This window comes from Gopherus evgoodei, chromosome 8 (genome assembly GCF_007399415.2).
Source record: "Gopherus evgoodei ecotype Sinaloan lineage chromosome 8, rGopEvg1_v1.p, whole genome shotgun sequence".
NCBI classification, from domain to species: domain Eukaryota; kingdom Metazoa; phylum Chordata; order Testudines; family Testudinidae; genus Gopherus; species Gopherus evgoodei.
The window spans coordinates 550,784-676,397 of record NC_044329.1 but is presented as its reverse complement, the minus strand read 5'-3'; the positions used below and the strand labels follow the sequence as shown (position 1 = coordinate 676,397).

Genomic DNA, 125,614 nt, shown 5'->3' with positions numbered 1-125,614 from the left:
GGGGGCTACTCAAGTGATGAGAACCTGGAGAGACTGGATCCCTCTAAGGTACGGCACTGACAGAGCCCCTCCCTGCAGCGTCCGAGCCCCTCACAGCCAGTACCACATGGCTTCCCCGACGCCCCGGGCAGCAGGGCTGGGCTCTCGTCCCCGTCCCGTCGCTCCCCTGACACCCCGGGCAGCAGGGCTGGGCCCTCGTCCCCGTCCCGTCACTCCCCCGACACCCCGGGCAGCAGGGCTGGGCCCTCGTCCCCATCCCGTCACTCCCCTGACACCCCGGGCAGCAGGGCTGGGCCCTCGTCCCCGTCCCGTCACTCCCCCGACACCCCGGGCAGCAGGGATGGGCCCTCGTCCCCGTCCTGTCGCTCCCGTGACGCCCCGGGCAGCAGGGATGGGCCCTCGTCCCCGTCCTGTCGCTCCCCCGACGCCCCAGGCAGCAGGGCTGGGCCCTCGTCCCCATCCCGTCACTCCCCCGACACCCTGGGCAGCACGGCTGGGCCCTCGTCCCCATCCCGTCACTCCCCCGACACCCCAGGCAGCAGGGCTGGGCCCTCGTCCCCGTCCCGTCGCTCCCCTGACACCCCAGGCAGCAGGGCTGGGCCCTCGTCCCCGTCCTGTCGCTCCCGTGACGCCCCAGGCAGCAGGGCTGGGCCCTCGTCCCCGTCCCGTCACTCCCCCGACACCCCGGGCAGCAGGGATGGGCCCTCGTCCCCGTCCCGTCCCTCCCCTGACACCCCGGGCAGCAGGGCTGGGCCCTCGTCCCCGTCCTGTCGCTCCCCCGACGCCCCAGGCAGCAGGGCTGGGCCCTCGTCCCCGTCCCGTCACTCCCCCGACACCCTGGGCAGCACGGCTGGGCCCTCGTCCCCATCCCGTCACTCCCCCGACACCCCGGGCAGCAGGGCTGGGCCCTCGTCCCCATCCCGTCACTCCCCCGACACCCTGGGCAGCACGGCTGGGCCCTCGTCCCCATCCCGTCACTCCCCCGACACCCCAGGCAGCAGGGCTGGGCCTTCGTCCCCGTCCTGTCGCTCCTGTGACGCCCCGGGCAGCAGGGCTGGGCCCTCGTCCCCGTCCCGTCCCTCCCCTGACGCCCCGGGCAGCACGGCTGGGCCCTCGTCCCCATCCCGTCACTCCCCCGACACCCCAGGCAGCAGGGCTGGGCCCTCGTCCCCATCCCGTCGCTCCCCCGACGCCCCGGGCAGCAGGGCTGGGCCCTCGTCCCCATCCCGTCGCTCCCCCAACGCCCCGGGCAGCAGGGCTGGGCCCTCGTCCCCGTCCCGTCGCTCCCGTGACGCCCCGGGCAGTAGGGCTGGGCCCTCGTCCCCGTCCCGTCCCTCCCCCGACGCCCCGGGCAGCAGGGCTGGGCCCTCGTCCCCGTCCCGTCACTCCCCCGACGCCCCGGGCAGCAGGGCTGGGCCCTCGTCCCCGTCCCGTCCCTCCCCCGACGCCCCGGGCAGCAGGGCTGGGCCCTCGACCCCATCCCGTCACTCCCCTGACGCCCCGGGCAGCAGGGCTGGGCCCTCGTCCCCGTCCCGTCGCTCCCCTGACGCCCTGGGCAGCAGGGCAGGGGCCGCGTCCCCATCCTGTCGCTCCCGTGACGCCCCGGGCAGCAGGGCTGGGCCCTCATCCCCATCCCGTCGCTCCCCCAACACCCTGGGCAGCACGGCTGGGCCCTCGTCCCCGTACTGTCGCTCCCTCAATGCCCTGGGCAGCACGGCTGGGCCCTCGTCCCCGTCCCATCGCTCCCCCGACGCCCCGGGCAGCAGGGCTGGGCCCTCGTCACCGTCCCATCGCGTCCCATCCTGTTGCTCCCCAGACGCCCTGGGCAGCAGGGCCGGGCCCTCATCCCCATCCTGTCACTCCCCCGATGTCCCAGGCAGCAGGGCTGGGCCCTCGTCCCCATCCCGTTACTCCCCCGACGCCCTGGGCAGCAGGGCTGGGCCCTCATCCCCGTCCTGTCCCGTCCCATCCTGTCGCTCCCCAGATGCCCCGGGCAGCAGGACCGGGCCCTCGTCCCCATCCTGTCACTCCCCCGATGTCCCAGGCAGCAGGGCTGGGCCCTCGTCCTCATCCCGTTACTCCCCCGATGCCCCGGGCAGCAGGGCTGGGCCCTTGTCCCCGTCCCATCTCGTCGCTCTCCCGACGCCCCGGGCAGCAGGGCTGGGCCCTCGTCCCCATCCCATCGCTCCCCCGACGCCCTGGGCAGCAGGGCCGGGCCCTCATCCCCGTCCCATCCCGTTTCTCCCCCAACATCCCGGGCAGCAGGGCTGGGCCCTCATCCCCATCCCGTCGCTCCCCCAATGCCCCGGGCAGCAGGGCTGGGCCCTTGTCCCCGTCCCATCCCGTTTCTCCCCCAACACCCCGGGCAGCAGGGCTGGGCCCTCGTCCTCATCCCGTTACTCCCCCGATGCTCCGGGCAGCAGGGCTGGGCCCTCGTCCCCGTCCCGTCCCATTGCTCCCCCGACGCCCCGGGTAGCAGGGCCGGGCCCTTGTCCCCGTCCCATCCCGTCGCTCCCCCGACGCCCCGGGCAGCAGGGCTGGGCCCTCGTCCCCATCCCGTCCCGTTGCTCCCCCGACGCCCCGGGTAGCAGGGCCGGGCCCTTGTCCCCGTCCCATCCCGTCGCTCCCCCGACGCCCCGGGCAGCAGGCCTGGGCCCTCGTCCCCATCCCGTCCCGTTGCTCCCCTGACGCCCCGGGTAGCAGGGCCGGGCCCTTTTCCCCGTCCCATCCCGTCGCTCCCCCGACGCCCCGGGCAGCAGGGCTGGGCCCTCGTCCCCATCCCATCGCTCCCCCGACGCCCTGGGCAGCAGGGCCGGGCCCTCGTCCCCGTCCCATCCCGTTTCTCCCCCAACACCCCGGGTAGCAGGGATGGGCCCTCGTCCCCGTCCCGTTGGTCTCGCGATGCCCCGGGCAGCAGGGCCGGGTCCTCGTCCCCGTCCCATCGCTCCCCCGACACCCTGGGCAGCACGGCTGGGCCCTCGTCCCCGTACCGTCACTCCCCTGACGTCCTGGGCAGCAGGGCTGGGCTCTCGTCCCCATCCCTTCACTCCCCCGAAGCCCTGGGCAGCAGGGCTGGGCCCTCATCCCCATCCTGTCACTCCCCCGATGTCCCAGGCAGCAGGGCTGGGCCCTCGTCCCCATCCCGTTACTCCCCCGACGCCCTGGGCAGCAGGGCTGGGCCCTCGTCCCCGTCCTGTCCCGTCCCATCCTGTCGCTCCCCAGATGCCCTGGGCAGCAGGACCGGGCCCTCGTCCCCATCCTGTCACTCCCCCGATGTCCCAGGCAGCAGGGCTGGGCTCTCGTCCTCATCCCGTTACTCCCCCGATGCCCCGGGTAGCAGGGCTGGGCCCTCGTCCCCGTCCCGTCCCGTTGCTCCCCCGACGCCCCGGGTAGCAGGGCCGGGCCCTTGTCCCCGTCCCATCCCGTCGCTCCCCCGACGCCCCGGGCAGCAGGGCTGGGCCCTCGTCCCCATCCCATCGCTCCCCCGACGCCCTGGGCAGCAGGGCCGGGCCCTCATCCCCGTCCCATCCCGTTTCTCCCCCAACACCCCGGGCAGCAGGGCTGGGCCCTCATCCCCATCCCGTCGCTCCCCCAATGCCCCGGGCAGCAGGGCTGGGCCCTCGTCCCCGTCCCATCCCGTTTCTCTCCCAACACCCCGGGCAGCAGGGCTGGGCCCTCGTCCCCACCCCGTTACTCCCCCGATGCCCCGGGCAGCAGGGCTGGGCCCTCGTCCCCGTCCCGTCCCGTTGCTCCCCCGACGCCCCGGGTAGCAGGGCCGGGCCCTTGTCCCCGTCCCATCCCGTCGCTCCCCCGACGCCCCGGGCAGCAGGGCTGGGCCCTCGTCCCCATCCCGTCCCGTTGCTCCCCCGACGCCCCGGGTAGCAGGGCCGGGCCCTTGTCCCCGTCCCATCCCGTCGCTCCCCCGACGCCCCGGGCAGCAGGGCTGGGCCCTCGTCCCCGTCCCGTTGGTCTCGCGATGCCCCGGGCAGCAGGGATGGGCCCTCGTCCCCGTCCCGTTGGTCTCGCGATGCCCCGGGCAGCAGGGCCGGGTCCTCATCCCCGTCCCATGGCTCCCCCAATGCCCCGGGTAGCAGGGATGGGCCCTCGTCCCCGTCCCGTTGGTCTCGCGATGCCCCGGGCAGCAGGGCTGGGCCCTCGTCCCCATCCCGTTGCTCCCCCGACGCCGGGTAGCAGGGATGGGCCCTCGTCCCCGTCCCGTTGGTCTCGCGATGCCCCGGGCAGCACGGCCGGGTCCTCGTCCCCGTCCCATGGCTCCCCCGACGCCCCGGGCAGCAGGGCCGGGCTCTCAGGACCATAACCTCCTGGCTTCTCTCACAGGCTGCTGACCAGCTCAGTCTGGGCCCAGGATGGACAGCTGGTCCAGAGGCTCCTCCACTTCACTGGGACCATCACCACACTCTGCTGTGTAGCACCTGTGCTCACTGATTGGATCACCGGTGGTGCGGCTCCGCCCACTGTGACAAGTGGGGGATTTTTTCAATGGTTTGCATGAACATAGTGTGTGCCTCAGTTTCCCTGTTCTGTGCATTAACAAAGTGGGGGATGGGCTTTGTTGTTGCAGAGGACCAGGTGTGACCTCGCCTACCAGCCAGGACCCCAGACAACGGCCTGGAGATTGGGTGCCCAGTGGGAGGACAATGGGCTGAGGAGGGAGCAGTTGGGGCCAGCTAGTGGGAACAAAGGAGGGCAGAAGGAGGGCCCAGGTGACCTGTTTGCCTGGGACGGAAGACAAAGGACGGAGGAGGGGCTGGTGGGGAAGGTGATATAGGATGATCGTCTGGAAGGAGGGGGCTGCTGCTGGACTGGGGACAAAAGGCAGCCTGAGCCACCCGGGGTGTGGGACAGGCCCAGATGGATGGTGCTGAGACTGGCCAGGCCCAGGGTCCCTGAGAATGGCCTGCGCTGGGTTCAGACGTTCAAAAACCTCCTGTTTTATCCTGGCTGAGAGTCACTTCAGGCTGGAGATTGGGGGCGGGGGCATTATTCCCTCTGGGTGTGGAGGCCCCGGGGGCCCAGAGCAAGGGGACTCCCTGTGGGGGCCCACAGCAGAGCCAGGCATGCTAGAGACTCAGAGAGGTGCAGGCCTGGGAGCAGGGCCGGCGCTACCATTTAGGCAGCCTAGGCAATCGCCTAGGGTGCCAGAATAATTGGTGGGCACCGTTTTGCCGGAGGGGGCGGCAGGCGGCTCCGGTGGACCCTCCACAGGCACCACTGCAGCAGCTCCACCGGAGCCGCGGGACCAGGGTGCGGGGCGGCGAAATTGCCGTGCACCTAGGGCGCTCAAACTGCTAGCGCCGGTCCTTCCTGGGAGGTAGAAGAGAGAGCGGACCCCCGAGAAGGGCTGTCGCTCTGAAGGGATTTCCTCCCAAGGGCCCTATGGAGCTGAGTGCTTGAGCCCTGGGAGGCCGTGAAAGCCCGCGCTCAGGGACAGCAGGGAGGCGGAATCATAGCAGTGGGTGAGCCTGTCCTTGAAGGTCATTCCTGCCCTGGCTGGACCTGGCACCACCTCAGCCCAAGTCCCAGTTTGTCATTCCAGTAAAGTTGCAGGCTCCCTGAATTGCACTGAGACGGGGGGCAGGGGAGAGGGGGCAATCACCTGGGCGGGCCGCAGGGCTCCTTGGCGCTCAAGGGGTGGTACCGGCAGCGGCGAAGGTAGCCGGGCGGGCATGTGGAATTCCTGGCCAGGTCGGAAAAGCGCAGCTGGCAGCTTGCTGGGCACCAGCCAGCGCAGGCGCAGCACCACCCAAATGTCAGGCAGACGCGTCCACATGGGCTGGGGTCCATTGACTGTTCTGCCCTGGGGCCCGGAACTGCTGTCGGACAGCCTTAGGGGGATGCCATATCTGCCCCTCCTGAGGGCTGTTCTAGGGACTTGTGACTGCCAGGGACAGGCATACCGCTGTGCTGCCTGGCTGGTTTTATCTGGCCCCCAGGGAGAGCACTGAAACCTTTTCTGCTCTGGCCAGCAAAATATCGAGGGCTGTTCCTACTCCCACGCAGCACTTCTGACCCTATGGCTCCATCCTGGATTGGCAGGCTGCTCTATGCCCCCCCTTTCTGCAGTCTGGCACAGCCGCTTTACTATGCCAGGTCTGGTGCCCCCACGTTTTGCAAGGACAAGCCCTGCAGCGGCGCTGCTCCGAGGCATGGCCCCTGGTGACCCAGTGATGAGTCTGGATGAGTTCACATCTTGGAACAAACTTGACCCCTTTGGGATTGATGCAGCCAGCAGGGCTTGGAAGTGCTGGAAGAACTGGGAGTTGCGCCCTGTAGGGGAAGAGGGAACGCCCACATCGGAATGAGCTGCAGCTTCAGCCCCAGGGAGCAGGTGACTGGTAATGGGTCAATGCTGGGGATGTGGGATGTACCAGAGGGGGCAGGACTCCCACTGATCCATCTCCCTGTGCTGCTGGGGCCTCTGCCTCGGCCTGCACTTGGGCCCAGGAGCCACAGCAAGCGGGGTGGGTTTGTAGGGAGGCTGAGGCTGGAGCTGGCTTTTCCCAGTTACTCACGTTGGGAAAAGTTCTGCCACACCATTTCTCAGTAAAGGGTAACACCCCACCCCACCCCTGTCCTTGCTGCTACAGGAGCCAGACCTTTTCCCTTGCCTGCCATCAGGGCTGCTGCTTGGAGCTGGTCATTGCTCTCCCTCCCCAGCCTCACCTGAACTCTCTGCTACCCCCCCCCCACCACTGACTCTTCCCGTGACACTGGGCTCCTGCTTCCACAACTCAGTGCCTCCAGCATGGTGCAGCCTCCTCCATCCTCCAGCCCCCACTGCCTTCCAGGGCTCTGGCACCTCAGCCCTGTACCCAGTGCACCTGCTCCCTGCTGGCATGGGTCCTGCCTGGGGGCTGCTGCTCTCACCTCTGTCCCATAGGGCATAGCAGATGGGCTTGGATGACTGGCCTGGAAGGCTGGTCTGGGGGAGCCAACGCCCCTTGATGCTGGGGGGAGTTCACCTGTCATGTGTCTGGGCTGGCTCCTCCCCTCAAGTGGGACACAGTGGTATCACCACGGGGGCTCTGAGCCCCACGACCCTGCAAGGATGGGAAAGGGGCTTTGCTTCCCCTGTGGCTTAGGGCTGGGCCCGTGGTAGGGGCTGTGTGGCGAACTGGGAATGTTCTTAACATTTGCTCTGAATACGGTGTTGGTGCCTCAGTGTCCCCTATGCAGTTCTTAAGTATCTAGGTGGTGGAATAAGGGTGTGTGATTGCTACAGAGCAAAGGGCTAGTGCCCCTAAATGCCTGACACTCTGTCTCCTGGCAACTGATGGCCTGGGCCCCCCTCTGCAAAGGTGCCAGCTGAAGGTGTTGGAGACAAAGAGATCAGGTGACCTCCTGGCCCGGGAAAGGAGCTGAGCAGAGAGGAGGGGCTGGAGGGGATTTTGAGAGTCTGGAGCTGGCTGGGGATGAGGAGTGAAGTGCAGACGTGGGGGTCTGGCTCACTGCCCCCCAGAATGGACCCGGCCGAGGGGTCCCGTTCTCTGTACCTACAAGCTCTGTTTTAGACCCTGTTCCTGTCATCGACTAAACCTCTGTGTTACTGGCTGGCTAAGAGTCACATCTGACTGCAAAGTGGGGGTGCAGGACCCTCTGGCTTCCCCAGGACCCCGCGCGGGCGGACTCGCTGTGGGAAGTGCACGGAGGGGCAGAGGATGCTGAATGCTCCAAGGAGAGACCCAGGAGGTGAAGCTGTGGGAGCTTCTTGCCCTGAACAAGTCTGCTCCAAGGGAGAGGAGGCTCCCCAGAGTCCTGACTGGCTTGGTGGGGAGCAGTCCCAGAGCATTGCCCGGTGACTCCGTGACAGGCTGGGCGACAGCTGGCTGTGGGATTTACCTAGGGAGGTATTTAATGCTGGGGGTAAATGGAGGAACTATAGCTAATTCTGGAGCTTTAATCCTCTTGCCCGTGAAGGCGAAGGGACATGTGTCAGGCATGCAACTGCGGGCCGGGACCTGGCCCTTAGCCCAGAGGAGCTCCCACCACCCTGCACCCTACGGAGGATGTAGAGTCTCCCAGACCATGGGTGAAGTACAGAAGGTAAGTGGGGCCAGCTCCCAGCTCGATCCCTGTGGGGCCGCTTCACAGGATGGGGGTGTTCAGTGTGACTATCCCAGCACTGGGACCTGGGAACCCCAAACCCTCCCCCCTGAGATGGCAGAGCCAGGGCCTGACACTCCCAAGAGTGGAACCTGTCAGTGTGCATGGGGTGGGGTGCACTGGAAGGCTGCACCAATTTAATCTCTCAAGCGAAGCAGCAGCTGGAGGGCAGGGCCTAGGCAAAAGGGGACAGAGCCTGGCTCATAGTCAGCAAGGGGGGGCAGTGCTGGGATCAGCAAAGTGGTGGGAGGCCAGGAACTGGGATGGCCCTGGGGGGCCAGGATGGAGTCAAAATGCACCATGGGGCCAGAGGCTGAGAGCTGGGATGGGGCCAGGTGGCTGGGGACCTGAATCAGGTTGGGAATGGGGCCTGGCTTGAAATGCGGATGAACCAAGGGGTGGGGGCAGCAGCAGCCCTTGGCCTGGTCCCATGAGGTTCTGGGGCCAGCCCCAATTCTCTCCATAATGCCCTACAAGCCTCCTCTCCTCCGTTACTGCCACGCTTCTGCGCCAGCTATGGCCTGGCTCCAGAGCTTCCCTCTTAGCACAACACGGCTGCGGTGTTACTCGTGAGCCCCTCTCACGGGCTGCCCTGTCGCTGAGGGCAGCTTGAGAAAGGTGCATTACAGCTGAACAGTAAGGGACAGTACCTCTCCCCCTTGCAGTTCTGCATTCCCACCACGTCCGGGATTGACAGTGGTGCACTGTCTCTGAAGTGCGGTATCACTCGGTTAAGTGTCCAGGTCGCGGACTGGTTTTCTAATTACGTGACCTGAATGTGTAACAACTTGGTCACCTGCTTGTCAGTTAGTGTCGCCGACTGGCTGTAGTGGTTTGGAATCTGCACTCACCATCTGTAGAGTTTGCTCCATTGATGGTGCTTTCCAAGGAACAAACGGTAGATGTTGATGGTTTCTGTTGAACTCTCCCCAGTCGGTCTGGATCACCCGTGATCTGGGCGATTAATTCTTTTCCTATACAAGAGCTGGAGTTGTCAATTTGTTTTCCTCCATCAAGTTTGCCAAGAATGTGGTCTCCAGGTGCACTGCTAGACCCGGCAGTTCTCTCAGTGATGTCTCTTGGAAAGCTGCCCATAAGCTCTTTAGCTTTTTGATCCAGTTGGGCTGCTCTCTCCATGTCTGGCCATGCTGGAGATTGTTCCAACCTGTTGCTCTGAGTTGTCTTCCCATCAGGAGCTGTGTGGGCCTATCTCCCGGAGCTGCTGTTGGTGTTGATCTGTATCTCGGAAGAGCAAGGAATGGATCTTCCTCCTGCAGGATTTTCTTGGCTGCCTGTCCAGCTCTCTCAGCCTCTCCATTTGCTTGGGAGTAATGTGGGCTGCTAGTAATAAGATCAAAGTCATATTTCCTACAGAATGACTCAAATTCTGCTGCCGTGAGACGGGGTCTGTCATCCATCACTAGCTGTTCTGGAATACGGAAATGAGCAAAAGTGCACTTCAGTTTCTTGATAACACTGCAACATGTTATGTCTTTCAAGTACATTATTTCTGTATACCTGGAGAAACTGTCCATGACAATAAGATAATGCTGTCCTTTGGCATAAATCTGCAGCTAGTCTCTTCCAAGATCTGTCTGGCAGGCGTGTTGTGTTGGTCTTTTAGTTCCGCAGTGTTCACATGCCAATACTCTATCTTTATCTCCTTGCTGATGCCCGGCGCCCACACTAGCTGGATGGCCCATTCATGGTGTTTGGTGTTTAGTTAGTTCTTGATGTCCTTCCTAGGTGAGGTTTAGGATTTCTTCTCTCATTTCGCAGGAATTACAATGCAGTTACTTTTATTCATGAGTCTATTTGACTCGTTTTAACTGTCCATGTACCACAAAGTAGTGTTTTGTCATTTCCTTGGTGTCCTTTAGATACTTGGGCCAGTTGGCCCTAATGGAACATAGAACTGCCTGAAGTTGCATGTCTGCTGAGGTTGCTTTTTTGTAGCAGATGTAGCCTCTTTTCTGATGCTGGTCTATATGTGGGCACAGCATCCACATATGCCTTTACAGGATCTGTGAGCTCGGGGAGTTCAGCGCAATGCTGGCTCTGTCACAGAGTGTCTGCTACTCACCGATTTTTCCCAGGATCATATTCAGCAATTGGGTTACATCGTATTCACCTTAGCAAGAGACGCTGGCATCTCAGCAGTGCTTGAACCAGGTGTTTTCCATTGATGAGGGTGAGAAAGAGTTCACTCACCACTGCGGCGCCTCCTGCTGGCTGTCCTGGGGATTAGCTCTGCTAGCCGGTGCATGCTCTTCTGGTGGTATCTCGTGACTGTCACTTCTGCTTCAGGACTCACATCGCTCCCAGGAGCATGGCATCCTCTTCATGACACAGCCCTCTGGCCATGTCACGCTCTGTTCTCCCTCCTTCCGGGGGAACTGCAGTCTGCTGAAGTCAAGCCAGTTTCCTCAGTGGCTATTGCAGCCAATCGTCTGGACACTTCCTCAGTGGCAATCCGCAATGGGGGGGGGTGCAGTGGGAGAGGGGCGGGACTCAGGGACCTCAGCCCAGGGACTCTCTAGATGGCAGCCACTTGCTGCATCCCCTCCAACCTCTCAGTACCTTTCCCTGGGCCATTTCCCCACTGCCCCCAGCACCCTCTTTGCCCTTCCCTCAGGGCATCAGTCTGCAAATTCCCGCAGCCAACCCAGAGCCACCTTTAGCTCCCCCACCCCCTCACTGCTAGTAGAACTGCTCTGTCCAGGGTGCTGGTGCTCCTTCCTCTGCTAGGAGCCTGGCCTGACCTTCTCTCTGCAAGCTCGGGTAGCTACCAAAGCTGCTCTGACCTGCAGCTCTTCTTATATGGGCCTGCCAGGCCCTGACTGGCTGCTCCTTACAGCTCCTCTCTAATTGGCTGCCTTTTGCGTAGACTCCGTAGGGCTCTATTAACCCCTTATGGGCCAGCGTGGGGCAGTCGCCCCATCACAGAGGGTTTCGAGTGGTTTATGGTCTGTTGTCAGTGTAAGTGAATCCAGTCCACACAGATCTCTGTACTGTTCTCACATGCCCCGAAGCTTGCCAGGCACTCCTTTTCCATTTGTGCAGATCATTTTTCCACCTCTGTGACTGTGCAAGAGCAAAATGCAGCTGGCTTCTACTCAGAGCCACGTTGTTGCAACAATTCACCACCTAGTCCAGAGCTGCTTGTGTCTCCACTGACCCCCACTGTGGGTTTATTCACATAGAACTTGAGAGGTAGAGCTACTGGGGTCATTTATTTTACCTTTTTTAAGACAATTTCTTGATTTGGCCCCATAATCAGGACTTCAATAGTTTATTCAGTGGTTTTGTCACTGCAGAAAGGTCGTGTGGGTACCAGCCAAGGTAATTCACCATCACCAGTAGGCGTCTCAGTTCTGGTACATTCAATTCTCAAATTACTTTTCTTTCTCAGGTCTAGGACTGATTCCATCTTTGTTTATTGTCTCAGTTTGGGGTAGGCAGAAAACAAACTTCTCCTTGTTTAACTTTAGTCCAGACTAAATGATTAACCTTGGGACCTCGTTGAGAGTTTTGGTGTGTTCTTCCCCATATATCAGAATATTGTCCATACAAATGACAACTCCATTTGTGTTCGTTAACAGTTCTGCCATCTTTCTTTGGAAAATTTCAGGCACACTGGTAATCCCAAAGTAATCTTTGAAAGTCTATCAAAGAGTGTGATAAATGTAGTCAGTTTAACACTTTCTTTGGCTACCAGAATTTGCCAGAGTCTTCTTGAGGCATCCAGCTTGGAGAATCCTGTACTTCCTTTCACTTTGGGGAGGAAGTCAGCCAGTCCTGGGAAGACATATTTTTTTCTCTTACAATGGCTTCTCTGAGTCTTAAGATCCACACAGATTCATATTTTCCTATTTTTCCTTATAGCTGGTACCATTGGGGCACACTGTGCTGTTGGCTAGGAGATTTTTCTCGGTTATGCCAATCTATTTAATTCTGTTTAACTCAGTTTCCACTCTATAAAGTGGATAGGAATCTTGCGAGGGGTATGTATGCTCTATGGTGCAGCATGTGTTTTAGGATTATCTGTACTGGATCTCCTTTCGAAAGTCCAATATCATGAAATATTCCGAGTTCTTCCACCTTCCTCACTAGGCCCACTACTGCCATGCTGTGGATAAGGAGGCTGTTGGTCTGTGGCCCTTTCATCACATACACGCTGAGTGCTCAGCTTATCTCTTTGAAAACTGTTTCTGTGGTGAACTGGCCCACGCAGCTCAGAGTACGTCCAGGGCTAGTTAGAGTGGGTTGGGTGACTTCAGCTCTGGGAGGGGTTGAAGGTGATTGGAAATCACGTCTGAGATTGCTGATGTCAGCTCTTCAGTCAATTTTCAAGTCCAATTGTAATGCCATAAATATTCAGTTTCACTCTCCAGGCAGGTTCTGTGGCATCACATGTGATAGATCCCAGAAATGATGGCTCTTGGTTGTCGGTTGTATCAGTCAACTCCCTGACTGCACCTCCAGCATGTCTTCTGAACCAGCTCAAATCCACCCAGCCAGGGATTCTGCAGCACCCCAAGCATGCCTGGGGGGCTTCGGGATCCAGCCCCGGCCACTCAGGGTCCCCTTGTCCTTGCAGGGGCTGCTCGCTGACATCCAAAAGCTCAAGGGCTCCATGGAGCAGGAACTGTGGATCGTGCTGCTGGGGCTGGACAATGCCTGAAAAACCACGCTGCTGAGGTGCCTGGCATCGGAGGAGGTCAGCACCATCACCCCCTCGCAGCTAGGTGCAGAACCCCAGACCTAGTGCATAGTGGGTGAGGTGGGCTCTCCTCCCCTGACTGGACTTACAGCCTGGTTTGCTTCCCTTTGCAGGGGTTTCACATAAAAAGTGTGCACTCACATGGCTTCAGGATGATGTCTGGGACATCGGTGGGCAGCGTGCCATCCACCCCTACTGGAAGAAGTACCTGGGCAACACAGACATGCTGGTGAGCATGAGGCCCAGCCCCCAGGTGGGCACGGACGATCCAAGGGGCCCCATTCACAAGGAAGTGTTGGAAGCTGGACCAGCTGGGGTCTAATACTGGGGTTCCACAGCATGAGCTTTTGTCCCACCCTCAAAGGGAAAACTGGTGGGTGCCCACCCAGGGGTGCCTGGGGGGCAGGGTGCCTATAAAGGTGGGACATGCAGGGTGCCATGGGGAGCAAGAAGTGAATGGGTGACTTTCCCTTTTGTTCCGGTGGCAGATTTACATCATTGACAGTGCTGACAAGAAACGCTTTGAGGAGACCGGGCAGGTGCGATGCGGGCTCCCTGAAAATACACTGACTTGTGGGCCGATTGCGCTTGACATTATGTGTGCTGGGACAGGGCTCAGATGTGCCTGCTTCTGGGGGTCTTCGGGGCTAAGACTTGGCTGTGCTGCTGGAGCAGCTACTTTGCCCCGTATAACAGTATCTACTGGCCATTTAAGACTTTTCGGGGGAGGGGGGATATCTATGGGATGCAGAGTGCAGAGAGAACCAGGGTTGTTAACTACTCAGTTCTGAGAGTAAGCTGGGCTGGAACCCCAGCCCCTGCTGAACCTGCCCCGTCCCCCGCGGAGGGATTGGTGAGAAATGTACTTCCCCAGCAGCTGGTTGGATCCTGAGCTGAAGGAAGGCACAGCAGGGAGCAAAGGGGTTCGTGGTGAGGAATGTTTCCTCCCCAGCTTGTGAGCCCCATGACACTGATGGGACCTGAGGCCCAGAGCAGAACACACCTGAGGTCATAGAGTCCAGGGCGGAGCCAGGAGATTAACTCACATCCCAAGCCATAGTCAGAGGCTGCGGTCAAGGCTACCCACCGGTTATACATGCTGGGCTTTCCCTTTGGCAGGGGACTGATGCCAGGAAGGGCTGTGCCAATTCCAGACAGCCTCAGGGAGGGTGAAACTCCCTGCCCTTTGTGGTTTGTTCTCTGACCCCCTGCTGGATTGGCAGTACCCCAGGGATCCTTGCAGAGAAGTGCCAGCTCAGTGACACTTGGTGAGGGATATCCCCACAACCCATCATCCAGATTCCACTCACATGACAAGGCGGGTGCAAGATCCTGGAACGAGGCCCTGGCAGCGGAGCCCTGCAGCTGTCTGCGCTCAGGGCCTACTGCTCGCTCTGTCTTTCATCAGGAGCTGTCGGAGCTGATCGAGGATGAGAGTCTCACCGGTGTCCCTTTGCTGGTGTTTGCCAACAAGCAGGATCTAGCAAGTGCAGCACCAGCTGCAGAGATCGCAGAGGGACTGAACCTACCTACATACCGGGACCGCCAATGGCAAATCCAGGCCTGCTCAGCCCTGTCTGGGGAAGGAGTCCAGGTATGGGGGTGAGACCCAGAGGGGCAGAGGTTGGAGAGGTCAGTGAAGAAGCCCAGGGGCCAGTGATCTGGCAAAGAGACCCCCACAAGGAATCAAACCAGGGGATGCTGGAAGGGGCCAGTGCTCATACCAGTCTCTTGTTTATAATAGGATGGGATGAACTGGATTTGCAGCCAGATCACAATCTGGAAGAAGTGACTGAATTGAGCTGCAGTTCGCACAGCCACACTGTGATGGAGTAGGGGCTGTCTGCACGGGGGATGGGAGAGCAAGGAAGGACTTTAGGGGATGGACAATACCTGAGTAGGGCCGGTGCAACCATTTAGGCGAACTAGGCGGTTGCCTAGGGTGCCGAGATTTGGGGGCACCAAAAAGCGCCCCCCAATTTTTTTTTAAATGGTTGACTGGCCGCTGCTGCCGATGGCAGCCGGCAGCCCAGCGGGTCCCCCGGGTCAGCGCACCGCCGCGGCAGCCGGCAGACCAGGGGGTCCCCTGGGGTCAGCGCGCCTCCGCGGCAGCTGGCATCCTAGGGGCCCCCGGGTCAGGGCGCCGCCGTGGCAGCCCGCAGCCCAGGGGGTCCCCCGGGTCAGGGTGCCGCCGCAGCAGCCGGGAGTCCAGGGAGGTCCCCCTGGTCAGGGTGCCGCCGCGGCAGCCGGCAGCCCAGGGAGTCCCCTGGGTCAGGGCGCCGCTGCGACTACCCAAAGGTTCAGGCTGCCAGCTGCGCCCTGACCCAGGGGAATCCCTGGGCTGCTAGCAGAGGCTCAGAAATCAGAATCCCTCTCCCTCCCAGAGCAGGGGCTCCAGCCTATGCAATTTTTCTCATTGGGGGGGGGCGCTGGCGGCTGGGCAGAGCTGCGCAGCTCTGCTTAGCATATGTGGTAGGAGCCCTGCGATGGTGCGACACAAGAGCTTCTGGAGGAAAGCGGGGGCTGCCCCCTGGCTCAGCCTCCACATCAGCCCCAGCAAGGGGCAGAAGAAGAAAAGAGCCTCAGTGGTGGTCTGGTGGAGCGGAGGAAGAAAGAAGACTCTGACGCTCATGTGCTGGGCAAGGTAAGCAAGTGCTTCCCCACAGCTCGGCCTCAGGCTCCTGGGCTCCTGCCCCCTTGGTCCTTGGCTGGTCCCTGCTCCTGCTCCCCTTGAATGTGGGCTGCTCCAGAGAACAGCAGCCTGCAGAGCTGAGCTGCCCCAGTGCCCCCAGGCACCCCCCTTGACCCCATCCCCACCACAGCCCTGACCCCCAGCTCCGAGTTCAGCCCCTCTGAGCTGGACACCACCCTGACCCCATCTCCCCACATCCCTGAGCCCAGCCCCTGTGAACTGGGCACCCCTGAACCCAGAGCCCAGCTCCCCACCCAGCCCTGGGGAACAACAGCACCACCCCCAGGCAGCGACAGCCCATTGGTACCGACCATCACAATCACCCATCATCTGCCCATTATGTAATTGCAAATGTATACAGACCATTACAGCTTTTAATGTTTTTAAATAATGTATTTAGTGTATTTTCAAATTATTACAAGTTAATTTTTGAATGTATTTCACTAGTTATTTTTTACATTTCCTAATACATGTTACTATAGTATTGCAAATGTTTTATGGAAGGGGCCCCTAATTTTGCTTTGCCCAAGGCCCCCTGAGTCCTCTGGGTGGCCCTGTCTGAGTTTTAAGCCCTGCTGCTGTTTTGCCTGCAACAGGCAGGCCTAAGCCTGTGAGTGACCCCCATAGCAGCTGCCTGAAGAAGTGCTTGGGGGAATCATGCAGAAGGAGCGTGATATTTGTTTGAGTTCTCTCCTCATGGAGGCTGTGCCCCACTTGGTGCAGGACAGCAGTCTCAGCAGGACTCTAGGCCCAGCACCTTGCCTCAGTTTGTGGACTTGTACTGCACCCATCGCCGGGCTCAGTCTGGCACCGTTACCCCTCACCAGTGCCCAAGAAGCAGTCAAAAAAGTTGGATGGACTGGTTAGGTTAGTTGTCGTGCTGTTGCTTGGCCAGTGTAGAGACCACTGAATGCATAATATTCCTCTGTGATGTTCTGTCCTGAGCACAATTGGTATGTTATGAGGCAGTGCCTGTGAGGGACAGGTGTCTGTTTATGTCATCCAGCCATCATGTCTTAGGTCTTCTGGGGGGGGGAGCTTTTCCATCCTGCTTTCATTGGATCAAAGTCAAAGATTATTTTCACAGGGAAGTTAGTAGGCATTTAGAGCAGATGAACATACCACCACAGAGAGCACTTGGCAACCATTTGAGTGTGTGTGACCTATTTAGTTAGAAAATGGAATTTTTCATTCAAATTGAGTTTGTACCATTTGATGTTTTTAATCATTTGGAGGTGCATGGCTAGTTAGGCAGAATGGGTTCCGCAGCACTCCCAGTCAGATTTTGATATGAAGGAAGGACGTATACGTGACTAAAAAAGGTGTATTTCTGATTACAATCAACATTGCTTAATTTTAAGGGAAAGTCATCTTGGTCTCTTAATCAATATTTAAGTCAAACAGTTGATGAAATTCAAATAGTTAATTATAGTAAGTGACATGCATTCTCTATCCTTTGCTTTTAATAGTGAACAAGAAAAAGGACTGATAGGAATAAAATTTCATTTTTTTTCGTTTACAGTTGATGCAGCCTCATGGCAGATAAAAAAAAAAAGGCCTGGGGCACAATTTTGTGACCGTGTATTGTGTATAATGTATGTGATTTTTTGGTGGGGGTGGGGGGCGCAAGATGGAAGTTTCACCTAGGGCACAAAATATCCTTGCACCGGCCCTGTACCTGAGCCTGTAACCTGAGCTAGGCAAGGGGGGTGGGAGGTCAACACTTTTGCCCAGGAAGCTGGACAAAGGAAGGGGCCAGCTGGAGGGGGTTAGTTTCAGTTTCGGTTTTGGGGCTGTGTGGGTGGAATTCAGGGTATCCTAAGCTGGGATCCAAGCACCCTGAAACCCCAGAAGGACTCAATTGAGGGGTCCTGGCTGTGCCAACAAGCTCTGCTGTAACCTGTGTTCCTGTTGTCCAATAAACCTTCTGTTTTACTGGCTGGCTGAGAGTCTCTGAGAGTCCCAGGAAGAGGGGTGCCGGACCAGACTCCTCCACGCTCCGTGACACACACTCACCAGCTCCCAGAGATTCCCAGCAGTAGGCCGGGGCCCTCCTTGGACCCCCAGCCCCAGGCTGCTGAGCTCAGAGGGCCTTTCCTGGCCAAGCTCTCATTGCTCATCAGCTTCTCTGGAATTCCTCACCCTCCTGGGTTTCATTTAGTCTCTGGTGTAACTGCAGTTCCTGAATTGTGGAGGGAGGGCAGCAGCAAGGGCTCCAGTGGAGCCAGGGCACTGGCAAGCCTCTAGACCAGTGCTTTTCAAAGTTTGGCTCGCGACCCAGCACTGGGTTGCTCTGGTCAGCACTGCTGACTGTGGCGTTGAAAATCCCGTCGGCGGCGCTGTCCAGCTAAGGCAGGCTAGTGCCTACCTGTTCCGACACTGCCCTGCGCCCTGGAAGCTGCCAGCAGCAGGTCTGGCTTCTAGGCAGGGGGGCCACGGGGCTCCACATGCTGCCCCCACCCTGAACACCAGCTCTGTACTCCCATTGGCCAGATCCCAGCCATGGGAGCTGGGGTGGGCAGTGCCTGCACGTGACAGCCACGCGGAACTGTTTGCACGCGTCCGCCTAGGAGCCGGATCTGCTGCTGGCCACTTCAGGTGCAGCACAGTATGCGGCACCAGGACAGCTGGGAAGTCTGCCTCCACACCCCTGCTGTGCCACTGACTGGAAGCCGCTGGAGGTAAGTCCGTGCTCCAACCCTATGCTCCAATCCCCTGTGCAGCCCTGAGCCCTCCCAACCCAGAACCCCCTCCTGCACCCCAAATCCCTCAGCCCCAGCCCCAGCCCAGAACCCTGACCCCCTCCTGGACCCCAACCCCCTGCCCCAGCCCTGATTCCCGCAAACCCAGAGCCCCTCCTGCACCCCAAACTCCTCATCCCTGGCCCTATCCCAAAGCCTGCACCCCCAACCCAAAGACCTGACTGCCTCCTGCACCCCAACCCTTGGCCCCAGCCCTGAGCCCCTCCCACATCCTAAATCCCTCATCCCCAGTTCCGTTGGGTCATGGGCATCAACAATTTTCTTCAACTGGGTCTCCAGAAAAAAAAGTTTGAAAAACACTGCTCTAGACCAGCAGTTCTCAAATTGTGGGTCAGGACTCCAAAGCGGGTCGCGACCCTGTTTTCATGGGGTCGCCATGTAGATAAATCTCTGTATTAGGCATCTTCACATAACTTTCATATGAATTTGTATTATGCTTCTTCGTATAGCCCTGTATTAAGCTATGTTCATACAACTTTGTATCAAGTCCTTTGATATAGGAACTTTGTATCAGATCGCCATGTAGAAAAACTTATAGAAAACTTTGTGTTGAGCCTTGGTATAATGTTATAGCCCCTAAGGATAGTTAAAGTAGAAGAAAAATGTCTTTTTGCTAGTAGAATAAGATCTTCCCCTCCACTCCCTTAATCAATTGCCCTGTTGAATGAACGAGGTGTGAATGAGCAAGGTGTGGAAGACAGCACCTCCAGACAGTTGCAACCCTTGGAGAGGGGCTGGAAGCCAGACCCAAGCACAATAAAATCCGTCAAGTGGGCTAGTTAAAGAAGAGCTGACATACTGACGGCCTTGGGGATTAGAAGCAAGCACCTTCTTTTGAAAACACCCTCTTTGCAGCATTGGGACAACACCCAGAAGAAAGCAGGACAAAGGACCAATGGACACAGACACAGATTTTGAATCTGGTACAGATTTGCATGAGAGGGAAGCGGCTATAAATGTGAGGTGTCTTGCAGAGGGAGCATCAATCCAGATCGTCAGAAGCCCGGCTCCAACTGTCCCCTATCTAACTCACCTGGCCAGTGCAGTTAGAGGGAGCAACTAGTTGGTAACAACAACAAGACAGAGTGTGCTTGTGTGAGTGCATGAGTGTAATATTTATCATATGCATATGATACAGTGTTAATTAATACACGTACTACTAATAAATGTGGCGCTTGCCTTATTCCCCCTGAAAAGATTCTGTACAGAACTTTAAGTACAACAGCCAGGGCTGGCATTAGGCTTGCTGGGGCCAAAGCCCAAGCCTCACCGCCTGAGGCCAAAGTTGAAGCCCATGGGTTTCAGGCTTTAGCTTCATCCCTGGGTGAGGGCTCATGTTACAGGCCCCCTGCCCAGGGTTGATGTCCTTTGGCTTTGGCCCCCCCACCTAGGGCAGTGGGGCTTGGGTGGGCTGAAGCTTCAGTCCCCGCTCTGGGGGTCATGTAGTAATTTTTGTTGTCAGAAGGGGGTTGCAGTGCAATGAAGTTTTGAGAACCCCTGATCTAGACCTGAAGTCCAGACAGGCTTTCAGTGGTGTGCTGTGCAATTGTTAGGAAGGCTGCAATTTTACGTATGCATGCACAGTGCAACCTTACACATATGGTGCATGCAAAGTCACACAGGGCAGAGGATGTAATTTTGTAGAACAAGATGTCATCTTCCATGCATTTCTGGGGGGCAGCCGCGGCCGGAATCATCCCATGGGCACAGACAGTCGGGAAGTCAGAGTCAGCACATAGTCGGCTACATTCCTTATCTGTACCCCTGCAGCACCCCTGCAAGCCAATCCCCTAAGTATCTGAGTTGCAACTTAATGCTGCCTGAGAGTAGTTATTGCAAAACGGGCAATTTCAGAGCAGCCCAAGAAGCTGTGCTTCATCCTGAAACTGAGCAGTCACATGCTGTACTCACTGGGCCTGCATATTGACCCTACCCCCATGTGCATTGTACATGGAGTCCAGTGGTGAGTGTGTTACACGTTTCCCACTGTAGCAGAGAATGTTAGTCTGATACGTTCCCCAGCCCGACTCTTTAGCTCAAGTTGCAGAGATGTGTACGTTCAGCTCTGGAGGTTGTTGCTTCACTCCACAGGGTGAGACGAGCCCGTAGCTAGCATGCACAGAGTGCCCCGACACTGCCAGCCCAGCAGTGGCTGCTGTAGGAATCGCATAACCACCCAATTGATACTTGACACCACGCAAGGCACTGCATTTAGCCGTATGGAGTGGAAATCCATCAACCTCATGAAGAAACTTCCACAAATACAGACAGATATCATCTTCCTTTCCAAATGCAAACGGATGGACATCATATCAAATGGACTGAAGGTGAAAAATCCACTGTTATCTACATACTACACAGACCACAGTGAGAGATTATGCTATACTCTATCAAAGAAACTGAGGAACCATCTGATCAGCATCCTATACAGCAAACAGGAAAACATCAAAAAAGAGCTCTCCAACCTGGAGACTCTCATTAATAACCCAACTTCCATACAAACGGACTTCACTAAAATAAGACAGGAGATCTACATTACTCACTTCACCTCTCTACAAAGGAAAAAGGACTGTAAGCTGTCTAAACTCCTACCTGCCTCATGGGGCCACAGCCGTGGTACTCCCAACCCACCCAGCAATATCGTCAATCTATCCAACTACACACTCAGCCCAGAAGAAAAGTCAGTCCTATCTCGGGGACTCTCTTTCTGCCCTGCCACCCCCACCACCATGATACAGTTCTGTGGTGATCTGGAAGCCTACTTCCGCCATCTCCGACTCAAAGAATACTTTCAGGACAACACTGAACAGCGCACTGATACACAGGTACCCTCCCACCAACAGCACAAGAAGAACTCCACATGGACTCCTCCTGAGGGTCGAAATGACAGTCTGGACCTCTACATTGAATGCTTCCGCCGACGTGCACAGGCAGAAACTGTGGAAAAACAACATTGCTTGCCTCATAACCTAAGTCATGTAGAACGCAATGCCATCCACAGCCTCAGAAACCACCCTGACATTATCATCAAAGAGGCTGATAAAGGAGGTGCTGTTGTCATCATGAACAGGTCTGACTACCAAAAGGAGGCTGCCAGACAACTCTCCAACACCAAATTCTACAGGCCACTTCCCTCAGATCCCCCTGAGGAATACAGTAAGAAACTGCAACATCTACTCAGGACACTCCCTACACTAACACCGGAACAAATCAACATACCCTTAGAGCCCCGACCAGGGTTATTCTATCTACTACCCAAGATCCACAAACCCGGAAATCCTGGACACCCCATCATCTCGGGCATTGGCACTCTCACTGAAGGACTGTCTGGATATGTGGACTCTCTACTCAGACCCTATGCCACCAGCACTCCCAGCTATCTCCGTGACACCACTGATTTCCTGAGGAAACTACAATGCATTGGTGACCTTCCAGAAAACACTATCTTAGTCACCATGGATGTAGAGGCTCTCTACACGAACATCCCACACACAGATGGAATACAAGCTGTCAGGAACAGTATCCCTGATGATGCTACAGCACAACTGGCTGCTGAGCTCTGTGCCTTTATCCTCACACACAACTATTTCAAATTTTATGACAATATATATCTCCAGATCAGTGGCACAGCTATGGGCACCCGCATGGCCCCACAATATGCCAATATTTTTATGGCCGAGCTGGAACAACGCTTCCTCAGCTCTTGTCCACTCACATCCCTTCTCTACCTACGGTACATTGATGACATCTTTATCATCTGGACCCATGGGAAGGAGTCTCTGGAAAAATTCCACCATGATTTCAACAGCTTCCACCCCACCATCAACCTCAGCCTGGACCAATCTACATGGGAGGTCCATTTCCTAGATGCCACGGTGCAAATAAATGATGGTCATATTACTACCACCCTATACCGAAAACCTACCGACCGCTATGCCTACCTTCATGCCTCCAGCTTCCATCCCGGGCACATCACACGATCCATTGTCTACAGCCAAGCACTGAGGTACAACCGCATCTGGTCTAACCCCTCAAAGAGAGACCAACATCTACAAAATCTCCACCAAGCATTCTGAAAACTACAATACCCGCATGAGGAAATAAGGAAACAGATCAACAGAGCCAGACTTGTACCCAGAAGCCTCCTACTGCAAGACAAACTCAAGAAAGAAACCAACAGGACTCCATTGGCCATCACATACAATCCCCAGCTAAAACCTCTCCAACGCATCATCAGGGACCTATAACACATCCTGGACAATGATCCCACACTTTCACAGACCTTGGGTGGCAGGCCAGTCCTCGCCCACAGGCAACCTGCCAACCTGAAACATATTCTCACCAGTAACTGCACACCGCACCATAGTAACTCTAGCTCAGGAACCAATCCATGCAACAAACCTCGATGCCAACTCTGACCACATATCTACACCAGCGACACCATCACAGGACCTAACCAGATCAGCCACACCATCACTGGTTCATTCACCTGCACCTCCACCAATGTAATATACGCCATCATATGCCAGCAATGCCCCTCTGCTTTGTACATCGGCCAAACTGGACAGTCGCTACGGAAAAGGATAAACGGACACAAATCAGATATCAGGAATAGCAATATACAAAAACCTGTAGGAGAACACTTCAACCTCCCTGGCCACACTATAGCAGACCTTAAGGTGGCCATCCTACAGCAAAAAAACTTCTGGACCAGACTTCAAAGAGAAACTGCTGAGCTTTAGTTCATCTGCAAATTTGACACCATCAGCTCAGGATTAAACAAAGACTGTGAATGGCTTGCCAACTACAGAACCAGTTTCTCCTCCCTTGGTTTTCACACTTCAGCTGCTAGAACAGGGCCTCATCCTCCCTGATTGAACTACCTCATTATCTCTAGCTTGCCTGCATATATATACCTGCCCCTGGAAATTTCCACTACATGCATCTGACGAAGTGGGTATTCACCCACGAAAGCTCATGCTCCAAAACGTCTGTTAGTCTATAAGGTGCCACAGGACTCTTTGCTGCTTTTACATAACTGTAGTAAGTGAAGGCCCAGTATGAGGCCTGAGGCCTGAACTAAAGTAATGGTCAAGACTTTGCTAACATAAAGCAGAGTGAAGCTGTGAGCCAGAGGCAGGCCCTGCTCACAGAAGCTGGCAAGGAAAGGGCTGATGCTGCAAGAAGATACGTACCTAAAACGTCCTGAACACTAGAGATCAGAACATTCACATACTTGCACATTCCACACAGATAACAAGGAACAGGCTGACCCATCCCAATGACAGAGGCAAAAGGGTAATATGATGGATAGAGTTGTTTTGATCGAACCAACATGTACAAGGTGAGAGGCAGCACCTTACTACATAGAGGGGTTGTACCGTGCAACGTAGAAGGGTTGTACCTCAATACGTCAGGAGTGATGTGTAACTTGTTTGTACCTGTGTATAAAAATGTTTCCCGGGGCGATGTCTTTGTCCGGCCTAGGGGGCAGTGGAAAGTCCCGCCACTAACTGAGCCGAGTCCATTGCCAAGAGGCACTTTCTCGTAGTATGCCCTGAGTTAGGCTTAGAAACCTACAGGGAACTGCAATTGTGTCCGAGCGCAATAAACCTGGCCGACATGCCTTCGTACCTTACTAGACTCTGTGGTCATTGGGGGTTCTCTTCGGGTCTGCTGTGTCAGCTATCTGTGCAGAGCTGGGGCAGCACACAGAGGGAACACACGCACGCAGCCGAGTGATACCAACAAGGAGAGAGCAGAGCAAAGCACCACACCAGTAGCCTCTAACAACACACCTCTGACAACAATAACCACCTGAGACACACACAGGGATGCTGAGGCACCCAAATCTGCGCCCAGCTGTGACACTCGCCCGGGCCTAATGGGGGCTGGAGTAACGCCACTTTGAGCAACCCTGTTTTGCAACTAGCTGCAGTTTCTGCTGCATAAGGAAACCATCTGTGCTCCTGCTCAGGAATTGCTGCCGCCTGGTCCATGAGATTGCAGATCGGGAGGGATGGAGGTTGCGGTAGAAAACACTCCTGATCTGCTTCCTCCACTGGTCCATGGGGTTGCAAATCGGGAGGGATGGAGGGAGCAGGATCTGTTTCTGTCGTTACACCGGCGGACGGGGTCCCCTGGCCCCACCCCGGGCCGAGCAGCGCCGCAGCCTGTCTCTGGGCAGGGACGTCGGGCAGAAAGGCAGCACCGGGACAGGCCCCAGCGGCCCGGCCAGGCTCTGTCCAGTCAGGCTGGCTGGGCCCCGGCTGAGTCACTGGTGCGCGGCCACTCGCCCGCCGCCAGCCTGCGGGGGAGGGGCGGGGTCGTAGCCACGCGGCTTGGGGTTCCCGTGGGCGGCGCGATGCCAACGGCGGGCTGCGGGAGCCGACGCGAAAGAGAAGCGCTGAAACTACAAGTCCCGGCATGCTGCGCTCCGACAGGCCTGGCCCAAGTGCATGCCGGGAGTCGTAGTCCCCCGGGCTAGTGCATGCTGGGAGAAGCTATTCACGCCCCACCGTCCCATGCGCATGGGAGCAGTGTGAGCCCGTTAGCCCCGCCTCTCGGCTGCCATGGATACGGAGAATGACGTGTAGCTCTCTCACTAGCTGCTCTGCGTGGGGGCGGGGTCTCCTCCGGAAGCCCCGCCAGGCCGGGCTTCAATTGGAAGGCTGGCGGGTTCCGGTTCCGGTTCCGGCCGGAAGCAGTGGGAGAAGGATGGCGGCGGGTCCGGGAGGAGGCGGCTGCGCGCGCCGCGGGCGGTGGGGCCGGGGCTGCCCCGTGCGTGGGCTCCTGTCCGGAGCGCTGCTCCTGCTGGCGTCCGGGCTGCGGCGCGGGGCCGCCGAGCTCACCGACGGGAACAACGAGCACCTGAAGCGGGAGCACTCGCTGACCAAACCCTACCAGGGTGAGGGGCCGGGGACACCCCTCAGGCACGGGCCCCGCCCCGCCCCTCCCCCTCCGGGAGTGGGGCGGAGACAGGAGACTCGCTGGCCCCGCCTTCCCACTGGGTCGTCCCCCCCCCCCGCCTTTCCCAGCATGGTCGTTCTCCGCACCTCCTAGAGCCTATGCAGCCCTTCCCGCGCCGCTTAGCTCGTGATCTCAGCTGTACCCTTCTCTCTGCTCTAGGGGTTGGCTCCAGTTCAATGCCCCTCTGGGACTTCCAGGGGAGCACGATGCTCACCAGCCAGTATGTCCGCCTGACTCCCGATGAGCGCAGCAAAGAGGGCTCCATCTGGAACCGTGTGGTGAGTGCAGCCTGGAGGTGGCGGGGATGCTCAGGAGCTGGAGTTCCAAGCCCTGGTTCTGAAGCCCTGAAGGAGGGTAAATGCTGTGGCTTCCGTGGGGACTATAGCTGTTGTCCCTGAGAAGAAAGAGTGAGTGTGCTGTGGCTAAGAAGTTGTGTCTGAGGGAGTCCCCATGGGTGGGGAGGTGTCCACTGAATGCTGTCCATGGTACTGAGTGTCACTCCCTCTCTCTCAGCCCTGTTTCCTCAAAGACTGGGAGCTCCATGTCCACTTCAAGATCCATGGAGCAGGGAAGAAGAACCTGCATGGGGATGGCTTTGCCCTGTGGTACACCCGGGAGCGCCTCATGTCAGGTACATAGTAGGTGTCAAAGTTAGACTCAGGACTCACAGTTTGTCAGACCACTCTGTTTTATTAGCACAGCGCTCTGCTAATAACATCCAGATAATGTGAGCATCATGCAAGACACAAACTATCTTATTTATACAGATAAAAGAGCGGGAATTAGACAAAGGGACAAAGAAAGCAAAACAGTAAAATTCACCTGGGGCACAGCATGCATATCCTATTTCCTTACTAACTCTTATCGATCTAAGGCTAATACTTCACCAATTGCCCTTAAACGGTGCAGTTGTTCTATGTTAATGTCTGTATTCCTGACACCTGGATTGCAGCATTCCAACAATTTTGCTTAAAGGTACAGACAGCATTTCTTTAATCTTTTCTATTTTCACAATATAATTCATTCTACTTTCACATAGGGGATGGTGCATGCACTCATAGAAGGTGAGATCTCCCTCCCACTGTGGGGGCAAGGTGGGGATAAGTTCTTGTCATCATGGCTTCTATATTTCATCCTTTCAGTAACTGCCAGCAGCAGCTCAGGAGGGGGAAATGTAACTAGTGCCCCCATAGCACTGGGGTACCCCCTTTCGAGTCTGCTTCTAGGGAGCAGGAGTGGGGGTTGCCAGTCCACTTTGCTGAGTATCTCTATCCAAAGTCAGAGAGACAAAGTGGGTGAGGCAATATCTTGTATTGGACCAATTTAGAGAGACCAGCTTTCAGGCTACACACAGTCCTTCAGGTCTGGGAAACTAACTCCAAAGTGTGTGTGGCAATTCTCCTCCATTTGCTATCTGTGGCGGGCTAGGGCTCTGAGCCCTGAGCGTGCCTCACTTCATGACTTGCCCTGACAGACGCTGGGCTGGTTTGTCCCTGTTGTATAACATGTGACTCTCACAGCTTCTTCTTGGTATCGAAGTCTCACTAGTCTCTAGAACCTAAACTCTCCATTAGCGCTTTCCCCTAGAGAAGTTACTTGTAACAATGAATTAAAGACTACTTATTCATGTTGCTTGGGTAGAAGCGGCTTGAAAGGTGTGTGATTTTTTTTGGGGGGAAGCATTTCATAAAACCCCACTGGCTGATTTGATAGCAGCCTTAGTCTGTTCATTAAAAGCGTAGCCAGATGTTTGACTATACTTGCTGATTGTGCTTAAAAATGTTCAAGAGCTCAAATAACAAACTTAACCAAATTTATTGTCTAAAGACAAAACATTATAGTACGAAAAGTAGACATTTCCCTCCTTTTGGGAAGCAGTTCTTGTCTTGCAGCATGTTCACCTTACACGGAATGTGTGCTTCAGTGATACACCCCCAAAACCATTTCTACTTATAGAACAGCTGCTGACAAGTTACAAAGCATTTTTCTATGACACCTACGATCCAACCCACCAATTTGTACCAGTTCCTGAACTACTTGTTCTGTGCCTTTATTTTATCTTTGTTTTGGATATTAACATTCCAGCTATTGATCCGTGAAGTTAGCTCTCCAGTTTGTACCAGGGCAGAATATTAATGGATTTTGCCTTTGACAGTGTTCCTGTCCACTTAGGCCAAATGCTGAGTTGTCCTGTTCAAAGTTATTGTGCGATATACCAGTGAACAAGGGTGAACAGCACTGTGGGGAAAAACAGGGCTTTGGAGCTTTGCTCCTGCTCCACTCCCGCTCCAGGCAAAAACCTACTGCTCCATGCTCCAGCTCTGTGCTCCACTCCAAAGCCCTGGGGAAAAACAATACAAGTCAGTTAGCATAAATAGCCAAGACTTATACATACAATATTCATACCATTCACTTCATACATAATGAGGTGGCATCAGTAATGTGTATAACACACACGTTGGCTAACAATGGGATGAGACATTCACCAGAGACTGGCCACTGCAATGCAGAGTTGGAGGATCCTCAGTGCTCTTTCTCCTCCATCTCATGTTGAGTTGGATAAGTGAATCTGCCTTGCGTATTATGGGGGGTAGATGTGATTTGAAGTTCTTTTTAGTCCCGTTGTCAGAGCACTATTAACCCTGTGCTGCTTTGCTTTTCTAGGCCCTGTCTTTGGCAGCAAGGATAACTTCCATGGCTTGGCCATTTTCCTGGACACATACCCCAATGATGAAGCAACAGAGGTAAGTGGTGACAAGAGGCCTGGGGAGGCCTCAGGCTCCTGGCAGCATGGACTGGGCTCATTGTGACTAGCACCAAGGAGCTGTCTTTTCTTGCTATGTGGTCTTGGCATATCACTTGTTGTGTGGGCAAGGGCCTGGGGCTAGCCTGACTGTACTGAGGGGGGCAGTGGAAGGGAGAGGAAGAGATGTATGTAGTAGGAAAAGGGGGGGGGTTAGGACATGTTGAGTCAGCTTGAAAGAACCTATTTTCTGTGTGTCTGATTCCTGCTGACCTAGGGGAGAGATGCAAGGAAGAAACATGACCTTCGTGCCACTTACTAATTATATAAAGGAAAAACTTAAAATTGCAGAGCAAAGAAAATATGCCCTGAGAGTTCCCTCGCTTCATCCAGGTCTCTCAGGGAGCTTTCAGCTCTTATGACAATGATTTACTAAATGTCTGTTGCTAGATCATAGATTAATCTTGCCAGATTAGTCTTGCACTTGGTTGCAAATACATGATAGAAATGGAGATGAGAAGGAAAACTTCAGTCTAATCATTTCTGTATTAACTCTTAAACCCACAGCTCAGCTTGGCAGAAATACATCCAAAATGTGCTCACCAGGGGGTGTATTTTTGTTATTGATTCTCTTCGTTTCTCCCATGTATGTGCAAGTCTTGTTACATCTTCTGACTGCCATGGTAACTTTCATCTAACAAGAGCCACTGGCTCAGTCTTCTCTGTCTCATCAAACACAAGCTGCTTGTCTTCACTTTCAAGGCCCTTTGTGGCCTCTCCCCACTACCTGTCATCTGTCACTCACTATTAATCTTTGGATGCTTGCATCTGATTGATTTCATGATGCCAGCTTCCACTGCTTGTTTGTCTATATTTTCAAATGAACACCTTTGTGCTTTCTCCCATGCTGCCCGTCATACTTGGGAGGAGCTCTCCCTGAGCATCTGCAAAGCTACTTCAGCAGTCTCCTGAAGGCTCTCCTTTGCTGTCATGACTGCAGAAAAAAACTGACAATGATTAAGCCACTGGTGTGCAGAGACTGCTGCCTTTCATGCCAACCAGTATTGTCTTATTGTTTGCATGTACTTTCACATCTGTCTATGTCCGTCTGGTGTCTCTTGTTTTATACTTGTAAGCTCTTTGGAACGGTGCTTGTACAATGCCTAGCACAATGTGATCCTGGTTTCCTAGGTGCTACTGGAATACAAATAATAATAAAAATAATTGAGATCTGAGGCAGCCCATCCTGTGTCGAAGGGGTCAGAAGCATGTCAAGGGGGAAGAAAATGCTAGCAGGAAGGTTTATTTCTCACTATAAAGCTGATGGAGCTGGCCATTGCCTGCCCATCCTGAGTGAGCATAGGCAGAGAGAACTGCATGACTGGCTCTTGCTTGGAGCCTTCCTAATTCCATGCTCATCTGATAGTTTTGTGCGCTCCAACTGAGATGCATTTCCCAAGTGTGGCCTAAGGACTGGATAGCAGGGTCTCTCTACATCTGTTTCCCTCAACAAAACACATCCTGAGGTCAACCTAGAAAAGAACCTTTGACTTATTTGCTGCTCTTCTTCATCGGGTCCCTTTAGGCAAAGCCATAGCTTCAGGGCCACGGGGGATGGTAGGTCTGTGCCCCGGTAAGGTGTCTAGATGCACGAGTCCTGCCAGGTAGAGGCTCAGGTTTGTGGGACATATCTGTCCCTCATGCAGAATGCAGATCTCTCCCGGTCTGTAGAAGGCTCGGAATAATGGTCTCCTTCTCTGCCCCTCCAGCGGGTGTTTCCGTACATTTCTGCCATGGTGAACAACGGCTCCCTGGCCTATGATCACAGTAAGGATGGGCGCTGGACAGAGCTAGCGGGCTGCACAGCTGATCTTCGAAATCAGAACCATGACACTTTCCTGGCAGTTCGTTACTCCAGGGGCCGGCTGACGGTGAGGTGGATTTGGGAGATGGCACTGAGCTTCATGCCTGTTGCAGGCTCTCTGAGCCATGCGGTTGAGTTTGGCTGCACTGCCAAGACCAAGATCAAGGGGTGATGTGCTGACAAAGAGTTGTCCTCCCAACACCTGGATCAGCCAACCTGCCCTCTTGCCACCGTGGCTCTAGAGAGAGGGCTGGGCTGGGCAGAACTCTGTGCCAGTGGTGCCAGAACAGAGGGGGCCAGGGCCCTTCCACTTTTTCAAAGTGGAATTTTGCTGGGGCAGACCCCCTCCTTTCTCCCCTGAGGCTCCCCGCACCACCAGGCTGGCTTGGAGTTCCCCCGGGGAGCCAGTTGTGGGAGCCATGCTCGTGGACCCTTCATCTGCCTGCATGGGAAGGGGAGGGCTGACTGCAGCCCCTGGGCTCTCGGCCCAGTGGAGATAGATTGTCCACGACTCTGTGCTGGCTCCCCACTGCTGCCTGTGTGGCTCTCCCCAACCTGGCTGTGCGGGGAGGGGCAGGCCTCAGAGCCACAGCCCACTAAAGGTGGGAGCTGCAGCATGGCCCCTCCGCCTGCCCTGGGGGACAGGAACAGAGGCCGGGGGCCGCTGGTGGCGGATACCTCACACCACAGGCAAGTGGAGGGTCTGTGCCGTGGCTCCCCACAACTGCCTGCGCTGCTCTTATTGTGGCTGGGCTGCAGCTCCAAGACCTGGCCAGAGCTGGGTTGGGGAGAGCCACATGGGCTGCTGTGGGGAGCCAATACAGACCCTCCATCTTTGCCTGCCCTAGGCCGGATGTGGAGCCTGGACACGAGCAGGGGGGCTGCTTTTGGCCTTGGGTGGGGTGGACTCCTGGCCCCACTCCTGCTTCCAGCTTGGCTGGGGGTGGAGGCCTCTGGCACCCCCACTTTTGAGAAGGCTCTGATGCCCTTGCTTCTGTGCCCTGAAATGACATTGCCTTTTCCTGGCAGGTGATGACCGATGTGGAGGACAAGAATGAGTGGAAGAACTGCATTGATGTTGCAGGAGTCCGACTGCCCACTGGCTACTTCTTTGGGGCTTCTGCTGGCACAGGGGACCTGTCTGGTGAGAGCTCCTTTTGAACTGGAGGGGCTGGGGCATGGTGCTGTGGGTGGAGTGGTGTTCCAGTGCTGCCTTTCAGTGGGCTAAGCACTTGGAATTCTTAACCATGCAGGAGAGGAGACAGGCAGCCTGGAAAAGAGAGCAAGCTTTTTGGCTGGGCAGCTGGGGAAAGCCTCCTACATGGAAGCCAGGTTTCTGAGTCAGGGAGGGTGGGCCTGAGGGAGACTAGGGCATGGAAGAGCACAAGAGGAGTCTTTTCATGGGCCTTTGAGGACATGCAGCTTGGAAAGGGCTGTGCTATTGTCTAATAGTTGATTCTTGTTTCCTAGACAATCATGACATCATCTCAATGAAGCTATTTCAGCTGATGGTAGAGCATCCACCAGAGGAAGAGAGCATTGACTGGACAAAGATTGAGCCCAGTGTCAGCCTCCTTAAGTCACCAAAAGGTGAATCTTCTGGGCTCTGGGGACCCATGATAGAGGGTTCCTGTGTCATTCCTTCAGGCCTGCTGAGTGCTCACCTCCCAGTAGGGTGGTGGCCTGGCAAGGACCTAAATAGACCAATGCTGGACCCTCAGCCACATGCATCATGAGATCCAACACTGCATAGCATCTCTGGTGGGAGGGTATTTCTCACATGCAGCCTGAGGTTGTATGGGGATTTTGCTACCCCACCCTGAGCAATGGAATCTCCCTGCTTGCTCTTAACACAATAACATGTGACATTGACTTGTCCAAAAGCCACTCTCTTGGGAAGGGGATTTGGCAGGTCAGCATTAGCCCATTTGTTAACCATGTGAGATCCCAAGCTCAAGGTGGAATAGGAGACGTGTGTAAATCTCTGCTCTAAGCCTCGTTTTTTCCTGCCTACAGACAACGTGGATGACCCGACAGGAAATTTCCGAAGTGGGCCCCTGACTGGCTGGAAGGTGTTCCTGCTGCTGCTCTGTGCCCTGCTGGGCATCATCGTGTGTGCTGTGGTGGGGGCTGTGGTCTTCCAGAGACGGCAGGAGAGGAACAAGCGTTTTTACTAGTGGAGACACTGGCCTGGCCCCAAATGTGATTTTTTTTCTATGGGAGATTGTACAAAACTTTGGTTTCTAAAAAGCTGTTTTTGGAGAAATAACAGGAGTATTTTGGTATCTTGTTTCTGCCTTGGTTCCTCCTGGGTAGCTGTCTCAAAGCAGCAGGAAGTGGTGAGCAAGCACTGTACCGGCTCTCCTGGGGGATCCAGCACTGGCTCCAGCTCGGGGTGCGGGGGTGGGGTTCTCTCTTCCCCTCCCCCGTGGAGGGGGGCGCAGCAGCTCCCCCGCCCCGCGGCTCCTGCCGTGCTGGCCCGGTGCCGACCCCCAGACAGACCCGGCGGGGGGCGGAATGAAGGTCTGTTGCGGGCCGGGCTCGCGCAGGGATTCTTCAAGGGCTCGCGCCGCCCGTCTGCCTCTGCGAGCGGGGCTGCCGGGAGGTGTAGTCCCGTCCTGTGAGCTGCGCGCGGCCTTATGTGGCGTTTGGTGGCACGAGGCGCTGGGTGCGCAGGGGCTGCCGGGAGTTGTAGTCCCGTCCTGTGAACTGCGCGCGCCCTTGTATGGTGTTTGGTGGCACGAGGCGCTGGGTGCGCAGGGGCTGCCGGGAGTTGTAGTCCCGTCCTGTGAGCTGCGCGCGCCCTTGTATGGTGTTTGGTGGCACGAGGCGCTGGGTGCGCAGGGGCTGCCGGGAGTTATCCTGTCCCCTGCGGCTGCGCGCAGCCTTACGTGGCGTTCGGCGGGCAAGATGGCGGCCCGCAGCGGGCTCTTGGGCTTGGTCCTGCTGCTGCTCGTTGGTGCCGTGTCCCGCAGCTTCGGCCTCTACTTCCACCTGGGCGAGACCGAGCGCCGCTGCTTCATTGAGGAGATCCCGGACGAGACCATGGTGATAGGTGCGGGGGGACAGGAAGGGGATAGGAGGAAGGTCTGTGGCTCGGGGCGGGGGTAGGTGGGCATGGTGCTGGGGGCTGTTATGGGTTTGACCAGAATGGGTCTGATCGTGTTGCCCTTCCCTGCAGGGAATTACCGTACCCAGCTATACGATAAGCAGCAGGAGGATTATATGCCTGCCACACCTGGGCTTGGCATGTTCGTGGAGGTGAAGGACCCTGATGATAAGGTATCTGGGTTGGAAGGAGAAGATACTGGCACATCTTTTAGCCCGGGGGCAGCACAGGTGCTCTGGTTCCCCAACCTGAATCCACCCTCATACCCATCCCATTGAGGCCCGAAAGCTACAGTAGCAGAGTAATGGGGACTGAGCAGCCCAGAGTCGGTGCCCATGGTGAGGGGCACCCCTTCAGCATCTGCTTGCAGTTCCACTGAGTTGTCTTACCTGGGCTCTAACATTGCTTGCTCTGTTTCATAGGACTGGAAGGGACCTTGAGAGGTCGTCTAGTCCAGTCCCCTGCACTCCTGGCAGGACTAAATATTATCTAGAGTCTAGACCATCCCTGACAGGTGTTTGGAGATTTTTTAAGAGCAGGTTAGACAATGATGGAGATTCCCCAACCTCCCTAGGCAGGTGTCGCACACAGACCATTAAGGCTTTGTCAGTGTAGCGTGTTGACTTGTGAGACACCAAATTTCACTGCTGTGAAATCACCATAGATACTGGTGGGTCTGCCATGGAACAGGCTGTCTGTGGCATGTGGGCAAGCTCTAGGTTTAGGTGCATCTGCCTGATTTTTCTATTGCTGCCTGATTCTGCGTGGTTCTTAGCAACATGATGTTGAATCTAGTTCTATAGATTCCAGTTTGAACTATGAAATTAGAAAAATGTCTTGTTTTTAACTGCTTCTCTGCAGAGTCACCTACTTTAATCAGTGCAGTGGCTGCTGACCCCTGTGGTACATGGTGCCCACTCACTTCCAGTCATAAGAACAGCCATACTGGGTCAGACTAAAGGTCCATCTAGCTCAGTATCCTGTCTGCCAACAGTGGCCAATGCCGGGTGCTTCAGAGGGAATGACTAGAACAGGGAATCAGCAAGTGATTCATCCCGTTACCCGTTCCCAGCTTCTGGCAAACAGAGTCTAGGGACACCCTCCCTTCCCAGTCTAGTTAAACTCCATGATCTAAGACCCTAGACTTATTGATGGTCTGGTCCTGAACTTAGAGCTCCATCTAGGCCCAACCTTCCTTCTCTGGCAGTTCCCATTCCCTCCTCCCCAGTGCATTTGGTTGGAGCCCTGCTTGTTTTGAAATTGCTAATGAACAGATTCTAAGGTTCAGCAGAATGGACTTTCAGGAGAGCAACTAACTGAAATGCTGATCTGGCCCTATGTTCTTGGCCCAATGTAGTGCTTTAACTGTCGCCTAGGCAGATAGCACAAGGGATTTGAAGAGGGTCTCTAGCCCCTGTAAATCTGCCTTGCTACCTAGATCTCACCACTAAACAGTTTGCTTTGGGCAGACAGACCTTTAGTACCAAATGTTCTGCCAGAAGGCTTGTTGCCCCCTGCTGTCAGATTCATGGATGTACTGTATTCAAATTCTGGATTGGCTGTTTTCTGGAGCTTGCCATTACTGCCCTGTCCTTCTCTTCCAGGTCATCTTGTCAAGGCAGTATGGCTCTGAGGGCAGATTCACCTTCACCTCGCACACTCCTGGAGAGCATCAGATCTGCCTGCATTCTAACTCCACCAAATTCTCCCTCTTTGCAGGGGGTATGCTGGTAAGGGGGGCTCATGCGGGACAGAGAGGGGAGGGATGGCCCCTCCATGTAGCATTGTGATGAGGCAGAACACCTTATTGTGTTCTCTTGTCTTGCTGCAGAGGGTGCATCTGGATATCCAGGTTGGGGAACATGCCAATGACTATGCTGAGATTGCTGCCAAGGACAAGCTGAGTGAGCTGCAGCTCCGGGTGCGGCAGCTCATTGAGCAGGTGGAGCAAATCCAGAAGGAGCAGAACTACCAGCGGGTGAGGAACCTGAAGCATCCTGGCCAGTGCTGCACTCTACGCTGGAGATGCAGCAGGGGCTGTGTTCATGGTTTGGGAAGGAGGTTCCTGGGAGGGAGACCTACCCAGTTGGCCAGTGACTACTAGAGAGTTCTGAGGGCCATGGGAAGCCACTGGGGCCTGGGAGGATCAGTCTGTATTTGCTTCTCTGACCTGTTGTTTCCTTGCTGCAGTGGCGAGAGGAGCGGTTCCGCCAGACCAGTGAGAGCACCAACCAGCGGGTTCTCTGGTGGTCCATTGTCCAGACCCTTATTCTTGTTGCCATTGGCATATGGCAGATGAGGCACCTCAAGAGTTTCTTTGAAGCCAAGAAACTGGTATAAAGAGGGCACACAGCATGAGCAAACAGCCCTCTCTTAACAGAAGCAACTCCATGAGTTTCAGCAGCCTGTTCTGGTCATACCTACCTTCTCTCAACCCTCCAGCTGCCTCCACCACTTCCCTCCCTCCCAGTCTGGGTGGGATTTCCTTGTATTGGTTTGTTACAGTGTTTCAGTCAGTCACATTCAGTCTGTGGTGCTTCCATGGCCCCATCAGTGTACTATCGGAGTGCCTCACAGTCTTTGATACATTTATCCTTAGCACCCCTGGAAGGCAGGCAGGGCTATTCTTGTCATGTTACAGATGGGAACTGAGCCCCAGAGACTAAGTGACTTGGCTTAGGTTCTGCACAACATCTGTGGCAGAGCAGGAACTTGAATCCAAGTCTCAGACTAGCACCCTAACCACTAGCCCATCTTCCCTGGTAATAAGGGGTAGAGTGTTATCCTGCATGGATTCCTCTGAGGTACACTGACCTTTCCCAGGGACTCTCGGCCTTTCTTCCTCTGAGTTGTGTTTGAACTCTCTGGCAGTGTGGGTGGCGTCTCTGTGCCTGTGGTTTCCCTCCTTTCCCAAGGCTCACTCCCTACAATGAGCTGGGCTCCCCTTTCCAAGAAGGCTGGAATCCTCATCCCTTCAACTAGAACCACATGTATTTTCTTCATGCCAAGAAGCTGGTATAAAGGGAGAAGGAAGCTTGAGCAAACAGCTTCCTTGTACACAGAACCTTCAGCCAGGTGCTGAAATCTGCATGACTGTGTCCTGAACCAGCTGCTCTATGCTGCCATTGGATCACCTGAGAGAGGACAGAACTGATTGTGATGGCGCAGGGGCCTCTGCACTGCCCCACCACCCTGAGGCTCCTGGTCTGTCCCAGCATTGCGTGTGTATTAATCTGTGTAAAATGCATAATGTGAAGGGACTGCACAGGGGTTGGAACTAGCTGCCTTGGGGCTGAAGCAACAGCATTGTGTATCTGCCATGGGTATTTCCAAGGTGCTGATCACTGTGGAATAGGAGTACTGGGGGATTAGAACCCCACAAGTTTCTATGCAGGGATGGCTGCATATTTTAGTGTAGCATTTGTTTTCCTAGTATGTTAACAAGGATCTGAGCACAAGGCAAAGCTGACCCATCTTCCCACTTCAGCAGTCATTCCTTTCCTAGATGGTATAATAGCGTGCCTCTGCTGCTCCTAGGGGCACGCTGAGGGGTCACACTCTGCTTCCTGTTCCACAGTGCTGCAGCCACCTTTCCCCTTCCACTGGGCTGCAGGGCATCCTTGGCCCCAGCGTGGTGCATGTGCCACAGTGAAGTAGATTGGTTGATGCATCCTTTCCCTGTACAGGGGGAAGGCATAGCAGCTGTTGAGGCACTTGGTTACTAACTTTTGGCTACTTTGTCCTGTGTCGAGGATTCCTAATAAAGAGTGCTCTGAGGATGGGCTGGTGTGTCCCCCCAGATTCTTGCTTTCTGAGCCTGCTCAGTGGAAAAGGGACTGCAGCTCGGATGAAAACCCTTTGCGGGAGAGGGAAGTCTCTCCCCATGGGCCGGGCAAGCTATGTCGTGCATGTGGTGGTGGTTGGTGCCCCGTGCCCTGGAGGGTGAGGTAGCAGTGACTTGGGGGTAGGGCGGGCAGCCGCTTGTGTCCTGTGCCCCTCCTCATGAGAGCGCGGGGGCTGCCCTGCACGACCGCAGCTGTTGGGGGATGCTCGGTCCGGCACCGCTTACGTGGCGTTAAGCCGCTTATGGCGGCAGGTGCCACCTCCCCGACTACCTGGGCTGAGAACGGGGGAAGCGGCTGGTGGCCGCCCGGACCGGCTCGCAGGAGCCCTTCGCCCCGGAACCCCGGTGTAGGCGGAACGGCGGGTCCGGGCCGCGTTTCCGGGGGGATCCCGCTCGGCGCCGGACCGGGTCTGAGCCAGCGTGTCCGGGCAGCCCCTGGTCCGGGGGGAGGGAGCCGCCCCCGGCGCCGCCTGGGAGCATGTTCCCGTCTCGGAGGAAGCCGGCGGTGTATGTCCGGGAGGAAGCCGGGTGAGAGCGGGACGGGGCGGGCTCCGAGGGGGTCGGAACAGGGAGGGAGTCGGAGGTAGGGAAAGGAGACGGGGCGGGGGTCGGGGCAGGCGCCGAGGGGTAGGGGGTGTCTGTGGGGCGGGGCAGGCGCCGAGGGGTAGGGGGTGTCTGTGGGGCGGGGCAGGCGCCATGGGGCAGGACGGGGGTCTGGGGGGCAGGCGCCATGGGGCAGGGGGGTGTCTGTGGGACGGGGGGGCGGGGCAGGCGCCATGGGGCAGGACGGGGGTCTGGGCGGGGCAGGGATGTGGTCTGTGGGGGGGGTCGGGGCAGGCGCTGGGGCAGGGGGTTGTCTGTGGGACGTGGGGGCGGGGCAGGCGCCGAGGGGCAGGTGCTGGCGGCAGGGAGGGGCCTGGGGAAGGATTGGGGGGTCGGGAGTGGTGTGGGGGGAGTAGACGGGGTCTTTGGGTGGAGGAACAGGACGAGGCCGGCTCTGCGGGGCAGGGAGGGACTGTGTGGGGAGCCAGCCGGGGGCAGCGCACTCTGGGCCCTGACTCCTCACCCTGCCCCAGGTCCCGCCGGCTGCTGGCACTCCTGCCACGGAAATGCTCAGTTTTCCGGCTCTTCTTCACGGCGCTGCTTCTGGGCTTTGCCTCACTGCTGTGGCTGCAGCTCAGCTGCTCAGGTGATGTGGCCCGTGAGGGGCGCGGGGCAGTGGCCCCCAACCCCCTGAAGCCTTGCCCCCCAGAGTCCCGGGCCTCATGGGCTGAGGACCCATCATGGGGCCCCCACCGCCTGGCGCTGCTGATCCCCTTCCGGGAACGCTTCGAGGAGCTGTTGGCTTTCGTGCCCCACATGCATCGCTTCCTCAGCAGGAAGAGGATCCGCCACCACATCTTTGTGCTCAACCAGGTGGATCATTACAGGTATGGTCCTTTGCCACCAGCAGAGCTAAGCTTTGCTCTCCTTCTCTCTTGGGATGTGGGAGTTTGACCTTCAGGGCTTAGTCAGGTCCATTTCTTTTCTCTTTGCTGGGCTGAGCATGTGGGGACTAGGGAAAGCTGGGGTGAGCGGCTGGAATTTCAGACACTCTGAGCCTGGAGGTGTTGTGTTGGGCCAAGTTTTGTAGACGGTGAGGGGCTACGAGGGTCTCTGTGGAAGAGTCTGTAGAAAGGTAAAGGGCTATTTTCCTTCTCCAGTCTCCTTTCCCAGGGCTGGACGTGAGCAGGAGAGGAAAATTTAACTGTAGGCCACTAGACTTTCTTCCCGACTATGAACTCTGTGAGGCTGGAGCTCTGAGAGCCAGGGGAAAGCTGCAAGACACAATATTTGCTAGTGTCCTCAGAACAGCCTTAATGCTCCCCCGTATGTCCACCCATCTGGGTAACCTCTTCCAAGAGCCCACTTTACCAGTCTTTAGCCCCTCCCTGCTGCCCACACCATGTTTGCTTTGCCTGGCCTCCAGGTGGCCCTCCCAACATGCCAGCCACACCTGTGCTTTGTCTCTTACATGTCATCTCCTTGCCGAACATCTGTCCAGCCTCCAGCCCACTTTCCCAAAGGGCTTCCCTTAGAACAGGCACTGTCAATGTTAGTTGCTTTAGCCCCTTACTAGCCACAATGCCCGGGTGCCACTGTTCCCCCTGCATGGGTGTGGTTTCAGGGTTGAGTTGCAGCACCTGGGGCCTGAGATCCCAGCTGTGAAGCTAGGAGAGACTGCTGGTGCATAGAGTGGGCTGGGTAATGATATGATGGTGACTAAGCCTGTCTAGAGGACAACTGAGCCTCCTGCTGCTGATGTGTCTACGGGAAGCCTGACGCTTCTGGTGCTGGGACAAGATTTTCCTGGTGTCTTGAGCAGGTTTAACAGAGCGTCTCTGATCAACGTCGGCTTCCTGGAGAGCGGCAATGACACCGATTACATTGCCATGCACGACGTTGACCTCCTGCCCCGCAACGAGGAGCTGGACTATGGCTTCCCAGAGGCAGGGCCCTTCCATGTGGCATCCCCAGAGCTGCACCCGCTGTACCACTACAAAACCTATGTGGGTGGCATCCTCCTGCTCACCAAGCAGCACTACGAGATGGTAAGTCCCGGCACAGAGTGGGGTAAGGTCCTTGTCTGTTTAGGGGAGGATTCCTTGTTCGTGAGTCACTTTTCTCCACTCTGGAAATGTGAAAGGGGTGACACAATGGGGAGGGAATAGGGACTCATGGGCTGAGCTGGTTGGGGTCTGGCTGTAGTTCCCTGTGCTCTGGCCTTGTGCCCCAGGGTCTGGCCGTGGCTCTCCCCCATGGGACTGCTCTCCATCTGCCTGGCTGCAGAGGTTATGCTGGGTGTGTGCATCAGGCAGATGCTGCAGGAGGGAGACATCACAAGCTTCTACCCCTGTGACACCCTCTCATTTCAGTGCAATGGGATGTCCAACCGCTTCTGGGGCTGGGGGCGAGAGGATGATGAGTTCTATCGCCGGATCAAAGGAGCTGGCCTCCAGGTAGGGATGCTCTTCAGGCTCCTGGCCAGAGAAAACACCGTCCCCAAGCATGGCCACCAGGATCTTTGTCAGTGCCTGGGAGAGGACAGCCTAGCTCCCTGCTGGCCCCTCTGCCTAGCCTCCCAAAGGTCCTACTGGGCCCAGGGGAGGGGGTTATGGGGTGCAGGAAGCTTTGGGCCTGGGCTCCTGGCTTAGGGCAGGGACTCCAGTGACTAATGCACGCTCCGCTTTTCCCCTAGCTTTTCCGCCCCTCGGGAATAAAGACTGGATACAAGACCTTCCAGCACCTGCACGACCCAGCCTGGAGGAAGCGAGACCAGAAGCGCATTGCTACCCAGAAGCAGGTGTGAGCTGCTCCCTTGGGGCAGGGCAGGGGCCCTGCTGCCCTCTGCACTGAAGGGGAGGGGAGAAGGGGCTCCCAGGGAAATGGTGTCTCTCTGTGACCGGCAGGTGGCTACATGGGTCTGAGCCAGCCCAGCCTGTTGTTCTAGCCCTGTCCCTGCTGGCTCTGCCCTCTCCCCTGCTCCGATCCCATCTCGGCTAGCTCTAAACACTGTCCTTTCTGCTGTGTGGGAACGGAATGCCGTGTTGTCTTTCTCAGGAGCAGTTCAAGGTGGATCGGGACGGGGGCCTAAACAACGTGAGGTATCGGATTGAGTCCCGGACGGCGCTGAGTGTGGCTGGAGCTCCCTGCACTGTCCTCAATATCCTGCTGGACTGTGATGCCAGCAAGACCCCCTGGTGCACATTCAGCTGAGGAGCCTGCCCTAGGCCCCAGTCATGCTTGCCATGCTGAGATGCCCAGGGACTGCAGCGGGGCCATTCGGAGCAGGGCAGGTTCACTGTGGCAGCTAAGCGCGAGGCTGGAGCATGGAGGCGACAGGCTGGAAGAGGGCTGAGGAGCCAGCCCAGCTCCTCAGTCGGTGCAGCTGGATGGGCAGAACTGAGACCAAGATGCTGTGGCCTCAGCACAGATGCTGCCATTACCGCAGGAAGGCCGCTCCCTCCTTGCGCTGGCCATGGCAGAACTGCCTCCGTGCTCGAAGGAGACAGTAAAGACCCATCAGGACCATGTAATGTCAATGCACCGAGCCACGCCCTGCTTTCCATGCCAGTGCCCATATGCCAGCCTCGGTCAGGCACTATTCCTGCTTCTCGCTCCCTTGCTGTCCTACTGCTCTGTGATTCCAAGAGGAAGCAGGGATGGAAGCCAGGCTGTGAGTGTCTGCCAGTGCCCCAGCTCCCTGGCAGACCCACTGGAACTGCAGCAGTCAGGGCAGGAGGCTCACAAGAGAGGTTTGGTTGATGCAGTGGAGCCATGGGGCCCAGAACTCTATTAACACGAGCTGGGATTTCAGCAGAGGATGGGACGTATTGGCTACAATACTGCCCAGAACTTCCCATTCCCCTTCATGTGGCTTCTAGGTCTCGCTGCCCACTCCTGCTTTCTGTGGAGTAAGGTCATGTTTCTGTTGAACCCCAGCTAGTGAGCATGTCACTGCTCACCGGCTGCATCCCTCCAGAGCACCAGCAGTGCCAGTGCCACTTCCCACAGTACACAACATACCCCAGCCTTCTCCATGGGGCTTGAGTGAGTATCTGGTGCCTTGGCCTCTGGTGTCCCCTTCTCTGCTGGCCCTGCCCTCTCCCAGCTCTAGTTAGGAAATCCTGTACGATGTGTTTCCCTGGAATGTAATGGCTGCTAATTCACTGCAGTGGTAGCATTAAAGCCAGGGGAGCCATAGATGGTGTCTGTGCAAGAATCCAGCCCACGGCTCCTCCCCAGCATCCAGAGATGGAGCTTCCTGTACTGCAGGGGACAGGGTTCTGAGACTGCCTACCCCAGGGAACAGCACAGGCCTGTGAATGTTTCTGGTTAGAGAAGGACCAGAGGGGTGTCTGTCTGTGTGTAATTAACCACAGGAACAACTTCCCCAGGGCCCTGGGGGACTCTCCACCACTGACGGTTTTAAAATCCCAACTGTGTCTGCTCCAAGAATAGTTTGGGGCAGGTCTCTGGTCTGTGCTATAAAGGAGCTCGGACTAGACGATCACTAAGGTCCCACCCGACCTTGGAATCTCTGAACTGAGCTTCCTTCATGGACCGAGAGGCTGCCAGCCCCTGCAGCTGCGGCCAACAGCAGCTGCTCTGTACACTGGGCCATGGTAGTCCAAGGACCTGCTGCCCTATAACTGCTCAGCTTACGCACTGGCGCAGGCCCTTGGTAGAGCCAGGACTGTGGGGTTCTGCTCCTGCAGCCTCGAGGCTCAGTGCTGTAGAAGGTGGCTTCTTCTACTGAGTCTAAACCTCCCCCCAGCCTGTTCTCGTTGTGCGACGGTGAGGAAGCAAATCCAGGCCTTCCAGTCCGCGTTAGGGTTTCACCGCCTTCTGGAGCCCTCAGTGTCCTGCTGGGTGCATCACAGGATGCTGAATAGAACAGCAACCTTGCAGCTGGAGGTCCCAGACCTGCTGTAGGGCCTGCCCACTCTCCTGCCAGGCTCTGCTTTGGTGGAGAAGTCCACTCGGCTCAGGGCCTGATATCAGCTCTTAGAGAAAGGCCATGTTCTGCTCAGAGTGGGGGCTGGGACTACAAGGCTCAGCTCATGGGCCAAGCTCCCACAGGCTGCACTGGCCCCTGGTAATACTCCCTAAAGCAGGGACCTGCTACCCTCCTGCAATCCCCTGCAGGAGCATGAGGGTGAGAGCAGAGCAGCCCCAGGGAACAGGATGGCCCTGTTGCTTCATGGCAAATTCAAAAGGTTTTTTCTGCACATCTGAACTGGCACCAGGGGTAATTGCTGTGGCTGGGGGTGGGGAGAGATCATGGGGCGAAGTGCTTAGCTCCACCCTAAGGAAGGAGTAACGATCATGGGGCCGGTGACGGTGGGGTGATGGGGCAAGCCTGTCTGGGTAGGACAGAGGGGAAAGCTCTGGCTGCAGGGGGCAGTTAAGGGCTCGGAGGGTAGCCTCTAGCTCTGGCTGGGCAGAAAGCCTCCAAGTTCCTCTGCTGCACCTGCCTGGGCCCGTGCCATCAGGGCTGGGGGGACTGACTGACTAGAGCTCTGGGTGGGGGTATCATGCACTATGGAATCACCAGTCCTGCCAGCACCTCCTGCTCCAAATGGTATTAATCTGTAAAGCTCCCAGGAGGGGGAACGGAGAGAAGCCACAGCACCTGGGTCAGGGCTTGAGTCTCAGTCCAAAGCATCTCAAGCAGATATGGCAGCCTCTGAGCAACTTTAGCTGGCGTCTCCAGGTGCAGCTGTGCCCAGAGGTGGTGCCCGGCGGCTTAATGCTGGTAGGGTGGGAAAGGCTCGTCCTGAAGGTGTACAGGGTTTGTGATCTCTGTGGGGGGATGCCACCCTCCTGTGTCCTGTGTAGGGGTAGGCTACTGGCCTGAGGTGTCTCGGGGGAGTCCTCCAATGACTCTGCATTACCCTCCTTCAGCAGCTGAGATTTCTTCTTGGGGTGCTGCTGCAGGGCAACCCACTGGTCAGGCTGGCTTGGGGAGGAAGCTGGGTACTTGGCTGTGACTGAGGGGGCCTCATAGGCTACCTCATTGGAGAGGTAGGTCCTTAGCCACAGCTCAGTGCACGGGGAGGGAGCCATCACAGCAGGAGCTGCTGGAGAGGAGAGAAACCAGGGGTTACATCATGCATGTCTGGGAGGAGAGAGGGGAAGGAGACTCGAGCTGGTCACTGCATTTTGGAGCTGCATGTGCAGCAGCACTGGACAGAGGGAAGGAAAAGCCTGCAATAGGGCTGTGACCGTACCTGGAATGCTGTGCGCCTTTCCCTCTGTATCATTATACTGCGCCCATCACCGAGGTATCTGGGTACCATGTTACCAAAGACACCCATGACTAAAGGCAGCGCCAAGAAGAGCAGTAACTGAGTCTGGGGTGCTGGAGAGACCAATTCACAGAGCTGGATGCCCATCTTGGCACAGCAAGGGGGGAGGGATGCAGGATAAATCTACACACCTCACAAGGGGGTGAACCCCTTGGGAGAAGGATTAGTTACGTGGGTGCCTGGAGCTGAGACAAGGAACAAAGGGTTGGAAATGAGCAAAGGAAAAGCTGCCAGCAGTCCATGAATGCAGCCATGAAGGTGCGACAGAAAGAGTAGGAACTCATTGCATGGACGGATTCCTGGACAGGTGTGAACATGCCCTGGATGGGTGCTCAGCATGAGCCTCTAGGCAGTACCAGACGGGACTTACTATGGCTTTACCCTGCGGTCTGAGGATCCCAGGAGCAAGTCATCTGTGGAGCCAAGTCCTAGGCTGCCTGACCCCACCACCGTCCAGCTCATTCCTCCAGCCGTCAGGCTCTCCCAAAGCACTCGGGCAGAAGGCAGGGAGCACAGGCAGCATGGGGCAGGAGTCTGGCCTAGAGGCTCCCATCAGCCATGCAGTTCCCAAGGCCAAATTTAATCTCTGGGTGCCAAGGGGGCTGGTGAAAAAATCAGGCAAAGACCGCAAATTCTGACCCTCTGCTGTTGGTTTTGGGACCTGTGCAGAATTAACTAATATCTTTGGTGTCAAGTATCAGAGGGTAGCCGTGTTAGTCTGGATCTGTAAAAGCAGCAAAGAATCCTGTGGCACCTTATAGACTAACAGACGTTTTGGAGCATGAGCTTTCGTGGGTGAATACCCACTTCCTCAGATGCATCTGAGGAAGTGGGTATTCACCCACGAAAGCTCATGCTCCAAAACGTCTGTTAGTCTATAAGGTGCCACAGGATTCTTTGCTGCTTTTAATATCTTTGGGCTGTTCGCAGAGGGCAGGTGTCCACTGACCCCCTTGTTCCCAGGGGCTGAACCCCTCTGTCTTGGTGTGGGGGCAAGTTGTTTGGCAGAAGGGAAGCTCCTAGTGCTGGCTGTGCTACATGTGTTGGGAGGACGGAGGTCTGCAGGCCTCTCATCAGCCCATCCTGGGATCCCCCAAGGAGCTGAGGGATCAAAGCTGGTACTAGTGAAAAGGCCCTGCCTGGCAGAGCTAAAGGTCCATCCTGAGGGCTGCTCCCACAGCTGCTACATCCAGGGAAGGGAGTGTAAGCCGGTTGTGTTGGGGCTCGTCCCCCTCAGGCGCGGCGGGGAGCCAGGCCGCCTCCTTACGCACTGCAGTCCGGGTCGGCTTAGCCCCTCGGCAGGTATTGAGCGGGGTATAAGGTCTGTAAACAGGGTAGAGCCCCGGCCCTCTAGCCGGGGTCGGGGCTCTCAAAGTCAATAAGCCCCGGCCCTTGGACAGGGCGGGCAGCAATAGTTCAGGCTCAGGCCTCCAGCGGGGCTGAGCAAACACAGTATCAGCCCAGGCCCTTGGCTCGGGTGGGGCACCAAACACAAGTCTAATTCGCTCTGGCCCTTTGGGTCAGGGCAGAGCAGTGGCAATAGGCGGGAAGAGGGGGAGTCTGCCACCCGGTTACGGGTGGCAGGGGGAACGCAGGCCCTCCCACTCCACTGCGTTCCAGCCCGGGGCCCTAGCAGCGGTCAAGACCCGCTGCGGTCAGTGGGGATCCTGGCCGCAACACACTGACATGGGTTCAGGCTCTTCCGGAGCCAAACCAGGGTCGGCTACCCCCGGGCTATTTCCAACCTCCCCCTCTCTGGGTACCTGGTTCTTGCCGGCGTCGTCTGGGGGGTCCCAGACCATGGGTTCCTCTGGGTACCGGTCGTGGGGAAGCTCAGGCCACTCCTCGGGGTATCGGGCACACGGCAGGTCAGGCCGACGTTCCTCCGAGTACCGGGTCTGAGGCAAGTCCAGCCAGCGCTCCTCCGGGTAGCGGGCGCGGGGCGGGTCTGGCCGGCGCTCCTCCGGGTAGCGGGCGCGGGGCGGGTCCGGGCGGCGCTCCTCCGGGTAGCGGGCGCGGGGCGGGTCCGGGCGGCGCTCCTCCGGGTAGCGGGCGCGGGGCGGGTCCGGCCGGCGCTCCTCCGGGTAGCGGGCGCGGGGCGGGTCCGGCCGGCGCTCCTCCGGGTAGCGGGCGCGGGGCGGGTCCGGGCGGCGCTCCTCCGGGTAGCGGGCGCGGGGCGGGTCCGGCCGGCGCTCCCCCGGGTAGCGGGCGGGGGGCGGGTCCGGCCGGCGCTCCTCCGGGTAGGGGGCGCGGGGCGGGTCCGGGAGGCGCTCCTCCGGGTAGCGGGCGCGGGGCGGGTCCGGGCGGCGCTCCTCCGGGTAGCGGGCGCGAGGCGGGTCAGGTCGGCGCTCCTCCGGGTAGCGGGCGCGAGGCGGGTCCGGCCGGCGCTCCTCCGGGTAGCGGGCGCGGGGCGGGTCCGGCCGGCGCTCCTCCGGGTAGCGGGCGCGGGGCGGGTCCGGCCGGCGCTCCTCCGGGTAGCGGGCGCGGGGCGGGTCCGGGCGGCGCTCCTCCGGGTAGCGGGCGCGGGGCGGGTCCGGCCGGCGCTCCCCCGGGTAGCGGGCGGGGGGCGGGTCCGGCCGGCGCTCCTCCGGGTAGGGGGCGCGGGGCGGGTCCGGGAGGCGCTCCTCCGGGTAGCGGGCGCGGGGCGGGTCCGGGCGGCGCTCCTCCGGGTAGCGGGCGCGAGGCGGGTCAGGTCGGCGCTCCTCCGGGTAGCGGGCGCGAGGCGGGTCCGGCCGGCGCTCCTCCGGGTAGCGGGCGGGGGGCAGGTCCGGGCGGCGCTCCCCCGGGTAGCGGGCGCGGGGCGGGTCCGGCCGGTGCTCCTCCGGGTAGTGGGCGCGGGGCGGGTCCGGCCCGGCGGGAGCCCGGGCACCAGCGTCTGTCCTCTCCGGCAGCTGCCTCCAACTGAGCGCTGGGGCCAGGCTTTTATACTTCCTGTCCCACCCCTTGACTTCCGGGGGACAGGGACAGGCCGTGCTGACTCCGCCCACTGAGGCGCCTGCTCTGGCTCATCCCCCTCAGGTGCGGCGGGGAGCCAGGGCGCCTCCTTACAGGGAGGTTCTTTGCGGGTCTCCCCATCGCCAGATCAGACAGACACTGGCTCGGGAAGACCATGAGAGACCCAAATCCCTGTTTCAGGGCTTATTGAACCGACAGTGAGGGTGAGAGACCACATCCACCAGGACCAGACTGAGCCCCTGTCCCTTCCCTGCCCCCATGGAGCTACTCACCTGCAGTTGCATGTGCGGAGCCCCCAGCGCTGCCCCTGGCCATCAGTGCCAATGGATCCGGTTCAATGGGCATGCTGGAGGAGGAGGAGAAGTCCTCATTGTTGCTCTGTCCAGAGGGAACAAATAGGGTCAGCACAGCAGACTCCGATGCTGCAAGCTTTGCCTCCCTAGGCCTGTTCCTTGAGGAATGCTCTCAGCACTGTTGTACCCCTGGGGCCACACGAGCCTAAGCTGTGGCCACCATGCCCTTGTCCAACGGCTGTGTGCAGTCCTGGCAGGCTGGGCCTCTCTCACCTCCTGGCTCCATCATTTCAATGCCCACTTCAAATCGTGCTGCTAAATTGCTTTCTCTGAGAAGCTCATGGGGCAGCCAGGGTCACCCTTGGGAGCCCTGTGGCATCCAGGATTGCAAGGAGATGTGCCCTTAGTTGAGCGGGAGGCAGGGAGTTCTGTTCTTCTCCACAGCCACTGACCAGACTCCACAGGTCAAAGTCTCCAGGGACACGTTCCAGGACAAAATGCCTATTGCTGCTGTCCCCCAGGCTGAGATCCTGCCCCCGACACTGAGGTGAGCAGTTTAACACTCCAAGGAGCCCACCTGCTACCTCCAGGGTAAGCGACATGCTGCTAACAACTGCCACGCTCAGAGGCCCAAGATAGGGGGAGTGAAACGCCTGGCTGGCCAGGGAGACGCCACATACCGTACACAAGGAAGGTGATTGCGCCTTGGGATAAACCTTGTTCCTTCGGCCCTTCATGCTGCTGCGGAGTTTAGTGAAGAGGGACTGTGGTCCTTGGATGCTGAATGCTGGCTCACTGCCAGGAGACAGGATCTGCATGAACTGGAGGTCGAGCTGCAGCTGCCCTCGCACCTTGTCAGGTCTGCCATGCCTGGATTGCAGCCTGAACCATCTGCGCCAGACAACACCATGAACCATGCAGGAAGCTGCTCAAGCCTTCACTGCTCTATTTGTCCTGAATTCACAGGGCTCAGCCCACTAAGGCCTGGGGCTGGAGGTAAAGGGAGCTAAAGGTTGTGCTGAGTCCTGCTCTTAGAAGTTATATCTTGTGGCTACACCTCACTGCCCCAGGGAAAAGCCCCCCGGCCCTGGCCACACAGGCTCCCCTGCCCAGGGGGCTCTTTACTTCTGAGCCAGCATGGAATCCTCCCTTTTCAGAAATAGGGCCGGGAAAGCCCATCCTGTGTGGTGCAGTGGCTCTGCTCTCACCCACTCCCAGTTCTGGTCTCTAGCTCTCTGAGCCACCTTCTTCTGCCCTCTCCTTTCCCACCAGCCTTTCTCTCTTCCCCTGGTCACAGGCTTTCTGTACCCAAGCTGAGACAGTGCTTTCTAGGAGTCTTTTGTCAGGTAGTTGGAAAGGCCCACACTCACTGCACACCTGACCAGGTGCATTTATGGGGGCCTTCGACGTCCTCTGGATCAGTCCTTGGACCCTGCCAGAGAGGGGATTCCAACCCCCTCATTCCACTGTATGTTGGCACAAGAGAGCCCAACCCCACAAGGTAAAGCTCCCCATAGTGCTGCTCTGTGCTCTGGGGCACAAGGTCATGAGAAGCCCTGCTGCACCCCACACAGACCCCAGGAGAAAGGGCAAGAGGAAGAGGTGACCATGACTGAGTCCCAGTAATGTGTCTGGCTCATAGGTCAACCACAGAAGGGCAGGAGGTAAATGTTTCCCCAGGACACCTCCATCCCCTGGCCCCAGGTCTCAGACCCGTGGACGAGGGAGAAGGGGGCAGCTGCAACACTCACTCATTCCTTCTCCTTGCCTTGTCGCAGAACAGCTGTGCCAGGGGAAGGCAGAGCCGGCCCAGGAATTGGTCGGGGCGATGGAGAGAGTGGTGCATGGCAGTGAGGACGAGACAGTGCTCCTTTGCATCATCCAGCCTGCTGGGCAGCTGAAGTGTGCACGCCTCCCTCCACTTGGGGGTCAGGCTGTGGGGCACCACTGATGTCATGTATTTCTGCTTTTGCAGCTGGATGACCACGTAGGGGCTGCTGGAGCCAGCACCCCCTTTGGCCCGCAGTGACCGGGCACTCAGGACGGCCACACGGAGGTGAGTCGGCTGCCACTCCTCTAACTCGGCCACCCTGCAAGACAAGAGCCCATGTCAGTCCCCGGTGGCCCCTCTCCCACCATGGGCCAAGACTTCCCATGAGCCAGCAGGGATGTGGGGGGACTGCCTCCACGGCCTCTGCCCATGGCCCCAACGCAGACAAACTTGAGACTGGTGTCAGGAGGTGGGGGAGGGCAAGACCTTGGTGCGGGATGGGGGGGGCAGAGTGGGGCTAGTAGAGGGGGTGGGCCAAGCTGCCCTGGAAGGGTGGGGGGGCTATTCACTGAGGGGGAGAGGCAGGTTGCTTGGAGGAGAGGAGGTGGGGGGGATTATTCAATGAGGGGTGAGGCAGCCCGGGGGAGGGCCAAGCTTCCCTGGAGGGGTGGGGGGGCTAGTCACTCAGGGGGAGAGGCAGGTTGCTTGGAGGTGGGGGGGCTAGTCACAAAGGGGGAGGCGGAGGGGCAGGTTGCTTGGAGGAGAGGAGGTGTGGGGTGGGGGGGCTAGTCACTCAGGGGGAGAGGCAGGTTGCTTGGAGGTGGGGGGGCTAGTCACAAAGGGGGAGGGGGAGGGGCAGGTTGCTTGGAGGAGGGGTGGGGGGGCTAGTCACTGAGGGAGGGGCAGATTGACCTGGAGGGGGCAGGGCGGCCCGGGGGGAGGGGCAAGCTGCCCTGAAGGAGGGTACAGGGGGCGGGGCTAGTCCAGGAGGGGGTGGGGCTCTTTACTCTGGGCGGGGGCTCCGGGCTCCGGGCTCCGCCTCCATGGGGGTCCCTGGCCCGCCCACGTCGCACCGACACGCCCCATGCGAACGTCACAGAGCGGCGGGAGGCGGGGTCTACACGGGCCGGAGAATCAGGGGCCAGAGCCTTCCAGGAGGCGGGGCCATTAGCCCCGCCCACGGACCGCTGAGACTGTGCGAGGCCTGCCCAGGGGGCGGGGCCGAGATCCGGGGGCGGGGCGATGGCCTAGGCATGGGCCGCAGGGAACAGCCCTTGCCCGGGAAGAGACAGCGGGTCTCTCCTGCTGCCTGTCAGTTCCCATCCCCGGCTCGGCCCCTCCCAGCTGTAAATAGCCCCTGGCCGGACTCTGTCTGCGGGGAGGGCACAGGGAGGTGGGCAGCCGATGTCTGATGCCGGGTCTGGTGGGCAGAGCTTCCTGAGTGTGGGGCAGCCTGTGGGGCCAGCGGCGGCTCTAGGCAGCAGCACGCCAAGCATGTGCCTGGGGCGGCAAGCCATGGGGGGCGCTCTGCCGGTCGCTGCAAGGGCAGCAGTCAGGCTGCCTTCGACGGCGTGCTTGTGGAGGGTCTGCTGGTCCTGCGGCTTCAGCAGACCTCCCGCAGGCATGCCGCTGAATCTGCAGGACCGAGGACCTCCTGCAGGCAAGCCGCCAAATCCGTGGGACCAGTGACCTCCCACAGGCAAGCTGCCAAAGGCAGCCTGCCTGCCATGCTTGGGACGGTAAAATACCTTGAGCTGCCCCTGCTTGGGGTCCCCAGTACAAGGTGGGGCAGACGGTTTAGCATAAGTAGCTAACACACGTTTCAAGGGATCATTCAAGGTGAAGTGGCCTGTTAACAGTCTCTAGTCAGCTGAGGGGTTGTTAACGGGTCGCAGGTTGTTGTAATAAGCCATAAATCCAGTGTCTCTGTTCAGTCTGTGAGTTATAGTGTCTATAGGGTGACCAGATGTCCCAATTTTATAGGGACAGTCCCGATTTTTGGGACTTTTTCTTATATAGGCTCCTATTAGCCCCCACCCCCTGTCCCGATTTTTCACACTTGCTGTCTGATCACCCTAAGGGTCTAGCAAATTTCCCAGTTTAAGCTCCCAGGCTTGTCTTTTGAAGTGTTGTGCAGGTTTCCTTAGAGGACAAGGACTGAGAGGTCAGACGTGGAGTGATCTCTTTGTGAGAAGTGTTCAGCCACAGGTGATGGGGTGTTTGTGATTTATCATTTTCCTGTGTGAGATACACAGACAGCTCAGTGGTTGTCTAGTTGCACTGTCATAGTTGCTATTAGGGCATGTAGGGCACTGGCTGAGATATACCACGTGTTGTGAAAGGCATGTGTAGGACCTCTGGATCTTGAGTTGGGGGTGTTGCTCATCCTACCAGTACAGATATGTCTGCTGGTTTTGCATCTGTTGCCTGGAAGGGTTTGGTGCTATGTTGGGGTGTCCTGATCTGTTGGCAGCTTGTTTCTGACGATGAGCTTGGGAAGTTGTTTGAAGGCCAGAAAAGGGGTTTGGGGAAAGGTTTCTTATGCGATGGGGTCCCCACTGAGTATGGGATGTAGTTGTTTGATACCTCATGTGGGTTGGTAGGTGACAACTCAGGGTATGCAGTTGGAGGTGGTTTTAGTTCTGTATTGAAGCAGGTTCTCTCAGGCAGGGCTTTGGAGCGGAGCCTGGAGCTGGAGCATGGAGCAGCTCTGGAGCAGTGGAGCTGCAGGTTTTTGCCTGGAGCTGGAGCGGAGCCGGAGCACAGCTCCAAAGCCCTGACTTTCAGGATATTTGGGAGGCTCGTTCCATGGGGCGAGGCAGAATCCTCTGCTGATTGGAACTGTACCATTAGGAGCTCTTATGCCTCATCCCAGCCCTGGACAGAAGAAGGAAGGGATGGACTGAACCAGGGGCAGGGAGACAGGCCAAAACCACTCCTCATTGCCTGGGGAAAACTCCTGTTTTGACTACAGGAGGGCAGGGGTCAGTTTGCAGCATTCCTTAGTAAATCAGTGACTATTGCACTAGCTCAGGTTTCCCCCAGGGGGAGCTGAGGTGACAGAGAAATACACTGTAAGAGCTTCAGGGACCAGCCAGGTGAAGTCCTGGCAGCTAAGAGATGGGCTGACTGTGGAGTTCTACTGCATATTCTGGGCTGTCCTCAGCCTGGCCCTTGCCACCATCTGGGCTGAGTCCTTAAGGAGCAGGGTGCCGCCCATCGTGCCTGCCATCCATGCTCACCCTGCTGCCGAAAAAGGGGAAACTCTGAGCTATTGAACAGGCACCCAGTTTCGCTCCTCAGCATGACTACAAGGTCGTAGTGAAAGCCATCTCACTGATCCACCCCAGCCACTCTTACACTATCCCAAGACAGACCGTCTTCAATAACCTCCAAGAGAAGAGACCTAAAGGACCTGTAGCAACAGGGTCCCAAGTACAACTAGCTCCTTCTGCCTGGGTCCCCAAAACCTGCTGAGGCAGTGGGGCTGATTGCATTACCACTTGCTCCAGAATGTACCCATACATCCTGGCCCGGCAAGCGGAGGGATACCAAGTGGGTATATGACTAATGCCTGTTCTGTTCACACATGGGGCTCTAGACTGTGCTGCCAGGGGTATTTAACCTACTGTGAGATTTTACTATTATTGATCCTACAACACTCCAAACTGGGGCTGCTTGTCACATAACAAGGCAGATCCATGTCCCTGGGGATCACAATTGAAATAGACAACCCACTGATGAAGGCAGGGAGGGGAAGAGATGGCCTTTGGGCCAGAAGATGCATTGGACAGACTGCCCTGCTTTTCAAACTGCTGTGCTACTGAGGTGTCTGCACATGGTGTAATCAGGATGGAGGTGTGGGAGTGCGTGTGTTTGTGAGCACTACCTAGTGCAGCTTGAAATTGTGTAAAGGCTCTTGTGCAAACTGGGTCTCTCAACATGTTATGGCATCAACCCCAGAAAACTATAGTCACACAGAGAGCCAAGACACAGGGGGAAGGAAAGATGCATTTGCTGAGGAGATTTTAAAAGAGATGGGGAGTTGCTGAGGGAAATTGTGTGTGCACACAGTTGCAAATGAGTTTGTGTTAAGAGGCTTACAGGCCATTTCAGGGCTGCAGAATCAGTAGGGTGTAAGAACGCTTTGGCCAGACCTCCTTCCACCCCAGATCCATCCCTCCCTCCTCTGGCTCTTCCAGCCCCAGATGCTTCCTGCACTGGGGAAGGGGGCATGTTGTGGAGCTTGGTGGCAGGGCAGCTCAGAGCCTATGGGACTAGGGTATTCCTCAGGGAAGCTCAGGCCTTTGTTTTGCCCCTTGCAGGCAATGCTGATGTGCCCCTCCCTGGTGCCTAATTGAGCAACCCCAACCATTTAAAAACTGAGTCAGGCCCCAGTAAATCAGGCTCTTGGCTTCACAGTGGTGAGCTGCTCAGAACCAGTAGCCATAGTCTCTACCTGGAGGCGGGCGTGTGTCACATAGCGCGTGTAATTACTGAGTTAGAAGGTGCCGGTGCTTTGCTTGGGTCCCTGTTTTGGAATGAGCTCAGCTGGTGCTTGCTGCACCCATCATCACACCTCAGAATCCCGACTCCCTGAGCTGGTGACAGCTGGGGAGGGGACACAAAGGAACAAAACCAGGCCCCAGCTGGGAGTGAGCAGGTCTGATTCAGAGGCATTGATTGTGTCACATTTCATGACTAAAGCAGGCAGGTGTGGCAAGGAGAGAGCTCATCCCTGCGCTGTGCTCTGTGTAACTGACAATGGGAGCAGCAGAGGCTCCCTGGGATTCCCTTTGAACACCTCAGCTGCCTTCCCCTGTGAGCTGGTGAAACCCAGTGAGTCAGGCTGGCTGCACGCTGAAGACTGATTAGCAAAAAGCCCTTGTGCTGCCCCACTCCCACCCCCATCCAGCACAATCAGGGCTCTGCATGCAGCCTCCTCTCAGGCAAGGCCAGATTCTAAAATTACTGCTGCTGATTAAAGGGCTGTCACTGATCTCGCCCACATATTCTCAGCAATCAAGACTTCCATGGAGAAGTGAGAGAGGTGCCACTTAGTCTGATGTTGACAACATGGTCTTTATAAAGGGCGCAAAGGGGCTGGAGGGAGCCCCTGCAGTTCCATTACCACAAGACCCTATCATTGCTGCTCAGTAATGTGTGAACAGGAATGCTAGGTGTGCTTCCAGGCTCTGAACTGTGCATGGCTGGAAATTCTAGATGCTTCATACAATTAGATGTTTCATCCCTGGCCAGTTCTGTTTCCTGTCATCAACTTCAATGTGTTTCACAATGCAAATCCCGATGATACATGTCCAGTGCCGAGCCCCAGGGCTGTGGAGCAGACAAGTCCTGGCAGCACTGAACTCCTCACATACACCTTCTGCGGAGAGCCAGGGCCTGTCACCATGCTCCACCAGGGCCAACCATACATGCAAGTATCTTGCAGCAAGGTGAGCCAGGCTCTCCCCACTGATGACTGAAGCAGATCAGTTTCCTGCTTGTGAGGTCCCTTCTCCTTTTAAGCTGCAGATTTTCTCCTTTAGGGAGTGGGCTGTGAGGCCAAGCAGCATTTCACCTTGGAACGGACTGTGACCTTCAGGGACACAGGCTCCCTCCTGCTATGGCTGTAATAAAGGACACAGATGTGCAAGGACACGCACTGCCCACGAGTGGATGTAGTGACACTGCCCCCATAACAGCTGGAGGCATGATTTGAAGCAGCCTGCAGTGCATGAGTCCCTGCCTAGCTCTGCCTGTAGCCTGGCAACCTTCTATGGGGACAGAGCTTGTTAATGGCATAAATTCCAGCACCTAGAGGGGATGGGAGCAGCTCTGTCTAACTCAGGGGTCGGCAACCTTTCAGAAGTGGAGTGCCAGGTCTTCATTTATTCACTCTAATTTAAGGTTTCGCGTGCCAGTAATACATTTTAATGTTTTTAGAAGGTCTCTTTCTATAAGTCTATAATATATAACTAAACTATTGTTGTATGTAAAGTAAATAAGATTTTTAAAATGTTTAAGAAGCTTCATTTAAAATTAAACTAAAATGCAGAGCCCTCTGGACCGGTGGCCAGGCCCCGGGCAGTGAGAGTGCCACTGAAAATCAGTTCGCCTGCCGCCTTCAGCACCTGTGCCGTAGGTTGCCTACCCCTGCTTTAACTCCTCCAGTAATAGTTCTTGCCCTCTACCCATCTCTAGCACCTGCCGGCCAAGGGCTCCAAGCACATTGGGAATGTCTATTCGTAAAGCTTCATAATCCCGCCCTGGAGGGAAGGACTGTTATCACCTTTGTGCCAGAGCCCAGCGTTCTGGTGCTGGGTGTGAGCAAGGGGCTGGCAGAGAGGCCAAGGGGGCACCAAGAATGAATACTTGGTTTGCTCCCTAATGTCTAGGGAGGGGCTCATAGCATGGAGCAGGTGTGGATGCCAGGAGTATCCTTTGGGCTGCATCTGCTCCCAGTCAAGTCCACCCTGACCCAGCACCTTGGTGCCAGCAGCAGCAGCGCTGCCCAGGGTTCGTGTATTTCTAGCTGCCTTGGATGTGCTGGAGCAGCTGGAAGGAGGGAGTTCGGTGGGTGCTCTGGGGCAGGCAGCTCGCTGCAGAGCCTGGCAAGGGCGGGTTAGGCAGGCGAGGGTTTCCCTCAGCCCAGGGTCTCCAGTTACAAGTGAAGGGCACTGCAAGGTGGGTCTGAGCCGGGCTCTGTGGATCGGAGCCTCCACGTGCCTCCCCGGAGGTGCCTGCAGGCAGAGGCGGTGCTAACGGGGGTGTGTGCTAACCAGGAATATTCCCCCCCCCCAATAGGGGCTCCAAACAACCGCTTAATCTGCTCCCGCCTGCAAGGCTACCGGGCTGTAGGAGACAGCGGCTACTTCCCTGCGGGGGCGTCCAGCTGCCGGCCCCGCCCCCCTGTCAAACCGCAGCGGCCCCATGGGCTCGCGGGGTGGGGCTGGCAACGCGGGGCCCCGCCTCCGGGCCGCGATCCAGGCCGGGCTTTGGGTTCCCAGAGCGGCCGCGCTGTCTAAGCCGGGTTTTGCCGCTGTCCCGGCCGCGCCGCAGCAGCCGCGTGGAGCCCGCGCCGCGAGCATGGTGAGTCCCGGGGCTGCCCGCGGGGCACGTGTCCGCTAAGCCTCGGGCCCAGCCCCCCTGCTACGGGCCCCGCATCCGGCTTGGGGCTGGCCCGGCCCGGCAGGAGACTGGCTTTGTTCGGGGTGTGCTGAACCCCGCAGCGCATGAGCGGGGTTGGCCCGGCTTGGCCCGGCCCGGCAGGAGACTGGCTTTGTTCGGGGTGTGCTGAACCCCGCAGCGCATGAGCGGGGTTGGCCCGGCCCGGCCCGGCCAGGCAGGAGACTGGCTTTGTTCGGGGTGTGCTGAACCCCGCAGCGCATGAGCGGGGTTGGCCCGGCTTGGCTCGGCTCGGCCCGGCAGGAGACTGGCTTTGTTCGGGGTGTGCTGAACCCCGCAGCGCATGAGCGGGGCTGGCCCGGCTTGGCTCGGCCCGGCAGGAGACTGGCTTTGTTCGGGGTGTGCTGAACCCCGCAGCGCATGAGCGGGGTTGGCCCGGCTTGGCTCGGCTCGGCCCGGCAGGAGACTGGCTTTGTTCGGGGTGTGCTGAACCCCGCAGCTCATGAGCGGGGTTGGCCAGGCCCGTCTCGGCCCGGCCAGGCAGGAGACTGGCTTTGTTCGGGGTGTGCTGAACCCCGCAGCGCATGAGCGGGGCTGGCCCGGCTTGGCTCGGCCCGGCCCGGCAGGAGCCTGGCTTTGTTCGGGATGTGCTGAACCCCGCAGCGCATGAGCGGGGCTGGCCCGGCTTGGCTCGGCCCGGCCCGGCAGGAGACTGGTTTTGTTCGGGATGTGCTGAACCCCGCAGCGCATGAGCGGGGCTGGCCCGGCTTGGCTCGGCCCGGCCCGGCAGGAGCCTGGCTTTGTTCGGGATGTGCTGAACCCCGCAGCGCATGAGCGGGGCTGGCCCGGCTTGGCTCGGCCCGGCCCGGCAGGAGACTGGTTTTGTTCGGGCCGAGCAGGGTGGGAGCGCGGAGCCCTTGCGGGGGCCCGTGCCCTTGTCTGTCGGTAGCGAGGCCCCGCTGCGGAGCGGCTCGAAGGCCGGGGAGGCGCTGGGCTTCTCGGGGCTGAGCTGGTTCGGCCGCGCGTTACGGGGCGTCAGAGCGAGGTCGGGGGCGGTGCTGCCCTGGCCCGCTCCCAGTGGGGCGGACTGGGCCGGACTGGAGAAAGGCCGTTTCTAGTGCCCGTGACTCCAGCTGGGCAGCGCCCACCTCCCGACCCAGCGCTGGTGGGGGAGACCCATCGCCGGCTGTTGGCTTGAGATCTGATCAGAATTAACCGTGGTCCCAGGTGCCCCCACTGGCTCCGAGTTGTGCATGCCAGAGCCCTGCCCCGTGAATGCCCCCACTCGGCTGCCAGGGCTGCTCTAGTCACCTCAGGTTATCTGTGGCCTCAGCACTGGGAGAGCTGAGAGGTCAAGACTTAGATTTTTAAAACAGGTTCGTTCCTCTCTGGCCAGATGAACGATCCTCCACGTGGGGAGAAAAGAACAACTGCCCAGGGGAGACAGGTGAACTGACTGTCCCAGGTGCTGTCAGACAACAGGAATGTTTCCTTCTCCTCCAACTCCTGCTCTGAGCTGTTACCGCAATAGAACATGAACAGTGCTCAGACAGGAGGGTGGGTGGGTCTGGAGCGAAAGGTGACCCCCCCTTCAGCAAGGATGTGTCTGGTTTTCAGCATGGATTGCTTTCAGGGAAATACCTGCCTGGTCTGTGGTGCGGGAGGACCAGGGAGGAACACCAGCCCTTTCTGCCCTGCTCTGACCTCAGCTCCTCAGCTTCTTTGCATGGGCCCCTGACATGGGATGCTCAGGGTTTGTGGGGTTGGGCAGTGAGGGCGAGCTGACTTGGGCTCTAGGCTTATTCAGCATGTGTTGGGGTTTGCTAGATTTTACACTTGAAGTTACCTCACCTGTCCGTGCAGGTGTGTTCCTCGTGCTGAGCACTGCTGGTCATTTTAGAACTAAGGTGATCCGCGGTCCCCATCAGCCCAGTGTTGTCTCCTGTCACCGTTGTGAAGTGGCGTGTCTGTGGAACTTGGGTTACAGAATCTGCTAGTGGGGCTCTGTTGCACATGGTGTCTGGCAGCAAGCCCTTGGCAAGGGGAGGGGATGCAGAGTAGTGGCGGGAGTTGTCCTTGGGACTTGTGCTATGAGTATGGGTGGCTGAATACTTTGTCCGGAGCGTGAACCATTCCTAGGCTGTGCTGTGCTTTGGGACTCTGTGTGGGATAGCAGCTGGGGTACTCAGACCCCAGCTGTCTAGCAGAGGTGCTCAGGTGGTGTTCCCAAGCCATGATCTTCACCTGCCCTGCGGATTTCACAACCCACAAGATCTGGCACAAGAGGCCAGGAAACACCTGCCATTTTCATAGTCTGGCGCTTCTGCCTCCGCTTGCCACAGGCATATTGTGGCTGCCCATGGAGGTGCCCATCCTCATTTAGGGGTTGGTGATGTTTGGGGGTTCCTGGTTCTTCCCGTTGGAATAAGAAGGGATGGGCAGCCCCATGCTGAGCCTCCTGTCACTGCTCGACACCTGGGGGTGGTAAATAGCAGGTGGCTCTTGGGGCAGGGAGGTGGAGCAGCAATTGTCTAGTGCAGGGGGTTCTCAAACTTCACTGCACTGAGACCCCCTTCCAACAACAAAAGTTACCACATGACCCCAGAAGAGGGGATTGAACCCTGAGCCTGCCTGAACTCCACTGCTGCTGGTGGGAAGCCAAAGCAGAAGCCCAAGGGCTCCAGTCTTAGGCTGGGGGCCTGTAATCTGAGTCTTGCCATCCTGGGTGGTGGGGCTTTGGCTTTGGTCCAGGGCCCCAGTAAGTCTAAGCCACCCCTGGTGACCCCATTGGTCTAGTGTTTCCAGCCCGTGCTGAGATTCTTGTCAGGTTTTGGAGAATAACCCCTAGCCTCCCTGCCTGGGACAGACTCCTTGGGGCTGCTGGATTCTTGCTCTTCATTGTGCCTCAAGGACATGGTGAGGAAGCCTGGCAAAGCCAGTCTCTAGGAGCCAACAAAGCCCATCTCCCTGGGGTCTTCAGGACTCAGGGAGTTGGGCCATTTCCTTCCAGGTTGCTGGCATGAGTGCAGCCCAGACTGCAGGCTTGGTGGCCTGTGTGAAGTGCTAGGGAAGGGGCGTCAGGTAGTCCCCTAAGCCCTGAAAGCTGAATCTGATTTTCAAAAACTCCATCTTAAGTGTGGGTTGCAGAGCCTGCCCCTGTGGGTACAGCCACTGCTTGAACGCTGCTCTGGGCTCTTCGCTGGCCAGCTCTAAATCCCAGGCTACGTTGTACTGGCAGCATCTTCCCAGCTCGAACGTTCCCTGTGCAGATGCCACTGGGCTGAAGGGTTCCAGCTGTGTGGCCATGGGATGGGGCTGCTTTCCCATCCTGCCTCACCACCTCCCACCCCACTCCCATGCTGCTCCAGGGCAGCTTGTGTCATCACATGGCTGGTCCCCATTTGTCCCTGCCCCCCAAGCACAGCACTGCTGGGTGGATGTCACCTTCCCTTGGAATGCAGCCCCAGCCTCACTGCCCCTCTGAGACTCATGCTGTGGCCATGACCCTGGGGAGGTGTCTATGGTTTAATTCCACCCAGGGTTTCTCCCCCAGTCTCGGTGCCCGTGCCTTTTGTTACTGAAGACACAGACTGTGCTGATGCCTGCCTCTCCAAAGCCAGGGCAGGGCACCAGGGCCCTGCCTGCTCCTGATGAAGTCGTGGCCAAGCTCCCATTGAATCCAGCTTCTGCTGCACTGCACGAGCCCTTCCCCAGGCTCACTGTGTGGAATGTGTGTGCAGCCACTGCACTGACTTGCCCGGTCCAGAAGGGCCCTTCCAGCCCAGTGGGGTTGGAGCCCAGCAGGTGCCAGAGGCTGAATGGTCTGGAAGTTCCTTTCAAATCAGGATACAGGCCCAGGTCCTGGCAAGACTCTGTGGACTCCAGAGGGGCTGGGGCATGTCCCATTGGCACCTGGAGGGAGCTGATATCCTTGCTTTGTGGCTGCCAGGGCAGTGCTCTGGTGGCTGTGCAATGTCATGTGCAATAGACAAACCTTACTAACCAGCTGCCACCCAAGGAAGGGGCTGGGGCGTCACTCACTGAGCATTCCCTTTTCCCAGGAGCTCCTGGACCAGGTGAGAATGTTCCTCAGGTTTGTGTGTCATGGATACCTTCAGGCTGCTCCCAATCTGTCTGTGCAGCAGAGGCTGGGAGTTAGCCAGGCCTCCTGTGGCTGTGATCTCTGCTGTGCTAAGCGGGACTGGTGCGGCTCACCTCCCAGGAACAGCCAGGTGCTTTGGGGACCAAAGTAGGTGTCTCAATAAGGGATGTCCTTCCCTTGCAGTAAGTTCTGACCCCACTGCCCCAGTGTGACATTAGGGGGTGATGTCAAATGGCACCTGACTGCTTGGGATCATTGTATCCGTAGCCAACATCATGAGAAGCTGGCTGGACAAAGCCAACTCAGAAAACCACTGAGCCTGAGTCGTCTCCACACTGCAGGATTGAGTGAAGCCATGAAGGAACAGGGCCAGCCGCCCCATGGAGCTGGGGGCTCCTCATAGCCCCAGGTGCTGTGGTTACAGCTGTCTGTTCTAAGGCATCGCAAGGTGGTGTGTGCGAGGAACACAGCCTGGCCTCTGCCTCCCCTCTGGGGTTTTGGGCTCGGCTGAGTCCCCTGGAGAGTAGCCCAGTGCTGCTGGCTCAGCCCTGGGAGCGCATGGAGCCGTAGATGGGAGGGCTGCCTGACAGAGGGACCATTCTGACCATGCAGGCGGAGCCCCTGTGGAGCACAGATGGTGCAACCCCTCGGGGTTCCTGCGTCCAGCCCAGAACTGGGTGAGCTTGAGTGGGGCTTTTACAAAGAGATGCTCAGTCTCGATTTAGAGCCTCCAATGGTGGCGAATGAACCCTGCAAGCTGCGCCAATGGTTAATCCCCCTGCCTGCCCCGTGTTCAATCTGAAGTGTTTCATTCCTGTGTGAAAGTGTGTGGGGTTACCCTCAGGCCCAAGGAGGGTGGCTGTGTCCCAGCTGGGGCAGAGAGTTGCTTTCCAGTGCAACACACCTGGAAATCCAGCTCGGGTCCCAACCCCTCAATGGGGGTGTGTACAGGGTTGTTCTGGGATGGGCCACCCCACTGACATGGCTCACCCAGGGAGGCTGCAAAAGAGAGCAAGGGGCCAGTGGTCCGAGAGGCCTGGAACTGCATGGTGCCCACCCCTGCCATGTTCCCCATAGGCAACCAAAAAGCCCCTTCTAAGAAGGGAAAGGGGAAGGGGAGGAGGCAGTGGACTGGCACCTGGGTACCACTTGCCTTGGTCTTCCAGATCAGAGCTGTGCACTTGCAGGGACATGCCGACTGGGCACTGGTGTCAGTGGCATCTCGGGTACAGGGAGGAGATTGGGCCCAGGAGCTCCTGCAAGCTGAGCTGCTCCGTGGACCATCCCTGGTCCACAGAGGCAGTCTACCTCTTCTTGGGTGCTTGTGTGGGTCTTAGGGGGAATCGGCTGTGGGGTCTGCTGCTGGAGAATCTGGTGCTTGAGGTGCAGGGAGCCCTGAGGAGCAAGAACCCTTGCAGACCCTTTGAGCTCCCAGCTCTCCGGAGGAGCATGGCTCCCTCCTCCCTGGGTTAGAAGCCATATGCGGGTGGCTTGTGAGAGCAGATGCTGGGTTCCCTAGGAGGGAGATGACCTTGCAGGGCAGGAGCTGTCAGACAGGTTTGTTTGTGACAGTGATTAAAGGGGAGTTGTTTGTTTACACAGCGCCTGGTGCAGAGAGCTGGGGTGTTACACCTGAGCTGGGAGCTCCCTTGGGCCAGGGCAGTGCCTGACCCAGGGTCCCCAGAAGGAATCTGGCAGTGCTGGGCTTGGAGCAGGCTGAGCCCCAAGCTGCAGTGTGCTGAGACTTGTAACAGGTACCCAGCCGTGGGCCTTGGACAGCTTCACCTCTCCACCCCCGTACTTGGATGGCCTGTTCTCACTGGGTCTCTGAAGGGAAGGTCCCTCCCTCTGCCCCCCAGACAATCGGGTATCCAGGCTGAGTGTTCGAGGACAAGTGGGTGAGAGTCATGGCACAGGCTGTGCTTTCCCAGCACAGGCAGTACTGCCGCATGGGCAGCCTGGCAGCCCTGCTGTTCCCGTGGGAGCCTTCGCTCCCAGCGTAGCCTATTCGTTTTTGGCTGTCAAATGATGTTATTCCAGGGCTGGTTGGTCTTTGCTGGGCAAGTCATTTAACTGCTTTGTCTCATGTTCCCTGTCTGTAAAATGGGGCCTCTAGCGAGCTCTGACCCCGCTGGCTCTGCCCTCTTTGGCTGCCTGTCCCAACAAAGAGCAGAGGGAGGGTGTTGGAGGCAGGGCACAGAGAGCAAGACCCTGGAGACTGCCTTTGCCAGTGGTTTTGGGTGCTCGAGGCAAAGCGTGAGCCTGCAGTGAGTGGGCAGCAGCCTCTGGGGGCATTGGGGTGAGTTCCGCAGCCCAGGGCAGGTGAAAATGCTGCCCAGAGCAAGCAGCTCTCCCAGCCAGGCACTCGGCATCATGCTGGTTCTCGGGCCGGGCTGGATTCTCTGTGCTCCCTCCTGATGTGGCAGCAGCCCGACAGCTGGCTGGGCTTGCTGTCCCCGCTGCTATCCAGGGTTGAAGGGCAGGGAACAGGCAGCTGCTCCCTAGCGTTGGAGCCATGGCTGGGGATGATGCTGGGGTCAGTAACCCTATGCACTGAGGGGGAGGCCTGACCACTGCCCTGGGTAGCGCTGGGGAGGGAGAGGCTGTTCCAGCCCACTGCGCCTCATGGGAAGGATGAGGGGCTTGTTAGTTGCTAAGCGGCATTGTCAGTTTCCTCCTGGGCTTCCTCCCAGCAGGGCAGAGTGTGCAGCCTGGAACCTGCTGAGGAAACTGCCACTTCCTGCCTCACGTCCTTCCTGTTCCTGCCTCCCCCACTGGTGCCATTTGGCCAGTGCCCCGCAGCCCCCATGCCACAGCATCTGTTTCCGTTCGCTGCCTGAAATGGAGTGTCTCAGCCCTTCCCTTCCTCAGGCTTCAGCCTCTGTTGCTGTCTGGAGGAGCTGGACGCTTCGCCCCGTGCCCATCCTTGAAGGGATGGAGTGGGGTGGGGTGGGGTGGACAGGGAGCGCAGGCCATGGGGCCTTGGGTATGTGCAGGCCTGGGCTGCCATTTGCCTTGCTCCTCTTGGTGCAGCTAGTCAGGCCCAGAAGGTTGAGGTGAGGCAGGAACCCTGTTCTGAGCCCATGGGACTTGGCAAGAGTTTGTCCATTGAGTGCAGTGGGGTCAGGACCAGATCCCAGTGGAAAAAGTTTCTGGCTCATGTGGGGAACTTCTGCCCAGCCAGACTTTCCATCCCAGCTGCAGCAGAGCCCTGCTGCCCTGAGGGACTGTCTGGGGGCACCTTGCATCCGCCACCTGTGGGCTCTGGCAGTGCTTGGCATGATCAGTGGCCCAACCTCCAGCAAAGAGCCGTGTCTCCCCTGCAGGGGCTTTCCCCTGGTATCTTGCACTTGCACCTCAAGGCTGAAAGCTGCTGGACTTCTTTCTCCCAGCTCCTGAGCTGGGCTCTGGGTCTTCCTCAGAAGGGAAAGGGGCTGAACTAAGGGGGAGGGCGGAGGTGCTGGCCTGACAGCCCTGGGGGAGCCAGTCATGCCCACAGCTGGTGCAGCTCTGACAGGAACACTGCTCCCTCCTTGGGAGCCAGGGGGTAGCAGCCTCTGTAGCCCAGCCAGCCCTTAACCACTCTGCTGTGGCGGCTAACGGAGCTAAGCTGGATGCTGGATTTTGTGCTACCGAGACCCCGTTTGCTGGCCCCAGAACAGCCATGGAGAGGTGTCGTCTGCCCTGCTGGTCTGGATCCCTCACATCCCCCGACTACTCTCCCCTGAGTTGGTCTGAGGAGCCCCCGCAACGCAGTGCTGTGGCCAGGGTCTGCAAAGGCTCCTGGAAGCACCATTGGTGTGTGTGAGACAGACACGAAAGATCATGCTGCTGGCCCAGGGTCCTGTCTGAGCTGGGAGGAGGCAGCCACAGCCGTGTGTGGACCAGTTGTCCAGGAATCAGCCTGGGGACAGAGCCCAGGTGGGCGACAGGAGCTCTGGAGCTTTCCTGCCTGGCTGGGTGGCATGTGCTTGTTTTGGTTTCCCTTCCCAGCCCCTCAGGCAGAGGGAGGAGCTGGGTGTGGGAACCACCATGTCAGGCAGGAGGGAGCAGTTCAGCCAAGCGACTTCCAGCCGGATCCTCCCAGCATGCTGCTCCCTGGGGCTTGGCTCTGGCTGCCTGGGGGGAGTGGCAGAGGACCCTGCTTTATCTCTGGGGAACATGCTAGTGTCTGGCTGGCTCCTGTTGGGGCTCCCAGCTCCAGAGGCTGAAAGAAGGCACCTGCGTCCTCAGCTTACAGGTCTGAAGGGAGCAGCTGGCTCCGTACAGACCCTCTCACCAGAGGCTGCTTGTAGGCAGGGGGTGGGGTTCCCTGCATGGGGCCCGGGTGGTTCTTTGGGCCCTGCTGTAAATGCTGGGAGTAGTAGTGGGCTCTGCATGACACAGGGAGATGTGGCCTCTCTGCCTCCCCTTTGGCTGTCTGGGCATCCATGGGGATGTGGGGAGGGAGCCCTGCTCTCCTGCTCAGGGTGGGGCCGGTGGACATAGAGTGGCCCCTTTGCTGATTGTCTGTTCCCTCCTTTGGCAGTGCTGGTACCACACGTTGGTCTAATTCTCCATGGCAACAGCACAGGCCCCTCATGTGACCTGTGACCCTGGCAACTGCCTCCTTGACTCTTCCCTAGCCCCTGCGCCTGGGAGCTCCGGCTGCGGCATGGGCAGTGTGGGCAGCCTGGTGGAGAAGCAGGACTTGACGCCCGGGGAGCTGCGGACGGTGCTGGGGGGCTCGCGGGGGTTCCGGCAGCCGGACGGCCTGCTCCGGAAGGGCCCGAGCCAGCGGGAGCTCTTCAGCTACCTGCACAGCGCCAGGAAGGAGCCCCGGGCCGAGAGGAAGCACCAGGCGCTGGGGGCATCCTGCAACCGGGACTACGAGAGCGACCGTGAGAACCGGTCCCCGGACCGCTTCTCCCGTGAGCCCCACCGGGGGGCAGACTTCTCCAAGAGCTCGCTGCCGGAGCGGGGCCGCTTTGACAAGGTGAGGACCTGGGTGATGGGCTGGCCTGGAGCAGGCAGTGGGGCTGGGGATCCACATGACTAGTTGCAAGGATGTTTCCCACAAGCACGTCGCACCAACCACCCCTGAAATGCAGTTGCCTCTAGAATGGAGTGCAGCCCCAGACGGGAGCTGGCTGGCGCAGAGCATGGGAGGGGGGGCCCTTACGGACAGTCCCCTAGTTCTTGGCAGGCCAGGAGGTGTTGGGCTTGTGTAACTGCTGTGACAGATGGAAGCTGGGAGGTCCTTGTACATAAACCTCATATCTGTGTCCAGGGCAAAGGGGTGGGGCAGCCCTGAGCCACCCTGCAGCTGGGGACGCAGACTGGGGTGCCTTAGCTCTTCTCCCTGCTGAGCGGAGGGGCAGCAGGGCTGGGTGGCTCTGCTGAGACCATGGAGCCAGGTTGATCCTTGGCTCCCTTGTCTTTCAGTGTCGAATCAGGCCATCGGCTTTCAAGGCAGTGGCTGGGAAAGGCCTGGTCTCCATGCAGGGTCTGGCCTCATCTAAAGGGCAGAAGCTGTCGAAGAGCAATGGGAGCCTGCATACCCTCCTGTCCCAGAGTAGCACCAGCGCCTCGTCCCAGCATGGCCACGTGCGCACCCATCTGCTGCACACCATCAGCTTAGATGAGGCCTCCAGTTCCAGCCACAACTCCATCCAGAGCTTCCCCATCTACCCTCCCCACTTCAAACCTGCCCAGGGCCAGTTCAGTGCCTCCATGGGCCACATTAATCACATTGGGGGCTCCCTTGACAGGGCCTCCTGGGGCCCCCGAGATCCCCTGGAAGTGGAGAAAGCACCTCTGTCCTGCAAGAGCATGGCCACGCTAAGCCGTCTGCAAAGCTCCGGGGAGCCCCCACCCCCCTACGAGTTCACCTACTCCTTGGAGGACGTGGTGAAGCAGCTGGAGGACCGACTGCAGGAGAAGAGTGGGGAGCTGTGGCAGTTGAAGAGGAGCCTTAGTGAGACTGAAGACCCCTTCACACAGGTGAGTGCAGTGGGGCTGGCCTCGGGGTGCAGGGCCCTGGGCCTGCTTCCCACCCTCATCCCAGCCCCATCCCCCAAGCAGGGTTGCTAATGTCTCATGTGTTGCCCCTGTGCTGTTGTCTTGGAGCTCACTGCATGCTGGGGTCTGTGCGTGGTCCATGATTCCCTGGAGTGCTGTGCTGGCAGTAGTGTGCAAGTGTGTTGTCTGGTGTGAGCAGAGTGGGGGAAGGGCATGTTCACCTCCAGAATCCAGTGACCTATTGGGCAATGGGGAGCTTGAGCTCTGCTGCTCCCAGTGCCAGAGCATCAGGCTTGCTCCAGAGAGATTGGACTGGAAAATCTCAATGCACGAGGAACCTTTTCCCCCTTGCACCATGGGAAGGTGGCGGTGGGTGGACCATAGGAGGCCAGGGTGGCCCATAGGAGCACCTGCCCAGCCTGTATCTGCTCTCTTGAAAAATGGAGACATTTAGTCTCCGGACTATGTTTTCAGAAGCTCATACTAGGGTGAGAATGGTTCTGTGCCGGGAGGTGAGCCCTGCTGTCCTGGCTGAATCCTGTTTGGAGATGGATTGTGTGTTGCTGTGGGGGGTGGCTCTTAGAGCTGCTGCTTCCCATTCCAGTGTCATGGGGCCACACTGCTCCTTGTGCTAGGCTTCGGTGGGACTTCCCTTTAACTAAGCCACCTCTAATCCCCCATGGAGTTTGGGCAACTGCTCCCCGTGGCAGGACTGGAATCTGGAGCAGCCTCAGATACTAACAAGCTGCTGGAGGGGGCTGGGCTGCCTGGCATTTCACCCCATGAGCTAGGCACAGACCTCTGCTTGTGCCAGCAGGTTTTCGAGGACAAACAACATCTGTGGATGGATGCACTGGATGAGCTGAAGCAGATGTATGTCGCCAAGCTGCAGCAGGTGACCCAGCAGGCCCAGCGCAGCCAGCGGGCGCTGCAGTTGCAGCTCTACAAAGCACAGCAGGAGAAGAAACGGCTACAGGAGGAGCTGAGCCTGCACCAGGGCCAGTGCGAGGAGCTGAGGCAGTGGCAGCAGCAGTGTGAATGTGTCAGCCCCAAACTAGAAGAGACCAGGTGGGAGGTGAGTAGAGGAGAGCCCTGCAGCTCTCCTCCACCCTTCTGCCCCAACAGCTGTCCTAGTGCCCCTCGATCCAGGGCTCCAACTGGACCATGCGCTAGGACTGTTGTGGAAGAACTTTGGCTCAGGATGAGGCAGAGTCACTGTCATCTGTGACTTAATGCAGCTATGGATCCGGCTCTAGAGCCAAAAGCCTAGTGACCCCCACCCCTCGACCCTTCCCTTCTCATCCTTCACACCCCTGCAAAGCCTCCATTTCCTGCCTGTGGGAGTCCCGAGAGTGCTGCCTGGTATGGCTGCCCTGTGGCAGGTTTAATGCTCTATGCCCCTGCCTGGCAGAGTTTGGATTGAATGGGGGTTTCCTATCCAGATGCACCCAATGACTCTAAGCCCCCCCACTCCCCTTTTCCTGTGCATCTCATATCTTGCTCCGTCCCTCCCCACCCTTTCTCTGCATCTCCTGCAGGTTTGTCAGAAGGCAGCTGAGATCTCACTGCTCAAGCAGCAGCTTCGAGACTCCCAGGAGGAGCTGGCCCAGAAACTCAGTGAGATCTTCAGCTTGAAGACCCAGCTGCGGGAGGCCCAGGCAGAGGTGCAAGCCAAGGACTCTCAGCTGGCCCAGCTAGGGGACTCCTTCCAGGCCCCACCAGAGCTCAGCTCCTCCCTCCCTTTGGGGGATGCTCCCATGCCAGTCTGCCAGGACTTCTCTGGCTGTGAAACTGACGACTCCAAGTGTTGGGGTCTTCACAGCGAGAGTGGTGAGCCCCCGGAGAGGCAGGTGGAGTGGCTGTGGGCAGAGCTGCTGCGTGAGCGGCGCCAGGGCCAGCTGAAGGCTGTGAACTTTGAGCTGGAGCGGAAAACCTGGCAGGAGGAGAAGGAGAAAGTGCTGCGCTACCAGAGGGAGATCCAGGCAAGCTACATGGAGATGTACCACCGCAGCCAGGCTTTGGAAAGGGAGCTGCGGCAGCTGCGGGCTGAGCCCAGAGATCCTGACACAGACTCACCCTGGATCGAGAGAGTTGAGTCTTCAAAAATCTGAATGGGAAGCCAGCAGCCTGGACTGGGAAGGGGCAAGAGCTCTTGGGATGGTACCCAGGCTGCACCATGGACGGCTTGGGCTAGCCAAGGGGGCTCCTCCACTCAGACTGATGATGCTGTGAGTACGGCAGGTCCATCCCTGGAGGAGTCTCAGGAGCAAGTGTTACTTCTGCCTCTGCGGCAGGGACCTGTGCTCCAACAGCTGCCTTTGGCAGAGCAAGTTTGCACCATGATTTTTACTGTCTGGCAAACAGAAGCCCAACATCAAGTGGGATTTCCTGTTCCTCCTCCCCATCCCCTGCTGCTTCCTACCCCAGCAAGGGCTCTGACCCTGCTGGGGAGATGCCCAGCTTCCTCTCCTTACGCTGTCCAAGCTGCATGCCTGCCAGTCTTGCTGCATGTCCTTCACACTGGGGCTGCACTGGCCGCAGCAGAGAAAACCTGCCCTGCTGTGCCTGTGCTGGGTGCCCATGCAGGTAACCTTGCCTTGGGGCTTGAGGCCTGGGAAATGTGACACACGGATGCTGTGGAGCACTTTCTGCTGGGGCTTGAGCTGCCCTGGCACCTGGCTCTGCTGGAGTCTCTGCAGCAGGAGAAAAGGAGAGACTATAGGGCTCATGCCACAGGGGACAGGTTCAGGGGCTTTGCATGCCATCCAGGGCTGTGGCCTCTGTGCTGAGGCTTCTCGTGCTGCTTTGAAGATGGAGAGGAGCTGGGTTAGTATCCTGACATAGAGCAGGGGGGATGGAAAGCAGCTCCTGCCAGAGAGCATGCACCATCGCTCAGACCTATCCTTGTCCACCTCCCCCGTTCTGGCCCAGCCAACGTCTGGGTATGAAGCTTTCCTGTGAGGCAGCAGCACATGCCTAGTGAAATGAGATAAATGAAGAACCTTTTCCCCCACTGGCCTATCCCAGCCCAGGGGGAGGGGAGGGGAGGGACAGAACCTGCCTGTGTAGAGCGAGTGCCCACAGGAGAGCACCTGGTGGGGTCACAGGCACAAGTGCAATTGGGGAAAGTGTGGTCAGCTTTCCCCCCATTCAGCTGCAGAGCACCTAGGGAACCAGAGCCGCCTTTCACCAGAACGTAGGCTGTGGCTTGGTGCTGAGGGGTGGGCAGGGGCAGGCTAGCACCATGAGGTGGGGTAGGGGGCTGGCTGCTGGGTGCTCTGGATATGAAGGCCCAGGCCTGGCACAGCTCTGCTCAGCCTCTCCTGGAATAAATCTGAATTTGGTACTTCTGGCTCCTGTGGCTGCTTCTTTCTCTTCCTCCATGGGGGTGACCCCAGTGGCTGGCCTTGGATGCTCACGTGGGTGAGTTACAGGCCTCCCAGCTGACAGTATAGGGCAGCAGTGAAGCTGGTATTTACTCTGCACCCCAAGAGGTTGCTGCAGCCAAAACTCCATTTGCTGCTGACCAGGGATGTTGAGCTCAAGGCAGGCGAGTCTGGGAAGGGAAGTAGTGATCCCAGCGTGGGGACCATGGGCCCAGTTTCTGAGGATGATGCAGACAGGGCTCCACTTACAGGAGCTCCTTGCTCCATTGTCTGTGTTCCTGCTGGAGTGGGGGCTCTGGTTTGTCTCTAATGGGCTGGCAGTGACATGCTGCTCTTTAAGGTCAGACACAAACTCCCCCCCCCCCCCCAAGCAGTCCTGGTGCAGTGCCACTCGCCTCTCCCAGCTGCAGGTTATCTGAGGGGTGGAGAGGAACCAAACTGACTTCCTTGAGTTGATCTACTCAGTCCTGCTGAACACGGGTGCTGGGGGGCTGGCAGGGTCAATCTCTCTGGCCTCGTCCTGGCAGCAACCCTCTTGACTCTGCTTGGAACTGAAATACAAAGATGCCAAGAGCTGTAGTACCCTCAACCACTGGCCAGTGTCTCCTTTTAAACCACTTCTTGTCATGGTGGTGCCTGGCACCTATCCACGCCATTGACCTGGCTTGGCCTGCAGTGACTGAGGCTGTGCACACACAACAGGCTCCTGGCTGCTTACCCAGTGGGGCTTGGCTCTGAGGAGCTGGAGCCTGAGCCTGGGATCTGCTGCAGGTTTGTTATTCTGGGCCAGCTGGCTTTTGAAATCTAATTTGTTTGCTGGTGCCCACATCAGGCAGCAGGTTTACACCCAACAATTAGAGCCATGGGGAGGCAAGGTGGGACCCAGGAGAGGGCGGCACCAAAACTTGGCAGGGAAGCCAGAAACCAAGCTCCTGCTGCAGATGCCACAGGGCAGAGTCGTGGCGTCTCAGGAAGAACCGAGTGTTTAGATTATTGGGTTGGTGGTGAAACCGGTTTCCTGAATTCCACAACATTGATTCACGCTCTGAGAGAGAGAGAGGGGCCCAGCCGGTGTAGCTGTCATTGCTATGCTGCAGGGGCCCGTCTCCAAACGCATGGCCAAGCAGCTCGCCGCCCTTGCTTGGGATCCTAAGGCTACGACAGCCCTTCGTCCACGGGCTTCTAGCTTGTGCAGACAGCCTCATACTGCCCGTCTCTCTTTGACCCAAGCACCATGACTGAACCAAAGGGACCCTGTGGAGCCCTTTCCAACCCACCCCAGCAAAATGCTCCCTTCTTAGGACACTAGGAAGAGAGGCATGAATGCAGCTGATGTGGCCAGGGCAGCAGTACCTTCTACAGGGCTTGGCCCAAGGTTAACTGAGACATGCCAGTGCTGCAGGAGCCTGCTCAGAGTAGGGTCAGTTTTTTCCTGCTATTCAGACTGACAACTCTATTGCCTGATTCCAGCCCCTTGCTCCTACTTACACCCCTGTCCAGCTCCTGTACAACTCCCCTCCCCACTCCGGGAGGGTTACGGCTGGTGGAGATGTGAAGTCATATTCCTGTCACTGAACCAAGCTGCTAACCTGCTCCCTCCAGCCTGGATGCTGCATGTCTCCTCTCTGAAAACATACCCAGACCTGCATATGCCACTCCATGCCTGCTCCTGGCCAGAAGGTCAGTGTAGGCAGCTGGGCCCCTCAATGGGCTGGTGCTCAGAGAGCAGCATGTGCAGCACCGTGAGGCACTGGCTGTGCATGCCCCCAGAGAAGCCATTAGTGCTTCCTTGGGTTGGCCTAGCAGCCCAAAGCTCTGACCTGAGAGGTGGGCTCACTGCAGAATCCTGGGCCCCTTACCAGCTCCTGTGTTCACCTGGGCTTGTCAGGGTCTGTCGGGTGATGGAGCCGCGCACCTGTGCGGTGCGTCCCCCCCCACCCCCGGTAGGGTCTGTCAGGTCATGGAGCTGTGCGCCTGTGCGGTGCGTCCCCCCACCCCCCCGGTTGGGTCTGTCAGGTCATGGAGCTGTGCGCCTGTGCGGTGCGTCCCCCCACCCCCCCGGTTGGGTCTGTCAGGTGATGGAGCCGCCTCCTTCCCCAGGGCCTGACAAGAGGCTGGAGCCCCGGAGTGCAGCTGCAGCACCTGTGCTGTAGGCCTGAGGCAGGGAGCAGGGTTCGGCAGGGAGCACTGGTGGGGAGGGAGGCAGGGACACCCTGATCCAGGCATGGGGGGCCAGTACGAAGGGCATGAGATCACAAATGGGATTGTGGGTTCGCTGCTAGGTGCTGACCCACCAGGCTTTGTTCCCTCCCCAGGAGCAGAGTCCGCCTGGGCCTTGCCACCCCCCCTGCAGCATTGCCACCCCGCAGCACTACCCCCCCTGCACCGTTCCCTCCCCCCACACCGCTCTGACCCCCCTGCACCGTTCCCACCCCCCTGCCCTGACTTCCCCCCACACCGCTCTGACCCCCCTGCACCATTCCCACCCCCCTGCCCTGACTTCCGCCCACACCGCTCTGACCCCCCTGCACCGTTCCCACCCCCCTGCCCTGACCCCCCCACACCGCTCTGACCCCCCCTGCACCGTTCCCACCCCCCTGCCCTCACCCCCCCACACCGCTCTGACCCCCCTGCACCGTTCCCACCCCCCTGCCCTGACTTCCGCCCACACCGCTCTGACCCCCCTGCACCGTTCCCACCCCCCTGCCCTGACCCCCCCACACCGCTCTGACCCCCCCCTGCACCGTTCCCACCCCCCTGCCCTGACTTCCGCCCACACCGCTCTGACCCCCCCCGCACCGTTCCCACCCCCCTGCCCTGACCCCCCCACACCGCTCTGACCCCCCCTGCACCGTTCCCACCCCCCTGCCCTGACTTCCCCCCACACCGCCCTGACCCCCCTGCACCGTTCCCACCCCCCTGCCCTGACCCCCCCACACCGCTCTGACCCCCCCCTGCACCGTTCCCACCCCCCTGCCCTGACCCCCCCACACCGCTCTGACCCCCCTGCACCATTCCCACCCCCCTGCCCTGACTTCTGCCCACACCGCTCTGACCCCCCCTGCACCGTTCCCACCCCCCTGCCCTGACTTCCCCCCCACACCGCTCTGACCCCCCTGCACCATTCCCACCCCCCTGCCCTGACTTCCGCCCACACCGCTCTGACCCCCCCTGCACCGTTCCCACCCCCCTGCCCTGACTTCCCCCCCACACCGCTCTGACCCCCCTGCACCGTTCCCACCCCCCTGCCCTGACCCCCCCACACCGCTCTGACCCCCCCCTGCACCGTTCCCACCCCCCTGCCCTGACCCCCCCCACACCGCTCTGACCCCCCTGCACCGTTCCCACCCCCCTGCCCTGACTTCCGCCCACACCGCTCTGACCCCCCTGCACCGTTCCCACCCCCCTGCCCTGACCCCCCCACACCGCTCTGACCCCCCCCTGCACTGTTCCCACCCCCCTGCCCTGACCCCCCCACACCGCTCTGACCCCCCCCTGCACCGTTCCCACCCCCCTGCCCTGACCCCCCCCTGCACCGTTCCCACCCCCCTGCCCTGACCCCCCCACACCGCTCTGACCCCCCCCGCACCGTTCCCACCCCCCTGCCCTGACTTCCCCCCACACCGCTCTGACCCCCCTGCACCGTTCCCACCCCCCTGCCCTGACTTCCCCCCACACCGCTCTGACCCCCCCCTGCACCGTTCCCACCCCCCTGCCCTGACCCCCCCACACCGCTCTGACCCCCCCTGCACCGTTCCCACCCCCCTGCCCTGACCCCCCCACACCGCTCTGACCCCCCCCTGCACCGTTCCCAGCCCCCTGCCCTGACTTCCCCCCACACCGCTCTGACCCCCCCTGCACCGTTCCCACCCCCCTGCCCTGACTTCCCCCCACACCGCTCTGACCCCCCCTGCACCGTTCCCACCCCCCTGCCCTGACTTCCCCCCACACCGCTCTGACCCCCCCTGCACCGTTCCCACCCCCCTGCCCTGACTTCCCCCCACACCGCTCTGACCCCCCTGCACCGTTCCCACCCCCCTGCCCTGACTTCCCCCCACACCGCTCTGACCCCCCCCTGCACCGTTCCCAGCCCCCTGCCCTGACTTCCCCACACCGCTCTGACCCCCCTGCACCATTCCCACCCCCCTGCCCTGACCCCCCCACACCGCTCTGACCCCCCTGCACCATTCCCACCCCCCCCCGCCGCCGCCGCCAGGAGCCGCGCGCTGCACGGCAGGTTGGACGCCCGGACAGCCAGCACTCTCGGGCTAAACCCCCAGGAAATGGTACATTCCAGCGCCTCCCCTTCCCCCCGCCCGGCGAGGATGGCTTGCCGCACTGTGGGCGGGCAGTACCAAGCTCGGGAGACCAGGGGGCGCCGAGTCCGTGGTGAGCCCCTCCCGCAGGAATGGGCTAGTGTAGGCCCCTCCCTCGCCGGCTGCCGTAGGAACCTACCACTGCGCCTCTCAGGGGAGGGGTATCCTGCCGCGCAGTGGGACGGTCCGGCCCCGGACTCGGCAGCTGCCGGAAGCGCTGGGCTGAAGCCGCCCAGGCGCCGGGTGAGCGGAGCGGGCCGCGCCCGGCGGCCTCGGGGTCCGGGGGGGCAGCGCGTCCGGCCGGGGGCTCGGCGGGGGCGCGGAGGCTTGGCGGTGTCCCCCCCCCCCCAATAGGGTCCGTGGGGTGATGGAGCCGCGCGCCTGTGCGGTGTGTCCCCCCCGTAGGGTCTGTGGGGTGATGGAGCCACGCGCCTGTGCGGTGTGTCCCCCCCCGTAGGGTCTGTGGGGTGATGGAGCCGCGCGCCTGTGCGGTGCGTCCCCCCCCGTAGGGTCTGTGGGGTGATGGAGCCGCGCGCCTGTGCGGTGTGTCCCCCCCATAGGGTCTGTGGGGTGATGGAACCGCGCGCCTGTGCGGTGTGTCCCCCCCGTAGGGTCTGTGGGGTGATGGAGCCACGCGCCTGTGCGGTGTGTCCCCCCCCGTAGGGTCTGTGGGGTGATTGAGCCGCGCGCCTGTGCGGTCTGTCCCCCCCCCCCGTAGGGTCTGTGGGGTGATGGAGCCGAGCACCTGTGCAGTGTGTCCCCCCCCGTAGGGTCCGTTGGGTGATGGAGCCGAGCACCTGTGCGGTGCGTCCCCCCCCCGTAGGGTCTGTGGGGTGATGGAGCCGCGCGCCTGTGCGGTGTGTCCCCCCCCGTTGGGTCTGTGGGGTGATGGAGCCGAGCACCTGTGCAGTGTGTCCCCCCCCGTAGGGTCCGTTGGGTGATGGAGCCGAGCACCTGTGCGGTGCGTCCCCCCCCCGTAGGGTCTGTGGGGTGATGGAGCCGCGCGCCTGTGCGGTGTGTCCCCCCCCCGTAGGGTCTGTGGGGTGATGGAGCCGCGCGCCTGTGCGGTGTGTCCCCCCCCGTAGGGTCTGTGGGGTGATGGAGCCGAGCACCTGTGCGGTGTGTCCCCCCCCGTAGGGTCTGTCGGGTGATGGAGCCGAGCACCTGTGCGGTGTGTCCCCCCCCGTAGGGTCTGTGGGGTGACGGAGCCGCGCGCCTGTGCGGTGTGTCCCCCCCCGTAGGGTCTGTGGGGTGATGGAGCCGAGCACCTGTGCGGTGTGTCCCCCCCGTAGGGTCCGTTGGGTGATGGAGCCGAGCACCTGTGCGGTGTGTCCCCCCCCGTAGGGTCTGTGGGGTGACGGAGCCGCGCGCCTGTGCGGTGTGTCCCCCCCCGTAGGGTCTGTGGGGTGATGGAGCCGCGCGCCTGTGCGGTGCGTCCCCCCCCCGTAGGGTCTGTGGGGTGATGGAGCCGCGCGCCTGTGCGGTGCGTCCCCCCCCCGTAGGGTCTGTCGGGTGACGGAGCCGCGCGCCTGTGCGGTGTGTCCCCCCCCCGTAGGGTCTGTGGGGTGATGGAGCCGAGCACCTGTGCGGTGTGTCCCCCCCGTAGGGTCTGTCGGGTGATGGAGCCGCGCGCCTGTGCGGTGTGTCCCCCCCCCGGTAGGGTCTGTCGGGTGATGGAACCGCGCGCCTGTGCGGTGTGTCCCCCCCCCGGTAGGGTCTGTCCGGTGATGGAGCCGCGCACCTGTGCGGTGCGTGCCCCCCCCCCCGTAGGGTCCGTTGGGTGATGGAGCCGAGCACCTGTGCGGTGCGTCCCCCCCCCCCCGTAGGGTCTGTGGGGTGATGGACCCGCGCGCCTGTGCGGTGCGTGTCCCCCCCCCCCGTAGGGTCTGTGGGGTGATGGAGCCGCGCGCCTGTGCGGTATGTCCCCCCCCGTAGGGTCCGTTGGGTGATGGAGCCGCGCGCCTGTGCGGTGCGTGTCCCCCCCGTAGGGTCTGTGGGGTGATGGAGCCGCGCGCCTGTGCGGTGTGTCCCCCCCCCGTAGGGTCTGTGGGGTTATGGAGCCGCGCGCCTGTGCGGTGTGTCCCCCCTCCGGTAGGGTCTGTCCGGTGATGGAGCCGCGCACCTGTGCGGTGCGTCCCCCCCCGTAGGGTCTGTGGGGTGATGGAGCCGCGCGCCGGTGCGGTGTGTCCCCCCCCGTAGGGTCTGCGGGGTGGAGCCGCGCACCTGTGCGGTGCATCCCCCCCCCGTAGGGTCTGTGGGGTGATGGAGCCGCGCGCCTTTGCGGTGTGTCCCCCCCCGTAGGGTCTGTGGGGTGATGGAGCCGCGCACCTGTGCGGTGTGTCCCCCCCCCGTAGGGTCTGTGGGGTGATGGAGCCGAGCACCTGTGCGGTGCGTCCCCACCCCGTAGGGTCTGTGGGGTGATGGAGCCGCGCGCCTGTGCAGTGTGTCCCCCCCCCCGTAGGGTCTGTGGGGTGATGGAGCCGAGCACCTGTGCGGTGCGTTGTCCCCCCCGTAGGGTCTGTGGGGTGATGGAGCTGAGCGGCTGTGCGGTGCGTGTCCCCCCCCCGTAGGGTCTGTGGGGTGATGGAGCCGCGCGCCTGTGCGGTGTGTCCCCCCCCCGTAGGGTCTGTGGCGTGATGGAGCCGCGCGCCGGTGCGGTGTGTCCCCCCCCCCGTAGGGTCTGTGGGGTGATGGAGCCGCGCGCCTGTGCGGTGCGTCCCCCCCCCCCGTAGGGTCTGTGGGGTGATGGAGCCGAGCACCTGTGCGGTGTGTCCCCCCCCGTAGGGTCTGTGGGGTGATGGAGCCGCGCGCCTGTGCGGTGTGTCCCCCCCCGTAGGGTCTGTGGGGTGATGGAGCCGAGCACCTGTGCGGTGCGTCCCCCCCCGTAGGGTCTGTGGGGTGATGGAGCCGCGCGCCTGTGCAGTGTGTCCCCCCCCGTAGGGTCTGTGGGGTGATGGAGCTGAGCACCTGTGCGGTGCGTCGTCCCCCCCGTAGGGTCTGTGGGGTGATGGAGCTGAGCGCCTGTGCGGTGCGTGTCCCCCCCCGTAGGGTCTGTGGGGTGATGGAGTCGCGCGCCTGTGCGGTGTGTCCCCCCCCCGTAGGGTCTGTGGGGTGATGGAGCCGTGTGTTTGTGTGGAGCGTCCCCCCTCCCCTCGTAGGGTCTGTTGGATGATGGAGCTGTGTGCCTGTGTTGTGTGTCCCCCCCCCTTAGGGTCCATCAGGTGATGGAGCCGTGCACCTGTGCGGTGCATTTCCCCTCCCCCCCGTAGGGTCTGTTGGGTGGTGGAGCCGCGCATCTCTGTGGAGCGTTCCCGTTGTAGGGTCTGTCGGATGATGGAGCTGTACGCCTGTGCGATGCGTTCCCCTCTCCCCCCATAGGGGTCTGTTGGATGATGGAGCTGTGCACCTGTGTTGTGCGTCCCTCCCCTGTAAGATCTGTCGGATGATGGAGCTGTGCACCTGTGCGGTGCGTTCCCCTCGTATGGTCCGTCGGGTGATGGAGCTGTGCGCCTGTGTGGTGCATTCCCCTCATAGGGTCTGTCGGTGATGGAGCTGTGTGCCTGTGTTGTGCGCTTTCCCTCGTAGGGGCCGTCGAATGATGGAGCTGTGCGCCTGTGCAGTGCGTTCCCCTCGTAGGGTCCATCGGATGATGGAGCTGTGCGCCTGTGTGGTGCGTTCCCCCCATAGGGTCCGTTGGTGATGGAGCTGTGTGCCTGTGTTGTGTGCTTTCCCTCGTAGGGGCCGTCGGCTGATGGAGCTGTGCGCCTGTGTTGTGCGTTCCCCCGTAGGCTCCATCGGCTGATGGAACTGTGTGCCCTTGTTGTGTGTTCCCCTCGTAGGGTCCATCGAATGATGGAGCTTTGTGCCTGTGTGGTGCGTTCCCCCCCCCCGGTAGGGTCCATTGGATGATGGAGCTGTGCACCTGTGTGGTGCGTTGCCCCCCCGTAGAGTCCGTCGGATAATGGAGCTGTGTGCTTCCCCTTGTAGGGTCTGTCAGATAATGGAGCTGTGCGCCTGTGTTGTGTGCTTCCCCCCATAGGGTGTTGGATGATGGAGCTGTGCGCCTGTGTTGTGTGCTTCCCCCCATAGGGTCTGTCAGATGATGGAGCTGTGCACCTGTGTTGTGTGCTTCCCCCCATAGGGTCTGTCAGATGATAGAGCTGTGCGCCTGTGTTGTGTGCTTCCTCCCGTAGGGTCCGTCAGATGATGGAGCTGTGCGCCTGTGTGGAGCGAGAGCTGGACAAAGTGCTGCACAAGTTCCTGAGCTATGGGCAGCACTGTGACCAGAGCCTAGAGGAGCTGCTCTGTTACGTGAGCCAACTGCGCCAGGAGCTTGGCAGCACAGGTACCACACAACTCGCCCGCATGATGTAGTGATGCAGCACAGCACTCCTCCTGGAACTGGGCCTGTTCCCAACACCTGCAGCCTGGTGCTTGGGGCAGAGCGCCGTGTCCAGGCGGGGTGGTCACTGGCGGCAGATCTATGGATGGAGACTGACCGCACTTCCCTCTGCTCAGCCCCCTTCTGGCCAGGGGGGCTGTAGGCCAGTGCAGGGACACGCCTGCTCTTGGGGGGCGGAATCCTGCAGAGCTTTCTGTCTGGGCGGGAGCTTGTGAGGCATCTGCCTGCAGAGGGTGCTACTGAGTATCTGAGGCAGTTGCTCTAGACCAGACGTGGGCAAACTGCGCCCCGCAGCACCATCCTGCTTGACCCCTGAGCTCCCAGCCAGGGAGCCTGGTCCCTGGCCCCTCCCCTGCAGCCATGCGGGCCGCGCTCTGGCCTGCTGCTCCCGCTGGGCAGCGCAGCTGGCTCTGGCTGGGTGTCGTGGCTGCAAGCTCCTGCTGCTGCTAAGGGGGCGGGGAGTGGGGGGTTGGGTAAGGGAGCAGGGATTCTGGGGGGCAGTCGGGATGGGGAACAGGGAGCGTTGGGAGTGGGAGTCCTGGGGGGCCTGTCAGGGGACAGGGAGCATTGGATAAGGGGGTGGGATCCCGGGGGGCAGTTAGGGGCGGGGTGTCCCGGGAGGAGGTGGTCAGTGGATGCAGAGCAGAGGGTGGTTGGATAGTGGGTGGGAGTCCTGGGGGGGCAGTCAGGGGACAGGGAGCGGGGGGGTTGGATAAAGGGGTGGGATCCCAGGGGGAAGTTAGGGGCGGGGTGTCCCGGGAGGAGATGGTCAGTGGATGAGGAGAGTGGTTGAATAGAGGGTGGGAGTCCTGGGGGGGCTGTCAGGAGGCAGGGGTGTGGATAGGGGTCAGGACAGTCAGGGGACAGGGAGCAGGGGCATTGGATGGGGGTGGCCGTGGTTGGGGATGAGGAGCAGAGGGCAGCTGGATAGGGAGTGGGGGTCCTGGGAGGGCTGTTGGGGGCGGGGGTGTGGATAGGTGTCAGGGCAATCAGGGGACAGGGAGCAGGGGGGTTGGATAGTGGGCGGGGGTCCTGGGAGGGGGTGGTCTGCGCTGGTTAGGCCTCAACTGGAGTACTGTGTCCAGTTCTGGGCACCGCATTTCAAGAAAGATGTGGAGAAATTGGAGAGGGTCCAGAGAAGAGCAACAAGAATGATTAAAGGTCTTGAGAACATGACCTATGAAGGAAGGCTGAAAGAACTGGGTTTGTTTAGTTTGGAAAAGAGAAAACTGAGAGGGGACATGATAGCAGTTTTCAGGTATCTAAAAGGGAGTCATAAGGAGGAGGGAGAAAACTTGTTCACCTTAGCCTCCAATGATAGAACAAGAAGCAATGGGCTTAAACAGCAGCAAGGGAGATTTAGGTTGGACATTAGGAAAAAGTTCCTAATTGTCAGGGTAGTTAAACACTGGAATAGATTGCCTAGGGAAGTTGTGGAATCTCCATCGCTGGAGATATTTAAGAGTAGGTTAGATAAATGTCTATCAGGGATGGTCTAGACAGTATCTGGTCCTGCCATGAGGGCAGGGGACTGGACTAGATGACCTCTCGAGGTCCCTTCCAGTCCTAGAGTCTATGAGTCAATGGATGAGGAGCAGAGGGTGGTTGGATAAGGGGTGGGAGTCCCGGGGGGCCGGGATGTGAATAGGGGTCGGGAGGCAGTCAGGGGACAGGGAGCGGGATCCTGGAGGGGCAGGGTGTCCTGGGAGGTGGGCAGTGGATGAGGAGCAGAGGGGGTTAGATAGAGGGTGGGAGTCCTGGGGGGGCTGTCAGGAGGCGGGGGTATGGATAGCAGTTGGGGCAGTCAGGGGACAGGAAGCAGGGGGGTTGAATGGGGGTGGGGGTCCTGGGAGGGGGTGGTCAGGGGACAAGGAGCAGGAGGGGGCTCTGAGGGGGGAAGTCAGGGGGTGGGAAGTGGGAGGGGGTGGGGCCAGGCTGTTTGGGGGGCACAGCCTCCCCTACCCGGCCCACCATACAGTTGGACAACTCTGATATGGCCCTCGGGCCCAAAAGTTTGCCCACCCCAATCTAGACCAGCACTGGTCAAAGCCCTCGGCTGCACCCACCGTTTCCAGCTGCTCCCATTGGGTTCTGTGTTACCTGGCCCCTGGACGCTCAGGCTGCTCCAAATCCCAGTCCTGCCACGGGGAGCAGTTGCCCAAACTCCATGGTGGATTAGAGGTGGCTTAGTTAAAGGGAAGTCCCACCGAAGCCTAGCACAGGGGCTCATTGTTCTGACGGGGGAGGGGGAGTTCTGGTGCATGGTGCAGAGTTTGGCAGATGTTGCTCAAAGCTGCTGCTTTTCTGGTGCAAAGCCTTGGCAGTAAGGGTCTTGCACTTCCTGGACTAGGCTCCTGGCTAGTCCCCGCAGCTAGGTCTGAAGACCCTTTCTGCTGCAGCCCTGCAGGGGGCACCGCTCTCTGCCACGCTCTCCCTGGTGATGGCCCAGTGCTGTCGGAAGATCAAAGACACGGTGCAGAAACTGGCCTCGGACCATAAAGACATTCACAGCAGTGTCTCCAGGGTGGGCAAAGCCATCGATAGGGTGAGTACTCCCTTTTGTCTAGAGTCCAGGGGTTGGCCCCAGATGGGAATCCCTGCCTTAGTGATGGCTTTCACTCCCATTGGTTCTTTGGCCCTCTGCAGGCTGGAGCATGGGGAGAAGATTTCCCCCAAGGTCTCCCTCATCTGCTGGTGCCCAGTAGCAGCATGGTGGGAGCCAGTTTTCATGGTGTTGGGCTTTCTATGGTCCTGAGCATCTCCTGCTCCTGTGCGTTCATGCCTGTTATATGTACTGCAGTCAGGATTGGGGCCCTCCTGTGCTGATGTGTTCTTGGCCCTAAGGAGTTCACATTCCACCTCTGTGACGGGCTCCCTGGGGTACAGCTTGGAACTGGGGTACTGCTGTGCCCCCTTAACTCTCCAAAGTGGGCTGTCTCTCACAATGCTTTGCTAGTGAAAAGAAGCAAACCCCTCCAGGTGCTGTTATCACTCAGTACTACAGCACGTGCACACCACGCCCAGCTAAATTGCATGAATGTTCCCTGAGCCACTCATGAATCACATGGAGAAAGGCACCAACAAATCTTCCAAGACCCCAACCTTGCACCCCAGAGCTGTTCCGTCTTGCCTTGGTCAGAAGCCTGACCAATGTACGTTTATGATCCAGTCTGCCCTCCCTCAATGTGGAGAGGACAGACACTAGCCTTTGTAAACTGTGCTGAGATTTACCAAGCACTTCAATTGAAATACACTGTTTTGGGTAAAATATAAAACAGATTTATTAACTACAGAGAGATTTTAAGTGATTAGAAGTGGTGGCCACAAAAGGTCAGAGACAGTTACCAAAGGCAATAAAAGATAAGTGTGCAGTCTAAATCTTAAACCTGATTACATTCGGCAGTATTTGGATGAAGCAGTTTTTCTCACCCCACTGGATGTTGCAGGTAGGTTGTAGTTCTTAATCCCCTTTAAGCCTGGGACCAGTCTCCTCAGTTCAAGTCTTTGGCCTTGGCTACACTGGCGCTTTACAGCGCTGCAACTTTCTCACTCAGGGGTGTTAACCCCCCACCCCCACCCCGAGTGCAGCAAATGACAACGCTGTAAGAGCCAGTGTAAACAGTGCCCCAGCACTGGGAGCACGGCTCCCACCCCTGTAAGCTAATCCCGTCGGGGAGGTGGAGGACCTGCAGCGCTGGGAGAGCTCTCTCCGAGCCCTGGCGCCCGTGACCACACTCGCACGTCAAAGCGCCCCCGTGGCAGCACTGTACAGCTGCCCGTGTAGCCATACCCTTTGTCTTCCCAGTGTTCTTGTTGCTTCCAGCGTAGGTGGGGGAGGCGAAAGGCCAAAGCATGATGCCGCTGTCCCCGTGTGCCTGGAAAACATCAGCCCAGGTGGGCTTTGCTGAGTCACAGAGTTGAGCAATCCCCCATTGTGTGATTCTTGTGCAGCCCTCTTACAGCATTGTAAATCCCTTGTTTACAACTCCCCTGCTGTTTAATGGTCACTTAACACCCTCCTGGGTAGGGATCACCTCCTTTGTTGTCACTAAAGAACTAGTAACAACCATACAGCAAAATCTCACTACTTTGTAGGAACTAACAGCATACATCTTTGGACAGAACAATGGGTTTCTGCAGATCATGACCTTTCATGATTCCTTACATGGCATGCTTTCTATGAAATAGATCATAATTATATGATGGGGTGAATAGGGGGGGTCAGGGTGCTGCTTTGAGGTACAGAGTGTCATGACCTCCTCCTACTGTGCCGCCACCCACTCAGAAATGAGCTGTTGTGGCTCTGAGGCTGTGATCCAGCCAGCCAATTGAATGCAGCTTCATGCAAGGGCCGTAGTGGTTTGGGTGGGAGGGTGCTGTTGTGGGGTGGCTTTGCAGGCAGCTGCAGGGGGTTTGTTTGAGAGCATGTGATCTGGCCAGGAGGTGATAGATGGGGGGGCCGTCCCCTCATTCTCATGGGCACCACTGATTCCTCTCATTCATCTCCCAGAACTTCGATGCCGAGCTCTGCAGCGTGGTCTCGGATTCGGTCTGGGAGTCGCGGGAGAAGCAGCAGCAGATTCTGCAGATGGCGATTGTGGAGCATTTGTACCAGCAGGGCATGCTCAGTGTGGCAGAGGAGCTGTCCCAGGTACCAGGGTTGCCGGTCACCAGGCTGGTGCTAGCTTGCCACACAGCAGCATTGTGTGAGGGAGAGTTGTGGCATCCCGGGGACAGGGGGAACCAGGAGTGCTGTGGGCCTGCTCTCTGGTGAGTGGGCCTTACTCAGCATTAGCCACTGGCAAGGTTTGCTCCAGGCCCGCACCTCTAGCTGACCCAGGCCAGTTGGTATGAGGCTCTGCCCAGCTCTGCAGGGACCAAACTGCAGCTGCCAAGTCTGCTGCTCCCCTGCATGTGCTCTGTGCTCCAAAGTGGGGGCCCTCTCTCTATCATGCAGGATAGGAAACCTCACCCATCTCTGGCTGGGGAGCCCCTCCTGGCACCACCCCAGTGCATGCTGCCCTCCCCGAGAGGATGGTGGGATGTGACCACGGGCTCTCACTCTCCACAGGAGTCCACCCTGAATGTGGACTTGGACTTCAAGCAGCCGTTCTTGGAGCTGAACCGGATCCTGGAAGCCCTGAATGAGCAGGACCTGCATCCTGCTCTGGAGTAAGAACCAATCGTCTGGGAGCACCAAGCATCCAGTGCCCCTCCTCGCCCACAGCCTCCCCATCCTTACTGAAAGTGGCCCCTCCCCTTCTGCTTGATTCATGCACCGAGTCTGGGTTGGGCTATGGGATGTTTTGGCTGGTCAAGGGAGAGCTCAGTGGACCCCAGCTAATGTGTGACGATCACACTCACCCTGCTGGCTAGAGCATGCTCCTGGCACCTTGCATCCCTGTCAGAATGAGGCCTACAAGCCTGAGCAGCCCTCCTGGGGCAGCGCCATCTGCAGGGCCTGACACGCTCCCTCTTGCCCATGAGCCACTTATGTCCTTTTTCCACCCCAGCTGACTCTGGTGCTACCTGGGCAGTCCCTGGAATTATAGACACTGGAGGGAAAGGAGCCTCCTAGGCCAGCCTGGCCAGGGGCATTTCACACAAAACAGTCTCCAGGAACGGGAATAATCCCATCCTCATCTTGTCAGGTTGGGCATCAGGGAGAGCTTCCTGGCTGTCCTGGCCCACCTCCCCAGGATAGCCAGGACTTAGCTACCCCTATCTTTCCTATCCAGCTGGGCAATCTCAAACAGGCAGCGTCTGCTGGAGCTGAACAGCTCCCTGGAATTCAAGCTGCATCGTCTCCACTTCATCCGGCTCCTGGCTGGCGGCCCTGACAAGCAGCTGGAGGCCCTGAGTTATGCTCGCCACTTCCAGCCCTTTGGCCGCCTGCACCAGCGAGGTGAGACTGTGCCAGGTTGGGCCCTGCCACTGGCCTCCCTCGTGGGGCATGGGACTGCCCTGCTGGGTAGCCCCATACTGGAGGCATTGGCCAGTTGGCAGGACAGGGTGGGGGGCTGTGGCCATGTTGCTTCTTGAGGCCAGCCAAGGTGTTGTGTTGTTCAGAGATCCAGGTCATGATGGGCAGCCTGGTGTACCTGCCCCTGGGCATTGAGAACTCCCCGTACTGCCACCTGCTGGATGCCCAGCACTGGACAGAGATCTGCGAGACCTTCACCCGTGACGCCTGTGCCCTGCTGGGGCTCTCGGTGGAATCCCCTCTCAGTGTCAGGTAAGCCCCAGGCCAGGGCCTGCGGGGTCCCCCCTTAGCTGCACCACCACCAAATGCTAAGGCCTCTCCCTCTCACGCAGCTTCGCATCTGGATGTGTGGCACTGCCTGTCCTGATGAACATCAAGGCAGTGATTGAGCAGAGACAGTGCACGGGTGTCTGGAGCCATAAGGATGAGCTGCCTGTAAGTGCCATCTCATGGGGCGGCACGGCAGGGTAGGGCAGGGCAGGGCAGCGGGGCTGACCTCCCTGCGCTCTCTTGGCAGATTGAAATTGAGCTGGGCATGAAGTGCTGGTACCACTCAGTGTTTGCCTGCCCTATCCTTCGCCAGCAGACGACCGACTCCAATCCGCCTATCAAACTTATCTGCGGGCACGTCATCTCCCGGGACGCGCTCAACAAGCTCATCAATGGGGGCAAGTAAGTTTGGTTTCTTGACATGCTCAGGCTGTGGACCCTGCCCCATCTCCGGCCTGCAGGCTTGGCCCTTACCTGGCATCATTTTGTGTGATGCAGCCCAGTGCCCGGGAGCGTGAGTGCTCTGAGTGCCCTGTGGCCTGTGCTAGTCTGGGCCAGATCGCCTTCCCGAGCTCCCCTGCTCTCCTGCAGCTGGGTTCTGCGGGTAGCAGTGAGCCGGAACGAGCTGGGTGCTGTGGATGCTGATAAGCAGGGCTTGTTATCTCTGGTGCTGGGAAGGAGGGTGCACAAGCAGTGTTGCTGCCTGCCCACGGCCAGTCCCAGGCCTTCCTTAGACTGAGCCTTGGGGTTGGACTGTGCCAGGAGGGGCAGACTTCTGCTGCAGTGCCCCAGAGCTCTGCCCTTTTCTCGGTTCCGTGGCCTTCCTGCCTGATGCCTTTGTCTCCATCTCTCCTCAGGCTGAAGTGTCCCTACTGCCCCATGGAGCAGAACCCGGCTGATGGGAAGCCCATCGTCTTCTGACGCCGGTGGGGTTGGAAGAGCTGTGGCAATAGGTCACTGCTCTTTCCCTTAGCCGGCCTGTCCCACCCTCGCCATGCGAGAGGCGGTGGTGCTGCCCATGGCAGGGCCTGGACTGCCTTTTAGGCTGAGGGTCTGAGAGCAGCTGTGTCCACGGCAGCCCCACTGGGGTCCCTTCCTTCTGCCAAAGTAGTGCAAGGTCCAGAGCAGGGGGACCCAAGCCTGAGCCACCCTCTGAGAAATGGAGCTGAAAGGGCAGAGTGGCAGCGTGAGTGCTGGCTGCTGAGCTCTGGGAGGCTGTGCTGCCTCAGTGTGTGCTCTCCTAGTGATCTGGCTTCTGCTCACTCTGCGCTCCCACTCTCCGGACAGCGTCTGTCTGCTCAGTAATAGGCAGAGCCCGTCCTGGCCTCGAGCAGGGCTACTGGAGCATTTCCTAGCCCTCTGCCAGGGCTGTACAGTCCCTTGGGCATTTACTGATACTTTTTGCATTGTAAATATTAAAGCGGGAGCTGCCTGGAGCCATTTTATAAATTCCAGAAAATAAAACCTGTTAGCCTTTCCCCCTTGCTCTCTGAGCTCCTTGGTCAGATTTAACCTGGGAGACAGGAGGGCTGGGTCCTTAACAGCCTGGGGACAAAGATGACATGAACGCCACTGTAAGAGGGGGCACGCTTTCTGGTGTAGGGGGGCTGCAGCTATGTCCCTCTCTGGGACTGTTCTCCCGCCTGCCCTGCATCAGCCTACGAAATAGGGCACAGAAGTGAAGGGGAAGAGCTGCTGTTAGATCTGAAAAATGAAGGGGTGAGGTGGGGTGCATGTGTGTGTGTGGGGTGGGGGGGGGGCACATGGGGACTGCAAGACACTAAGCCTGGGTGGGGTAGCAGCTTTATGACAAGCAGACCAGTATCGAGATAAACCCTTTATTCTAAACAGAACTAGGTAACAAATGTTCTACTGTGACTGCCCTGTCCTAGGCTCCTTTGGTTCTTCCCCAGCTGGAGGGATCACAGGGAACTTATTCAATAGCACATGGTCCCTCTTTTAGATCCCTTTACTGAACTAAAGCAGTTCTCTTTAAACTGTAACCAATACGGTAACTGATGTAACCACCTTCAGATTGCTTTAACACACTTAATACGTCTCAATCCGCCCCGAGGCATTTCCGCAATCGTCCCCATCTGCAGCCTCATTGGGCAAGCCCAGGTCTGTAAGACTGGTCCACCGCATGGTCAGTTTGTGGCTTGTTTCCATCTTGTGTCTGCTCTCACTTCACTTCACTTGCCGTGGCCACGATGTCGGGTCTCGTGGCAGATGCTTACAATTCTGGGGTAAGATTTTGCCTTTGTCTGTGCTCCCTGAATCTGACTAAGGTAACTCCTCTTTGGTCGCTGGTGCTTTGACTGGCTAGTGCCCATCTCTCACCAATCGTTGTTTAACTGAGGCAGGCTTCGCCTCCCTTTCCCAAACTCCTTAGTTCTCCTTTGTCCCATAGCTGCTGAGTATTCCAAAGAATCAGAGAATTGTGGGGATGGAAGGGACTTGGAGGCCATCAAGTCTGACCCCCTGCGCTGAGATAGGACCAAGTAAATCTGGACCATCCCTGGCAAGTGATTGTCCAACCTGGTTTTAAAACCCTCGAATGCTGGGATTCCACAACCTTCTCTGGAAGCCTAGTTAGGAAGTTTTTCCTAATATCTAACCTAAATCTCCCTTGCTGCAGATTAAGCCATTTCTTGTGGTCTTACCTTCAGCGGACGTGGAGAACAGTTGATCCCTGTTTTGTTTATAACAGCCCTTCACAGCTTTGAAGAGTGTGACTGGGCCGCCCTCAGGCTTCCATATCCTTGGTGATGCTTTTCAAGCCTCTTTATGTGTATTGTAATCAGGGTCAGTTTCTACTTTGAAGCTACAGCACTAGAGGAAGTAGTGAAATCATGTACATCCATACGCCAGACTGAGTGGCTCTCTGTGTGTATACAGCCTCTCTGCGGCTGTCACAGCCCTGGATGCATAAAGACTGGCACCCAGTCAGGCCCCTGCCACACTCAGCTCTCCTTTAGAAGCATCTCTGCAGATGGGGCAAAATATCGCAGCGCTGAAGTTTGAATGGGCTTTAAATCATTGACCAAGTGCCTGAATCCTGGCCATTTCTTATACTCATGCTGGTTTCCAAATCACTTACATCATTTTCTGCCTCCGCACAATTTTACTGACCTTCTGTCTTGCTGATTTCACTGTGGTATTCAGTCACATGCGCTTTCTTTAGGCTTTTGTGTACATTCTGCTGCTTGGGATGTCAGTGCCATCATGCTTAGTGATCATTCACAGATTTGTTACAATCGGGACACTCTTTGAGCGTTTATTCACAGGACTAATTTAAAATTACAGTCCTGTGACAAATTCCTGTTTTCCCGTCGCTGTGTTCTTAGCCTGAACAGCTCGTTCCCAAGTACCATGTTTCCTAGGGATACACTGAGCCTCAAACATTTTCATTATTTACGCACCCCTTTCCTGCCTGCCCCACCATCTGCATGGGATGCAGTGTGTACAGCCAGGGCTTCTGGGCCTGCCACCGCTGAGCGCAGAGCAATCGTTTGCTTTGCCTCCAGGCATAGCATTTCCATGGATGTTTAGCACTGCAGCTGCCACTAACCTCTCCCAGCTCACAGGGGCTGCCCTGCTGATGAGCAGACGGTATCAAGGTAAAGGGCTGTGCCATGGTGGTGCTATCACGTAGGCACATCCTACAGCAAGGGCAGGGTTTTTCTGTTGCCTAATTTACCTCCCTGAGCAGCAGGAATTAGGTTAATGGAACAATTCTTCTGGTGACCTATCTGCATCTAGCCCAAGGGTTAAGTTCGCCTGAGCTCTGTACAGAAACATTCTACAGCCCTGGGTAGCTGCAGCCTGCGTGTGCCCTGGCTTGGGCTCCAAGGCTGTAGAGGGTACAGAAGTGTGGCATGCTGGCTACACCTGGTGGATTTAGTCTAGAGCTCAGGGTGCTGGGGCTGTTCTGGGGGCAAGGCTGGCCTGGCCACAGAGACTGGGCTGTGAGCCTGGTGTGGATGCAGCAGTAGCTCTGCAGCCCTGTCTCCCCTCACCCATATCTGGCAGTGATGGCTGGAGTCCCGTAGTGGTGGGGGTCCAGCCTGTACAGCCAGGATAGCTGCCAGTACCTGCTGCTCAGAGCGGTTGGTTGCTCATCCTTTTTTTATTTGCCCCAGTGGCTTTTAGATCCAGCTCGGAGTGGTGTCTGAAGCGCTTCCAGGCACAAGGAGCAGTTCCCAGCTGCTCCAGGGTACGAGGTACCTGGTAGCTGGTCAGTACCTCACCCCTGGGCTCAGCAGCCCTCAGTGAGGAAATCTGCTGCCAGCTGAATGAGAGGCTGGGGTGGGTCGTAACTCATTGTCATTCCAGGTTGCCCACAGCCCTGGCCAGCACAGCAGTGGGGCACACCGGGGTGGTGGCAGGATAGGATAGAATCAACGCACGTGACAATGCTGCACAGTCACCTCATGTGTGGCTGACTGCAGCTCTAAGACTCCAGTCTCACTGCCTGTCAGACATCCCACATGCTGGAGCCATCTCCCCACCAGGGGGAGGGGGGAGAAGAAATGTGTGTATGAGTCCTCAATCCCTCCCCACCCCCCTCAGCAGGCTGGGCATAACCAAGGGCTGTGGGGACTGGTCCAAGGGCTGGAGAGACGAGCCCAAATTCCTCTCCCCCCGTGCTCCCACAAGGAAACACACAGGGGGCTGATATTTTTGATGCAGAGAGAGGCCATCAGTCAGCCATGCGCCATGGTTGGGGAGTGCATGTTACAATAGGTAGGCATGGCTCCTGCCCTACGTTCATTTAGCTGAATTCACTGTAGTCTCTTGTTCATTTAGCCCAAGCTCCTACCACAGGTCCAAGTCCCAAACACAGTGGTTCCCACCTAGCTGTGTCTGGGCTTGACTGAAAGGGACACCTGCATCCAGTGCAAGGGCCTGTATTTATCCCAGGGCAAATGCTGGTGGGCCAGAAAGAAGGCAGTTTCTGGGTTGTCAATGTCATTTCTACACAGTCATCCCTGTTCCTCCCCCACTTTCCATTATCCAGCCTTCAGGCCCAGCTCTGCTGGTGATGGTACATCAGCCTCATGCTCTGAATGTGGCCTTAAAGCCAGGGTGCCTCCAACAGTGACTTTACTAACAACCCCAGCAAACAGCTGTACAGATACATTTATTTCATCCACAACAGAACAGGGCTGACTTGCTGCTCATGGCTTGGGCTCGTCCCCCACAAGAATGCTAGCCTGTCCAGGAAACCTGCTCTCCCCCCTCCCTTCAAGGGGGAGGTTAGTCACCATCTGCCCCCACCCTCAGCAGCTGCTACTCAATTATTTCAGAACAATTTTTTTTAGTTAGTTAAATGTAAAAAACCCAGGGTCCATGCAGCCCCCTCCCCGCCACACTAAGCACCCAGCAAGTTGCTCACATTTCATTTTGTAAAGTCCTCGGAGGCCAGCGAATGTTGCTGGGGCAGTGCAGACCCAGCCAGCCAGAAGCTACAGCGCAGGCACTCCCCGGGTCCTTCACAGTGGGACAGGAAGGGACCCAACCTCCTCCAAACACTCCTCATATGCCTCCTGGTACTCCTCATGTGGCTTGATCATTATCACACAGGTTGGGCGCTTTGAGCCTCCAGCTGCTCCCAGATCCTGAAGAAGAGGAAGAGGATATCAGGCATGCCCAGGAAAGCTGCTGGTGACCACCATCAGCAGACAGCCCCACCCACGGGGGGGGGAAGCGGGAACCCTACCACTCCTCTGTGGGGGAGAGCAAACCCCTGCACTCCATCCCACAGGGGAGAATATGGCTCCCGTGACCCTACAATCACCCCCGCCCCAAAGTGACTGAACCAGATTGTAGAGCAACTTTCCCACAGCTGAGCAGTCTCCCCCCCTCCCGCCCCTGCAGGTTAGAGCAAGAGTTCCCAAACTTTTTGTGGGACAACCCCATTTGAATTATTTTCTCCTGGGACCCCGGAGGGTACCGAGTACATCATTCTGAGGCGCAAAATGGCTTCCTCCACACAGCGTGACCTCATAGCTGTGCGGCATGTGAGGTCATGCTGTGTCGAGGATGCTGTTTCATAGAACAAAATGGCATCCATGCACTGTGACCTTGCACACACCCCAGAGGCGAGGTCATGCTGTGCAGAGCAAGACAGCATCCGTTGCACAGTAGGGATTGCCAGGGCATGACCCCATTTGGGGGTCCGCTGTGTTAGAGGGACTTCTTATCTTCCCCAACTCCTCCCCAAGCCTCTCCTTGCTGATCCAGGAATGTCTGGCTGTACGCTGCAAGGATGGCACGAAGTCAGCAGGGCCAATGTCTTGCCAGGTCGAAGGCAGGTTAAAGCCCTAAGGATGTCAGCTGGAGACACCCCCTCAGAAACGATTGTGTAGGGCTCCCCTTGATTTTTTGTTGTTGTTGTTGTGTTATTTGGACAGTTTAAAGGAGCTGCCAGATAAGAACGGAACATCGATATCTCCTGGCTGCAGCTGGGCAAATAATGCTTTAGGACCAAAGGTGAAAGCCTTCTTTGGCCCACAGACTAGAGCACACTTCACAGTATTACCCCAGACAGCTTAAATCACTTGCCTGGCTGCATTAGCTCTGGCAAAATAACGGCTTCAGTTGTAGGCAGTGTCCCCCCTTCAACCTCAGCCTTGAAGCAGGATGACAAACAGCCCATAGAGCAGAGGTGGGCAAACTACGGCCCCTGAGCTCCCGTCCGGGGAGGCTAGCCCCCGGCCACTCCCCTGCTGTCCCGTGTGGGCAACGCGGCTGGCTCTGGCTGGGCTGCGAGCTTCTGCTGCTCTGAGTCCTGGGGGGCAGTCAGGGGAAGGGAGCAGTTGGATGGGGGAGGAGGGTCCGAGGACAGGGAACAAGGGCCATTGGATAGGCATGGGAGTCTCAGGGGGCCTGTCGGGGTAGGGGGTGGATGTGGATAGGTGTTGGGGCAGTCAGAGGAAAGGGACCGGGGGGTGGGGTCAGGTAGGGGATAAGGAGGGGGGGAAGTGGTGAATGGAGGCAGAGGCCAGGCTGTTTGGGGAGGCACAGCCTCCCCTACTCAGCCCACCATACAGTTTTGCAACCCCAATGTGGCCCTCAGGCCAAAGTGTTTGCCCAGCTCTGCTGTAGAGTGTCACTGCTAGGGATCCCTTAGCTCAAATGGGTGATTTTAGGGAGCTGTGGGGGAACAGCAGCAAAGACCTGGGTCTTATGCCCTGGGCAAGTTTCTTAGCACCAGAAAGAGAAAGGGGAGTGGAGGGGAGGGGGTGAAGGAGGCACCACCTAAGCCATAACTTGTTATCTTGCTAGACTGTTTCATACCCTCTTGGTGCCCAAGAAGGGGTGATCCCCAGAGAGCCCCCCCAACCTTACCGATTTGGAGGGGATATAAGCATAGGGGAGGGACCTGTCTTCACACATGATGGGGATGTGGCAATAAACTTCAATAGGCAGTGTGTCTCCAGCAAGGACAATGATCCTGAAACGGCAGAGAGAGGAGACCTATCAGCAGCTGTCGCGGGAGATGGGAACCAGCACCTGAAAACCAAGAAGCGCTGAGGAGATGGTGATTGGTCACAAAGGGGGCCAGGGTCAGCGCTGTTGCTGTCTCAGCAAAGCGTATCTGGCCATGGGACACAGGGTGAAGTGCTAAAGGCCAGTGCTGTCAGAGCCGAGTACCCGGACAGCGCCTGCCTTGTCAAGATACTGCAGCCGCTCAGCGCCCAGCTCCTGGGGAGTGCAGGGGGTGGCTGTAGCTGGGCTAGTGGGTTCTTACCCTCTCTCGCCCTTGTTGATGAATTTCTGAACTTCCTTCACTCCCCGCCGGATCTGCTTTTGTTTTGCCGCTGGAAGAGAAATAAGAGACCATCAGAATTCAACTTGGGCTCAGCGGGGCTCCCGGCCCCTTTCGCCCTCTGAGCCCGCTCCCCAGGTTTGTGTCTCGTTCCCAGGGTGGACTCCCGGCTCCCCACAAGGGCTGTCCAGCCCCAGGCCTGTCCCTTGGCCTGTGTCTCGTTCCTGGGTGGGCTCCCGGCTGCCCCCCAAGGACTACCCGGTCCCAGGCCCATGTCTCTTTCCCAGGGTGGACTCCCTGCTCCCCCCAAGGACTACCCGTCTCGTTCCCAGCGTGGGCTCTCGGCTCCCCCCAAGGGCTGCCCATCCCCTGGCCTGTGTCTCATTCCCAGGGTGGGCTCCCTGCTCCCCCCAAGGACTACCCAGTCCCAGGCCTGTGTCTCGTTCCCAGGGTGGGCTCCCGGCTCCCCTCAAGGGCTGCCCGGCCCCAGGCCTATCCCTTGGCCTGTGTCTCGTTCCCGGGTGGGCTCCTAGCTGCCCCCCAAGGACTACCCAGTCCCAGGCCCATGTCTCGTTCTCGGGGTGGGCTCCCGGCTGCCCCTGAGGGCTGTCCAGCCCCTGGCCCGTGTCTCACTCCCAGGGTGGGCTCTCGGCTCCCCCCAAGGGCTGCCTGTCCCAGGCCTGTGTCTCGTTCTCGGGGTGGGCTCCCAGCTGCCCCCGAAGGCTGTCTGGCTCCTGGCCCGTGTCTCGTTCCCAGGGTGGGCTCTCAGCTCCCCCCAAGGACTACCCGGTCCCAGGCCCGTGTCTCGTTCCGGGGTGGGCTCCCGGCTGCCCCCCAAGGACTACCGGTCCCTGGCCCATGTCTCGTTCCCGGGTGGGCTCCTGGCTGCCCCCCAAGGACTACCCGGTCCCAGGCCCGTGTCTCGTTCCGGGGTGTGCTCCCCGCTGCCCCCCAAGGACTACCCGGTCCCAGGCCCATGTCTCGTTCCCAGGGTGGACTCCCTGCTCCCCCGAAGGACTACCCGTCTCGTTCCCAGCGTGGGCTCTCGGCTCCCCCCAAGGGCTGCCCATCCCCTGGCCTGTGTCTCATTCCCAGGGTGGGCTCCCTGCTCCCCCCAAGGACTACCCAGTCCCAGGCCTGTGTCTCGTTCCCAGGGTGGGCTCCTGGCTCCCCTCAAGGGCTGCCCGGCCCCAGGCCTATCCCTTGGCCTGTGTCTCGTTCCCGGGTGGGCTCCCAGCTGCCCCCCAAGGACTACCCAGTCCCAGGCCCATGTCTCGTTCTTGGGGTGGGCTCCCGGCTGCCCCTGAGGGCTGTCCAGCCCCTGGCCCGTGTCTCGCTCCCAGGGTGGGCTCTCGGCTCCCCCCAAGGGCTGCCTGTCCCCAGGCCTGTGTCTCGTTCTCGGGGTGGGCTCCCAGCTGCCCCCGAAGGCTGTCTGGCCCCTGGCCCGTGTCTCGTTCCCAGGGTGGGCTCTCAGCTCCCCCCAAGGACTACCCGGTCCCAGGCCCGTGTCTCGTTCCGGGGTGGTGCCCCTAAGGACTACCCGGTCCCTGGCCCATGTCTTGTTCCCGGGTGGGCTCCTGGCTGCCCCCCAACGACTACCCGGTCCCAGGCCCATGTCTCGTTCCCAGGGTGGACTCCCTGCTCCCCCCAAGGACTACCCGTCTCGTTCCCAGCGTGGGCTCTCGGCTCCCCCCAAGGGCTGCCCATCCCCTGGCCTGTGTCTCATTCCCAGGGTGGGCTCCCTGCTCCCCCCAAGGACTACCCAGTCCCAGGCCTGTGTCTCGTTCCCAGGGTGGGCTCCCGGCTCCCCTCAAGGGCTGCCCGGCCCCAGGCCTATCCCTTGGCCTGTGTCTCGTTCCCGGGTGGGCTCCTAGCTGCCCCCCAAGGACTACCCAGTCCCAGGCCCATGTCTCGTTCCCGGGTGGGCTCCCGGCTGCCCCCCAAGGACTACGCAGTCCCAGGCCCATGTCTCGTTCCCGGGTGGGCTCCCAGCTGCCCCCCAAGGACTACGCAGTCCCAGGCCCATGTCTCGTTCTCGGGTGGGCTCCCAGCTGCCCCCCAAGCACTACCCGGTCCCAGGCCCGTGTCTCGTTCCGGGGTGGGCTCCCGGCTGCTCGGCCCCACCTTTCTTGATGCACTTGTACAGCCTGCGGGTGAGCTTGCGGGAGGCCAGCGGCCGCGCGATCGGGTTCAGGTTCCCCAGCAGCTCCTGGTACGATCGCTCCGGCGCCACTTCGGGGTCTGGCTCCAGCCGCTTCTCCCGAGCCATAATCACCAGACACGTGCCCCGCACAACAGCCCCACTTCCGCGCGTGCGCGCAGAGCGCACTGGAGAGGACCCGGCTACAGACTCCATCCCAGCCAATAACAACCCTCCCCTTGTTTGCCCCGCCCCTCGCGGAGGCGGCCTGGTCGCGCGAGCCCCACCTGCAGGAAGGGAAAGAGGCGCGTGACCGTTCCGCTATCGTCAGAGACACGAGCCTGCAGGAGCCGCGTGTGCGCGCGTCTCGGACCTCTTCGCCCCCGCCCCAGCCCGGGCCTCCGGCGCCCGGCGGGGGGTGGCCCCAGGCGGCCCGGCGAGTCCTGGGCCCGGTGGGGGGCAGGGAGCAGCCCCAGCCCCAGGGGGAACCTAGAACAGGACCAGATTCCCTCACTTCTGGGCACCGAGGAGGCGTTTCACCAGAATTCAGGAGTCCAGCTCGTCAGCCCAGCCCAGCCCAGCCCAGCCTCTGGGCTCGTTCCGGCCTCCCTGCAGGTGCTGAGTTACTCTTTGCATCTGACGAAGTGGGTATTCACCCAGGAAAGCTCACGCTCCAAAACGTCTGTTAGTCTACAAGGTGCCACAGGACTCTTTGCTGCTTTTTCTCTGAAGAGGGACCTCTCTCGAGTTTGCCTGTTGAAACTATTCCACTTTAAGGCAGGGGAGGGCTAGCTCAGGGGTTTGAGCATGGGCCTGCTAAACCTGGAGTTGTGAGCTCAGTCCTTGAGGGGGCCACTCAGGGATCAGGGCAAAAATCTGTCTGGGGATTGGTCCTGTTTTGAGCAGGGGGGGGTGGATTAAATGACCTCCTGAGGTCCCTTCCAACCCTGAGAGTCTATGGCAGTAGCTGGCTGGGATAGGACCTCTGGGCTGAGACTGAGGGGCATGAGAGTTCCAGAAACTTTCCCCTGTAGTAGTTAAGGAGTTCTTTCTGGGGATGACTGTGTGCAATTACCACAACTTCACACACAAGATTTATTAAAAGTAGAGAAAAGGGTGGCTTTGCTCTGTGTTTACAAAATGACCTAGATTCCAAGCCAAAAATACAGTTAAAAACAAGCATACATACCAGTGATGGAAGGGTAAAAACATTTACAGAGGTGTTGTAACAATCCCCAAATCAAACATAACAAACCCAGGAAATTCAAGTTTAGATTACACTTAAATCCAAATGTGTTAAGGGATGGAAATGCACCATTAAACAACCTTAACTCTGACCTGTGGTGACATCATGCAATAGCCATATGATTATGATTAATGCACGTTAGTGTGTGTGACCTGAGATTAAACAGATTTTGAAAGGCCTTGTAGCTGTTTCCCCTCATGTCTTCATTACAGGGATTACATTGTAGAAACAAAAAGCCACAACAGCCACCTTTTAAAGGATTAAATGACCTTATGCAGAGCCTGCATTTCAAGAACAGTCTGCACAGCTCTGCCTCAGCCAGTTTCAGTATTGTCCTTTCACCTATGCAGATTGACATCATCTTCAATACACCCTCCCATTCTCCACTGTGCTAAACAATGAATTAGGGACCGAGGTACAGACTCCATCACAGGAACTCTTAAAGGACAAAGGGCTATACACCACCTTTCTTTGGGGACAGCATCTTTCTTTAGTGGCCTGGGAAAGGTCCCCAAACCTTGGGAACATCACCACCACCCCAGCCAAGGAAGGGGGCATCCAGCTCAGGGAGTGTGTGCCCAGCCCCACCCCAAGCCAAGGAAGGGGATGTCCTTTCCAGGGCAGAGGAGGCCCCAGGAATCTAGAAATTGCATGTAGTCCATTCCCATGGAGTGGGAGAAATCATTGCTAGTACAGGGCAGGGGAACAGGGTTTGGAACAGCTAGGGGAGGATATTACCGCCCAAAACAGGCCCCTCATCTGACCATCTCCCTACTGCCTCCTACAGCCCAGCCTTTCCTCTGAGCACAGGAGGGCCTCACCCAGCAGCTGAAGCTGCTCCAGAACGTCTCGCTGCATCTCCACAGCCATGCGGTGCACGTGATGGTCAGAGCTGTTATACATCACTGCATTCTGGAACATCAGCATGAGGTCGCGCTGGAATTGGGCTGTGGTCCAGATCTGGCCCTTGGAGAGGCGCCTCTTTATGTTGGTTAAATCCATGGGTCTGGAAGGAGGCATGAAACTCAACTGTACATACCTAAGGACTCCCCTAACCTTGCCTGGATGGGGGTGGGCACTCTCTCCCTGAGATAGAGGCCTCATTTTTGTCTCCCTGCAACCCTAAACACTGGAATTCTTACGTCCAATTTGCAAGAGGAAAATGTCAAGAGCTTAAGAAAGCTGGAAAGAAACTGGAGATTTGGGTGATATGTATCACATGGCTAATTAACTTGCAATTATTTCTGAAAAAAAAAGTGACACTGAGCAAAAAAAGAAAAAAGGCATGATCCTGGTAATTAGCACCTGTCAAATCAACCCCAATTCCCTTGCGATTAAAAATGGCACGTTAAGAAAAATATCTATAAAGAACAAGAATCTAATGGTGCTAGGGGAAAAAGCTGTGGTGATGAGGGGGCGTGTTATAAGGACTACATCTTTCTTACTTTCTTTTGAAATCATTACAGAATTGATGGGTGAAGTGGGAGGTGGAAGAGGATGACCGTGATTAGAAACACAGGCCATGAATAGAACAAGCTTCATCTTTAAAAAATGTACTTAATCCATCTGGAGGAAAAAGGATCTGAAACTCAGCTCCTCACTGGCAAGGGGAACCTTGCAAAACGGGAGTGATTGGGAGACTAAGGAGAGGGGAACTGCAAATGAGACAAGTTTACAACACAATATGATGATACAAGAACATAAGTGTGATTCTAGGCGGCATCAGCCTGTAACTGGTGTGAAAGTAGAATGAATTATATTGTGAAAATAGAAAGGAATAAAGAAATGCTGTCTGTATCTTTGAGCAAAATTGTTGGAATGCTGCAATCCAGGTGTCAGGAATACAGACATTAACATAGAACAATTGCACCATTTAAGGGCAATTGGTGAAGTATTAGCCTTAGATCCACAAGAGTTAGTAAGGAAGTAGGATATGCATGCTGTGCCCCAGGTGAATTTTACTGTTTTGCTTTCTTTGTCCCTTTGTCTAATTCCCGCTCTTTTATCTGTATAAATAAGATAGTTTGTGTCTTGCATGGTGCTCACATTATCTGGATGTTATTAGCAGAGCGCTGTGCTAATAAAACAGAGTGGTCTGACAAATTGTAAGTCCTGATTCTAACTTTGACAATTTGGAGGTCCCACTGAGATGGCAACCGTCTTCACTGGGGCCGTGTGATTCCTGACCGTTTTGTGGGACGACTGTGGCAGCTGGTACCTGGGCATTTGGCCCGAGTGGTCCTCCTCCTGAACGGAAGGGTGCACGACCACAGTGGAGTCTACGCCATCAAACCTGTTGGTTCCTACTCTGTTCTGGTAGAGATCCCGGCATCTGACATCAGGAATCTGGTCAGGTAATTATTTCTGTGTTTTGTCCGGACTGAGGACTGTCCTGTCTCTGTGTCTATCCATCCTCTCTGTGGAGTGTTTGAGTCTGGGTGCCGTCTTTGTCCGGGGATCAGCCAACCAAAGGGTTCCTGTCCCTGCGGTCTGAGTGAAATCTGCACAATCGCAGCCGCACCGCACTTTGGGTAAAACCCTGGGTGTGAAAGCAAGGGCGATTGAGGCAGTAGCCTGTGGGCTCCTTTTGTGTGTTGCACCGGGCATCACCCTGACAAACCCGAATTTCCTTTTTGTGTGATTGGTGTGTGAAGTCCTCCTGTATGGGTAACCAGACGTCTAAGTCGAGCAGTTCCCTAAAGGAACGCTGGCTCATTTTATGTATTTTAGGAAGGGTCCAGACTCCTGTAAGTTTCTGGAAAAAGGGTCTAGGCTAACTCAGGGAGATCCCAAAACTCAGTGGCCACTGTTAGGATCTTGGGACAAGGACCAAGTAGATGTCTTAAAAGACAAACTCGGCCAATCTAAAACTAAATTGGCAAAAGGAGAGGTCGATTGTTTCATGCAATGGTGGGAAGGGGCAAATCGTAGATGGACAGAATCGAAACTTGCCTCTCTCAAAGAATCAAATGATAAGTTAAAAGCTTTATTGGGAACCTCCTCTCCCACCACTAGACCGAGCGCTCCCCTTTACCCGGTTCTCCGAGCAGACCCCCCCTTCATACTCCTGTGGGAAAAGACAAAGAAAACCCCTTGCTAGATTCCGGCGACGAGGATGAAGAAGACGCATTAATTGGCCTGGCAGCCTTGCGTCGAATCAATAGACAGCCACCCACGCCCCCAGCTCAGGAACAACTGTCACCAGATTTCCCACCTCAGGAACAATTCCCAGAGATCTCCAGTTCAGATCCGTCGAGATCATCCAGTACTGCCAAGGCCCATTCCTCTGGACTCGCTCTGCCTCCTAAAAGCTTGCGCTTGGGCCTTAAAAATATCCAGGCTCCCCTCCGAATCCTGCATACTGGGGGCCAGGACGGGGGTCCCACTTGGAGCTATAAACCCTGGACTCGAACTGAGCTCCTTTCAATTATAAAAGGCTTTCCAAAGCCCCGAGAAAATCCTACCAAATTTGCAGAGGAATTTTTGTTAGTATGTGATACCTATGAACCCTCTGAGGCAGACCTCCTGCAGCTGTGCAAGCTACTTGTAGCAGCCCCTAGTGAGCATGAAAAATGGCTCACAGCAGCAGATTGGCTCGCTGCTGACCGCCACTGTACTTTGCCAGACACTGGTCCTACTGCTGAATACCGAAAAAAGTGTAAGGAACGAGCTAAAAATCTATTTGAAGCCATCCCTCGGGTATGGACTCCTAAAACCAACTGGACGGCCATAAATAGCTGTAAGCAACGACAGGGAGAAAACCCAGGCGACTATCGCACCTGGCTAAGTGACATTTTTCTGCAACATTCTGGTATACAGCAACCAGATACAAATGGACAGGGCGCCCTGGCTAGTGCGTTTGTTAATGGCCTCCTGCCTGCTATTGGCAATCTGCTAAAACGAATAAGTGTTGGATGGGAGACCGAAACCATGGACAAATTGCAAACAGTGGCAGAGCACTGCCAACGTACTTTAAAAGGAAAGGAAGAACAATCAGCTCAACAGTCAATGGCCTTGCAAATACAGCATTATTCAGGGCAGGGCAGGGCAAACAGTACCAAGGACAGGGACGTGGTCGTGGGAGGGGCCAGGGAACTGGATTTTCGGGTTATGAGGATGTTTATAATTACTGTAAACAGCCGGGACACTGGAAGAATGAATGTCTGCGCCGGCCTGGTAGCTCTGTGAATAACCAGTTGGACCCCCTGCCGGCACAGCCAGTCAGTCCCCAGCCTTACTTTGCCCCACAGCAGTGATGGGACACTGGGGAACCTCAGGAAATTTTAGCTCCTTTACTACCTCTCACTCCTACGGGTTAGTGTGTGTTAATTATCAATGATCTTTCTCTCCCTTTCCTTATTGATAACGGGAGCTTTGCTCTCTGTAGTTCGTACTACGACCTACCTACGGTTCCCCGCTCCGGAAAAACCGTGTCCACTGTGGGCATTACGGGAGTCCCAACCCCTCATCCCCTTTCAAAGCCTCTACCGGTCCAGGCTGGTCCCCTTTCTGAGGATCATGCCTTCCTTCTCTCTGATTCCACCCTGGTAAACCTTTTGGGTCGGGATCTGTTATGTAAGCTTGGCTGCACCATATACTGTTCCCCGGATGGGGTCTATTTATAAATTCTCCAGTCCTCCCTGAGTGATTCTGTAGCCTCCCTGCTGTCTGAAATGTCCCTTTCCACTCTGGTCCCTTGTTGCCCACTGGTCCCGTCCTTGAACACCTAATTTCATAGGTCCCATCCTCTCTGTGGCCAACCCATCCCTCTGAGGTGGGCTGCTTAAATACTGACCCCATCTGTATTACTGTTGATTCCTCCAAATCCCTGCCTCGCCTATCTCAGTACCCTTTAAACTCTGAGGCAGAGGCTGGCATTGCTCCAGTCATAACTGCCCTGCGGCAGCAAGGCATTATTGTTCCCTGTTCCAGTCCCTGTAACACCCCTATCCTCCCAGTCTGAAAAGCTGATGGCAAATCATGGCGATTTGTTCAGGACCTTCAAGCCATTAATTGTATTGTCATACCCGCTTTTCCTGTTGTCCCAAACCCAGCAACGATCCTGGTTTCTATCCCACCAGCTGCAACTCATTTTACTGTTGTTGATTTGTGTTCTGCTTTCTTTTCTGTTCCGGTTCACCCTGACTCCCAGTACCTCTTTGCCTTTTCCTACAAGGGACAGCAATATACATGGACCACGCTCCCTCAGGGGTATACGGAAAGTCCATCTTACTTTTCCCAGGCATTAGCCTGAGACCTAGCTGACCATGTTTTCCCATCTGGGTCCACTCTAGTCCAATATGTAGATGATCTACTCCTCTGTTCCCCCTCGTTATCTGCCTCAAAAACTGATTCTTTAGTGCTCCTTACTGCCCTAGCAAATAAAGGCACAAGGCTTCTCGCTCTAAACTACAGCTCTGTCAAGCCTCTGTCACATACCTTAGTTTTCTCCTCTCTCAGGGTTCCCGTACGCTTTCTCCTACCCGCGTCCAAGCTAACCTTAGCTTTCCCCGACCCTGCTCCCCATGCCAGGTCTGAAAATTTTGGGTCATGGCTGGATTTTGTAGGCAATGGATTCCCCAATATGCCTCCCTTGCAAAACCTCTCCAGGAACTCACTCGACTCTCTGTGCCTAATCCCATGTCATGGCCACCTGAAGCAGACTCTGCCTTTGTTTCCCTCAAATAAGGTTTGGCTTCTGCCCCCGCTTTAGGGCTGCCAGACTATTCTAAGCCTTTTACCCTTTTCTGCCATGAACAATCTGGATGTGCACTTGGAGTTCTCACTCAGGTGCACGGAGGCAAGAACCGCCCAATGGCTTATTTCTCTGCCACTTTGGACTCTGTCACCCAAGGCCTACTCCCCTGCCTGCGTGCTGTGGCTGCCGCAGCACGCCTAGTCGAAATGTCTGAATCCCTTCTCCTTCGCTCCCCCCTTACTCTCATGGTCCCTCACTCTGTAGAAACTCTGCTGTTACAACGCAATATAAGCCACCTCTCCTCCGCTCGCCTTACCAGGTATGAACTTCTACTGCTGTCGGCTTCGTATATCACCATAAAGCGTTGTTCTCAGTTAAATCCTGCCACTCTCCTTCCTTTGTCTAATGATGGTGATCCTCACGACTGCCTTACCACTGTCTCTGCTATCACCGTCCCGTGCTTTGACCTTTCTGATGTCCCTCTCCCTAACTCTGACCTTGTTTTGTTTACTGATGGTTCCTGTTTTCGAGACAACCAAGGTCGTCTCCTTGCAGGATACGCTGTAGTGTCACTCTCTGAAACCCTAGAAGCTGCGCCTTTACCTTCTGTAACCTCAGCGCAAGTTGCTGAATTAGTTGCCCTCACCCGTGCCTGCTTTTTGGCGGAGGGACGCTCCGCCACCATTTACACTGACTCCCACTATGCTTTTGGGGTTGTACATGACTTTGGCACCCTCTGGCAAGCTTGGGGTTTCCTTACCTCTGCCGGTACCCCTATTAAAAATGGCCCCTATATCGCTGCTCTCCTGTATGCAGTTTTACTTCTCTCTGCCCTAGCTATTGTTAAGTGCCCTGGCCACTCGATGGCAGACACTGATGTTGCTAAGGGTAACGCATTTGCTGATGCCTCTGCTAAACATGCTGCTGCCATAGAACCTTCCTCAGATGCATTTCTAGGTTCCCTCTCTGTTTCTATACCACCACCGTCCCTCACCGACCTCACCCTGCTCCAGGACTCTGCCCCAGAAACCGAAAAAGACTGCTGGGTTGCCCAGGGTTGCTCTCTACAACCTGATTCCCTTTGGCATTCACCCACTGGTGCCTTTGTGGCCCCCTTTTCATTCTACCCATCGCTGGCTGCCCTGCTACACGGTGTTTCGCATGTTGGAAAGGAGGGGATGGTCTCTGCTGTAACTAAGGCGGAATGGTGGGCTCCCCATTTCAGCTCTTTTGCAGCCCGCCACTGTGCCGCCTGTACCACTTGCCAAAGCCATAATATTGGTAAACCTCTAAAAGTGGCTCAGGGATTCCGGGGCTTGCCCCCAAGCACCCTTCTTGCATTGGCAACTTCATTTTGTACAAATGCCTAACTGTCAACGATATGAATTTATTTTGGTTATGGTATGTTTATTTTCTGGTTGGATTGAAGCCTTTCCTTGTCGCAAGGCTGACTCACTGTCCGTTGCTAAATGTTTGTTAAATCATATTATGCCTGCCAAGGGAATTCCTGCCACTCTGTCCAGTGACTGGGGTACACATTTTACCGGACAAATTGTCCAACACCTGGATCGTATATTACATGTCACACACCTGCTGCACTGTCCCTATCATCCATAAAGTGCAGGTGCTGTGGAAAGGCGAAATGGTGTACTTAAGAATAAGCTTGCTAAGATTTGTGACTCCACAGGGTTAAGCTGGCCAGCAGCTTTACCACTAGCCCTTATGGAAATGTGATCCACTCCATCCCAAAGGCATAAACTGAGTGCTTTTGAAATTGTTATGGGACGCCCTATGTGAACTGTGGCTACCATTACTCCAGTCCCAGACTTGAACTTGACTCACAGTACGCTCCTTCAATATTGCAAGGGATTAATGCAAGCTGTAAGTCACTTCCATTCACAGGTTCGAGCCGCCTGGCCGACGGAACCCACCTCTGACGCCTGCCACAATCTTGAGCCAGGTGACTGGGTCTACATACGGCACCAGCATCGAAAACAGGCCTTGGAACCTCGGTGGAAGGGTCCTCATCAGGTACTGCTTACCACCCAGACAGCTGTTAAACTATCTGGCATCGCAGTGTGGATACATGCTTCACAGTGTAAGAAGACACCCTCCCCGGCGAACCAATCAACACCTCAGGACTGCGCAGAGTCAGTTTTGACTCCAGAAGACGACGTAGAGGAACAGCCTGCAATACCTTACAATCTACGCTCTCGTAAGGGTTGCCAGAAGCAGACGACGACCTAAAGCAAGGCCCAAGAAGCAGCAGTAGTGAGCCTAGCACCTGCTGCCTGGTGGACATAAAACCGCGACTGCGGTTCCCTCAGTTGAGGTTGTCAGAACCAGAAGGGCCCTGCCTCCAACATGCACCTCTGGTGGTGCCTGTTCCTCGGCTGCTGGTGTCTTAAGGTCTGGGGAGCCCACAATGACAATTCTTTTATCCAGCAGCAAGTGTGGATAGCTCAGACCCTTAATATTTCTAAATGCTAGGTCTGCAGCCAGATCCCAGCCCCCTCTCAAGCTGGTGTTCCTGTGCTGACTATTCCACTCAATTCCTCAGACCTCACTGGAGGACCTTGTCCATTTTACAAAACATGGAACAGCAATGACACTTGGGAAGCAGTGGGAATAAATGTATCTAAATGGATAAGTGTGGTGGAGGGAAAAGGTAATTGGTGTTGGGAGTGTAATGGGACAGGGCTGGATCTGGGAAAAAGCCGTTGCCTTCAGCATATTGTGGCCAATTGTGTATGGCATTATTCTAACAAAATTCAAGAGTGGCAGGCCGGGCATGGGGATATGAATTTTTTCTCAACCTGCGATCAAACAGAAAAATCAATCTCATGTTCCCCCTACAGTAATCTTAGTAAAAATAATACAATCTTCCAATGCCATACAAACACTACCACTCCTCGTAAGGAGGATTACCCTGTTCCCTTTGGAGGATATTACTCCTCATTTGCACATACCTATGTAACAAATGGATGCAATCGACCCTTCCTGGCCTTAATAGGCCATCATCGGGTTTGTGGAACCAAAGCTTATACTGTATTACCAGCTAACTGGTCAGGTATCTGTTATCCTGCCCGACTCTTCCCACAATTCCGAGTATTAGAGTCCCTCCCACAAGAATGCCTCTGTAATTTCAGGCGAAAAAGAAGGGACTTACCAGATGCCCAATGGTATATAAATACCGTAAGCCCCTTAACCTGGGGAGAGGCCATTGGCGGTTCCTTTTTCCCACTTGGGGGAGTAATACACCGTGCAGAAAGACTCCTGAGGTTACAAGCAGTAGTTGAAATAATGGCAAATGAAATTGGAGAAAGTTTAAAAACCCTGGCCAAAGAAACAGGGGCGATCCGACAGGTGGTTCTCCAAAACTGTCAGGCATTGGACATAGTGCTGGCGGCCAAAGGTGGGACCTGTGCTCTCACTGGAAAAGAATGTTGTGTGTTTATACCTGACAATACCAATGAGGTAACAGATCACGCTAGCCACTTAGAACAAATCGCATATCTTCCCCATGAAGAGCCAAGTTCTTTATGGAAGTGGCTAAGTAACCTGTTCAATTTCTGTGGCATAGGAAACTGGTCGTTTCAGGGAGCCCTGACTATCCTGTTTGGAATCTTAGTGATTTTTGTATGCTTTCAGTTAATCTCCTGTTGTATCCAGAATTGTGTCACCCAAGTGACTGCCCCAAAACAGAGTGCTAATATGATGATTTTGAATATCGCTGATGAACAAAGAGATAAGGAAGGGTTAATATGTGGAACCCAGTCCAATGTTGGTCATGGTGAAGCGTGACCAAAAGGAGGGATTGTGAAAGTAGAATGAATTATACTGTGAAAATAGAAAGGATTAAAGAAATGCTGTCTGTACCTTTAAGCAAAATTGTTGGAATGCTGCAATCCAGGTGTCAGGAATACAGACAACAACATAGAACAATTGCACCGTTTAAGGGCAATTGGTGAAGTATTAGCCTTAGATTGATAAGAGTTAGTAAGGAAATAGGATATGCATGCTGTGCCCCAGGTGAATTTTACTGTTTTGCTTTCTTTGTCCCTTTGTCTAATTCCCGCTCTTTTATCTGTATAAATAAGACTGTTTGGGTCTTGCATGGCCACTCACGTTATCTGGGTGTTATTGGCAGAGCGCTGTGCTAATAAAACGTGTGGTCTGACAAATTGTGAGCCCTGATTCTAACTTTGACACTGGCCCTTCCCATACAGCCCTGGAGCCTGCACTTGGCGTACTGCTGTCAATGATCGGCGCACATTACTAGAACTCCAAAGTGGAGGGAGCACAGAGAAGAGCAACCATACACTGAAGCAGTGAGGGGGTGAGAGTTCAAAAGAAGTCATGGACAAAAGGCCAGATTCACAAACTGACTTTGGTGCCTAAGTCCAACACCTAGGCACCACTGAGTGTCACAACAGAAGAGGTCACTCGCTCTGTGCAGTAATTGTTCTTTGAGATGTGTCCCCCTATGGGTGCGCCTCTCCAGGTGCGCAGGAGCCTTGCAGATCCCTGATCAGAGCTTTTCCATTAGCAGTGTATAGTCGGCCCATGCATGCACTCTGTACAACCTTGTGCTGCAAACCGAGGGACTATAGGGCTGCACGGGTGAACTGCCCCCAGTTCCTTCTCTATCCGACTGGCCAAAAAAGAGAGGAAGGAGGGTGGGTAGTGGAGCACCCACAGGGAGACACATCTCAAAGAACTACCGTTACTGTACAGGGTGAGTAACCTCTTCTCCTCTGAGCAGTGTCCCTATGGGTGCCCCACTTCAGGTGCTTCCGGAGCAGTACCTCACAGGGAAGAGGGAGCTTCAGAATTGAGTCCAAGGCTGAAGCAGTACAGGAGAATTAAGTGTCACATCATCTCTGATGCTATGGACTAAGTGTTTAGACAGGGTACACACTGATACTCAGTAGCAGCTCTGCATATCTCAGTGCTTTTGAGCAAAGCTGTGGAAGTTACCTGTGATTGGGCAGAACGCGCGTTTATCCTTTGGGGTAGGAGGCAGAGCACCACTTGCATTGTAGCGAGCAACCACACACCCAGACCGCCATCTCAACAGTCTCTGCATAAAGATTATGAACCACTTGGTCCTTCTGTGCTGGAGTCAGTCTAGGTGATTTCCAAAATAGCTTGATCCTATCTAGATAAAAGGCCAGTGCCCGTCTGGTATCTTAACGTATGAATAGAGGTTTCATGCTGAGATTTACGTTGTTTGGGGAAAACACTGGTAGACGAATCCCTTGGTTAAGACGAAAATCCAACAATACTTTAGGTAAGAATTTAGGGTGCCGCCACGAAGGGACCCAGACTTGAATATCCTGTGAGGAATTTGAGAGTCCAGCTCCCATTTGTAGTCCTGGGAGAAGTGCCTGCTGATCATATTGGCTGTGACATTCTGGATTCCAGGAAGGTAAATGATTGAGATATGAATAAGTTACCTTGTGCAGCAACGATGGTTCTTCAAGATGCGTGTTCTTATGTGAGTAACTTCCTCCTCTTCTTCAAGCAGTGTTCCTATGGATGATTCACCATAGGTGACTCCCGAGCAGTATCCCGTACTGGAGGCTGGGACTTCAGCATTAAGTCTGTTATAGTTAATAGCACTGTGGCATCGAATCTGCTGTCTGACTGCAGCAGAGTCCCCCAAGATGGCATAGTGTTCTGCAAAGGAATGTGCAGATGTCCAGGTAGCTGCTCTGCAGATTTCAGGTATAGGGATACCCTTGGAGAAAGCGACGGACAAGGAAACTGATCTCGTAGCATGTGTGTGGACTGTAGATGGAGGTGCTAAATTATTAATCTGATAACAGAGTTTGATACAGTTCAAAACCCATTTGGAGAGTCTTTGAGCTGAAATTGCTGTGCCTTTAGACCTGACCATGATAGAGAGGAAGAGTGTCTCGGAGATTTTATAAAAGTTTTTGTCCTGTCCAAACAGAAGTCCAAGGCTCTCTTTATGTCAAGTGTATGGAGGATGGCTTCCCTATTATCCTGATGAGGTTTGGGATAAATGATTGGAAGGTGAATGAGCTGGTGTGATGATGCAGTTCTGGCGGGACTCAACTGAGAGTGCCAATTCAGGACAAATCGCTTAAACACGGTAGTTACAGCTCAAGGCTGGGGTTTTTCCACCTCTAAGGCAAACCAAACCAGCCAGCCAAAGAGGACTTCAGTCTCACCCCACTGGCTAACCACAAGTCACACAAGCAATTCTCTTAGACACTCCAGTTTCCCAGTATCACCACCAGTGCCACTCGTTCTGGGGATGAATGATTATGAAAACCAATACCCCAACAAAAGAAAAAGGTTCTCTCGATCCCAAAGAATCAAGCCCCAGACCCAGGTCAATATACAGATCAGATCTTAACCACAAATCACGCTGTTGCCAATCCTCTAGAATCTAAAATCTAAAGGTTTATTCATAAAAGGAAAAGGATATAGATGAGAGCTAGAATTGGTTAAATGGAATCAATTACATACAGTAATGGCAAAGTTCTTAGTTCAGGCTTGTAGCAGTGATGGAGTAAACTGCAGGTTCAAATCAAGTCTCTGGAGTACATCCCCCGCTGGGATGGGTCATTCAGTCCTTTGTTCAGAGCTTAAGTTTGTAGCAAAGTTCCTCCAGAGGTGAGAAGCAGGATTGAAGACAAGATGGAGATGAGGCATCAACCTTTTATAGGCTTTTCTGGGTGTAAGAACACTTTTGTTCTTACTATGGAAAATTACAGCAAAATGGAGTCTGGAGTCACATGGGCAAGTTCCTGCATACTTTGCTGAGTCACAAGACATATCTGCCTTCTTTCAATGGGTCAATTGTGTAGCTAATAGTCCTTAATAGACCATCAAGCAGGCTAGGCAGCGCTAACACCAACTTGTCTGGGATATCTCCCAGAAGCACAGCACAAATTTGAAATACAGACAGTATAGAGCCAATACTCATAACTTCAACTACAAAATGATACATACATATAGACAGCATAATCATAACCAGCAACCCATAACCTGGTCTTAAGACACCTTATATGAGCCTCTTTACATAAGATTTGGTGCCACTACAGGACCTTGGTTGCAACCATGTTCTATATGGTCCCAGATTATATCAATAACGTCACAGCTGGTTTATGTGAAATGCTCAAATCACTTTGGGGGGAACTTCAGAGGTGGTCTGAGGGTGACTTTGCCAGGAAGAATACTATGAAGGGGGGATGCGCTCTTAGAGCCACTATCTCCCCAATCCTTCTTGCTGAGGTGATGGCAATCAGAAACACCATCTTCTTCAAAAGGTGAGTCAGAGAACAAGTGGCCATGGATTCAAAGGGTTGTATAGTCCTTTTAAAAGTAGACTGAGATCTCATTGTTGGGTAGGAAGCCCGGGTTGAGGAAAGAGATTCGCTAGCCCTTTGAGAAACCTCTCTGTCATCAGGAGGGAGAAAATGGAGAACCCTTCTACTTGCTGGTGGAAGTTGCTAATGCTGCTAAGTGTACTTTTAGTGAGCTAATAGAGTCCTGATTTCTTGAGATTCACCAAAACATTCCAGGATTACAGGTAGAGTGGCTGTATCCAGAGTGACTCCTATGGGTTGGCACCACATTCGAAATCTGGTCCACTTTTGTAGGTGAGTATGCTGGGTAGCCATTTTCCTGCTGTGTAATAACACTTCCTGTACCTCTTCAGAGCAATATGATTCTATGTGCTGGAACCATGAAGGAGCCAGGCTTTGTGGTTGAAGGGCCACCTCCATTAGGAGAAGCTTAAGTCTCAGTTCTCTAGCCTTTCTGGATCTGAACTTCAGTTGTTGGCATAAGCCACACTTCTATGGTTCTCTCCCAGACAGCGGATGCACTGAGAGTGTCCGTCAGTCACTGGGATAGATTTCTTGCAACTGAGACACTTCTTAAAGCCTGGTGAACCAGGCTTACCCTATCCAGGGGGGGTGTCTGGATGGCGAGTAGGGGAGTTGAAGAAAAGAAGTCTAAAATTAAATTTTGTGCTTTTTTGTAATCAAAGATAAAGGAGTTAAGAAACGAAAGGGAAGCTCCAAAAAAGGTAGCTAAATTAACAATTCTGAAGACATTAACAATCTGCTAATGGACAGCTAAAGCCCTAACAACAAGGAGTCCTTGTGGCACCTTAGAGACTAACAAATTTATTTGAGCATAAGCTTTCGAGGCCTAGAGCCCATTTCATCAGACACATGAAGTGAAAAATACAGGATCAGGTATAAATACATGAAAGGATGGGGGTTGCTTTACCAAGTGTGGGGTCAATCTAATGAGATAAATCAATTAAGAGCAGGATACCAATAGAGGAAAAATAACTTCTGAAATGATAAAAGAGTAGCCCATTACAGACCCTCGACAAGAAGGTGTGAGTAACAGTAGGGAGAAATTAGTAATGGAGAAATTAAGTTTAGGTTTTGTAATGACCCAACCACTCCCCGTCTTTATTCAGGCCTAATCTGATGATATCCAGTTTGCAAATTAATACCAGTTCTGCAGTTTCACGTTGGAGTCTGTTTTTGAAGTTTTGTTGAAGAATTGCCACTTTTAGGTCTGTTATTGAATGACCAGAGAGATTGAAGTGTTCTCCTACTGGTTTTTGAATGTTATGATTCCTGATGAAGATTTGTGTCCATTTATTCTTTTGCGTAGAGACTGTCCAGTTTGGCGAATGTACATGGCAGAGGGACATTGCTGGCACATGATGGCATATATCACATTGGTAGATGTGCAGGTGAATGAGCCCCTGATGGCCTGGCTGATGAGATTAGGTCCTATGATAGCGTCCCTTGAATAGATATGTGGACAGAATTGGCAACGGGCTTTGTTGCAAGGATAGGTTCCTGGGTTAGTGTTTTTGTTGTGTGGTGTGTGGTTGCTGGTGAGTATTTGTTTCAGGTTGGGGGACTGTCTGTAAGTGAGGACTGGCCTGTCTCCCAAGGTCTGTGAGTGATGGATTGTCTTTCAAGATAGGTTGCAGATCCTTGATGATGCGCTGGAGAGGTTTTAGTTGGGGACTGTAGGTGATGGCTAGTGGCATTTGTTACTTTCTTTGTTGGGCCTGTCTTGTAGTAGGTGACTTCTGGGTACTCTTCTGGCTCTGTCTATCTGTTTCTTCACTTCACCAGGTGGGTCCTGTAGTTTTAAGAACACTTGATTGAGATCCTGTAGGTGTTTGTCTCTGTCTGAGGGATTGGAGCTTGGCTGTAGACAATGGATCGCGTGATGTGGTCTGGATGAAAGCTGGAGGCATGTAGGTAAGTACAGTGGTCAGTAGGTTTCCGGTATAGGGTGATGTTTATGTGACCATCGCTTATTTGCACTATAGTGTCTAGGAAGTGGACCTCTTGTGTGGACTGGTCCAGGCTGAGGTTGATGGTAGGGTGGAAATCATTGAAAACTTGGTGGAATTCCTCAAGCGCCTCCTTCCTATGGGTTCAGATGATGAAGATGATGATGATGTCATCAATGTAGTGCAAGGAGAGTAGGGGCATAAGGGGATGAGAGCTGAGGAAGCATTGTTCTAAGTCAGCCATAAAAATGTTGGCATACCGAGGGGTCATGCAGGTACCCATAGCAGTCCCGCTGTCTTGAAGGTATATATTGTTCCCAAATGTGAAGTCAAAGTTCAGCCACCAGGTTTGCCGTGACATTATCGGGGATACTGTTCCCGACAGCTTGTAGTCCATCTCTGTGTGGAATGTTGGTGTAGAGAGCTTCTACATCCATAGAGGCTAGGATGGTGTTTTCTGGAAGATCACCAATGGACTGTAGTTTCCTTAGGAAGTCAATGGTGTCTCGAAGATAGCTGGGAGTGCTGGCAGCATAGGGCATGAGGCAAGAGTCTACATAGCCAGATAAATCCTGCTGTCAGGGTGCCAATACCTGAGATGATGGGGCATCCAGGATTCCCAGGTTTATGGATTTTGGGTAGCATGGGGGTCAGAGGGTAATGGCCTATAGAATGTGGTGTCTAGCAGCCTCTGGTTCATATTCCGACCTATTAATGATGATGATGACAGCACCTCTTTTGTCAGTCTTTTTTTATTATGATGTCAGAGTTGTTCCTGAGGCTATGGACCATGTTGCGTTCTGCACAACAGACTGGACTTCTCCATAGAGTGCTTCCGTCGACGTGCACGAGCTGAAGTTGTGGAAAAGCACGCTGTGCAAGTTGATGGAAACACCATGTCGAAGTCCAGTCTGTTGTGGAAAAGCAGCATCACTTGCCCCATAACCTTAGCCATTACCCTCTGGCCCCACTGAGGATTACAAAAAGAAACTACATCATCTGTTCAAGAAACTCCCTAAAGAAGCACAGGAACAAATCTACACTGACACAGCCCTGAACAGGGGTATTCTACTTGCTACCCAAAATACATCAAGGGCTCGAAAGGCGCATGCGGGCCTGAAGTGGCGCACCCATTAGGGCACTACTCAAAGACCCACTGCTCTGCCGCTGACTCACCCTGTAGGCACCTCAGTTTCTGCTGGTGGGCATGTAGGTCCTGACACTACCAAGCTCCTTGGCCCTCTAGCACATATCTAAGCCCCAGCAGGATTCTCCAGCAAGGAACTGCCCTGCCTATCTCAGTGTGGCAAGTGTGCTTTGAATATGCCTACCCTACACAAAAGACTGCTAGGGTAAGAGTTTTTTGGGTAGGCTGGCTGGTACAGGTATCCCAAGAGCTCTGAGGTTAGGGCCCTCACCTGGAATGTGGAAGAGGTAGGTTTGTATGTGCCAAGAAGTTAGCATACAGATTAGAACATTGAGAGCAGGAGAGTGTGGGAGACTCATCCCCATACAGTGAGTAGCCCAGCAGTTAGGGTGCTCACCTGGGATGTGGGAGATCCAGGCCTGACTCCCCATGCTGCCTGATTTGGAGCTGTGACTTGAATCCTGGACCCTATAGCGCAGGTGAGAGCTATCACTACTAGTCTGTTGGATACAAGGGGTGGGTGTGTTTCCCTTTATTGTCCCCCACCTGCCACCTTGCCTGCTGGTTCTTGGAGGTATCGGACCAGGGGATGGGGTTAAGAACATGATAACAGCTTCAAAGTATTTGAAGAGTGTAAACCTGCAGAAGGAAGTGGGAGTATTTTAGGTGGGCCAAAGGTGCGACATTTCAAAAAGGAACATGGATGCTGAAAGGCAAAATGGAGGCGGTAATAAAAGAAGAAGTTTGAGGTCTATTCAGGGAGAGTCTCCTTGGGAGAGCTGGGGCACGATGGGAGCCCCACTGCTTTGGATTAAGCCTTGGAGAAGACACTGTAGGGAACCTTCCCACTCTGGTCTCTGAAGGGAGGCAGATACCATGGTGACAAGCATGGGACAGATAACACAAAGTTGCCCCATAGCTTTTTCCTCTCTACATGCTGGGGCTCTCGGAAGGTGGAGGAAGCAGATGAAAATGTTTTAGAACAGCCGCCTTCCTACCTTCTCACCACATCCTTGTACCCAGGAGCCTGCTTGTCTGACACTGGCTTCAGGAACGGGCCACAGTACCTAGAGGGACAAGCCCAAAGAGACAGGAAAGAATCAGGTTTGTCCCGCACTGTTCACATGACCCTTGAAGAGGGGGCAGCAGGCCCACTATTTCTCTTCTCTGGAGCCCATGAAGGCTGATGTGGGGCCAGTGACTAGCAATCCCCAAGGGAAATATGGGAATGATGGCAGGAAACCTTGGAGTCCACTGTTGGTGGTCGCTAAGACAGGAACCTGAACTCAGTTTCCTGCTCGAACCAGTGGCTGCCAAGTTAATCAGAAGGAACATGCAGCAGGGCTAGCGCCTTGCATTAGCCTGATCCCTGCAGCAGGAGGCATTCCTGCTACAGAAACAGTGAACTCAGTGAGAAATGATCCATTTTACTCTTGCCCTCATGGAAGGGCCCTGGGGCTAGAGTTAGGGAAAGGGGCGATGCAAGTTTCACTCCCAGCTCCGCTGCTGCCCTTCAATCCCAATCTGCAGCCCCTCTGCTATTCTAGCCTTGGATTTGTTCCCGCTCCCCCTAGCTCTGCCACTGCCCTCAGCCCACAGCCCCCTGATACTTCAGTCCTGCTCCCCACACCTCAGCTCTAGTTAGTCCCCTCAGTTCACAGATTCAAAAAGTCCAAGGCCAGAAGGGACCATTGTGACCTTCTAGTCTGACCACCTGTATAACACATGCCAGAGAACTTCCCCCAGATAATTACGAGCTGTCCCCCAGAGATACATACCTGTGGCTGGCTATCATCTTCCAGATGGACAGCAACGTCTTTTTGAAAAGCAAATGTCGCAGTGGGTTAGCGCAGCTGAGAGGCACCCTGCACAGAGGAGAGGTTATCAACTCATCATGCCAGATAAGGAGCAGGGGGATGTACTGCCACTGCTGGCTTCCAGGACACTCAGGAGGAGGGAAGGTCACTGCTCGTTAGCTTGTGGTCTAAACAAAACACCTTCCAGGTAGCTACAGGGCAAGTCTCCCCATCAAGGATGTATGGAGTGGCTCCTCCATCAGGGATCTATGGGGAAGTATTTCCCAAGCCACTTCCTTTGTTTGGGTCCCTCCAGAGACACTCATTTTGGGGTTCAGCTCAGCAGCAACAGCTGCCATTGGACCCACAACTCTCAGGCTAGAATAGGTCTTTGGCAATGGCTCAGTGATGGCAGAGACACCAAGGCACCATGTGATGCCATGTGTGGAGTTTACTAAAGACAGCAAAACCTGGAGAGAAGTCACTGAGCTCCTGCTGGAGCCACGGGACCAGGGTTCATTCTCGGGCTGGTCGGGGAAGGTCTCTTTTGCTCAGATCCACAAAGGGACTTTTGGCACTGCTGTGAGCCACACAACTCCTGCTCAGCTGCTATCTAACCCTCACCAGGTTGTAAAAGTTCCCTTAGCACTGAAGTGTCTGCCTCTGGGGATGAGCTCTTCTGCCTCAGGCAGGGGTCTGGAGGCCCATCTCATGTTTAAGCCTCAATGAGATCCTCAAATGGATGGAAACAGGCACTCCTGTTTAGTTTGCCTGCAGGGTCCGGGCTGGCAGGCATGCCCAGAGCATGGCTGCCCTGCACAGCATGGCCAGGAGGGAGAGGGTAATAGCCTCTCCTATGGCCTTTAGCTTAGTGGCTAAGGTATGCACCTCAGAGATGGGAGACCCAGTTTCAGTGCCCCTTTCTACTTGGTGAAGCAAAGGGCTTTGCTTTAAGGTAAAGCCCCTCCACCCCGGGCCTGTTGAAGAGCCCAGGTAGGGGTCTCAATCTCTCTTGTTGAGGCCATTACACTTATTATTAATGAATTAAATATGAATGAGGTCAGAGCAAAAGTGAGCATGACTCTACAGTCCAGGAGTAAGGGCCCCTATCTGATGAGGCAATCCCTCTTCACTCTTCAGAGTGGGGACTGAACAGGGGTTTCCCACATCCCAGGGAGTACCCTGAGATTAGAGGTTTTGTCAGATCTGCTCTAGGAGGTATTTTAGGAAGTTCTCTCATTAATGTGTCATGGTGCTATGCAGCAGGTCAGACTAGATCATCACAGTGGGGCCTTCTGGCCTTGGAATCTATGACCCTATAAGGAAGGCCTACGCCACCTGACTCCAGGAGAGGGCTCCCTGCTGTGGATCACAAGCAGAGACAAGTGGCTCCTGACACCCTGGATTTAGGAACTAAATGCTGTGAGGGTGTGGGGCTTAGGATACTTCCCTCTTCTCAGCCTCTCCCCTTGGCCAGTTTAGGTGGTGCCTGCACAGTGTGCTGATGTGCTGTGGATCCTGTTGTGGGGTGATCACCTGCTACTGCCCGGGAGGGGTTAAAAGTAACCCTGGTAAAGGGCTGTGGCAGGGAAAGCTGCTAATAGGCTGATTGGGGAAGCAGCCGCAGCTAGGCCACGCCCCAATAAGGCCTCAGCTGGCCCTATAGAAGAGGCTGGGAGCCAGGAGCTCAAGAGTCTCTCTCTAGCTGTAGAGGGAGATGGACCTGACTGCAGGGACCTGAGTAGAGTACCTGGGTGGAGCAGGGCTGGGGAAAGGCAGAGGGGCTGGGGAGCTCCAGCCTGGAAAGCCTCAGGCTGTGGCCTAGCATAAGGCCAATGGGTACTGGGGGTTTCAGAGGGCAGCCCAGGGGTAGGCAAAGGCAGAAGGTCCAAACCCAACCTTGCTGGTGATGAGTAGGCTGACACTGCATTCTGCCCCAATGGCAGTGACTGCTACAGCTAGACAATGACTGGCAGTAGCTTTATACTGAGGTGAGTTGGGGATAGTGGGTGGGGGCTCTCTAGGGAGGGGAGACCTTGAGACAAAGGGGTTACAGCTAAGGGGCAGCACCCCAGTAATGGGGCATCAGGTCTGGGAGGAACACTGGCCTGCAGAAGGCACGCTGGAGGCTGGATGAGCTAATTCCCAGAGACAACCAGCAGGAGGGGCCGCTAGGGTGAGTCCCGCATTGCTACAATCCCATTCTTAGGCGCCTCATTGTATAGGGATCCTCAGCACCTAATCCAGGCTTTGTCGGTTCCAATGATATTCTAGGCACCTAAACATTAGTTGTTGCAACTTCTAAGTCCCTTTGTGGATCTAGGCCTTGTCCCTGCTGCAGCTCTCCAGTTCCCATGTTCCATCCCCTGGCCCTACATCATACCCAGCCTCCTGCCCCTTAAATGCACAGAACTCACGTGGGAGTCTGAGATGGTGGCCTGTCACTTTAAGGGTGTCTGGGTTCTTGTGCTACAAATGTGGGAATGGCTGTGAAATGAATGAAGCAGGACAAGGGGTCCAGTCTTGTCTTTCTCTCTGCAGAATGAGAGGCTCTAATCAGCGTGAATATCTCCACAGGAGGAGGTAGTGATGGCTCTGACTGGTGGGTGTCCGGTATGCAGTGTTAGTACAGTTATTCCACTACTAAGTCACAGTGAAGCAAACTGGTAATCAGCCAGGATTTGAGGCACAAGAGGACACAGGGTTATAGGTAGCAATCATAGAATGCAAGGTGAGCTGAATCAGAGCAGCTCTGAGGAGAGGCCAGGAAGCTGGGTCCAGGACTGGGCAAGAAGCCACAAACCACATTGGGGCAAAGGGCTTTATTGTGGTGACTTTTGTTCTCGTTCCTGTCCTAGAGGGACAGATTTTATTTTATGTTCTGCTGCATCCTTTTTCTTTGGAAAGCCAAACCAGCTTCTCCGGTGTGTAACAGTCTGTCACACACACTCCCCCACCCTCCCCATGGCAGGGCTGGCTCAGCTGACTCAGCACATCTCCACCTGGAAGTGGGACTGGATTCTTGTGCCTGGCAGAGCATGCCAGGTAACCCCAAAAAACACTGGGGTTTCCTGTACATTTGGTTCCCTGCACTCCCCATTTCACTGTACCTGCATTAGGACTAGCATCCAAAGGTTAGAAGCTCTATCGCCCCCCAGGCAGCCAGGGCCCTCTCGTTCCCCTGTGTTCGCTCACTTTCCCTGAGATGACCCCCTCTATGTACATGCTCTCTGTCTTGGGCCCATGGAGACAGGTCCACACTATGGCATGCAGGTGGAGCGAAGGGGCCACAGCATCAGCAGCACCTACAAGACCCAGGGCTGCACTACTCACAACTGTGAGGAGGTTCGGCTCATGAGACTGGAGTCCACCAGGGACGCTCTAGAAGGACTGCAGCTATCGCTGTCATTGTTTAGGAAGAGATCGTTGTAGTCCTCCAACAAGTGGCTCTCGCCCTGAGCATGTTCTTTAGGCTGCTCCAGAACATCAGCCTGGGAACAAACAGAAAGGAGGAATAATGCCTGCAGGGTTGGGTACCTCAGTGACAGATCAGCTGGAATCCCCTAGACAGGGGCCAGGGTTGTTGCATGTGCCCTTATTACAGCCAAGCTTCAAGGCAGAGCCTTCATGGTCTCGTGGAAGCTGTTCCAGCAGGTGGGCAGAAAGGGAACCTCTACCCTGTAGGAGCTGTGGGTCTCCCTCTGTGCATGTGACACTCACTTTCAGCCTGTCAGGCCACCAGTCTTCATGAGACAATATCCCCTCCCTACACCTCTCATGTTACCAGAGCTCAGAGAGTGATCACACTCTGTCCATCAATGAGGCAGTCCCCAAAGAACAGCCCAGATGGATGTTACCTTCTGCTGGTCAGTCCAGAAATTAGGAGTGGTGTACAGGGGAGGTCCAGGGATAGAAAAGAAGCAGAATGACTGGTTACTAACAAAGTTTAGCAAGGGAAGGGGCCTGACCAGTAGCAAAAAGAAAATGGCTGTGGAGGGAAAACTGGGCCATAGGGTGTTTGTGTGGTGTCTCAACCCAGGTTTGAGCTGGTTCCTGCTCTGGAGGAAAAGGTTGGGGGCTTAGATAGCAGCTTCAGTCACCAAGAAAGGCCATGCTGGTACTGAAAGGGAGGCAGCAGACACATGGGAGGGGGAAATGATGGACTAGTTGAGGAAAAGGAAGATGGGAGAATGTGGTAACTAAGGCGCGTGGTCAACAAGGACACAGGTACCAGTACCTTGGCAAAGAGGGACAGCAAGCCAAGGGGGTTGTAGCATAACTAGTGATCAAGAAGCTACTAAAAGAGCCCACCAGGAAATAGACATGTGATCCTGACTAGTCAGAGAACAGTGATGTCACTGGCCTGCAGCCCACAAAGGAACCCTGAACTTTGCTGAACTGATCGTGCACAGACAGGAAGGCTTCTCAAAATGCATGGGCCCTCTCCTCTACAGAGTCGCTTGCACTCCCAGAGTCAGGGCAGTCACACCTCAGGAAGTTTTGAACACCATAAAAGAATCTTGACTCAAGATGTGTGAATCTGAGCCAAAACTTTCCCGGCTGTTGGAAGAGAGTCATGGGCCACTCTTGACCGAAAGAGCCAATATCAAATTCAGGGAAGGAATCTTCCCTTCCTCTTTCAAACATGCAATAGTCCAACCAACACTGAAAAATCTCATCCCAGATACATCAGTTCTACCCAACTACCAGGATCAGTATCCACACCAAACCTTCGGTTCCTGAGCAAGCTCACAGAGAAGCTAACCAAAGGCCAACTACAAGCTCACCTAGGAACACAGGAATCATCATATTGGATCAAACCCAAGATCCATCTAGTCCACTGTCCATATAGACCAGAGAGAAGTGTTACTTAGGGTGCTACAGGGAGCATAACTAGAAGTAGTGGACTGACTTAGAACAGGGCACCTTGGAAAGTGCCAGGTGGTGAGATTTGAGGCTGTGGAACAGGCTCCCCAGGGAGACGGAGGGCTGTTCCATCATATGGGACTCTGGAAACTGGAGTGAGGCCTAGAGATACATCTCCAGGACACCCTTGACCTGGCTGTAAAGGAGAAGCAGGTGGACCCGCAAAGGCATTTTTCATCTCTTGTATCTGACTCTGTGACATGGCAAAGCAAAGAGCTTGGCCACAGATAGCAAGGGCACTGTCCTACCCAGCATTATCATTGCTTTTATTACAGTAACACCTAGAGGTGTGAAACTGAGATGGTCTGGTCTGAGCCCTGCAGGGACACACAGAAGACAAAGTAAGGATAATTATCCCCATTTTACAGATAGTGAACTGAGACCCAGAGAGATTCAGTGACTTGCCCGAGATCACACAGGCAGTCTGAAAGGAACCCAGGTCTCTAGAGTCCCAGTCCACAGCCTTAACAACAAGAGTAGGTGCTTTCATGCATTTACCTTCACAGTGCCTGGGAGCGCCCTCTCCAATGCACTCATGTCTGAGGAAGTCTCATCCAGAAGCAGCTTCTGGTTCTTCTCTTCCTCCTCCAGTTCTCCTGCATTCTCCACTGGAAACTGCAGCTCCCTCTGCTCTCTTGAATCCCCTTCCTTCCCTTCTGGGACCTGGGGCTCTCCTGTCTCCTCTCCTAGAATCTGCAGTTCCTCAGGTTCTCCAGCCTCCCAGCACAGGACATGCAGCTCTCCTGAGACCTGTGGTACCCACTCCTCCTCCACCTCTCTTCCTGGGACGTGCAGTTCCCCAGCCTCTTCTATCAGGAGCTGCAGCTGCTTTTCCTCCTCTCTTGGGACTAGCGGTCCCGCCATTTCTTCCTTGAAGCTCAGGACTTCCCTTTCCTCTTGCTGCCCAGAGCCATAGGAAGCCCAGTGATTCTGTTCTGAGCCTGTGCCACTAATGCAGAGGGGTTCCATGAGGTGGATCACCTGTAACAGAGCAATTTATTATCAAACTACGAGAGCACGGGTGATTAGGAGGGAGGGATCAGCAGCACGAACCCCATAGAGCTCTTCCATTTCACCCGCCTTTTCACCTTCAGGGACTTCTAATAAAGCATAGCGTCTAAGTCCAGAGCCTTATTAAAAGAGCGTCAGCCCATCGCCTTTTAAATGGTCGGCTCTACATCAGGATCAGGAGACCCATAGGCAAGACAACCAACCAGCCAGCCACTGTGCCCTCTTTGCCATATTTAAAGATTTGGACTTTCCTTTGAGAATACAATCATTCATCTAACAGGGCTCGAGGGGTCTCTGTTGCTCCACACTAGCAATTATACATGGCAGAGATGCTCAGAGCATCAGTGTTTCCAAGGCATTGTTCTAGAGGGATGGGTCAAGCAGACTCTTCTCATGTTACCCACCGCAGCAGCCCTACCTCCAAGAGGAACTGCAGAAGACTGTCTTGTTCACACTGCCCTGCCTCTTCCTGGAGCTCTTCACTGCCATCCTCCCATACCAGAGGTTCCCTGGACTCCAGCCTGCAATCCTCCTCTTCTTGACTTTCCTCTTCTTCCTCCACAGCAGCCTCTTCAGTCATCCTCCAGCTCCCCACCTCCAGCTCCCGGCAGGAGTCCCAGGAGCTGCTGAGAGACAGGCAGCCACTGCTCTTCACAGACTCAATGGGAGACTCTTTATTGGACTCCAGCCACAGCCACGCACGACCCATCTGCAAACATACACAAGGGGACAGGTAAAGCCATTAGTTTACAAACTAATTCCAAACTGCACAGACTCCAGCTCATTCCCTTGCATGCTCAGAAAGCCAAACACTGAAAAGTCACATTCAGAGCAGAATCTACTCCTGAGCCCCAATGTCACAGCCCATTTTCTGCTGCAATCAAAGGCCCCTGCTGCACCACAGAAACTGTAATCTCTGAGTGACTGAACCTAGGTTTTTATACTGCACTTCTCTCTGGCATCTCAGCACCCAACCCATGAGGGCACTCATCCTACTGTGCTCAGAGGGGACTGGGCAGGAATGCAGCTTACACCTTTGTCTGTCTTGTACAGAAGGGGTGCACTTTGGAGTCTCTCTCTTATTAGATGGAGAAGGTAGGGTCATGTGTGCCAGCCTCACGGGATTCAGAACAGAGGAAACATAACCACCCATTTGTATTCCATTGGGGGAGAATTTTATGGGCACCTTAAGAAAATAAAAATATTAGAGCTATTTTGAAAAAGTGAAAAACCATTTCTTCAGATTCTCAACAGCACAGACCCTGCTCACTTACGTGGTGTAAATCCTGTATCATGCCAAAGAAGTCCATGGAGTTGCTCCAGATTCAATTAGAGTAACAAACAGGACTGGCCTAGCCTCAAATCCTGAATCCTTGCAATGTAATTCTGACCTGACAGTCCATCAGAAAAACACTCCCTTCTAAACTCTTCTGGATGGACCATATACCAGTGCAAAGCTCTTGTGAGGCAGCTCTGAGCAGTGGTGTTGGAGTTTCATATTAGTCAGGTGGGGCCTGATTTGCAGAGGTGCTGAGAAGCCACAGCTCCCACTCACTGCACTTGGCCCTAGCAGTGCTCTGCATGCTGCAGACGAGTTCCATGGTACCCATCATTCCATGTGGCCTTCGCACCATGAAAGCTGTTTGTTTACTTTCTGGAGATGGCAGCAGAACTTTGCTATTGAGACCCTCCTTCAATTTTACTGTTAGAGGAAACAGATGGAATTTGATTCTCGAAATGACAATGAGACAACATGATGACTCAAACTGGTGCTAAGTAAACGGAAAGGCACAACACAAACTGTACTTATGTCTTATTAGCAGTCTGGACTCAATGTACAGGAAGGCTCAGCTAGATCTACATTTCTGCAATGGGGCTAGGTTACTGCTACTGCAAGAACTTTCATTTTAGTGTTGTCTGACTAGTACATTTAAAAATAATAATAGTATTGCTCAAATCTGCTCCTGAACTAATTTAATATTGAAGTTTATGTACATGTATAATACATACCCAGGAAAAAGGCCTGTTAGACATGATATGCTTGGAAAAGAGGAGACTAAGGGGGGATATGATAGAGGTATATAAAATCATGAGTGATGTGGAGAAAGTGAATAAGGAAAAGTTATTTACTTGTTCCCATAATATAAGAAGTAGGGGCCACCAAATGAAATTAATAGGCAGCAGGTTTAAAACAAATAAAAGCAAGTTCTTCACACAGTGCACAGTCAACTTGTGGAACTCCTTGCCTGAGGAGGTTGTGAAGGCTAGAACTATAACAGGGTTTAAAAGAGAAAAGACGGTTACTCACCTTTGTAACTGTTGTTCTTCGAGATGTGTTGCTCATATCCATTCCAGTTAGGTGTACGCGCCGCGCGTGCACATTCGTCGGAAAACTTTTACCCTAGCAACTCAGTGGGCCGGCAGGTCGCCCCCTAGAGTGGCGCCACCATGGCGCTCCATATATACTCCTGCCGGCCCACCCGCTCCTCAGTTCCTTCTTGCCGGCTACTCCGACAGTGGGGAAGGAGGGCGGGTGCGGAATGGATATGAGCAACACATCTCGAAGAACAACAGTTACAAAGGTGAGTAACCGTCTTTTCTTCTTCGAGTGATTGCTCATATCCATTCCAGTTAGGTGAATCCCAAGCCTTACAAAGGCGGTGGGGTCAGAGTGAAATGTGGCAGAATAAAACTGCCGAGCCAGAGGCTACAGCCTCTCTTGAACCAGGGCATACTGCGAAGCAAAGGTAAGGACCAAGGACCAATGGAGCTTCGCGACCGGTCTCGTGGGTAGAAACACGAGCCAGCAAGGCGGCAGATGAAGCCTGAGCCCTGGTAGAATGCACGGTGATGTGGCTTGGGGAAATATGAGCCAAATCAGAACAAGTGGGGATGTCCGCCATCACCCAAGATGAGATCCTCTGAGAGGAAAACAAGCAAGCCCTCCCTTTGGCCCGCTACCGGGGCAGAGCTGGGGCACCTTAGGAAATGATTCTGTCAGCACAACATAATGCGAGCACTCCACAGATGTCCAAGGAGTGCAACGGTTATGCCCATTGCGTTGAGCTGTGGGTAACATGAAAGGCCAAAACACCTTAGGGAGGAAAGCCGGGTGTGGTCATAACTGCACCTTGTCTTTGTGGAACCTTCGTAAGAGCTCTGATCTCAGAGACCCGTCTGGCCAAGACTAGGTTGAGGCCCCAGGCGGGGCTGGGCGGCGCACCCGAGGGTGCAAGCGCTCCAAGCCCTTGAGGGACCTCGAACCCATAGTGGGACACTGAACGTCCATCTTAGCCTGCTGGAAGGTAGGGATGGCTGCTGAGAGTATCCTCAGCGATGATACCGCCAGATCCTGCCGCTGAAGGCCAGAGGCAGGCCAAATAGAGGGGATCGAGACCTCAGCAGGAGCAAGATCGAGCGTACTGCAGCTGTAAAGGAAACGCTTCCACCTGGCTCGGTACGTTGACCAGGCGGAAGGCTGCCTGTCACCCCGACTCAGGTACGTGAGGCGAAGAGGCTGCAGGTCCAAGTGACGAAGCCTGTCATTGCCCTGAGTGATGAGGTCTGGGCTGACAGGCCGAGCAACGTGGTATGTCAGTGCGTAACGAACCAGTGGGAACAGCGGGAAGGCATAATGCAGTTGGCCGTTCCACGGCATCAGGAATGCGTCCAAGATCGATTCCGAGGAGAGACCTTGGAAGGAGCAGAACACCTGGCATTTCCTGCACTCGCGGTGAGCGAACAGGTCTGTGTGAGGAACCATTTCCACTTCCGGAAAGCGGGACGCCTCACATGGGGCAGAGTGATGACTCGTAAGACAGGAAAGACCTGCTGAGTCAAAGAGATAAGACGTTCCGAACGCCTGGGAGAAAGGACGTCGCCAGCTCCATCGAGTGGGCCATGCAAAAGACCCGGAAATGGATGGCCTCCTGACAAAAAAAAAAGGGGAAGGACTATGTCCCCCCTGAATGCTTATGAAGCACCTGGCCATTGTGTTGGCTGTAAACACCGAGATACAACGGCCTCGCAGCTGCCGCTGGAACCCCTGGCATGCCAGGCGGACTACTCTCATTTTTGGGGCATTAATGAGGAATGCCAGCTCCCTAGAAGACCGAAGGCCTTAAGCTCGGAGGTGACCATGAGCACTCGAGCAGAGAGATGATGCGTCCGCCGTCAGGGGCAGTGAGGGCTGGGGCGGATGAAACCGCATCCTGTCCACACCAAGGAGGGAGTTAGCCACCACTCTAGGGAGCCTAAGGCGTTCGAGGGAACGGTGACTACCATGACCATTGGCTCCCTGTCCAAGCGGTACGCCGAGGTGGGCCGGACTTGGAGAGGACGGAGGCGGAGCTTGGCGCTTTTGGTTACAAACTTGCGGGCAACCATGGACCCAGGAGACTGAGACAAGAACGAGCTGAGGTCGTTGGGAAAGCCTTCAGACCTCAGATGATTGATGCCATCGCCTAAAACCGCAGTTGCGATAAGCAGGCTCCGGCTAGGTAGGAGACCAAGATAGCCCCTAGGAAGCCCAACCTCTGCGTGGGAACCAGAGCGGATTGCTCTATAGTAATCATCAGGCCTTGATCTGAATAAGACCGTGACGATGCCCACGGGCTGAGTGGTTTGTGTGTCAGAGTCTCCTCGGATAAGCGAATCGTCCCAATACGGAAAAACGCATATCCGACATAGCTACGGTAGGCGGCGACTATGGCCGTAAACCGGGAGTATTCACCGCTGGCTATAAAGCGGAGGCATCTCCCATGTGGAGGGAAGATGGCATTGCGAAAGTACGCGTCCTTCCTATCCAGGGCGGCATAGTAGCCCCCCGGAGGCAAGGATGGAATAATGGTTCCCAGGGATACCATGCAGAACTTCAACCTTATCCCAAACCGGTTGAGTCCATGCAGGACCAGGGAGGTCTGAGACCTGTGGTCGAGTGGGGGACTAGGGCATAACGGGAGTAAAACCCCTAGCCCCTTTCGTCCGCTGAAGGGGGACAGGGCTGGAGCAATTTAAAGGTGGTACCTATGCTCCATCGTGCGCAGGACCCAGCGATCTAAAAGTAACTGGGGCCATGCCAGGAGAAAGCGGGATCAGGATCCCGTCCTGCGACTGGTACACCGCCTTCCGGCGAACCTTGGAAGGTCCGTCTTTGGTCCCAGTGGTAATTGCGAGGGACCTTGACTTTGGCTTTTTAGGGGGCCTGACGTTTGTCTGCGACCACCTTGGCCTTGCCGTTTTCCAGAGTTCTGCCTCTGGCTAGGCACAGAGTATGGCGGCTGGGGCCATAAAGGCCTGCGTTTGGTCGCAGGCGTATACATGCTGAGACGCATTAGGACCCTATTGTCCAGCAGGCTTCGCAGTCTGGGGCTGTCTCTGCCGCGAAGATGCCTTTACCAACAAAGGGTAAATTCTTTCCCCCGTCCTCCAAGACGGCAGCGAACTCTAGGTGGGAGGTTCGAGGGAGAAACTCCTCCACCCAGGTGCTATAATTATCGCAGCTAAGCAAGGCTTGTTGCTTTGCTACCCAGAGGTGCAGGGCCCCTGCAGAGTACACCTTGCATTCGCCAAGGCTCTTTCTGCTTCGGGGCTGGCGCCCGCTGGCCATGATATCAGGATCGTGGTCCTGAGCATAAGATCCGCGCATATGGGGTGACACGGATGCGTGTCCGGACGGCCATGGAGGTACTAAAAGAGGGCACGGGCCGAGTCTCTGACTCACTCGGACCTTGCCCAACTCGGCACCGGGGACCGGCGTCAGGAGGCGTATCGGTACCTGGAACGAGATCCAGACCCGCAACCAGAACGGTGTCGGGAGGTGGACCGAGATCTCGAGGCTCGGAGAAGAGCTACAGGAGTCAAGGTACCTGCCCCGGTGCCAGATGTCGGAACGGTGCCGATAGCGGGTCGGCGAACGGGATACCGACCGGTGCAGTGAGTGTGACCAGTACCGAGGAAAACAGTACCGGAACTGCCAGTGGTGTCCGGCGTGCCGACAGGACTTGGAGCGTCTGCGGGACCGTGATCATGGACGGTGCCGCTCTGCTGTACTGACAGGGGACAGTCCCTTGAAGAGACTGTATTACCCGTACCGGCGGTGCCCAGGTCAGGCAGCACTGACTCCGTCATGGCACTGAGAGCCCTCGCCGTTGGTAACATCTCCGGCGCGCAGGGAACAGCAGGCTCAACCACAGTGCGTACTGGGGAGCTGTCAGGCACCGGATTCGACGGCCCTCGTGGGGCCGGGATCCATGGTACCGAGGTCATCAGAGCTTC

At 56.5% G+C, this 125,614-nt stretch overlaps 8 protein-coding genes and 1 pseudogene across 15 annotated transcripts; 6 read left to right on the top strand and 3 right to left on the bottom strand.

Moving 5' to 3' along the window:
• Positions 1–7,780: 7,780 nt before the first annotated feature.
• LOC115655826 lies at positions 7,781–14,744 on the top strand (annotated as a pseudogene).
• Positions 14,745–25,018: 10,274 nt separating this feature from the next.
• On the top strand, positions 25,019–32,167 carry LMAN2 (lectin, mannose binding 2). Its single transcript, XM_030571720.1, has 8 exons — positions 25,019–25,208; positions 25,430–25,548; positions 25,784–25,901; positions 27,935–28,014; positions 29,783–29,944; positions 30,907–31,021; positions 31,348–31,467; positions 31,894–32,167. Exons 1-8 carry the CDS (start codon positions 25,019–25,021, stop codon positions 32,052–32,054), a joined length of 1,065 nt encoding a protein of 354 aa, XP_030427580.1. The 3' UTR covers positions 32,055–32,167.
• A 212-nt stretch (positions 32,168–32,379) lies between these two features.
• TMED9 (transmembrane p24 trafficking protein 9) lies at positions 32,380–36,769 on the top strand. Its single transcript, XM_030571721.1, has 5 exons — positions 32,380–32,932; positions 33,059–33,159; positions 34,591–34,716; positions 34,818–34,964; positions 35,177–36,769. Exons 1-5 carry the CDS (start codon positions 32,395–32,397, stop codon positions 35,324–35,326), a joined length of 1,062 nt encoding a protein of 353 aa, XP_030427581.1. The 5' UTR covers positions 32,380–32,394; the 3' UTR covers positions 35,327–36,769.
• Positions 36,770–37,230: 461 nt separating this feature from the next.
• On the top strand, positions 37,231–43,716 carry B4GALT7 (beta-1,4-galactosyltransferase 7). The gene is made up of 6 exons (XM_030574025.1): positions 37,231–37,358; positions 37,907–38,260; positions 39,196–39,421; positions 39,746–39,829; positions 40,069–40,173; positions 40,431–43,716. The coding sequence occupies exons 1-6, from the start codon at positions 37,309–37,311 to the stop codon at positions 40,584–40,586; spliced, it is 975 nt and encodes a 324-aa protein (XP_030429885.1). The 5' UTR covers positions 37,231–37,308; the 3' UTR covers positions 40,587–43,716.
• Positions 43,717–44,558: 842 nt separating this feature from the next.
• On the top strand, positions 44,559–69,462 carry N4BP3 (NEDD4 binding protein 3). Of its 5 annotated transcripts, XM_030574019.1 has the most exons (7): positions 44,559–44,882; positions 46,736–47,925; positions 48,905–48,985; positions 64,459–64,905; positions 65,355–65,912; positions 66,748–67,005; positions 67,469–69,462. In XM_030574019.1, exons 4-7 carry the CDS (start codon positions 64,489–64,491, stop codon positions 68,039–68,041), a joined length of 1,806 nt encoding a protein of 601 aa, XP_030429879.1. In that variant the 5' UTR covers positions 44,559–44,882; positions 46,736–47,925; positions 48,905–48,985; positions 64,459–64,488; the 3' UTR covers positions 68,042–69,462. The 5 variants fall into 5 exon arrangements, with proteins under 5 accessions (XP_030429879.1, XP_030429878.1, XP_030429877.1 ...); XM_030574018.1 differs by lacking the exons at positions 44,559–44,882; positions 46,736–47,925; positions 48,905–48,985 and adding an exon at positions 55,714–55,792; XM_030574017.1 differs by lacking the exons at positions 44,559–44,882; positions 46,736–47,925; positions 48,905–48,985 and adding an exon at positions 63,705–63,728.
• Positions 69,463–73,771: 4,309 nt separating this feature from the next.
• RMND5B (required for meiotic nuclear division 5 homolog B) lies at positions 73,772–85,765 on the top strand. 4 transcript variants are annotated; one of them, XM_030574021.1, is made up of 10 exons: positions 73,772–73,875; positions 77,826–77,977; positions 80,434–80,579; positions 82,545–82,685; positions 83,106–83,206; positions 83,773–83,939; positions 84,104–84,269; positions 84,350–84,452; positions 84,535–84,689; positions 85,145–85,765. In XM_030574021.1, the coding sequence occupies exons 2-10, from the start codon at positions 77,836–77,838 to the stop codon at positions 85,206–85,208; spliced, it is 1,185 nt and encodes a 394-aa protein (XP_030429881.1). In that variant the 5' UTR covers positions 73,772–73,875; positions 77,826–77,835; the 3' UTR covers positions 85,209–85,765. The 4 variants fall into 4 exon arrangements, with proteins under 4 accessions (XP_030429881.1, XP_030429884.1, XP_030429882.1 ...); XM_030574022.1 differs by lacking the exon at positions 73,772–73,875 and having other exon boundaries at positions 77,915–77,977; positions 80,385–80,579; XM_030574024.1 differs by lacking the exons at positions 77,826–77,977; positions 80,434–80,579 and having other exon boundaries at positions 73,784–73,875.
• On the bottom strand, positions 73,783–77,831 carry LOC115656102 (hornerin-like). The gene is made up of 4 exons (XM_030572401.1): positions 77,092–77,831; positions 75,430–75,594; positions 75,109–75,214; positions 73,783–74,040 (listed from the first exon to the last, which is right to left on the bottom strand). The coding sequence occupies exons 1-4, from the start codon at positions 77,769–77,771 to the stop codon at positions 73,783–73,785; spliced, it is 1,209 nt and encodes a 402-aa protein (XP_030428261.1). The 5' UTR covers positions 77,772–77,831.
• Positions 85,766–86,893: 1,128 nt separating the features above from the next.
• On the bottom strand, positions 86,894–94,389 carry NHP2 (NHP2 ribonucleoprotein). Its single transcript, XM_030574027.1, has 4 exons — positions 94,186–94,389; positions 92,044–92,113; positions 91,641–91,746; positions 86,894–89,908 (listed from the first exon to the last, which is right to left on the bottom strand). The coding sequence occupies exons 1-4, from the start codon at positions 94,328–94,330 to the stop codon at positions 89,783–89,785; spliced, it is 447 nt and encodes a 148-aa protein (XP_030429887.1). The 5' UTR covers positions 94,331–94,389; the 3' UTR covers positions 86,894–89,782.
• An 896-nt stretch (positions 94,390–95,285) lies between these two features.
• LOC115656100 (bromodomain-containing protein 8-like) lies at positions 95,286–120,648 on the bottom strand. Its single transcript, XM_030572394.1, has 7 exons — positions 120,613–120,648; positions 119,757–120,047; positions 118,826–119,308; positions 116,735–116,892; positions 113,384–113,470; positions 112,604–112,672; positions 95,286–96,453 (listed from the first exon to the last, which is right to left on the bottom strand). The coding sequence occupies exons 1-7, from the start codon at positions 120,646–120,648 to the stop codon at positions 96,219–96,221; spliced, it is 1,359 nt and encodes a 452-aa protein (XP_030428254.1). The 3' UTR covers positions 95,286–96,218.
• Positions 120,649–125,614: the final 4,966 nt, after the last annotated feature.

Coding starts and splice junctions, on each gene's coding strand:
- LMAN2 (XM_030571720.1), top strand. CDS start 25,019: ATGGCGGCGGGTCCGGGAGGAGGCGGCTGCGCGCGCCGCGGGCGGTGG. Junction 25,902..27,934: donor CCGGGAGCGCCTCATGTCAG/GTACATAGTAGG, acceptor TTGCTTTTCTAG/GCCCTGTCTTTGGCAGCAAG. Junction 28,015..29,782: donor CCAATGATGAAGCAACAGAG/GTAAGTGGTGAC, acceptor CTGCCCCTCCAG/CGGGTGTTTCCGTACATTTC.
- B4GALT7 (XM_030574025.1), top strand. CDS start 37,309: ATGTTCCCGTCTCGGAGGAAGCCGGCGGTGTATGTCCGGGAGGAAGCC. Junction 39,422..39,745: donor CCAAGCAGCACTACGAGATG/GTAAGTCCCGGC, acceptor CTCTCATTTCAG/TGCAATGGGATGTCCAACCG. Junction 40,174..40,430: donor GCATTGCTACCCAGAAGCAG/GTGTGAGCTGCT, acceptor TGTCTTTCTCAG/GAGCAGTTCAAGGTGGATCG.
- RMND5B (XM_030574021.1), top strand. CDS start 77,836: ATGATGGAGCTGTGCGCCTGTGTGGAGCGAGAGCTGGACAAAGTGCTG. Junction 77,978..80,433: donor CCAGGAGCTTGGCAGCACAG/GTACCACACAAC, acceptor TTTCTGCTGCAG/CCCTGCAGGGGGCACCGCTC. Junction 84,453..84,534: donor GCCATAAGGATGAGCTGCCT/GTAAGTGCCATC, acceptor CTCTCTTGGCAG/ATTGAAATTGAGCTGGGCAT.
- TMED9 (XM_030571721.1), top strand. CDS start 32,395: ATGAAGGTCTGTTGCGGGCCGGGCTCGCGCAGGGATTCTTCAAGGGCT. Junction 32,933..33,058: donor GGACGAGACCATGGTGATAG/GTGCGGGGGGAC, acceptor CCTTCCCTGCAG/GGAATTACCGTACCCAGCTA. Junction 34,965..35,176: donor AGGAGCAGAACTACCAGCGG/GTGAGGAACCTG, acceptor TCCTTGCTGCAG/TGGCGAGAGGAGCGGTTCCG.
- NHP2 (XM_030574027.1), bottom strand. CDS start 94,330: ATGGCTCGGGAGAAGCGGCTGGAGCCAGACCCCGAAGTGGCGCCGGAG. Junction 91,747..92,043: donor ATCAACAAGGGCGAGAGAGG/GTAAGAACCCAC, acceptor CTGCCGTTTCAG/GATCATTGTCCTTGCTGGAG. Junction 89,909..91,640: donor CTTATATCCCCTCCAAATCG/GTAAGGTTGGGG, acceptor CCTCTTCTTCAG/GATCTGGGAGCAGCTGGAGG.
- LOC115656102 (XM_030572401.1), bottom strand. CDS start 77,771: ATGGGGGGAAGCACACAACACAGGTGCACAGCTCCATCATCTGACAGA. Junction 75,595..77,091: donor GAGGGGAACGCACCGCACAG/GTGCACAGCTCC, acceptor CGCACCGCACAG/GCGCGCGGCTCCATCACCCA. Junction 74,041..75,108: donor GGGGGGGACGCACCGCACAG/GCGCGCGGCTCC, acceptor ATCACCCCACAG/ACCCTACGGGGGGGACACAC.
- LOC115656100 (XM_030572394.1), bottom strand. CDS start 120,648: ATGGACTTCTTTGGCATGATACAGGATTTACACCAC. Junction 116,893..118,825: donor CGCTCCCAGGCACTGTGAAG/GTAAATGCATGA, acceptor GTTTGTTCCCAG/GCTGATGTTCTGGAGCAGCC. Junction 112,673..113,383: donor AAGATGATAGCCAGCCACAG/GTATGTATCTCT, acceptor TTGTCCCTCTAG/GTACTGTGGCCCGTTCCTGA.
- N4BP3 (XM_030574019.1), top strand. CDS start 64,489: ATGGCAACAGCACAGGCCCCTCATGTGACCTGTGACCCTGGCAACTGC. Junction 64,906..65,354: donor AGCGGGGCCGCTTTGACAAG/GTGAGGACCTGG, acceptor CTTGTCTTTCAG/TGTCGAATCAGGCCATCGGC. Junction 67,006..67,468: donor TAGAAGAGACCAGGTGGGAG/GTGAGTAGAGGA, acceptor CATCTCCTGCAG/GTTTGTCAGAAGGCAGCTGA.